Raw genomic sequence first — 144,179 nt, 5'->3', positions numbered from 1 at the left:
ATTGTGCACTGGTTTTTGTCGCGACTAAACCTGGCTCATCCCACGCTCTGTTCTGGTGTTCAGATTTGCCAGTGGATGATGTGAACTGATTCAGCCTGGTCTGCCCCTGACCCATGCCAAATGTATGCCAGTGGGAAACTTTCCATGGCCTATTCTGGGCTGTTTCCTATCATGCTTCTTGCGCTAACCTGCAGGGACTGTGTCCTGCCAGAGGAGTTGCCCAGGCTCCTCCATCAGAACCCCTCCCAATGCCAGATTTTGCACATATCAGGAGGTCCTTGAGCCAGCCCTACTCAGTCCACCTCCTGTCCTAGCAGGAACAGTGGCTTTTCTTGGCTGGCCTTCAACCCAATTTGGCTCTTGCTGTTGGATGTTTCTGCTCAGCCATGGCTCGTCCATACCCACATATGGCTCACATATGGGTCGGTAGGGGTTGAGACCCAGCCTAGTCCGTCCCACATCTACCCTGGTCCTCCAGGACACCAGACGGTGTTGGGGTCTGACCCAGTCTGGTATATCCAGTCCCAGTCCACACTTGTGCCAAGGGAGACTACAACCATTTTCTGATCAGCACACAGCCCCCATTCCAGCCCACGCACCCATTGGTGGGAACCTCGACCCAGTTAGGGTGTCCCCTTAGGTCCCCAACCGGGCCTGTTCCCAGCCATAGATCATGCGCATGCCAGTGGTCGCTCTGACTCAGTTTAGCTCAGCCCTTTACCTGTCCTGGCCTCTGCCTAGGACACTTGGCTTAGCGTCCCTGGCTCATGCAGACCAGTAGGTGCAAGAGCCTAGCTCAGCATGACCTGTGCTCCATGCTGGTTTCTAGTTTTGGTTGTGGGCTAAGGTTTGCTCAGTCCTGCCCAGTACACCCCATTCCATTACCAATTCACACATTAGCCAGCTGTTGGAGCTACTTTGCCCAGCTTGTCCAACCCTCAGGTCTAGACCGCATGTTCACCAGCAGGAGCTATGACTCACCAGGGGCATTTCCCAAGTTCCTCCATTTGATCCACTCCCCGACCCAGTTCTCATACATGCCAATGGGTTTTACCAGTGCCTGGCTCAGTCTGGCCTTCCATTTGGCCGTGTATGAGCTGGTGAATGTCTCAGCAACTTTCTTGTGCAGCATGCTTCATTTCTTCCCGCTGCACTGACCAGTTTCTTTCCACTTCCCTAAGAAACACAACAGAAAAAAAGAATGCTTCTTGATATGTCAGGTTATAGATTATATGTTCATTCATGGATCTGGAAAACTATTTCTGTTATAAATTCCTAGATGGCCTTAACTTGAATCTAGTTCTTCCTCCTAGGTAACCCACTATTGATTTAGGAGAAAATATATGAATAACATTTTAAATTATTTAGGAATTTAAAGATGAAATGTCATTGTCTTATTGGCATAAAAATAATGAGATTTCTAGCAAAGGAAGTAAAAGTACTAGAGCCAAGGAAATGAATGTGAACTGCTGTGAGTAATTCCACCATACATGCTGTGGGTATTGTCCCATTTTCATTTTCTTCAATGTAATCAGAAAGCTTCAGGCCAAGTTCATTGTAAATCTACACATTGGGGCAACCAACATCGTATGGTTGGTCTCTTTCAACACCTTGTTCCTAAGGACTAGTCACTTAAGAAGGCCTAGTTTAAATGAACTAGGTAATCGCATTTCTTATCCAAATCCTAGGGACTTTCATAAGAATATGCTGTTCAGCCTTCTCATGCCCTGAAACAAAAAAAAAGTCATCTTGTTTCTTTCTTTAATGCTTTGGTATATCAGAAAATAATCTCCGTGATCAGAAGCAAGAACCAAAGCATATCTTAAAAATATTTGTTTTGTACTCCTTCCTCTGCTATGGCACCAGATATCCTCTGTAGGCCCCAGTGGGCTGCCATATCATTTGGAAAAGCCATCCACTGCTCTGTCTTTTCCACTGGGAATGCCCAATTGACACATGAACTCCACTGTCAGACCACTAATCCAGGATGTGAGATCCCAGGCCTAATGCATGCCTCCAACTGTGCCATCGACTGACCCCTGCAAGCCCATACATCAAATCTCCACAAACGTGCCCCTGGGTGACCAGTGAACTTCTTCCAGTGCCATTGGTTTCTTGACTTCCTGACCAGGGCCTCATAGGACCCCACCCTCAGGTCTCACAGATTCAGCACCCACTGTGTAGGCAGACCCAAGGACTTGGTCCAGATGACCAGAGCCCTACCAGACCCCTGCCCCCAGGGCTCATGGACCTCGCACCCACTGTGCATGTGGGTACAAGGATCCTGGGCCATGTGACCCATTCCCCACCAGACCCCCTGCCTCCAGGGATCACAGCTGGGTCTATTGTTTTTCAGACATTTTTCATTTCCATGTATCATAGCTGACCTATGTCAGGGCTCCATTTTAGTTTATATATTTAATTTGAATTTTGAATTATTTAATTAGAAATATTCAGTACACATATCAACCTTATCAGGTAGCTTCTATCACTATTCCCTATTTTATTGAAGAGGTAGCTAAGGCACAGAACAGTTATTAATTGGTTTCGCAAAGTCCTACACTTCCGAAGTTATACAAGTGGAATTTGAAGTCAGGTTGTTTGATATCACTAAGTGTGCACTCAACTACTCTGTCATGCTGCCTGCATGAGGTTCAGGGGATGTCATGTTGCAAGATAACATAACACATCTTTGAATTTTAACAAATGGAGTCCAACCTCTCTTATTCTACTAGTGAATCTAGAGTTTTCAGGGTTGTGCTTGTGTTAATAGGGACAATAAGCTAAGCATTTTTCTGTTAAAGAAAACATAAGAAACAGGGAAATGAGGAAATGATCTTTTAAATGAGTCTAATAAGGAATTACCCTCTCTTCTTTTCATCTACAGAATAAATAACTCAGATCTCACATAACTGTTTTGAAAATCAAACAAGATAATCTGTATTGAACCTCCTAGACTAGCACACAATAGAAATTTTGCAAATTTATGTGCTTTATAAAAAATGTGGACTTTCTGTGTTTGTTTTTGTTTTATTTTGTTTTTTGCATTTTCATTAAAAGAGTATCTGTATTTAAGAATAATAGAGAAAATAGGTTCTTTGTTCTACATTTAAAATTGGAGCCATTGTTGGTGGTGGAGAGGGATAAGACATCACTTGCAATGCTAGCTTCTCATTTTGGAGCACTGGTTCAAGTCCTTAATTTCTCCATTTCTGATCCTGCTTCCTGGTAATGTGCATCAGAGGCAGTAGAAGAGGGTCCAAATGCTTGAGTCACTGCCACTCACACGGACAATCCAGATGGAGTTCCTGGTTTCTGACATCAGTTTTTGGAGTCATTTGGGGAGTGAACCAGAGGATGGAAGGTCAGTCTCTCTATCCCACACTTTTTTTTTTTGTTCTGCCTTTAAATAAATAAGTTTTCCAACCCTACTTTCCAGCCCACACACATACTTGTGGGTACCTTTCTGTCTAGGTTGAACTAGGCTTCAATGCCCATTGACAAGTACCAGAGCTAAATGGGATGTGGGGCAGACTGACAAGCCTGTAGTACATACTGGCATGCATGGGAACCGGGGTAGGGAGCAGGCCCGGTGGGGGTTATGGGGAGTCGGCCCAACTAGGCTGCAGCTTCCACTGGTTTGCGTGAGGGCCAAGTATAAAGTGGGTAGGATTCAGCTGGACTACAACACCCATTGGTTCACATGGAAGACAGGGCTGGAAACAGAACTGACCCAGCAATTGCAACAACCAGCATGTGCATAAACTGATTGGGGAGACAGACTGTGCTGGACACTGTACTGGCAAGTACACACAAGAATCAGGTCCAGGATCACCTCAGACAAAGTTTTTTTGGAGATCCCTCCAACTGAGCTGCTGATCTCAGAACCCCAAACACGAAGAGACTGTGTCAGCCAGTGGATTCTGAATAGATTTCATTGCAATTGGAGCGATGAGGTTGGCAGCAATTCAGAACTGTTGAACTGTTTGATCAGGACCCTCAGAGTGTGCCTCACATCGGGGACCTGGGATGGGTAGGAGGTTGGGTGGGGCTTCTCCCTTTGTTTCTCTCCTGACCCCAGATACAGAGGGGAAAAAAATCATGATATTACTGTGGAAACACTGATATTACTCACTTTCCTGTAGCCCTTGACCCTTTGTACCCTAATCAACTAAGTAAGATTATTAAAAAAAAAGTGTTCCAACATATTTTAAAACTAAAATTTGCTCTGCATTTGTTTAATAGAACATATTTTTCACTAGAGCCTGTTTATATCTCAGGGACAGTATGGCATCTGTGATGCTGAATGCAATTACAAATCAGCATTTTTAAGTAACTGAATATGAAAGTTGAAAAGAAAATTTTAGCAAAAAGATATGTTTATATCCATTTAATTACTAATTTATTCTATGTTATGCATCAGATATTTTCAGCATAAGTCCTCTATCAACACTTATAGATGTGATCAGTGAGCACTACTTAAACTTTAGACTTGGAAATAAGGAAAATCACATTGCCCTTGACAGGTAAAGTTTGAAAATAGTCCATAGAGACTATAGAATTAATCAGAATCACGTGCCCAATCTCTAGAACCAAGAACCAAACTAATACAAAGCAGGGATGTGCACATTAGAAGAGAATTGGATGGGTCTGAAAACTAATAATAAATTCCATCTATTATTTTCCCTGCCAAGCAATGTGCTAAGCATTTTTCATCTTTTTATCTGACACTGAGACAGTGTGGAATTGTAACTTGATACTAGACTCTGTAACCCGGATGTCTGCAATTAATGAAATCATAGAACCAAATGACAGCATTTCCATATACATATATTCCATTGAAGAATTATAAAATGCAGTGTATTTGAGTAAAATAGACATGTTTTCATTTGATTTTTATTTGTAGCCATTACCTATATTCATGCTTGACTATGATCTTTTTACTTCTCATTTATTTAAGTGAGAAGCTTATTTAGTGGGGCATTAAGCCTTTATTTAGTGGGGCATTAAGCCTTTGAAAATAATGTAAATTAGAAGTATATTATCCCCAAAATAAAAGAGAAAAATGAAAATTAGACTGTGATATTATGAAACAAAATTCAAACAACGAGATATTCTTTCCTTTAAAGTTCAGCAATTTTTCAAAGTGACAATGTGCACTGTTGCTAGAATGGGATCCTCACACAACTTCTATTAGCAGCATAAATTTGCGCTACTTTTGTGGAAAATGGCTTGGTTATATGACCAAGTTCATTATTTATAGATACCATACTTGTTAAAATTTATTTATAATAGTCAAATGAATATATATATATATATATAGTATTTTAAAGAAATAACCTAAAAAATGTTTTAAAGATTTATTCATTTTATTACAGGCAGATATACACAGAGGAGGAGAGACAGAGAGAAAGATCTTCCGTCCGATGTTTCACTCCCCAAGTGAGCCGCAACGGCCGGTACGCGCCGATCCGAAGCCGGGAACCAGGAACCTCTTCCAGGTCTCCCACTCGGGTGCAGGGTCCCAAAGCCTTGGGCCATCCTCGACTGCTTTCCCAGGCCACAAGCAGGGAGCTGGATGGGAAGTGGAGCTGCCGGGATTAGAACCTGCGCCCATATGGGATCCCGGCGCGTTCAAGGTGAGGACTTTAGCCGCTAGGCCACGCCGCCAGGCCCAACCTAAAAATTTTTTAAACAGATATCAGAGAGAGAGAGAGAGAGAGACGGTTTTAATGAACATCTGTCACTTCTTTATTTCTTTAATTTTTTCCTGACAGCCCAACATCAAAAGTCTATTTGTATTATTAGTATATCCATGCATGAAGGATGTTGGGAGTAGCTCCCCCACCCCCAGGTCTTATGCACATCCGGTCATGGACTCTAGTGTTAAGGGTGCTGAGAATCAGAAACCATAAACTATCATGGCACACCAAATATGAGAGGTGCACCATAAGCTCCAGTGAGCTTTGCCAACTACTGGTAACAACATTCTGCTTCCTGACTCCCCCAGCATTGTGTTGGCACAGCCTCACTTTATTCCTGCTCATTTTCTGGTCCTCACATCCAGCAGCCCAATGATTTCAGTGAACCAATAGTGTTTCAACAAATTGCTTCCCTGCTTAAATCAGAACACCAACTGATGTAAACATTACAGTCAACATAGCTGAAGGAACCACTGTGGGGAGCACTGAATGGCGCTATCTTAGACTCATCCATTAAAAACTTTGTCACATAATTACCTCCCTGTGTTGATCTTCTCACCAAACAAGCTTTATGTGGTGATTTGGTTTCAGTCAATTGAAAAAGAATGAGTGAGTCACGCTGGCATTAAGAATTCCCATTCATCCAAGTGACTCTGTGTCTCCAGCTGATACATTTGCCTTCCAGCTTTTTGACTTCAATGTCATGAGTTTGGTTAATGTGAATCTTTTGAAACTAGATTTGCTTTCTAGCCTGCTAGCAATTTATATGCTTGAGAGTTGGAAGAAAAAGGATTTTGAAAATTTGCAAAATTAGAATACAAACAGTACTGCAAGAAGTTTGTAGAAAAATGAATTGAAACACATTGATTTAGTAGAAAAAGTGAATTTAATAGGTTTTTTTTCATAATATGCACTTTCCATGACCTACATGCACTTTCCATCACTTTCCATGAAGCCTCCTCTTGTGCGTAAATTTAAAACCTTTTTGCACCGAATGTTAAATCATCATGAATTTTTAAAAAGTATGTTCATAGCTTATTTGGAGAAAAAAATGATATTTTGCAACAACTATTACTTAACCTTTCCTTTCTTCAACTTGTTCTTCATGTAGGTTAAGATAAAATAAAGTAAGTGTAAATAATCTGATAGTATAACTGTCAAAAATAACAATGAAAATTTCAGATTCATAATTTGACTTATTATAGAGATTTTTCACAGCCTAATATTGTATTAACAGTGTATATCTATACATCCACATATAAAGTGACTGGCAAAATGTCAAAAATTGCTAAATCTTAAAATCTAAGAAAAAAAACTCAAAAAAATACTCCAAGATGAAAAGATAATTTTAATAGGAGTTTGGGCCAGGGCTTAATCACTGTGCTACACTTTTTATTCCAGTTTCTTGCCTGCTGTTATCCTGGAAAGTAGCAGATAATGATTCAAGTAGTTAGACCCTGCATTCCTTTTGGGAGACTCCATTTAAGTTTCTGTCTCCTGACTTTGACCAGGCCCAGCTTTGGTGTATCGTAACCATTTGCTGCAAAGTGAGCCAGTGATAAGGGATTTCTGTCTGTGTCTGTCTCTCACTTCTAAACAGATAACAAAACTTAAGAAAGCAAAGAAGATGGTCAAGTAATATCTGAATTTCACCTGAAGTTATTCAGAACTAGGGGAAGAAAATGAAATCCTGTGTGAAAGAGACTCTGCTGAGCTTAGTGTGATGGCTCAGTGGCTAAATTCTAACCTTGAAAGTGCCAGAATACCAGCTGTGTGTTGGTTTATGTCCCTGCTGCTCCACTTCCTATCCAGCTCTCTGCTTATGGCCTGGGAAGGCAGTCGAGGATGGCCCAAATCCCTGGGACCCTGCACCTGCGTGGGAGACCTGGAAGAAGCTCCTGGCTCCTGGCTCTGGATCAATGCAGCTCCAACTGTTGCACCCATTTGCAGAGTGAATCAGCAGATGGAAGATCTGTCTCTCCTTCTCTCTGTAAATTTGCCTTTCTCATAATAATAAATGTATTTTTTTAAAAAAAGACAGAAAGAAGGAGACTCCATTGTTAGAACAGAACTGTACAAGGGAATTACAAAGGTAGGGTGGTCTGAGAGGAGATGCTAGGATTGAGAATTCAGCATTAAGGTTTTCAAGGAATAGTAAGTGAAGAAAAAAAGAAATTTCATCCCAGCTGGGTAAATAAGAGAAGGAACCCAAAGAAAATCACACACAAAGATATGCTTTTATCACTTTTTACAAACATGTATTTACACAAAATCAAAGAATGAACCTTTTGGTCACTGAATCACTGAGTTAGAAACTGTGCATTAATAAACACAGATCATGAGGTAACCATACCTGAAGAGTTTGACTAAAAGTATGTGGTAACAAAATTTTCAGCAAAGTAGGAAAGAAAGTGAATTTATAGCTTCCATCTCTATCCTTCAAGTGGGTAAAAGTTTTGTCTTTCCTATCATGTCCAGGTCCTGTGCCTTGAATTCTCTGGAAATGTGTTTTGAAGTCAGTCCCCCATCCAAAATTTGTGTCCACATGTACTAAAAATATGTGATGTCTTCACTATTTATGTTAAATGGTCTTGGAATTCGTGGTGCCTTTAGTTCCCTTAGTTTGTTTGTAGTGGAAGCACTGATAGTGAAATTTGGAAACCCCTCAGATAAGATTTCATACAAGTATCAGATGGTAAATGTACGTTTACAATCACTTTTACACCTCCTCTTTAGTCCATGCTAAAAAGATACCAACAATTTCATTTTTTGACTGGATGTATGGTAAGAATTTGGTTATTTTTACTCATCTAAGAATCAGATAGATTCTTGAGTCAGTATAAAGCTGGCTTCTCTGCCATGTTTTTTTCTTTAAAGCAGCCCACAAAGTGGGCCTAGTGTTTTATGTCAGTGATTTTAAGAATGTGTGAGGATGTATTCATATAATATTGTCACACAGTTTTAAGACATCATCCGTCTTTAAGAATCAGTCTCCTAAATCTTCTGCAGTGCTCTCAGGTCATTGTAAAGTGTGTGTTTTCAAATTCACAGCATCTTAAAAGCTTCAAAAGTTAAAGCTTTTAAAGCTTTTAAAATGGTTTATTGATCTAAAGCTGCTGTTGAGAAGACCTAATCTATGTTTTCCAGTTATGATCGCATTGTCTATATTTTGCTTTCCATGGTAATCTATATCCCATTGAAGCTGGGCAACTGTGTTTTTCACCATACTTAGTATTTTCACTTATTCTATCATTTCGAATGTATTCTATAATAACTAAAAAGCAAAAATTAAAACAAAAACAAAAATAAGCAAATATACAAAAGAAACACCTTATATAAAAAAGGACTGTGTTTACTTTTACTCTCTATTTTAGCTCATGTAAATGTTGCAAATTTCTATTCATAATATTATCTATAATAAACTTTACTGATGGCAGCTAATCAACTTTTCCTAAGTCCTCCACAGCTAAATGAGGCCAAGTTAACTTCAGATAAGGACTGAACAGATAAATGTGTTATTTGATTTGTAAATGTCATCAAATGGAAATTAACTGTACTTGATGCATTCCTAGGAACTCAAAGAATTCTGACCATATAGCTTTAGCATCTCTGATAGAAAAATTTCCACATTGAAGGGTGGGTTTTATCGCATAGTGGGTCAAGCCTTGGAGTTAGCAGACATTTGAGGGGTGAACCAGTAGATGAAAGATTCTTTCGCCATTGCTCTTTGTCTGCATTTCTAGTATATGAAAAATAAGAAAACATACAGTTAGAGGGAGGGATGAAAATCCAAATGCAAAATGTTTCAAAATCTGAAGCTTGTTAAGCTAACTAATATGATACCACAAGTGAAAAATTCTACACATAACCTCATGGGACATATCAGAGTCAACATGCAGGTGCATTAGAATACTGCATAAAATTACCTTTAGGCTATGTGCATAAGGTATACATGAAACATAAATGAATTTAGTGTTCCAATTTGGTCCTATTCCCATGGTATCTCATTATGCAAGTATTGCAAAATCACAAACTGAAATCTGAAGCACTTTTAGCCAAATCATTTCACACGACCTGTGTAACTCAATGCCAACGAATGCGAGCACAAGAAAAGTGGTAGTCCTTGTGGTCTTAATTCTTAGGTTTTAATTTCTTTATTAGTATTATAGTATATACTTAAAATTATACATGAATTGTACATCACTTAGAATAAACTTAACTTGACAGTAGTTAATACTGCTTGAGAATTGTCTAATTAATCACATAAAGATAAAATTCAATGATAGTAAATGTCTCACAGAACAATGATAAATATGACTTGAAAGTCATATACCTTTGATAAGTCTGTACTTTTATAGACTCATGAAAACAGTATCAAGAACTTCTTTCTCACAGTTTGTGACTTGGAATGCATTAAAAACTTTACTTCCGTAACTGATTATCACTTACATGATGAAGCACATAAGATGCACTCATGGAATAAAAAGTCCAAGGAAAATTTTAAAATGTTATTACTTATACAAGTTTATGCCTTTATCTTTTCTTTCTTTGTGTAATGTTTGTCTTTCCTTTCATTTGACTTTAAGTTTTATGAGTTCCTGTTGATTTTGCTAATTGTTGCAGCTGATATTATCCAATGACAGAGCACATAGATGGAACTCTCGTTGACATTTATTGAATGAGTAGTGAAAATGAGTTTATGTGCTTTCTCATGGATCTGTTTTTAAGTCAGCCGTTTGAATTCCAGCACATCTAGGGTTACTAAAAAAGAAAAAGGGAAAAAAAACAAATAATTTGAGGCTTAATCTTATGTTATGCTCCACAATTATGTAGTAGTTTAGCTTGACTGCTCTTAAATTTTCTTGACAATTGGCCACTGTATTCACCATAATCACTTACACTCCCAGAACAAGTGATGGTGTAGGTGCTACAAAGTCCTTCTGTTATTTATAGAAAAATAAAATAAGATGTAGAGATCACATTGCAAACAAAACTGGTCAGCTGGTGTGTTTTAAGATATATTGAGCCATTATGCTGATTTCTAAACCATGATCATTCTAAACCTTCCCATCAATGCATGTAGACTGTTGAAAAAACACTTGATAATAATTCTTAATTAGAAACTGTGCCATTACACTCTGCTTGAAGACCACCTATCCAATAATCCTGATTTCCAAAGTTTGTTTTGCAATAATAAGTCACCTTCACCATTTGATAGGATTCAACACTGGTGATGAAGCCTATTTTGCTTGCTAGTTATTCTCCATCTTATTATATTATCGTCATATTTCAGGGGATTTATGCTTCCCACTACAGAAAAAGTAGGCTAAAGTAAATCACATATGTAACATAGCAGTAAAATAACATGCATTACAAATACTATTGGAAGAATTAAAGGGTATCAGTAATTTAACAAACAAATTTCAGAACCTTTGGTGCAGTAAAGATATTGGGTCAAAATGTAATGTTATAATATAGTAGCTAATTACAGCACATGTTAACTTTAAAACACATGAAGAAAATCTTCATGGTGAGTAGCAAAAGTGTAAGAAAAGAGGTATCACAATGGCAATGAATTCTTCAATGAAATAATAGAGTAAATGCTATCTAAAGTATTACAATAATGAGTTGACCTCTTTACCTGGGATTTTAATAGGACTCCAAATCAAATATACAACAAACACACTCAAGTGAAATTCAATCTTTGATCCAAAAGAAAGCAAGTAGGCCCCTACTTTGCAGGTGCAGAGGTTTACCTAGCAACTTGTGATGCCAGTAATATAGCTGAGTTGGATTCCTGGCTTCTTTGCTTCTTGCCCAGCTCCCTACCACGGGCCTGGGAAACAACAGACTATGATCCAAGAACATGGACACAGATAGATGTCCCGACTCCAGGCTTTGACCTGGTCCAGCCCCAGCCATTGCGGCCACTTGGGGAATAAAATAATGGTTGGATGATCTCTCTTTTTCTGTCTGTCTGTCTCTGTGTGTGTGTGTCATTACTTCATATAAACAAAATCAACCTTTTAAAAAACAATTACAAGCAGCCATTCTAAACCGGATGTTTTTAGGATAGCATCCAAGTGATTAATAGATTTTTGAAAACCACTAATTTATAGATGAATCATAAAACTTAATAAAATCAGAGGAAACATGGAACCATTTTGCATCACAAGAAAGCCTCATCAGTCATCTCCATTAATTGATTAATTCATTCTTTTAGCATATATCATTATTTTCATAACATTTAAGAGCTTAAGTTTCAAGTTTACTTCTTTATATTCTAATTTATTCATTTTCATGTTATTTGAAAAGCAGGACCTCAGAGACAGAACACTGAGATCTTAAATCCACTGGTTCAGTCCCCAGCTAGTCACAAGAGCCAGAACTTAGTTGATCCAAAGCTAGAAGCCAGGAGTCTCTTCAGGATCTGTCAAGTAAGTGCAGGAACCCAAGTGCTTTGACTATCTTCTGCTGCTTTCCCAGGCATACGCATGGATCTGGACCAAAGGTGGAGCAATGGGACCCACACTGGTGCACACAGTAGGAGCTAGCATCACAACAGCCTTGCTTCCCCCAAACTTGTTTTCTAAATGGTTCTCTGCAATAAAAAGTGGTCAGATCAATACAGAAATAGAGAGCACTCCCATCTGCTCCTTCACTGCTACCGCCACCCCACCCCCCACCACCAGCCCAATGGCTGGTGGCTAGAAGCTCAGCCCAAGTCTTATGAAAGGAAGAAGGAGCTAAGCCTCTCAGGCATCATAACCACCTTCCAGGGTCTGCTTTAACAGGAAGCTCAATAAAGAGCCATACCAGGCATTGTTTGAGTTATACCTCTTGACTTCTGAGTCAAATATCCACCCTGAATCTTCTGGGATTGTTTGGTTTGTTTGCTGTTAAGATGTATTTTATCGATTTTAAAAAGAAGAGTTATAAATAGAAAAGAGTAAGGTCTTTCATCTAATGGTTCACTCCCAAAATGGTCACAGTGACCAGAGCTGAGCTGAGCTGAGCTGAGCTGATCTGAAGTTAAGAGCCTTGAGTGCCTTCCAGGTCTCCCATGTTGGTGCAGGGACCCTAGACTTAAGCCATCCTATGCTGCCTTCCCAGGCCATAAACAGGGGGCTTGACCAGAAATGGAGCAGCTGGGACATAAACTGGTGCCTCTATGAGATGCCAGCACTGTAGGCAGACAATTAACTTGCTACTCCACTCTGTTGGCTCCCAAATTCTATTTTTTTAAAAAGGGAGTACTCTTCACTTGTTTAGCATTTCTAGACAATCTGTATGAAATAATTTACACTTCTTAAATCAATTCTGTAAAGTACTATAAGCAAACATAAAAATGGAAGAATGCGAATGCAAGAAATGCAAATGTATGTGTAGAAAGACAGCCGAAGGTATGCTTGCAACAAAATAAATGTTGACCATTTTACTGGAATAGTCAAAATGAAACCATGAAATAATTAATGAAGGAAGCTAATGTTGGTTAAATCTTACTTGCCAGTCACCTTAAATCTCTCAATAAGCTGATGAGTTAAATATCCTATGTTACCTTCTCACATAGTCAAATAGCTTTCACAAGGTTAGTTAGGGAGCAAGAGACTTCAGTGTGATTTAAACTCAGGCTAATGAAACTACAACTTAGTGCACATGACCACTAGGTTTCTTTGCTATATACCTGTTCTTGGAAGAGATGTAGGTTTTGTATTTTAACACTTTCTATCATTCCTAATAAAATGCAACAGGAATCCATGATGGAGGATGGCTTGATTGTGGTCCTAGCGCAGTTCTTTCTTTCTTTTTTTTTTCTGAGAATGGGTAATGATTGCAACCTTGTGCCCACAGTCACCCCATTGGAGCCTCTTGAGATTAGCTCGTCAGAGCATTCTGATGTCATAAATTGTCTGTGACAACAACTTCCCTCATCTGAATAATAGGTCCTCTCTTAGATGCCTTGTACTTAGTCTAGGACTAGAGGATTGCATCCTGCTCCAGCTAGAACAAGCATTGGGGTATATCCAGCCTTTAGAATGGCCATTTAACTGATTGTATTTTACCTTTTACACTTTTCTTTATTTGGATATGTTTTACCCATATAAAAACCTTAAAAAGTCCTAATTTTTTAGTTTCTGGAATTTCTAAAGTAGTATGTGAAGATTCCCGCAAATGCAATTTATTATTAAAATTTTAGTATTGTGCTTTAACACGTAAATACCTTATACATAATGAGAAGTTTGAGAACAAAAAAATCCTGGTTTTCCTTTAGCCATAAAGCAACACATTAAAGTAAAAAAAAAAGGGCAATGTTTAATATGAATTACTATATCCCATTGTTCTATTGTTGTTATCAACATTCATCTTCTGTATATAAAAAATTGCTGAATGCAGCATAAACAGGTTGAATAATATCTTTTTTTGAATCTAAAAAACTTGGCTTGCTTTTCAAATTCATAAAATGAAAAATCAAAGGGGCTTTCCAATCCATAAAATGTAGGGAAAAAATTAACATGAGTATGTAGCCAAAAAGCCATCTGAACATTCCTAACCCAGTGAACTGGAAAATCTTGAAAAAGCTGACTTCTGAGCTACACTGTATCTACTGGTGAGGACTAGCTCAGAGAAGTCATAAGAATACTAAGCCAAATGCTAATTCCCAGATATCCTACTACTTAATGCTATAATGAAGGGAGTGTAAAAGGGTCACTTCGAACCACTGAGAGATTATTTTCTGTTAGTTTTTGCCAAAGTTTGAAATAGCAGTCACATGATTTCTGGTCAACATAATGAACTTACATGAACCTTAATAAATGTTGCTAGTTCTCTTAGCTTGGTGATCTAACTCAAAGTGGTTTTTAAATAAGAAAACAACTAGACATTCATGAGGTAGACTACACTCATTGTTTCACTTTGCTTTTTAAAAACATATGACATATAAAGAATCGAGAGTCTGTGTTAAACTGACAATAATATATCTTCCTCAGCTTTTATTTACAAATTCTAAAGATCACAACCCTGGAACTACAGAATCTCTAAGTCAGTGCTAATTAGCTGGATGCCCTGAGAAAGGCATTTAACATCTTTGACCTCTGGTTGTTATCTGTGTATTGACAATTTGTGAATAGATAAAGTCCAATGCACTCTTGAGTGTCCAACAAATGATTCTCAATTTTATTTCCATTTTTAGAGATAATAGATACTGACATTCCAGGGTTTACTTGAGTGTGTTCTCTTATATAACCATGTTGAATTAAAACTTCGATTTTATTTAAGATTTATTTTATTTTTATAAAAATAAAAAGAGACAAGAAACAGAGAAGAGCTCTTCCGTCCACTGGTTCACTCCCCAGGTGCCTGCAGCCGCTGAACCACAGATTATGTTGAACACATTTCTTGCCTGTACCTACCCAGTTTTCTAACCTGCTATGTGAATAAAACTAGTGAGTGTAAGTCTCCATTGGCTGCTAACAATAACAGCAAAAAAAGTGATGTGGTTTACTCATGAAATTTCTTCAGAAAAAAAGAGCAGAGAAGATATTATATAATAGATTCACAAAAAGGTTATGAACATACTTGAATATATGTATATATCTCTATATATGTCTATAGAGATATAGACAGAACCGAACTCAAGACAACTCATATATGTATGTATATATACATACACATATATTCAAGTATGTTCATATAGATAGATATAGATATATATATCTTCTAAAATGCTTTTTGGTTGTTAAGCTTCACCAAATCTGTCATGCTATAAATGCACTTCCTGCCTTCCCTTATCTGTCTGCATTTTTCACTTGTCTTTTTTAATGATGTAAGCAAGCATGGGAGTCCTGATATATATTTTAAAAAATAAAGAAGGAAAGACATTGAAAAGAAGGAGGGTTAATTTATGGCCGATTAGGTTTCCTGTTTGTAGCACTTTCATTTTCTTTTTCTTCTATTTTTCAGGGTTGGCTTTTGAACCTGGATCCTAAAGTTGACTGGCAAATATCATTGCTAGCATATCTCAGAGCAGGTTTAGATTTCACAATTTGATAAGGTATGCCAGTGACTTGATTCATGTATCTGGGTTTTTGCTTTGTCAGGAGCAATGTCCAGTGGACTTCTGCACAACCCTGGAATCACAGAAATCCATTGGGGTACAAGAATATTTGTGGTTTCTGCTGGAAAATACTTTTAAAACTTCATGAAATTATTTAATATATATGCATTTCAATAGAGGAGAGAATGTAGCCACTCATAATTGTTTCATTTTCAACTAGAAATCCAGGGACTGATTCTACATATGTGGCTATTGATAGTGACATTTTCAGCTAATAACATCAAGTTCAGTGTAGTAGTTTTGGGTTCTAAAAATTATGTCACTGTGATGACTATTCCTTTTACATATCTTACATATCCTCTCAAATTCAATCCGCTGTAAAACTAAATTCATTATTTTCCCTACAGAAATCACTCATTTCTTTTAACTCCCCCATAACACTGATTCTGTGTTGGTTCATCTTTCATATCTGCCTTCCATAACTCAACCACCACACATCACATTCTGAAGTTTTTTCCATGATGCCTTTACTTTTTTCTATAATTTTTCCATCCCCTATGTGAGTTCAAAACTAGTGTATTTATCCATTGATGAAATATTGCTAGTGTATTTTAACAAGCAAAGTTAAGTAACAAAAAAAATTGCAAAAATATAAAGAGAGAAATATGGAGATAGAGAAGGATGGAGACAAAGACAAGAAAGAGATTGATTAGGGGCATATCCGCGCAGAGTTTCCAACAACTTGGTACCTATAAAGTTGTAGTGCTCTGCAAAAAACTACATTAATAATTCAAAAATGCAACTTTGGGGAGAGGATATTCAGGTCTGATGAGATTCACCAAATCCTTCTGGAGGGATGGATTCAAAAACTCAGCATCTCCCAAAGAGATTTATGCCACTTGGGCTGGACAGAGGAAGCCTGGCAGGAAGGAAGATGAGGAATAGTTCATAGATGAAATCTCTGTGGGAATCGGCAACAGCAACAGCCCTGCACCTAGACAGGATGGGTCCAAAGGGGCAGCTTTTCTGGGTCTATCATGTGGTTTCTCTGACCCCAACTCAGGGCAACTCATGTAGGTTTTTACACATAGTTACTGTGCTTGTGAGGAACTCACAGTTGCCAAAAAGCGAACTTTGGGAATTCCAAGCTTTTGGCCAAAGTGGATAATACTTGAAATTAGCACAGAGACATTTGTTTCCTCTGCATACCCACACCGAGACTTCAGGAGAGGATATTCCATCAGACCGCCCGGACATTCATTTCTGTCAATAAAACGGCCACATTTTTGCACGTTCCTGTGAATCCTCCCAACAGTAACAGGAGAAGCTACCTTGAGAATGAGTAACTCAGTGCCTAGAGATTTCTTTCCTTTCCCTTTGTTTCCGTTAGTACCTTTTCTTGCATATTATTTCTTTTTGCTATAAGTTCACAAAGCAATAGGAAGGAGGATTGGTTGCTTACAGGCAGAGTAAACCTTGGAGTAAGAAGCTGATAGATCTACTAAATAAGGAGTGAGAGAGAATTGTACCATCAGTGTTGGGGTACACTTAAATAAGAGACTGATAGAATTATGATTCCTTATGAAGGACTACATTATTGTAACAAAATGGGAAAAGTCTGATGGGGGTGGGAGTTTTGCTGGGGAGAATCCCAGACTATACGAAATTGCACCACATAATTCAAAACTCAAAATAAAAATATATTTAAAAAAGGAGAGAATCGTAACTTTGTATTTTAGGAGCCAGTGTGAATCCAGGTTCACACCCAAATTCAAAATGGGCTATTACACTTACAAAAAATATATATATTAAAGACCTTGGAGGGTTCAGGGGAGGGGGAGTGTTGGGGAGCAACTTTGTCCTGCAACAATTGGCCTGTGGCAAATACCCTAACCTTTCAAAGCTATAAGATAGAAAATGTGCTATCTAATCCAAGGACTTCATTGTCCATTCTTACTTATCAAAAATCTAACAAAATGATCTGAAAGCTTTACAGCTCAAAGAAATTATTAAAATTTTTAAAATTATTGTGTTAGGCAGCTAGTTCAGGGTTAGGAGCTTTAAAGCCACACCTCCCTCATCTGTGTGGGCCCTTCTGCCCACATGTGAAGCTCACCTGTCATCACCTGGAACTTGAGAGGGGGTGATATTGCGCTATTGCTTAACCACTCCTTTTGCAAGCCCCCATAAAGTCCGATGATAGGGAAGGGCTCGCTCTCTTTGTCGCGTGGTTTGTTGCTTTTGCACTCTGACTCTTGGCATTCCAGGTACCTGCTTGCTCTCTGGCTTCCTGTGGACAGATTCCAAGGACGGGTAGTCCCTGTACATGGCCCCTGAACATTGGTATTTCTCACCTTTCGTTCACTAGTTGGGCTAGTCAAGTGAAGATCCAAATGCTAACATGCATTATATTTCTAATTTGTGTAATTTCAAGAGTGCTAGGTGAGGTGAAGCCTAGCAATAATGGAATATGGGCGGAAAAGCCAGGAAAAGGTGAATGTTTGCAACTCTGCAAGCATATTAAGGTTGTTTGCTTCAAGTCTTTTAAGATAACATATTGCTGGGGAAGCTGAGTAATAGGTCTTCAGTATAATGGATGTGTTTCCTAGAAATGACCACTTGCTTCTATTCAGACTGGATTACTACAAGGGCTTGTCATTTCCTAATTTCTAGTGAGCCCTGCCATCAGTGTTGGTTAATAAATACTGTTAAATACATTCTAGACGTGTCTGGTGTGATTTCTCTCACACCCTGCAACAAAATAAAAAAAAATTATTACTGGTTGGTATGACAGACTACTTTTTCACATCTGCTTTGGTCAAGATGAGCTAGTTATTTTTGTTGTCTTTGAAAACTGTCAAGCAAGATAGTACAAGCTGGTGACTTGAGCAATGGTTAGTTTAATAATGCTTAGTTTAATAATTTGTAAATCACTCCAAGTCCTGAGTAAAGAGAGCAAGTCAGTGTCATTCAAGCTTCTCCAAAGCTGGAGGGGATGTTGATTGTTCAGCCAAATTCAGAGACTAGTGCAAGTAGGCTCCAGGGACTGCAGGTCAAGCACAGCAGCTCGCCTAATGAAGCTGACAAATGGAAAAATGTTTTCCTTTTTACTTTACAAAATGTTCATGTAAGACGAAAGTTGTGCTCAAATTATTTCTTACCCATTTAACATAAACATCTGTAAGCTTTTAATTTCAAGCATTGTTTTATTGTTTTTTGATACAGGTTAGTTGGCACTGGGTCATCCCTTCCTCTTCCCCCAAGTTCCTTCCTCTCCCTTCTGACCTCCCCTTTAGTCTCACAATGGGTGGCTTTCGTGAATTTTCCCAAGTCCATCATGCTGTTGCTAGAAGCGTCTCCTAAGAGAATTTTGACTGATTTGTTGTATAAATTAAAAATATATGGAATCAAAGCCATCAAAGGATGTGACAGGAATATGAGTTATATTTTGCACACATTATACAACAGGACTGAAAAAGAGCTAAAAATATGATATTTGGAGGGACTGCAGTGGGAAACAAGCATGTAAATCACCTCCCTGAAGGGTGGTTCTTTTTCATTGCTGAGTCTTCTGTTTGTAGTACTTTCTTCATGTGAATACTGATAATATCTATTATAGTATTGTGGCATTAAACTCGTGTCTTTTCAAATATGAAGTAAAACATTGTGACTTTGAAATTTACTGTGTCATAAAATGCATGACAAAAGGCATTCAGCAAGGAGCAGCAAGATGCCAGAGCCCCAAAGGGCACAAATTGTATTTCATGGCACTGAGTCAGGGACTTGGAATTTATTTTGTAATTATTTGCTGTTGGTCTCAGGGGTGCGTGTTTCATGCGTTTCTTCCTTTTCACCCAGAATGTAATTTTGCTTGGGTGGTGACCATGTGAGAATAATGGCACTGTGGGAAGGGTTCTTGTGTAGTTTTCATTGTAATTTGATCAATATCAATACATACTTTGTCTGAAAGCTATTCATACAAAAACAAACAACTGTTTAGTAGTTGTTTTTTCATTGCTCAGAGAAGTGAACAGTTTACACAAGGGAAAATGTGTATTGACTAGAAAAAAAATCCATAAATAAATATCAAAGCTTTTCTCAAGAAATGATTCTTATAGCACCTCCTTATTACTGTAAAGCATCAGAGAAAAAACTGACAGTGAATCAACTATCATGAATGATTTAAGCACATAGAAAAATTCCAGTTGATCATGTGGGAAAAAAGTCAGGTAAAATTTAAAAGAATTTAGATTGGCTGGCTATTCCAGGCTGTAATTCTGCATAAACCATCAGTTGGTAGTTCTGGAATGCTCTTTCTTTGCCTGGCCCCTAGAGTTACATTTGCCATTATCAGTCCTTGTTATTAGAAACTGAGGAGTTGTATTTGACTCTTGTTTTGCCACCTTGTCATTGAAGCATCACTTCTAATGTTGCCTCCCAATGATTTTTCACATGTGTCTTCCTTTCTATTTTTCCTACTATTATATTAGTTTAATCCATCATCTTTCATTTGAACCACTTCAACAGTCTTTCTAATTCTACCTCCATTTAGAAGCTTTTCTGCCTCAAGCTTATTTTTCAAACTTCCATGGAAGGACAAATAAAATAGAAATATGACAATGACAGAGTAACCTTGTTTATGAGACTGGAATACTGCATATGTGAAATCTCGATGCTCATTCCTTTGTCTGTTACCATTCTATTTCTCAAACACTAGCACATTCATTTAGAAGCATGTGAGCACCTATGCTTCATGCATTGTGTCATATCTTATAGGATTTCCATAATTCAGTGTAGTGTTCAATATAAGAACTTAAAATACTTCACCCTGTAAATTTTATTGAATGAACTATCTATACTCCATACATACCAATACCTTCTAGCCAAGGTCAACTCTTACCTGAATATTAAAACAACTTCTTAATAAAAGAAAAAAAAAAAAACTTCCTGGGACTGCCACAATGGTTCCATTGGCTAATCCTCCCCCTGTAAGTGCCAGCATCCCCAAAGGACTCTGGTTCATGGCCCAGCTGCTCAGCTTCCTGTCTAGCTCCTTCTTGTGCCTGGGAAAGCAGAGGAGGATGGCCCCAAAGCTTTGGGATCCTACAACCATGTGGGAGACCCAGAAAAGGTTCCTGGCTCCTAAGCTCCAGCTATAGTGGCCATTTGGAAAGTGAACCAGCAGATGGAGGATCTTTCTCCCTGTCCTTCTCTCTATAAAATATACTTTCAATAAAAATAAAATAAATCTTTAAAACTGAGTAAAAGTTTTCTAATTCTGTAAATCCCAACTCTACTTAACCCCTAATCCCTATGTCCAGGGCTTCTTTTGAAACCATAAATCTGATAGTATTATTTAAAATTTAAAATTTAGCAAAAAGTTCCCAGAAAATCTCTCATAAAGTTAAAAATCCCAATTATTTTTATAAAACTGGCTTTCACACAGTCTTTTTGTCTGCCTCTCCCCTCTGTGTATGAGTGTGTGTGTTTCTCTCTGCCTCCCTCCTTCTTATATACCTGTCACATTGGATATTCCATGGCTCTACTGCAGGGTCCCCTTCTTCCTTTCCTTTGCTACGTCATGCTTATCCCTTAGGTCTCAATTTCAACATCAATTTCTTAGTGTGACCATCCCTGACCTTCTTGACTAACTTAAATTATTTTCCCTGCATTAACAGAGCATCACTCCATTGTATTCATCACTCTTACAAATATTTAATGCCTGTAAATTCTTCAGAGAGGCTTCCCGCAATACCCTTGACCAGGGAAAGGGTTGGCATTAAGCATTTTCATAGGTAATTGTATGTCTTTTAGTAGGCATCACAGTGCAATAATTATTTTAAGTTGGCCTGAAGATGTATGTCTAGTACTTGATGAAATTTGGGGGTTGACTCTAGAAATATACTCCTTGCCATCCTTCTTACTGATTTTTTTTCAGCTTTACTGTTGGCAACTCTAGGAAATTTCGTTCATCAAAGTTTGTACCTCTCCCAAACTGAATTAGTTCCTTTTCCACATTGTTCACCTAACACCTTATGAGCATTTCATTATTGCACTGGCTGGAATGTATTGCAGTCCTCCACAAGTCTGTCTGCTTAGATAGAGGCTTCCTTGAAGTAAGGGATGATAACTTATTGTCATTTCTATATATGAATGCATTTATTTTATGGGTTCATGGATAAGCATAAGTAACAGGAATTAAATGACCTCTTGCTGTCAAGTGACATTCAATACCTGATACAATCGTTGGACTTCTCAATGGCTGAGATACTGGGCTGGACCCTCATGGATTCTCTTCCCATACTCACACCCTGGGCTTTGATGCTTAATGAGACCAACCCTGACTTGACTGTGATAGTTTGTGAGGCCTTACAAAGTTAGTAATCCAAAGATGAACCGAATTGTAAAATATAGAGAAAGGCATACTTATTTTAATAGTAAATTTGTACACTTGGAATTATAGTCTCTAGGTATATAAGTAAATGTAAATAGATACAGAAACCATGATATATAGAATAATAGTCTCCCAAAGATGTCCACATTCTAATCTCCATTCAAGTATTCCTTGTATGGAAAACGAGTTTACAGATGTAATTACGAGGAGATTCATGAGACAGCAAGCAAGGTTATCCTGGATTATGTAGTCAGGTCAGATGTAATGATAAGGAGATAAATTCTCTCCTAAGAAAGAATGTGGCCTTGCCAATACCTTAATGTCAGTCTGGTGAGACTTCTATAGATCTTTATAATGGCAAATCACTGTTTTGTAAGCTTGTAAATGTGTGGTGATCTGTTATAGCAGTAATAGATGTGTAAATAAAAGTATATGTACATGTGTATGATATGTGCATATACATCGCATGTGTATGGATAAATATTTGTAGATACTCCAATATTATTGCCTTTACATTTCTTATGTGTCTGGAAGTGACAGAAAGCCACAAACAGTACAAAAACCATTATATAGTTACGGTGTGCTGGGTTATAAAGCGAATTACAGTGACATTCATTGTTCCTTCTTAAGAGGATTAAGAATTGTATTCATTCTCTCTCTCTCTCTCTCTCTCTCTTTCTCTCATCTTAACCTACTACAAGTGTAGGGATATTGCTACACTGGAATTCTTGAAGAAGATAGGAGTTCTGTGTTCAGACCAGGAGTTCTAGGCATGTAGAATATCTGGAATTGCAGATCTAAAGTAAAATTAATTTCATGATTTATGGTCCCACTCAGGATTCATTCATCCTTGTGTGGAACTGAAACCTAATTTTTGGAGGAATTCCTCAGTTCTAATAGCCTCTTTTTCACCTCAATAGTGAGGGAGGGTTACATGTCCTGTAGTTATGGCGGTAGTCAAACACATGCCACTCAAGTCTAGATGGACAAACTTAACTATACTTTATTAGTTATATGCCCTCACATTGTATACAGAACACAACACGTAAAATAGGGCCACCCAGGGTTTGCATGTAAGAACAAAGTAAAGAACAAGGAACTATGAGAGGTAAGACTGGTAGTCACAAGGGGGTGTGGCATCTCCTAGTTTCCTCAAAAGAACATGATTTTCTTACTTGAATAATTTTGTAGACTGGTAGGAACTGGAAACCTGTAACTCAAGGGTAAGCTAAAACTACAGCTGGCTCCATGATAGAAGTGTTGTCTGCAAGGCCCAGTAGGGAAGGGGAAAATAAGTCCCATCTTGTTTTGAGTGTCGAGATAACACATAATACCGGGTCTTCATTTAAGTCCTAATTGATGCCTCACACTACCCTGATTTTATACTACAACTCTCATTGACACTCAATGTGTGTGGTTAGGTTGAAGTTAATACAATCCAAGCCCAAGATTAAGGTATGTGACCCTGCTTTAAAATATCAGGGCCTGGCAACCATTGGCAGTAAGAGTGGTGTGAACCTTGTGCTGTCAGTGACCATCACGCAGAGTGAAGAATGAAACCAACAGAGGGAAAGAAGGCCAAGAAACAGAAATAGGTGAGAATTGTGGCTGTTTGGAATGCTGGTATCTCATTACCAGAGTACAGGTTTGAATTTTACTTAATCTGCTTATGATCCAGCTTCCTAATGCTGAGCTTGGTAAAGCAGCATATGGCGGCCCAGGAGGTACTAGGAATCCTATCACCCAAGTGGAACACTCAAATGAATTTCCTTTCTCCTGGCTTTGGTCTGACTGAGTCCTGGCTGTTAAGGACATTTGGGTACTGGACAGCGGTTAGATGATAGAGCTAGGTTGGAATCAGAGCCACCAGGACTCAAACCAGCACTGTGATATGGCATGCCATCATTGATTGGGCAGTTTAACCCCAGAGCAAAAATTTTTTTTTTAAATTATGAGCTAGCAATTGGCACTTCTTGTTAGTAAAGAAAAACATGCTTTAAAAATGAAATTCAAATGAATTTAATAGCTATTGCTTTACAAATAATCTTGAAAAACAAGAAAATCTTATGTTAGAACGTGAGCCTGTAAGTTTTAATACCTTCTGAAAGAAAATATTAGTGGAGTTACCAAGAACAGCTATGCACTCTGATATTTTCAACCAGATAAATCCTGCAACACACAGACACTCAGCAGTGATTTGAAGTAGTCGAGCTACTTTTAACATTTACACTTGCTTGATGAGAAGATGCTGAAGCACTCACAAGTACACTTATTAAGTCAGAGAAATGAAAATGCACACTGGCTTTCTCCCAATGTTGACGAGGGTTGCAGAGGTAAAGGAGGCAAATGCTTTCAAAATGCTAAGCTGTACATGAAAGGAAAATGAAACTGCATTTCTAGTGTTTCTTAATATACCATGAATTATCTTTGTTTGCAAATCAAAAATGTATTTTACAAATTTCAGAGGAAGTATATATAATTAGAAGACCAGTGAGATTAATTTGAATTTAAGAGTCACATTAAAGGATGATAAAAAAGTCTCAGGACATGAATTAGTCATTCATTAAAATCCGGCTCTGGGCATAGAGTAAGTAACTTATGGTATTTATCTGCTAATTTATTGCCCGTATGTTGAATATGAGAAAAAAATCAAAGGAAAACTATCAAGGTACTTACATTTACTTTTCTAATGAACCAGAAGACTCGCAATGAATATAGCATATGAAGCTTTTTAGATACATTATACATATCAGAAGGCTAATAGCACCGTGAAAATTATCAAGCAAGAGAAAAAAAAATGTAATTTCTTCAAAGTTCTGTGTGTGTAGGCAAACAGCATACTTAGTGTTAGACAAAGAGCTGTAGTAAAGCAAAGGTGAAGGGGAGATACTCAAAATATGTTTCTGTTTGGCTGGCATATTTGTGTTTTTTTTTTTTCATGTCATGCATTTAAATCCATGGAAGGAACACAGGCTGAGTGAGGAAGTCTGGACATTTAAAAATCCCGACTGATTTCCTTTGAAGTTCATTTGCAACCAATCAGTCTTTGAAAAGGTTTTCTTTTTTTTCTTACCAAACTGGAGCTTCATTCTTTTTTTTTTTTAAACATTTTTATTTATTTTATTACAAAGTCAGATACACAGAGAGGAGGAGAGACAGAGAGGAAGATCTTCCATCCGATGATTCACTCCCCAAGTGAGCCGCAACGGACCGGTGCGCGCTGATCCGAAGCCGGGAACCAGGAACCTCTTCCGGGTCTCCCACGCGGGTGCAGTGTCCCAATACATTGAGCCATCCTCGACTGCTTTCCCAGGCCACAAGCAGGGAGCTGGATGGGAAGTGGAGCTGCCGGGATTAGAACTGGCGCCCATATGGGATCCCGGGGCGTTCAAGGCGAGGACTTTAGCCGCTAGGCCACGCCGCTGGGCCCTGGAGCTTCATTCTTTTTTCCTTTTTTATTTATATACTAGTGCGTGGGTATGTAAAAAAAGTTTGATTTCATGTACTTTGAAGTCAGCATATATACGATAAAATATAAAGTGAAAATGCACCAATGTATAAAGAGTAACCTAATTGTTTTAAATATAGTGCTTAATTGGGAGACGCTGTTTATGGGTTGGATTGTTCTGTTTCATTAAAACATATATTTCCATGATGCAAAATAGTCATGTTTTAATAGTCATACTGTTTTTCTTTACTTGCTCTAAAATCAGACTGTTTATTTTTGCTATGGATAAGATTTACACAATTAAGCCTATTGTATACCTGGGATCAGATCTGGCAGTATTTTCTACATTAAATCAAAAACAGTATTACTGTGGTTCAAAGAAATGATTTCCAACTCACTTAATTGTGTTCAAACTGCAAACAACTGCATATCCCGTGTCCATGGATTTGCAAATATGAATCAGGGGCTCTTTCTGTATAACCATCTGTGTATTGCTTTTGTCTGTTAGATTTTGTAATACAGATAATAAAGGCAAATCCTCTTTTCAAAATCAAAAATAGATCTTTGGAACATGAAGCTATCTACATGACACACAATGGCATTATTTCCTCACAACTAAATAAATTTGAAATAGTGGTGATAACAGTAATTACTGGGTTTCCAAGAAAAGAATCTATGATTGGTTCTCAATGAAAAGATCATATTAAAACACCAAATAATGTAATTGCAAATGAAAACTTATAGCAGAGCTACTAAAGTCATTGAAAATATTACCAGCTCAGCAATCTTCACATTACTTTTGTATCACCAAAGAGAGAAAATGTAAAAGGATTCTGCATGCATCCTGGTAATTATTAGGTTAAGAGGTGATTGAGAGAGAGTTTTAGTTTAGGCAAAGGGTTTTTTTGGTTTTTTAATTGGGCAGAGAGTCTGATGAACTGCATCCTGGCAGGAGACAGCCCGGGACCACTCCACATGGCAGAGTGGCCGCTGGCGGAAAATGGCTGCCCAGGGTATGCAGCACTGGGTCTTTATCCTGCTTTTCTGTAGAACCTCGACCCAAGTATCTCTATCTGAAATGTAAACTCCAGGTGCTGTTAAGCACTTACAGATCACTCTCTTACTAAAATTTCAGATGCTCTTTATCAGTGAGACTTCCAGTCTGTAGGCCACTTAATTTCACCATTGACTTTCATTCTGCCCAGCTCATTAAGATGTTTCTGTTCTTGCTTCAGTTGAGATCTATGTATCTTTGATACTACTGATAATATAGCTTGAATATATGCATAACAGGGAAACATTGCATTTGCAGCAAATGTAATTTTTTAGATAATGTGAAGTTCACTTGTACTGAAAGAAACATACTACAAGAATGTCATAAATTTTTCCATATTATTTGACTCAGCACTACAGTGCCTATCATAATTTTTGATTGGTAAATAGTTAATAAAATCTTACTGAAGAAACTCTTTCATGAAGATAAATTCTTTCTTAATGATGAAAGTCTAGTGGCAGAAAAAAAAGCAGTTTGTATTGTCATAGAAAATGCTGAGGTCAAGGTATTTAGTTAATAAAATTCTTCCTCTTTTTATCTTCAACAAATGGCAGGCCACAGAAATGATAGAGGTACCATATACTGCATTGATCTGAAAAATTAAGCAAAAGATCCATGGACTTTTTGCAGCATAACATCTGATAGTAAAAGTAACAATCTCATAGTCTGTGAAACACATTCTCAGCAAACATGACGTGTAGAGACACTACCTGGTCTTGTTTTCTATAAGAACCTAGTGAACTTCCTTGGCTTGTGAAAGGATTGGATTTGATTATTTTTAGGGCACTTTTGAGTTCTAAATTTCTGTTCTATTGAGATGAGATTTAGGTTTTTTATACACTTAGTTTTTACTTAGTCTTTAAAAATAAAAATACTGTCTTGCCAAAAAAAAAAAAAATCTGTAGCAGCATTTTAGGATTGCTGTACATAAAACTATATATCCAAATGCAAAAATGTTGATTCTTCTTACTTCCATCTTTTCAGATTTCAGAAAGCTCATGCCATATTATTCATTTAGTTTTGTGAGACTAAGCATTTAGAATTGGAAACTATTGTTAATTTTTGTCTTAAATTCGGTGCTATAATATTTTATGCTATATTTTTATCAAATTAAAACAATGCAAGTGTATTTCATATCTTGACACCTTCTATGTCAGAATATTTTTAATGTATTTTGAAAATGATGATGATCATTCCACTTCACGACTCTTGAATGAGGATTAACATTATTACCAACATGTGGCACACTTCAGCTATTTCTTTCAGATTTATAAAATAACATACAAAAAATATTAATATAAAATAAAATAACATACAAAAAACCTAATCCTTAATCAAGAGTGATTGCAAGCAATATTTAATTCAGTCTTATTATATAAGTACATTGAAATTAAATTTATGAAAGTCAGTAACCAGAGCAAAATATTAAATGTCACATACAGCTAATTAAATGTAGTAATCTTGATGTAACTCTTTAACTGTCTTTTCCCCATCTGTCAAATAAAGGGCTTAGAGTAGATAATTTGAAATAAAAATATTTTGTGACTCTATGAAGAAAGAGGATAATTAATGAATTATGAGGGATTTCATAATTCATTATCAGAGTATAGTATTATCAGAGCAGAAAAGAGTTAGGACTGTCAAGCAGGATGTAGAGCTTAGATAAACTCTTGTCTTTCCCACTCACTCCAACGAGCATTTGCCAGACCTCCATCAGGATGACTTAACCAGTCCCTGTGTTCACCGCAGGAGGGTGCTGCCAACAAGCACTGTGGAATCAGTAGAGGCATGTTGATCAATCCACAGCAGTCTACCAGGAATAAATCTAGGGGAAAATGCCTGTTTCATGTTCCTACCAGCCTCTGCTCTTCTGTTTCCTTGGCTGAGCACAAACTGGAGGCAGGTGGCAAGGGAGCTGGTCAGTGACTTGACTTGAGGCCTGGAGCAAGGTGAGAGTAAAGAAGGAGAATGAACGCATGAATAGAATTCACCACAGCAACTGACAGATCTTTACACTGAGTTTCGGGAAAAGGCTTACACAGGCGCACAAAGGCATTATTTATTTTCTTCTTTGTTTTCATCTACTTGAAACACAGAGTGAGAGAGTGAAACATCTTCTAAAAGCTGATTCATTTCCAAATGCCTGCAGCAGTCAGAGTTTGTGTTGGGGTGAAGACAGGTGCCAGGAGCTTCATCAGTGCCTCCCAAGCACCTGAGTTGTAGTCTACAACCTCCCAGACACATGAGCTGGAAACTGAACCAGAAACACAGTAGTTTACACTCAGACCAGCATGTGAGCATCCCAGATGATGGCTTAACCCCTAATGCCAATCCCCAACAAAGTTCTTATTCCAACAAAATAAAATCGACAAATCATTCATGAAAAACTGGCTAGATTACATAAAAAGAGTAGATAGAGATTAAACAAAACTACAACACCTGAAACAAGAATAAGCAAAAATCCTTAAAAAAATAAAAAGGATATGGTCAGTGAAATCACTATGTCTAAATGCTCTATATTGTTAGATGTTCATATGAACTGAAAGAGCAATAAGCGATTTGCATAGATCGGGGAACACAGAAAACAGAGATTACATCCAAGTGAGAACAATTAAAAAGCACCAAGGATTATAAAGAGTTAATACTTTGTAAATAAGTGGTATTTATCTAATTAGATTTTCTAAAAAGATTAGAATAATTAAGACCTAATTTTCGAAAATAAAGTAGAATATCACAGATTCTGAAGAAAATAATGTGAGCCCCCAGATTAAAAGCACAATATTAATAAAGTTAAAACACTACCATAATTTTGTTTTAATTTTGAATTTTGAATTATGTGGTACAATTTCATACAGGCTGGGATTCCCCGCTTTAAACTCCCACCCCCGACAGATTTTCCCCATTTTACTACAATGATGTAGTCCTTCATAAGGAATCATAATATTATCAGTCTCTTATTTAAGTGTACCCCGACATTGTTGGTACAGACAATGTCAGACAGTCCAGCATCCCATTGTCTACACATGTCCAACATACCATAATACTTAATGAAATCTAATGATTTCATAAAGCTTGCATGAGAAAATCTATAATGCATAACTATTAAGAGAAATGCCAAAGCTCCTAAACAGAAGGAACATACCTGTATTTTATTTCTGTCATTACAATATTGTTTCACAAGAAACTGACATAAACCTGTGACTTTAAAACATGTGTTCACTTAATTTACCTGATGATGAATTGTTGAGATTTTTTTTTCTTCTGGGTCACCGTGAATTCACTGGAATGCTTGGAGGAGGGCTGACTCTAATCCAGGCATTCACAAACCTGGAAATCCAGAGGCTGTGAATCAGGATGCTTTAGCTCTGCTCTAGGAGTTGTTCAGATGTGTTTATTGGGCTGGAGTGAGCAAATTCTCACATCAAAGGGAAGGAAGCTAAAAGGAAAAAAAGGAAAGTGTAAGTGCTTTTCAACCCTCTGTGCCAAGTGTACTAAATCACATTAAGTTAAGAAATTTACATGGGTTGTAAACTACACTTGCACTCTTGAGAGGAACTCAAAGTCAGAGGAAAAAGGGTGGGGCTGCAGGGAGAAGTAAGAGTGGGGACCAATCATGTAAGCATTGTGCCATAGTCATAATTCTGGGCAGGAGATCTCAAAGTATAAACAAAAAAGAATGTGTACTCTTTTGCCGAAGTTGGTGATATTCCTGGGCAATGTTTTTTTTTAAATTATTTATTATTTAACTTCATTAATTACATTGTATTATGTGACACAGTTTCATAGGTACTTGGATTCTCCCCACCCCTCCCCAAACCCTCCCACCATGGTGGATTCCTCCACCTTGTTGCATAACCACAGCTCAAGTTCAGTTGAGATTCCCCCATTGCAAGCGTATACCAAACACAGAGTCCAGCATCTTATTGTCCAGTCAAGTTCAACGGCTTCTTGGGTATACCCTCTCTGGTCTGAAGACAGAGCCAGCAGAGTATCATCCCAGTCAATTGAAAGCTCCAACATACCATCAGCAAAAATTTACATCATTATGGAATTAATTGACATAGTAATGAGTAACCAATATGTTAAAAGTAAATGCGAGTTCCCAGCCACCTTCTGTGACCACCTCACCTATACTTCAATTTTAGTTTATACACAACATATAACATTCAAAACATAACATGTTATACATAAGATCATATCATCTTAAATTAAGGCAAACATGTGGTATTTAACCTTTTGGGATTGGCTCATTTCCCTTAGCATTATGGTTTCCAGTTTGGCCCATTTGGCCACAAAGAACTGCATTTTGTTTTTTTTAGTAGCTGAGTAGTATTCCTTGGAGTAGATGAACCATAGCTTTCTTATCCAATCCTCTGTTGATGGGCATTTTGGTTGCTTCCATGTTTTTGCAATTACTGATTGTGCTGCTATGAGCATAGGAGTGCATGTTGGTTTCTCATAAAACAAGTGTTCTGGATATATTCCTAGGAGTGCTATTGCTGGATCATACGGTATGTTGAATTTGAGTTGTTTGAATATTCTCCATACTGATTGCCATAGAGGCTGTACCAGCCTGCAGCCCCACCAGCAGTGGAGTAGGGATCCCTTTTCCCCGCAACCTCGCCAACAAGTGTTGTTGGTGCTTTTATTCATGTGGGCCAGTCTTACTGGCGTTAGGTGGTACCTCATTGATGTTTTAATTTGGATTTCCCTTATTGCCAGGGAACTTGAGCATTTTTTCATATGTTTATTTGCCATTTGGGTTTGTTCCTTTGTGAAGTGTTTGCCCATTTCCCGTGCCCATTTCTTGAGTGGCTTGTTTGTTTTGACATTTTGGTTGTTTTGTAGCTCTTTGTATATTCAGACCTGGAATCAGCCATTTCATCAACTAATCCTGAGAATGATGCTAAGAAATTTTTATGTTCCCATCTCATATCTATCAAGCATTTAAGATTTAAGTGTACATGTAACTTTTAATGTCATAATATCACCAAGATGCTCAACAAATCTTTAACGAATCAAAATCAAATAGAACATATCAATGCATAAAATCAATGTCAAGATTTTTTAAGTAAAATAAATCCTTTTCTAGCAATATTAACTGAAGCGGGGAAAGTCCAAATTATCAATAGGAATAAAAGGCAATGTAACTACAGATACAGTAAGGTTTTTAAAAATATTTTAAGTAAAAGATAAAAGGAGTATTTGGAAATTAAAAAAAATGATAGTTTTCCAGAAAAGTAGACAAATGGCTATTTTCTGCATGAAATTGAAAAGTGCATTACCACAACCATTACCCATAAATAAAAATTTTGGCTTTGTTTCCCTCACCAAAAAACACATTTGTCTCATAACAATAATAAAAGAAATCTGAATAATTTTATAGGAAACTTTTCTCAAAACTTCAAAGGAAATAACTTGTGATCTTAAATGTTCCAGGAAATCAAAAGAAAGCAAATGCTGCTTTACAAATATTATTAAGCCAACATTTACTTGAAACTCAAAGAAGTACAAGACAATGCCAACATAAAAATATAAATCAAGATTCTGAGAACATGGAAAGATTATAAATAAAATACTGTCCAATTAAACTTTATGAAGTATATTTCGTAAAACAAAACTGGATGACTAATAGACTTAAAATTTCAAAAAATTTTAATATGAAAAGCTGAATCAATCACATTAATAAATAAATGGCAAAATTTTCTTGCTTCAATAGATATTGATTTTTTTTTTTCTAAAATCAACTTATTTATGCAAAAAGCAACAACTCAACAAACTACAGGAGCAACCAAGCTGATAGAAGTCTTCATCTCAAAAGTCCACTGCAAAAAACAAAAAACAAATGAACAAAACAAACAAAAAATACTTATGTTCCCATGGGAGTGGGAACAAGATAAGACTGTCTTTTATTGACTTTTTTGGTGGAAATTAATTGGAAAAACAGAAGTCTTTGGTATAAGACTTCACGAGAAAGAAGGGAATCAGTTTAATACCAGGCAACATGAGAGTTATTTGGATTCATAAGAGGTCATCAGAGTTAACACATTGCAGATCAGCATGTGTCTCCGTAGTTTTTTCTTAGGATTACAATTTAAAGTAAGGTCATATTAACAGTCACCAAATAGGTATTTTTGCCAAGCTCAATAGACCAAATGCCAAATCAATGCTAGATAAAGTCAAATATAACGAACACAGATGAATTTTGAGAGTATATTATGAATAAATGTGAATATTCATAAAATATAAATTTTACTATAATTTTATTACTTAAAGGTCTACGTCGTGCTACAGTAGGTTAACCTGACACCTACATTACCTCCGTCTCAGATGGACACTTAGTTGAGTCCCAGATGCTCCACTTCCCACCTAGGACCCTGCTAATGTGCCAGGGAAAGCAGCAGAAAATGGCCCAGGTCCTTAGGGCCTTGCACCCATATGGGAGATCGAAATGGAACTTCAGGCCCCTGACTTTGGGTGGCCCAGCCCTGACTGTTGTGGCCATTTGCATTAGTGAACCAGAGATGCAAGATCTCTCTCTTTGCTATGTCTATCTCTGTAATTCTGACTTTCAAGTAAATAAATAGAGATTTTTTTAAACTTTCATTATTTAAAATGCCGGCTGTCAAATTTTTAAAGATTTCATAATGGAAAAATGATTTCTCCAAACTTTTAGCTGCTGCTGGCCTGCTTGCACAGCAACTGCACAGAATATCTGTGCAGTTAAATGCATAGTCATTGCCAATTATGGTTAAAGTGAAAAATTCATGGCCTGAAGGAATTCACTTATGTACAAATTAAAGTTCTTAGATCGCTTTGTTTAATTTTTTTTTTTTGGTTACTGTACACTGAAAAAATTGCACAAATTATATATTGCATAATTCTGATGTAATTATATAAGAATTATCTAACACTTTCCTTCATATTATTTACATTCTAAAAACATTTTGTTTTTCAAAACTGTCTAGTCTTTCTTAAGTAGCCAAAAATATTCTTTCATAATATAAATTCATTTTCAATTTCTAGTGTAATGTGCAAATTTGTTTTCCTGCCGATTGAACTGTTTTGAATTTTGTAAAAATGTACGATCTTAAATGTTTGACAGACATTGAAAAAACATTGACTAGGGAAGCAGAATTGCATAAGGCAGATTAACCTCTCTCAGTTGGGCAACCCACATCCCATATTGGAGTATCAGTTCAAGTCCCAGCTCCTCCAATTTTGATCACTGTTAATGCAGCCTTGAAGGCAGCAGATGATGGCTCAAATGTTTGAATCTTTGCCACCCATGCGGGAGATCAAGCTGAAATTCCGGTGTGCCTTTGGCTTGGCCCAGCGACTGTTACTACAGGCATTTGGAGAGCAAACACGCAAAGAAGAAATCCTCCCCGTGTCACAGGGAGTGGCTTAGCCTACTGCACCCCATGCTGGTCACCAAAACAATGATTTATTTTGGAAGATTTATTTATTTTTATTACAAAGTCAGATATACAGAGAGGAGAAAGAGAGGAAGATCTTCCGTCCGATGATTCACTCCCCAAGTGAGCACAATGGCCGGTGCTGCGCCAATCCAAAGCAAGGAGCCAGGAACCTCTTCCGGGTCTCCCACACGGGTGCAGGGTCCCAATACATTGGGCCGTCTTCGACTGCTTTCCCAGGCCCCAAGCAGGGAGCTGGATGGGAAGTGGAGCTGCCGAGATTAGAACCGGCGCCCATATGTGATCCCGGCGTGTTCAAGGCAAAGACTTTAGCCGCCGGGCCCAAAACAATGATTTTTTTAAAATAAGAAACAACATTCTTATTTTTGAAAATATGAAACACCATCTTTAGGAAAGAAAATCATTTTTCTGCTTTGGACAATGTGGCTACATGAGCTTACCATGGCTCTATGGATTCTATCCTAATGTAAATCAGTCCTTAGTATAAAGGCATACATCAGAACACTGAAATAGAATCAAAAGGACAAAAACAGGTACATGAGTATTTAGAAACTAAGTATCTGGTGGGTTTGAGATATAAAAAATTTGTGAAGAGATTATTTTTCAATAAATGTTATGAGGGCAGACTTTACCTATTTTATAGTCCACTCTAAGATCTAATAAGGAAATATTTCAAATGAAGGACATAGGAATAACTTCTATAAAAAAGAATAAATAGATTATGCATACTCCATCAGTAACACAATATGCAGCACTTAAAATGAGGGAATCAGAGACATGTATTAGCATAGTGAAAACTCAAAAAACAGAATATTGGACAAATAAATGTAAGTTCAATTGTAGCATGCATATTCCCATAACATTCTGGTAATCACTGAAAATATACAGAACTTTACAGCATGGTTAAATTATACAATAATTTTGTGCAGGTATACACGAATTAACAAATATTCTAATGAACAGGAGTGCATGGAGACAAAGGCAAACTACTGAAATCCTTCCTTTAATATTTTATTTCTTTATCAAATCTGAATCTGTTTACTGTTAAAGATTTAATAAAGCTCTGAGCTTTTTTGTGATAAGTGTTTTCTATCTTTACATTTTGTAGATTTTTAGAAAAATTGCTGCTAAAAATAGTGTTCATACCAAATGCATTCAATAAAGAATGATAATAAATTCAGAACTAATATGACTATTATGAAAAAAACTGTTACAGAACAAAACAAACAAAAAAGTTGCAGCAAACACTGTCCATTTTTTTCTCCTCAATATCTTTAAACACTTTTGATGAATAAGAAAAGAGATAGAGAAATGACGATAGCGGCCTTACACACCAATCAGCTAAAGTCATTTCCATCCTGTTTTTAAGAAATAAAAACTCTGAAAGCTTCAGAAAATGTTGCCGCTGACTTTCTGAATCTAACAACAAAGATTAGATATTCCTCAGAAATGTAAACATTTTGAAATTATGTTTAGATGGAAAATAGAACATTTTTAGGGAAAATTGACAAGCTAAGATTGAGTTATTCTTGATACATTTGCTTTATAAAACAATTTGATCAGTTTAATCAAGTATTTCAATTTACCAAGATCATTTATTTTATGAGTAATAGCTAATCTTCCCTTATACTTCCAATTAATTGTACTTTCAAACACAAGTTCCAATACTAGCTGATGTCAACATTTCATATGTATAAAATCTCATGCAGCCTGTTGCCATTTAGCAAAGTGAATATCCATTTGTAAACACAATAGTGATACATTATAATAGCCAAAGGGCAAAGCTTTACCTGGACAGAGATTCATCATTTTTTAATGCAGCACAGCTTGATGCTTGCAATATCATCAAGCACTTTGAAAGGTTCTTGCCAGAGATTGATGACCTAAACAATTACTGAAACTTAATAATAGCATCAACAACTGCGGGTTGACATTGCACACAAGAGATATATTGCTTTTGTTCTTGTCTGTGCTTATTGTTAGCCAAGTTACATCAATATTTTGCCAAAGAAAATGTTAGAGAAAGCCACAATCTCAATATTCCACATTAGTAATCATTTGGGGCATGTAGATTGCCATCTTAGCAAGTACATTGTCAAAAACAATCCACTTGCAAAACTCCTATAACATACTATGCAGCAATATACTAATGGATCCATTAAGATATCATTTTGATGCCTACAGAACATTTTGAAAGAGCCATGTGAAAATTTAGAAAGAAAAAATATAAGCTGGCCCAGGGAATTGGATGCCCTCGGAGGCCGAGTACTCTGAGGTCACCCACCCCCAACCGGAGCTTCCGCGGGGGATGGAAGAAGTCCAAACACTACCGTGCAGAAACCAACGTCTTCGGAATGACAACCAGAAGCCCTGAGTGGTCCACAAAAACAGAAGAACAATAAATGTCCTTCGGGACCAGGGAGGAGAGCTTTCTCTGGTCCGAGCCCGGCTCCACCTCTGGACCCCCGCCCTCCCTCGCAATGACCATCGGGATCGCTTCGAAAACCCCTCATAGCAAACAAACAATCATACAAACTAAAAAAACCTAAAATAAATAGACAAACAACAGAAAGTAGAGCTTGAAATCTGACAGGAAAGAGCTGGCATGGATTGGCTCATGCCTCGCTGGGTGGGACACAAAGATTAGTTACTCCTCACCATGGTGTTGAGGATTTTCCTGCACACCCCCCCCCCCAAAAAAATGTTCTGCACCTTAAATGTTGACAAATATCTTGTTAGAGTTACAAGCCAGTCTAGATTATCCTAAAATCTGCCAAGATCAGCAAAATTATACTTCAACACAACAAATGGCTAAATACTAAAATGAAATAGACATGAGACAGCTGAATGGTACCTTATAGCCATTTTAAGGTATAAAGCAGCCGGTCCTGTATATAAACTAAAATTGAAATGTCAATGAGCTAATCATAGGTTGTGGTTAGGACTTGCTTTTTTTTTTTTTTTTTTTTAACATACTGGCTACTCAAAACCATGTCAATTCCATAATATTGCAAATTGCTGTTGATGTTATATTGGGACTCTTAATTGACTGTGATGATATTCTACAAGCTCTAACTTTGGACCAGAAATGGTCTCCCAAAAAAACTGTTCAACCCATCTGGACAATAAGTAGCTGAACTCTATGCTTGGTATATGTTTGCAAGGAAAGAATCTTGATTGAATTTGAACTGTAATACTGCCTCAAGGTGGAGGAATCCACCAGGGGGGAGGGGCGTAGGGGGGGATTCCCAGAGCCTATGAAACTGTCACATAATGCAAAATAATTAAAAAAAATAAGCTGGCCAATCTCTTTCCATATTAATATATTCCAAGAAGTTCATGAAATACTTAATGTATGTTACCTCTGTCAGATACCTTTGACGTAACTGGATCAGAGATGATTTTTTTGGTTTTCTCATTTTTTGCTTCCAGAATGTACAAAAACTGGAGTATGGGAAAACTGAAGTAAAAACTAACTTTATTTGGGCTTGTCTTGTGGGATAGTGAATGAAGCTATTGTCTGTGATAACAGCATCCCATATGGAGTTGATTTGAATCTGGCTGTTCCAATTCTGATCCCAATTGCTGTTAAAGTGTCTGGGAAAGCAGCAGATGTCCCAAATCTTTGGGCCCCTACACTCACGTGGAAGAGCAGGTTCATGTTCATGGCTCCTGACTAGTCTGGACCAGCTCTGGGTGTTGTAGCTATTTGAAGAGTGAACTAGTGGATGGAAAGTTTCTCGTTGTCTTTTTTCTTCTCTCTGTAACTCTGAATTTTAAATAACTAAGTAAATCTTTTTCAAAAAAATAAATTTATTTTGGTGGGAAAAATCTCAAATTTTATGTATACTTTTTTTAATAATATACATTTTCCATGAACCATTTGAAATATCTTTACTTATATGGGCTTCTATTTGAAATGAAACTTTTTTCCATGTATATAATGTAGTCAATTTCAGTAACTTAGCTGAAAAGTATTAGAAATGCTGACAGATTGTCAAGCAAGTTAATCCTGTGTCTGAGATGCCAGCATCCCATATGGACACCATGTTGTGTCCTCTCTGTTCCACTTATGATCCAGCTCTTTACTAATGGCTGGGGAATACAGGGATGAGAGGGAAGCTCAAGGCCTTGTGCTCCTGCACCCACATTGGAGACCTGCAAGAAGTTCTTGGCTCTCAACTAGGAACCAGCACAGCTCTGTTCTTCGTGATTATTTGGGGAGTGAACCAGTGAGTGGAAGATCTCTAACACACACTCCCTCTTTCTTGCTCTAAAACTCTTTCAAGTAAAATACTCTTACTTAAAAAGTCAAGACATGATGGCATGACCACTGTAAACAAGGCATGAAAAGGCAAAAACACAGCCTCTATACTATTCTGAAAGTAGCTGAACTGTAAACACCATGGCTGATCCATATACATTTCATCACTTGCCATTTCTATCCTTTTCAGAGCTCTTTGCACACACATAAAATTCCAGAATACAATGGACTAAAATATGAATCTACAAGTAACTTTATAATTTAAATTTTATTACATTACCAGCAAAGGCAGGCCTCAAAAGGTTGTTTCTTTACTAGTGAATTAATGGTAGAAGGACGTCCAGTGTAAACTATTGTGCAGACAGGCCAATAATGAAAACATAGCTAAAGCAGTAAAGCTTGCCAACCACTGATGAGGCTCAGGAGATATTCCTTAACAGATGTTTCCCTGAGCAAATATATACTTTGCCTAGCCTGATTATGATGGCCTTGAGAATTCGTGATTTGATTCAACACTCAGCTACTCTTTGGCAGTCTCATAAAAATATGATTCGCACAAAGAGTATATTCTGTATTCCCTCTCCAAGAAACCAATATTTAATATATTTATAGCTCTCAGTCCCATATGGTGAAGCAGTGGTTCAACAGCACTGTTTGTAACACCATAATTAAGATTGTGTCCGCATTTTATTGAGAACGAAAGGAGGCAAAATCTTTTTTGATTTTTTTTTCACTGTATAAGATTCCTTGACCTGAGTGCCCACTGACTGCAATAATCTGCTCTGACCTACTATTGGCCTCCCGCTATGAATTTCAGTTATCTTGCTCTTGGCTGAATGATATATGTACAAACACTTTTAAAGAGCCTTTTGAAAAAAAATTATAAGCAGTAGAATATTGTTCCTGGCAGACAGTTTAACCTTTAAGATTCTTGTCTAATCATTATAATAACCTTTAAGGTTCAGGTCTAATCATTATAATATTGTGAAGATTGCTTTCTCAAAGGACTATTAGCAGGAAAAATTCCATTTGTAGAGGCAACAAAATGAAACAAGCAGAAAATAATGAGGTTCACAATTGTTGGGTTGATTTGTAATACATATTACTGGCATCTCTGCAGCTCATTGATGTCTATTTGTGTGTATTCAAGTCTTAATAATTTATATTAGTTAATTCTGATACTATTCCACTTCTTAATTTTGATTGGGTTGTAAATATCAAAATGACTATTTACTAGAAAGGTGGCATAGGCCAATTTAAAAAATCACACCCCAATCTCAAATCCATTGAATATTGATAGTGAATAATTCAAATATGCATTTCATCAGCCGTGGTGGGGATTACACTATGTAATCCCTGCATTAATGCTGAGTGCCTGCCACATAATGATGACGCACATCCCATCCACCCTTTGCTAGCAAGGGTGCCCTGTCCGAGATTAACATAGCTCTCCTCATTCCACAGTTGCCTGACTTAAGTGCAGCATCTAACTAGCTGCCCAAAGCCAGTCCTTTTTAAACTAAATCCTTTTTTTCTCATCGCAACATAAGCAGCAAATTGATTAAATCAATGACTGCTATATGGTCTATAAATTATCTGCTAGGCTCTGTGAAGGGGAAAGACTGTCTATTTTACAAATATATGCCTGGCCTAGCAGTATGTGCTTTATAAAATACTAGTCTTAAGAGTTATTAAGTATAATATTCTGTGAATTTACACAACTGATTAAGTAAAAATCATCTTTGGAACTTTGAATTCAATTTCTTATCTGACTTATACATGAAAATGACAGGCTTGTTCTGATAGTATTCTATTGTACAGCCTTATTAGAATCATATTAGAATTCTAATGTTAACTCTAATTTGACAAGCTTTGCCCTAAAATTGGAAGACATACTCTGTTACCATCTAGGTGCACTTAATGAAGTTGCCTGAACACAGTGAAGAGCAAGAAACCAAAACTCACAGAAATCCTGAGCCCAAAATAATTAAGTACACCTCTTTACACCTCTTTTCCAATGCCTGAAAATATGAGTGTCCAATACCCCTTGTTTCTACAGAAGTCCCAATTCTTCAGTAGCATCCTTTAGCTCCGTTTAAAAGAATAACTGCATGTGCGTAGTTTAGAAGGAGAGTTACCTGACTGGTAGTATTGTCCACTTACATGTTTGTTAATATGCCTTTTAGTCATAACTTAGTGACAGACAGGTGATCATATGGTTGCATCCTCAAAGTGACCAATGGCAAATTAACTAAAAAGATAGTATTTTACCATAACAATAGAAACACTAGCATGCATTTCTAGGGTGTATTCATTGGTTGCATTTCATTTATATTCTGAAATTTGACAGGTGACAGATTCAATAATATAACCATTTCAAATGAGCATTAATGCATTATTATCACAGAATCTAAATATTTCAGCATGTCCTGATAGGCAAGAACATTCATTTCCTTAAAGAATTTCGCTGTCATCAAGGGATAATTCACATGTGCCACCTTCCCGTACCAACTGTACAATTCTGTGTGGCTGGAAAACTGCAAGAATCATTAACAGACTCTGCTCTATGCCATTTCTCTTTCTGTCTAACCTGTAACCTCCCTGCTTTATGCCGTCTTTCCTTGCCCAAGACTGCTCTCAGAAATGCAGATCAGGATAACGGGTTTCTTGTCCCTCTCACAGCCTGACAGGCTGCTATTTTGCCATCGCCCTCCTGGGAGCGCTGCTGGACTGCGAGCCTGCTTTGGATATTCCAAGCACTTCCTGCCAATCTGCAACTAGCCAAAAAAGAGAAACATTCTTTGTTGGAGGAACAGTGCCTTCTTTTAACCAGTGCTACAGGCCATGGATTTTATTTCTGATTCCAAAAGACAACTTGTTTATGTCAATGCGATATAAACATGGAGCACTGTAAAGGTAGCTAAGTTCTTTTTTTAGCTGGTAGTTTTGCAGAAAACATGCAGACATATCATTGTAAATGTATAGTCTTAGCTCTTTTATACCAGGAAGAATATTCATTCTTTTTACTGAATTTTACTAAAATGCCACCTCATTTTTTGCCTTTCAAACCATAATGTTTAGATACAGATGAAACAGTAAAACTGTGATCAGTTTAATTAATCCTTATGTAGAATCATGTATTCATAATAATTTGTATTTTGTATTTTGGCTCATCAGTCCTCCTTATAGCAAATATTGCTGACATATTCTAATGTTATTAAACATTTACATAGCCTATGGTGTGCACTGTATAGCTTTACAAAAATCAACTCTTATCAACAGTATTGTGAAGAATCTAATAATGTATTTGTCACATTTGTTTTCCTTTATTTTCCATAGAAACATGAAGATTTTCTAAATTTGCTTTTAATGACATCAAAATTATTCAAAATAAGGCATGTTTTAATTTATATCTTTCTGTATTCAAAACTATTTTCTACATGATATTTGAGCTACAAATGAACTAGCTGAAGTAATGAAGAAAACATCTGTTAAAAGGAACAAATATTCTTTCATAAATGTGCTGTTTATCAACATGGCTGTTTATTGCCATGAAAAGTACAAAAAGCAGACCCAAAAATATTTATAAAACTCAAATAGGATCATGTCACATCTCTGCTAATATCTTATAGTGACTTCCCATTGGAACAAAAAATGGCTTGCAAAATCTTGCAGTTGACAGTCAACATGCTCTGACCTCTGCCTCCTCCAGATTTTTTTTATATGTTCTAACACTAAATTAACAGCATCATGCACCTCTTTCAGTTCCTCAAATGGCACAAGAGTACTTCAGAGCATTCAGGGAAGCTAAATTAAATAACTTTATTTTGGCACAAATGATTCCTAAAATATACTCGATCTATTTTTTTCTAACACTCATTCTCCCTGATCATCCTGATGATCCCACATGTAAGCATGTGCCTGAACGACCCTTGTTTTTGGCCACAGATTCCCCTCCCCATACTGTTTTCCCCACTCTCACCAGGCTAACCACTATCCACCTTGTGGATATCAGCTTAAATAGCTTTGTCTCAAACAGCCCTGCCATGACTCTCCCTCCATTACATTATTTCATAATATCTCAGCTGGTTGTTCACGCTGCTTGTAACATTTGTACTTCTCGGCAGGCATTTGTGTGGTTAGGTGTCTTTAACTACTAGTAATAGCCTCTTTGCTTACTGGTTAAAACTTGGCTTCTGAAGAATAACTGGTTAGACCATAACTAATGAGTTTGGCTAACTGCAGCTGTTTGGTTCTAGCCTTACCTTTTGTAAAATGGAGAGATTTCATGAGTGTATATACATATCATGTTTGTACTTACACATTTTACATGTATTTTACACATTAACTTGCATATCACATTGCTTGGGAAAATGTTCTCTTAGTAACTTTTGTCAGCAACAGTGTGAACACTGAGCATCTCTGTCACATATATTTTCACATGATGGAGTTTCATAATGGTGATAGTGATAGTTAGATGGACAGACATCACTTATAAAAGGCCCATAATGGGCCCAGTGAGTAGCCTAGTGGCTAAAGTTCTCACCTTGCGTATGTCAGGATCCCTTGTGGGTGCCAGTTCATGTTCTAGCTGCTCCACTTCCCATCCAGCTCCCAGATGGCAGCCTGGAATAGCAGTAGAGAATGGCCCAGAGCTTTGGGACCCTGCTCCTATGTGGGAGACCCTGAAGAAGCTTCTGGCTTCGGATTGTCTCAGCTGCAGCCCATGGCCACTTGAGGAGTGAACCAAGAGACAGAAGATCCTTCTCTCTATAATTCTGGCTTTCAAATAAATAAATAAAGTATTTTTTAAGGCCCAGAATAATTACTGCATAAGTTTTTTTTTCATTACTGCATGTCCACTGACTACTACTTAGTAATTCTCAAAAATTTATTAAATTTCTGAATACATGAATCAATTTCCTTTCTTGTCCTTACAGAAAATAGTATAGCAGAGGAACAGTTCTAGCCCACTGGAACATGGATCTTAATTTTTCTTGATAGGCCTGAAATAGTAAGGAGTGCAATGTGGGGAAGGGCATGGAACACATAGGAGGGACCTGTAGAATGCCTCTACTTGCCCGTTGCCATTCTCTTCCATACTTCAAGGTTTAGAGCAAATCTGGCACATAAGTTACAATTCAGGATAATTGCTTTAACCAAGAATTTTTATAAACAATCCTTATGTTATTGTTATTCCAATTGTTAGGGACATAGAAGGGAATAAAACAAACAAAAACCCCTCTCCTCTGAGGACCCTTCAGAAACTGGAGGGATATCCATGAGAATTCCTAGTGGGTTTCTAAAATCAATAGGTTGGAATGTTTTTACCCTTCTTCTCCCAAACCCCACCCTGGAGAATTTCATTGCTCAGGGACTCTGGCACTTCGGAGCTGATCTATTGTCTGGAAATATAGTCAAGAATCTAAGTATTAATGAAGATTCTCCAAAGTGTACACTCTTGCAATGAATGTTACCGAAATGTATATTCTGTGGGAAAAACTGTGAAGAACAGTGGCCAGAAAAAGCTTTTCTGGTAATCATCACTATGTCCTGTCTTTGTTGTGTTTCACTTAGCATAGGTACTGTCTCATCAACATACCCTTTCAAACACATGTGGAATCCAGCCTTTCTGTGCTGTGTGGAATTGGGTGAGCTACAAAACCTTTCTCTGCTTCAGTTCTCAACTTGGTAAAAACCAAAAAAAAGGAGGATAAAAATTTCAGTCACATAATATTGAGAACTCAGTGCCTCAGTATATGTAAATTGATTTTTTTAGAGGATGATGCATGATGAGTACCTAATAAATGTTTTGTTATTTTTATTCTTGTTATACTCACATGTGTCCTGATTATACCAAGAAAGTATTTATTCTAGAAATTGATTTCTCTAATATACAATGGGGAAAGTTGAACTTCAGCAGAACACTAAACATTCCGGGAAAAAAACCCAATGAATTTCCTTCCAGGAAGTTCAAAAATGAATCTCTGGGTAAACAATGTCAGTCAAATTGACCCTTGTTGGAAAGACAAGTAAAAAGAATCAACATCCATGACACAGAGGAGTACAGAGGGACACTTCAGTGACAGGAACATTCAGCACTTTTTCAGGTATTCTCCATAGTACTATAATAAAGCACATTTGCATGTGTTATGAGGTACCTGTAGCCTATCTTAGTTTTGAAGGCAGTAATATTGCCAGTTAGTTTGTCTGTAAAAAATGTGGCTGCACAAATATAAGCTGTTGAAGGTAGGAGTGGTGGTACAGTGGATTCAGCTAGTATTGGAGATGATCCTATATTGAAGTGCCTGTTTGAGTTCAGGCTACTCCAGGCTTCCAATTCAGATACCTGCTAATGTGTTTGGGAAGCAGAAGCAGATAGTGCAAGTGCTTAGATTCCTGCCACAAATATGTGAGACCTGGAAGGAACTTCTAGATTTGGCTTGGCTGTTGCAGTTATTGGCAGGGTGAATCAGATGATAGACATGTATGTGTATGAGTCTGCCTCCTCTTCCTCTTTCTCAGCTCTCCATCTTTCTCTGTCACTTTGCCTTTCAAATAAGATTAATATATAAATCATTTTTATAAAAATGGAAAACTACAAATTACCTTCACAGTGAGTACTGTTAGGGCATAAACTGGTCAATAAATCCCTGATGATGTTACCAAATTATTGCATATCCAGATATCATTTTAAGTCATTAATCTCTAAACTCTTTTCCAAGTTATTTATTTTAAATTCCTTACCTATAATTTTCCAGTTCTGTGAACTTGAACTTTCAAATGAGCCTCCATACATCATGAAAAACAATCTTGTTGGCTACTATTGTTTGAACATTTGTCTCCTCCAAAACTCATGCTGATATTTACTTGCCATTATAACAATATTAAGAAGTGAGACCTTAAAGCAGAGATTAGGACTCTGTTCTCATGGGTGAAATTGATGCCATTATAAAAGGTCAAGTTCAATCCCTCTTGCTCTCTTGCCCTTCTGTTTCACAGCATGGCATGACATGGCAAGAAAGCTGGCTGAATGTCATATTGACTTGGAATTTATCCATTGCCAAAATCATGGGGCAATGAATATATGTTCATTATAAATGATCTAGTCTCAGATGTTTTGTCATAGTAGCGCAAACACACTATGACACAGAAAAGGTGTAAAGCCTTATGTCTTTCATCTTCTGATGTTGGCAGTCAGTGTTGATGGGAGAATAAACTGAGGGAAGTAAATGAGTTTGAGGATAGTCAAGTTGAGAAATCAGAGAAACACATATGGATCTGAAATTAAGATAAAGGAAGTCAGAATTCCAAATGGCAGAGATGGAGTCTTGTTTGTATGTTTTGATAAGATTGCAACAAAGGCACAGATGGTTTACACATAAATCGCCTTGAATACAGCCTGGTCTCACTTCTACCGTTTGGAGTTGGATGAGTTTCCAAGCTCGTGTTTGGGATTCCCTGACACTAGTATGCCTCACACATAACTTGGTGGTTCATACACAAAGTGGAAGCATAATTTATTCAAAAAAATTTCTTTACTTTGAAAGTCAGTGTTACAGAGAGAATGGGAAAAATAGATAGAAGATGGCTGCAGTGATCGTTGCTGGGGAAAGCCTGGGCCAGAAGTTTGCAGCTTCTCAAACCTTTGGGCCATCTTCAACTGCTTCTTCCAGAACATTAATAAAATGTTGGATCACATATCCTATATCCATATAGGATACCACTGTCATAGGCTTTAGCTGCTTTGCCACAATACTGGCCCGAAAGGATATCCTATTTTTGAAATTTTGTTTTTATTTTTGATTGACATGTACCATAATTATGGGTACAATCTGGTGTTTTAGTTCATATATACCTTGATCAATGACCAATGCAAGTTAACTAGTGTTTTAATCATATTAAACTTGCATCATTTCTGTATAGTAGGTACAATCAAAGTCCTCTTTAGATATTTTGGTTCAGATAATGAAGTCTTACTAATTAATTATATTCATCCCTTTGCCACAGAACGCCAGAATATAGTTCTCTTATCCAACTGCATTGTTGTGCCCATTGACCAAACTCTTTTCATTGCCCCAACTATTTTTGGGAATATAGTAAGAAAGTGTGTTCCAAATTAACAACCAAATCTGTTATTTGTGGCAAATGGAAGGAACTGAAGGACAACGTTTTCTGTTAAACAGGCCAGACACAGGAAGCCATCCACCACGCAATCTTATGTATGAAGAATCTAAGGAGGTAATACTGTTTTCCAGTGGGAGGACATTTGAGGGCTGTGCCTGTAAATAATTGGACCTAGCTATGGTTGATATTTTATGTAGACTTCTTTCACTTATTCCTTTGTTATTAAATTTTACAGGGTTATGTCCTTTGGGTTTTTATGAATCCTGTCAAATATCCAACTCAACAAAATCTTTGCACTATGGACACATTTCCTTTCAATGCTAATGTTGAAAGCAAAATGTTTAGCTCTACTGGTCTGATCATGAAGACAGCTTATGACTATACCTTCCAGATCAAAGCTTTAGTGACAAAAATCAGATACCTCTCTGATTAATGGAAATACTATTTTGTATGTATTTCATACATATAAAATATTTGAAATATACAAACTATTTCATACAAAAAATTTCATGCATAAAAAAATTCAACAAAATGATACTGTATTTAGTAGATATAATTTTTGCATTTTGTAATACTGTTACTAATATATATTTTCAATAAAGTAGAAAATATTAACATAAAAATTCCAAACTTGTATCATATATATATTAAGGTGATCTCTTAGGGAGTTAATCTATTCTGTTCAAGGAACTTTGGTAAATTGAATAAAATCTTCCAGATGTTCCATTAGAAATGAAGATATAGTTTGCCTGGGAAAGCACTAGTATTCAGGGTTCCAAAACCAAGTTGAACTTACAAAAGCAGCAAGAGAACTTCACCTTGGATAGGTGTTCTTAAATATCAAAGATTCCCACTCAACATGTCAGTTATAGTTTAGGAGTTGATTCTAATATGTAACCAACTTATACCCTCTAACACTTAGATGTGAGAATCTTCTCTCATCAATTCTTGAAACATGTATTTTCAGACAAAATTAAAGAAGTTAAAATTATGGCAATAAAAGTTTGCCAGAATAAGTCAAAGTTAAAAAAAGATTTCAACAAAATGATGTACCAAATAAGATATCAGGATACTTTTAAAAACTGGTTTCTTCTTGTTTCTTCTCTTAGCCTTTTTTCCCTTTCATTGAATTTTTCTTCAACTAATGACTAAGTCCTGACTCAAAAGAGATAAACAAGTATAAATAAAACAAGTGCAATGGAAGTCGGGTTATGTATATGCACTCTGAATCAGATAACATTGCAAGCCAATTGAGTTTTCTCCTGTGGTTTCCATGGGATCGATTGTTTTCATGCTGTGTATGTGCATTTATCTTTCAGGTGAATCTTCCACAATAAAATGAAACCTCAAAGTTTCAAAGCTAATTAGCTTAAAGGTTTTTTTTTTCATTTTTTCCAAATTCTTCGGTTAAAAATATAGTTACTAATAAAAAATAAGATATGAAACAAAGAGGAAAATATGCTTACATTGAATCTATATTATTAACAAATGTCTTAGCTATCTCATTATTTAGCAATCATGAGTATCACATATGATCAACATATTCAGTTTGTCCATTAAGGCTCAGGAAGTGAAAAAGAGATTCTTTAATACTCAGTGCTGGATTAAATCATTCATACCACATTGTTACGAGATCAATTTGGGTTTTTTTGTGCCTGCAATGTGAATATATTAATGGTTTTGTGCATTTATTGATTAAATCACCTTACAACAGCAAAGGTTATTTTAAAGAAAAATGCATTAACATTAAGTATAAAATCAAATGTCAAAATTATTCATGAGCTGAAATTCACTTATTTTCATGATTTAAAGAATATTTTTGGTGCGATAATTAAAGGGGATACCCACATCCCTTACTGGGTTCAAGTTCCAGTGCTGCTTCTGATTCCAGATTCCCCTACAAATGAGCACTTAAGGGCAGGCATAGATTGATGGGTGGGTGTAGCAGATGATAGCTCAAGTACTTAGAAGGCCCAGACTGAGTTCTTGGCCCCAAATTTGCCTAACCCAGCCACTGATTATATCTCTTGATTCTGGATCATCAGTGCAGAGCCTCTCACTTTTTCTATAGATCTGTTAGGAATGAGGGAGTCATATCTGTCTGGTGATTCAACTGGAATCTGTCCTAGCAGTATCCTGACATATATGGTTAAGGTTCTCTGTGTTTAATTACTCCATTTGTGAGATATTTACAGTAGACCTTGTTTTTACACTGAGCCCTTACTGACATAATAAATCTAGAAATAGTTTCAGGAAAAATGTCTTCAAATCTAAGAGTGACTATGAGACGTATTTTGTGAAACAAAATATTCACCATTCTATTAATAGAGGGAAAAAAGTTCATCTGAATCACACACTTACTCATATGAACACCTTATCCTTTGAACAAAAAAGGGGAAGGTTTAGACACACCAAATGACTACTGTGGCAGATCATTTTGGAAAGAATGAAGAATGCAGAACTCTACCAATTTCTTATTGCACTGGAGAGTTTAAAGGAGAAACAAAAAAGGACAAGATCTAAGTTTTAAATTGTTAGATGAATATATGGTTTTAATGTCAGAGAACATCTATTTTTCAGTAACAAAACTGACACTGTCAGAAATTAGACACAAAGTTGGTACCCACAATTTGCTAAATCACAATGTAGATGAATTCACAATGCCTTTGATGTCAAAGCTGGAGCATTTATGGAGAAACTGGAATCTTGACTAAGGATATTTTGATGGATTTATAAGAACCTGACAATGCAGCATGTCAGAAAGCCAGTGAAAAAGCCATTTTTTTCACACAAATAGTTCCTCTTCTCCTCTTTGACAAAACAAGCCTTGGTACCTCTGGAGAATCTCTAACACCTTCAGCTTCCAAAGGGATAATTATACTGCTTGGTTAATTCTACTTCTACTGCATGGCATTGGACTTACAACCAGAGTTGGATCCCAGCTTGTCCTATGGAAGAAATCCGTGAGTCTTAACAGGAAAGAGTTGTGTTTCATATCAAATAGATCCATGATTTACAAATATGTAAATGTAGTAGCAGAAAGTTGAAGGATTAAGTCAGAAATGATTCTAATGGTGCTAGAAAGCAAAGGGAAAAGGGAGTTATGAATATACATCAGGCCACATGTAACAACATGGGTAACACTAGCAGAGAGCAGAGTTTATATATTCAGTGTTCCAACTCAAACTTCTTTTTTTATATACATTTTATTATTCTTATTTTATAGTACAGTTTCATATTCCCTTATCCCCTCCCCATTCCCTCCCCCCCAGTTCCTCTATATCATTACTAACATATAGTTCTTCATACTCAGTCATATGTCCATCATTGCGGGCCTGGACAATGGCAGAGAGTCCAGAATCCTATTGTCAAGATGTAGTAAACAGTTTTATTGTAAGTCCATCTTTGTCTGGAAGCAGAAGTGCATACCACACTACATCCTCACATCTGAATGTTAGTCTCCATTTCACAGCTACTGTACATCCCCTTAAATGAAAAGTCGTGTTTCAAAATCAACAATAGAAAGAAAAGAGGAAATTTACAATGCCATGAAGTTAAATGACATGTTACAAGATATGACAGTCTCCATTACACAACTACTGTACATCCCCTTAAATGAAAAGTCATGATACAAAATTAACAAATAGAAATTTACAATGCCTGAAGTTAAATGACGTGTTACTAGATATGACAGTCTCCATTACACAGCTACTAAACATCCCCTTAAATGAAGAGCCACAAAACAAAATCAACATCTGGGAGAAAAAAGAAATTAACAACACCAAGAAGTTAAATAACATGCTATTAAATGACTAATGTGTAGCTGAAGAAATGAACATCAAGAACCTTCTTGAAGAAAACGATGCTACCGTATGATATACGAGTCATTGAATGATTTAATCAGAAGAAAGTGTTTTGAAGGGATGAAACTAACAGAGAATAACAAAACCCATGTGATATAGTTTCCGCTAATCTTTGTTGAAGTGTGTCTCCTCCAGACAATAAGCAGATGGGTTTTGTTTGTTAATCAAGTGTACTACTCTATGATGTTTGATTAAGCTTAAGCCATTTACATTCAGAGTTTAATATACATGGGTGTGATGTTGGTCCTGTCATTTTAGGAATGGGTTTTTCATTGGTTTATTCTTCTGTTGTCATTTTACTGGGATGTTCTTCCCATTTGCCTTTGGTTTTGGTAGGTGCTATTCCTCTTCTCTGTCAAGAGAACATCTTGAAGTATCATTTGTAGGGCAGGTTTGGAAAAGGCAAATTCTTTTAGCTTTTCTTTACTGTGGAAGAATTTTATTTCATTTTCAAAGACTAAAGAAAGCTCTGCTGGATATGTTATCCTGGGCCGAAAATTTTTTTCTTTTAGAATCTGGAATATGTCACTCCATTCTCTTCTTGCCTGTAGAGTTTCCTGTGAGAGATCTCCTGTGAGCTTAATTGGCATTCCTTTATATGTCAATTGATTTTTTTCATGTGCACATTTAAGGATCTTTTCCTTATGTTCAATTGAAGAGAGCTTGATGATCATATGTCGTGGTGAAGATCGCTTTTGGTCAAGCCTGTTGGGAGTTCTGTGCCCCTCCTGGAACTTGTTTCCCAATTCTTCCTCTAGATTAGGGAAATTTTTCTTTATTATTTCATTAAATACATTTGCAAACTCAGCTTCTCTTTCTGCACCTTCTGGGACTCCCATAACTCTTAGATTTGGCCTCTTAATAGTGTCTTTCAATTCTTGAATACTTTTTTTGGCCTGATCCAGCTCTGCTTCCAGCTTTTTGTTTGCTTCCCCGTGGTGACAGGAAATACCTTCCAATTCTGAGATTCTTTCTTCTGCTTGCTTCATTCTATTTTGGAGACTCTCCACTGTACTCTTAATTTGCTCCACTGTGTTCTTAATTTCTGATATACCAGCCTTGATTTGCTTTATTGCTTCCTTAAATTCTTTGAACTCTTGCATAAGCTTCTCATTGTTGATCAGAATCTTTAAAATGAGTCTTATGGATTTGTGTGCCCCATTTTCTCGATGTCTTCCTCAGTTAACTCTGAGATTGGCATAGGGTTTTGCTCCCTTGCAGGAGAGTTTTCGGCAATATTCATTGTGTCTTTGTCTCTTCTTTTGCTCTTGATCATTCTACTTCTGGTTAGCAGAGTCTTCTCCTTGGGGTAGGTTTCTAAGCTGTGTCACCCACAGGTCTACAATGCGATTTTACTTATTGCGGTTGGTACGCAACTTTTCTTGCAGCCACTTGTGCCACAACCTCCAGTGAGTTCCAGGTCTGGGTTCTTATGCCAGATTTCCACCGTGGTCTCCACAGCCCCAGCTCTTGGCTCACCACTCACCACCTCCTGTGATACCGTGGTGAGGCTGCACCATTGTCTCTGCAACCTTTCTCCCACTTCCGGTTGGAGCAGGTCCCAGGATTAGAGAGACCCAGGTGTCATATATAATTAGGTTGTTGGTGGCGCTAGTCTTGTCGGAACCTGTTGGACATTAGGTCTGGGTGCCACACGGACCTATTTTGACCCGTACGATGACACAGTCAGTATTATTTTCCTGCGGGACCAGTGCAATCTCAGACCGCAGCAAGTTCTCGCGAGATCAGCCCATGCGCAGTAAGCTATTGCCACAGTGCCCAAAATGGCGCCTGCCGTACAACCACTAAGGTTCTTGATTTGCTGGCAGTCAGATCTGAGGGCTATCCCAGACCTGCCCTGAGTGGAACCCGTAGAATGCCACGTCGTTGCAGTTCACCCAGACAGAAATGAGCTCACTGCCAGCTCAGCGAATGCTCAGTCCTCTCCCTCACCCTTTCCTCCTTTCGCAAAATGGCGCCCAATTCAGCGCTAGGGGGCTGACTGGACTGTGAAATCCACTCTGTTCTTGCACTGCTCGCCTGAGATCTGCTGCTCTGTCTCTGCGCTTGGTCAAATCAAACGGACCAGCAGAACGGACAGTTCTTTGTCTGGGTTCACCACCCGAGCTCCCAGTGAAAGCCCCTTCCCACCTGGTTGCTGGTGGAGTTCCGGCTGCTGTGGAGTTCAGATCGCTGTGCTCGAATATCAGTCTTTGTAACACCACACTGTTGTGTCCACTGCTTTCCTGTGTCTGTCATTCTCCAGGTGCCCCTCTGCTGTTGTTCTGTCCTTTCCTATTTCCTGAAATATGTCCTCTCTGCTTCATCCTGGTTAAATGTTTTTCCGTCTGTATAAACGTGTCCTTACTCTATTCCACCATCTTGATTCTCCTCCCAACTCAAACTTTTAATTGTCACGTTACATGTTGGCTTGATTACCTGACTGGAATTTGAAACACACTAATGTAAAATGACATACCTACTAGTAAGAGTGTAATATGAACAAAGAAGTTTAACATTTAGAGAGACAAAAGAGGAGTCCATTTATTTGATTTGTACTCAATGTATAGGAGTTCCTCCAAGGGGAATTAATCCCTATCAAGGCAATCTAAAAATAAATTGAAAACATACACTTCTAGGGGAAAAATTGAAAAACTATGAGTGCATGACAAAATATGTAACTCTATGTGTAGTTACATGCAAATGATATATTAATATCTTGGATGTAAGTTTAAACAAATATGAACATACATAAATTTAAACAATAGGTAAATTAGTAAGTCAAGGGTTTGTTTTCTGCAAGAATGGTAATTGTTAACTAGTAAATGGGGAAGCCTGAAATTGGACAATTCATTTTATTTACACTCATGGCTGTAGAGACTGACACAGGCAGGAAGTATCAATTGAGACTAAAGCCAGGAAGATGTGTGTTTGTAAGTGCAAAATACATGCATATGTGATCTTAAATAATCTCTTTTCAAGTCATTTATCAATTATAAAGTAACAAGTAAACATATGGTATAAAAGCTAAATACTTTGACTAAGTGATGAAGGTGTACATGGATATTGTGTGACTCAATTATATTTATGCAGCTAATTTATTGTGTTCTAGATGGGAAAACATAATCTAAAATTAATACTAAATGGAGATTAAACTCAAATAGTGGAACGATCTGATTTTTTTGAAAGGTAGAGAAATATTGTATGCTGCACCAATGCTAATGTAATAAAAGGAAAGGTCTTTAGATAATATCCAGTGTATTTGAATTAAAAAGACGTGACAAGGGCTGGCATTAAGCACAGTGTGTTAAGATACCGCGTGGATGCCAGCATAACAAATTGAATTGTCAATTGGAGTCATGCTGCTGTACTTCTAAGCCAGCTCCCTGCCAATACACCTGTGAACACAGCGAAAGGTGACCCGAGGACTTAGGCTGCTTCCACCCACAGGGAAATATAGAAGGAGTTCCAGGCTTGTAGCCTCACCCTGTCCTACAATTAAAGCACATCTCTCTTTATCTCTCTTCTTCTTTTTCCCTTCCTTTCTCTTGTCAGGCTGCCTTTAAGATAAAGAAATCTTTTTAGAAATGATATAACAAAACTTTGTTTTGAAAGAAAATCTGTGAAAACTAGGTGCAATACCTGACCCAATACAGAATACTACCAGGTCAACTGATAAAACATAATATGGGTGATAAATTACGCCCAAGTAATGCACTATTGGCAAATTTACTAAAATTGATAGCTACAAAGTTGCTACATATGGATTTTTCCCTTAGGAAATCAGTATTTAGTGATAAAGCAATAGGATGTATGCAATACTGTCAGTATTGAGCAAATTCAAATTATCAAGTGGATGAAGCAATATATAAAGAAACCAATCTGGGTAAAATATGCAGCACAATTCTTTGTATGTGGTTATTTTTGCACCTTTCTGTAAGTTTGAAACAATTTTTAAATAAAATTTAAAGATACAATTTTGTATATACAGCTCCTTAAAATGTGTTATTAGTGACTTCCAAATTGATCGGTCAGATGTGCAGAAACTGCTACCTTTATAGCAGCATGATGGACTTATTACTGTTCATGAAGGACCACCCATTGTAATACTGGAGGTTAAATCAATGAGGGGGGAGGCAACTTGGGGAGGAGGATGAGAAATCCCTGAGCCTATGGAACTGTATCATAAAATGATAATTAAAAAATGAAATAAAAAAAAACACAGAAACTGCTACCCTTGAAACTAGGCTTACTGATTTCAGTAAGGACAATTGGATCCTAGAATTCGAAAGATTACATAGCAGAATAAAACTGTGAGAAACAGGATGCTCATCATTGCTAAAATAGACAGCAGGGACAGAAAGATAATCAGAATAATTTGTCCCATGGGGATCTTTGGTAATTGCTAATTACCCATGATATCTCTTGAACTAAAATAGCTAGGCTGACGATTAGGGTCTTACTTGACTTGAATGAGCAAACACTATGTGTTGAAGCATAAGCCTGCTTCTGCCATCATAAAGCAGAAGACTCCTTCTTGGGATTCTTAGACCTAAGCTTTTCTCAGGACTAAGAGTTGCAAAAAAAGAGTGGAATCCATTTCCTTAAAATAAGACCTGAAGGTATTACCAGACCTCTATTCCCTGCCCCCCTCCAAAAAAATACCAGGATTGTTAAGAGTATTCCCAGATCTTTCAGAGAATACTGGGGCTGAGCTAACATATGAGATTTAAAGGACCATAAAACATTCCACCTTTGATTTCTGAATAATTTGGGATTTAGATAAAGAAGGATAAATCATGTTCCGTGCTAATAAGTCTATTTGAAGAATGTTTCATCAGAGTTAGCCAAGTACGTTGAATAACACATTACCCAAGGTCACTAACCACAGAAAAACTTTGAGGATAACATAAACTCCACTGTAACACATATATTGTTAAATTGGCCTAATTAACTGGCCATTGTGTTCTTTGTCAAAAAGTCTGGTACTGAATTGAATTGACTGTTTCATGATCTGTTTGTATTGCTTGACCCTTCATCTATGAGACACCATATTATTATCTACAAGACACCAAATTGTCAAGATGTTGTACTTCCACCATTGAATGGTTCTGTGGATTTAAAACGAACAAACAAACCAAGCTGCAAAGCATATATTAAAGGAACAAATAATTATGATTTACCTATGAAAGTTTCAAGCACTTTCATTTTCAAGCCATGAGGAGCTGTGAATCATGTCAAGGTTATAAAAGGATTACTCATAATGTAAAACTTGTTCAACCTAACAGCTGTTTTGGAAAAGTCTCATAATAATCATTGCATTTAATTACATAAAAGCAGTAAAGTCTCTCATTTTGTCTTTTTCATGAAGCCTTGATTCTGAAGATAATCCTGGGTGTTTGTCAGGCCAATGTGCAGGTAACAGTGAATTCAATTCCCAGTTTTAACTATCCTCACAGAACAAAACAAGAATATTTTTCACTTCATTATACAGACTAAAAAATACCACCATACAGTGTATTTTCTTAGTGTACCCCTGTGACTAGATAGATAGATGGTAATAGATAATAGAAAGATGAGAGACAAAGAGAAAGAATCAACCTCTGGGTCATCTTTAGAGTTAACTGTAACAGCATTCAATAAACAATTCAAAATATGAAACGGTTCTTTTTGAAAAAGAAAAAAAAGGTTTGTTAAATTTTGTAGTACCCAAACTTATTTGCGTGCAATTTAACCGTGGCCTCTGATTGCTTACAAGATCACTAGAGCTTAGCTCTACTTTGTAAACTAGAGTCTTGAGGTTAATTAAAATGGAATGAAAGCTGCACATATGTGGACCACCAATAAAGCCTGACAGGTATGCAGAATTCTGTCATCTACTGAAAATACAGACAACAAAAGCCAGCGTTATAAAACAACCAGAGAATATCATTTGTTTTTACTTTTTATTGCAACTTTCAATTAACATTGATATCTCATTTGTCATACCAACAGACTTTGTAGTTGCATACTACACTGATTTTATTCACAGTATTCAGACATTCCCACATGTTTCAATTCCTACTACATGATGAATACCTTTCCATACTTCTTACAAAAGAAAATTATGCAGAAAATTAAACATGCTCACTTACTTCAGGAGGGATATCAGATGTCAACAGGAACATTTGGCTGTGTCTAATAAAAAACGTCACCCAAAAAGATCGTGGCAATAGCTCCCCCAACAAGAGAGTTCAAATGATTTACAGAAAAGCAATTAGAATCAAGAGACCTACATTTAAAGCCAGAATTTCCATCTTCAAGTGAAAATGGTGTGAACAAATCTAAACAATCTGGATCCCTGTGTTGAAAATATGAAGTGTGTTTTTTAAACAATATTATTTTATCGACTTTGTAGAATTTTCCTGGGAAAGAAACCCAAGAAATACAATGACATATTACACTGCTATTTTTCATTTAATTATAATGTATTGTTTTTTAATAAATAATTTTTACTATTATTTTCCATGATGCAGTTTTGTAGGTAGAGGGAGTCCCACTTCCATTTATTCCCCCCCATTTTCTCTCCCACCAATTGGGCCCATAGTATTGCAGTGGAATAGTCCTTTAGTAACAGAAGTTTAGCACTCTGCTAACTAAGTGCATCACGTCATTATAAGTATAGGCAGAGGTAAAAAAAAAAAAAAATCTCTTATGTTGTTTGGTTTATTAGCTGTTTGTTTGGGAGTATTCCTTTTATTCTTTTATTTGGGAATCATAGATCTCTTCTAGATAGTATATCTTTATTTCCCAGAATGCTAGTCTCCATTGTACAGAGTTCATCTGTGAGAATATAGTGCCTTATACTGTTAAGTACTATATGCACATAATAATTTCAATGTAGAAATGCATCCATTTCTTCCATAAATATTGGAATTTTCTGTTACTTTGTGGTATGAAGGTAGGTTAGGGATTGAGAAGCAGGTATCTCTTTACAAATGAGGGACTTGTACACTTGTACGTAGCTAAAAGCTTGCAAAAATGAATCCGGCCTGATGCCGTGGCCTAGCGGCAAAAGTCCTTGCCTTGCACGCGCCAGGATCCCAGATGGGCAGCAGTTCTAATTCCAGCGGCCCCACTTCCCATCCAGTGCCCTACTTGTGGCCTGGGAAAGCACTGCAGGAAAGCCCAAAGCTTTGGTACCTTGCACCTGCGTGGGACACCTGGAAGACATGGAAGCTCCTGGCTCCTGGCTTTTGATAACCTCAGTTCCGATCATTGTGGCCACTTGGGGAGTGAATCAGCAGGTGGAATAGCTTCCTCTCTGTCTCTCCTGCTCTCTGTATATCTGATTTTCCAATAAAAATAAGCAAATTTTAAAAAAAATTCAAGACAATGAACTTCAGAGCACGGATTTGTAATACCAGTATGGATAGCTGAAAGATGTTATTTCCCATTGCTTATAGCTTAATATATTTCTAAACAATACCTGGTTCAGTGAATGAAGTACATTCATTCTACATTCATACAAAATATAAATACGAACACATAACAAGCACACACATGGTTGAATCTCTTCTGTTCCCTAGAGAATTACTTTTCTTTTTAAAATTTAAACCCAATTATGAATTATAAACCCAATGAATTATATATTAATCCTCCCAACATTAATCCATTTCTGGATAATACTGTATTTTCATTCAAGACCCTCAATTGTTCTAGAGTTTCTTATTTGAAATTATAATAACAGTTGTTCCATATCAAATAGATTTCAAACTTGAAAGAATCAATTAGAATATTTTGGCAACAAATTTGAGAACACAGAATTAATAATAGTTTAAATCATAAAGACCTGGTATCTCATCGTCTTACAAGAAGAATGGAGGCAGTCAGAATTGGGGTCAACCCAGGAGTACATCAAGGAGGAATGCTAGGTCAACATCATGGTGAACTATTTTACTTTCCTCCGTGGTGCAAAATGAGTAACAAAGAAGCACAGCACATCCTAACACATTTGAGTCCCAAGCAAGAAATGGAATGGGAGCCAACTCTCTCTCTCTCTCTTTTACTCTCTCTCTCATTCTCTCTTTCCTGTGTGTTTACATTTAAAGACGAAGGGACAAACTTCTCAGAAATCTCCCTGATTTCCTGATGGCTCCTTTCCAGTACAGAACTATTAGCCTACTCCAGACATATCATTAATGAATAAAGTGTTGCAAAACTAGCTCTGACTTACCAAGTTTTATGCTTAGAGGTAGTCATACTATAAACCAAACACGATTGGGATTCTGTTAAAAATATAGAATGGACAAATTTTCCGTCACCAGCTAACAGGGCACCCTCCCTAAATAGCTGCACTCTACAATTGGATATTCAAAAGGTGTATGTTGAAAACTAAGATGAGTCTTCAAATATTTTTCTGTAAAGGGACACATAGTAAATATTTTAAGTCTTTTAGACTATTTACTCTCTATCACATATTTTTTGTTGTTGTTTTCATAATCGTTTAAAAGGGTTAAAAAAAAAATTGATGGTTTGCAGAGTGTAGAAAAATAGGCCCTAGAGGTCAGGACACAGTACATATCATGAAGCACACATCCCATGTGTTGGTTTGAATCCAGGCAACTCAGATTCATGTCTCGCTGCCACTATTGCACAGCAGCAGATGATGGCTTAAGTGCATGGGCCTTTGCACCCATGTGAAATACTTGGTTGGATTTACTGGCCCCTGACTTCATCCTGGCCCAGGCTGTTAAGGGCATTTATAGGGTGAATCAATGGATGGAAGATTCTGTTTCTCCTTCCCCCATTCTCTTTCCCTGCCGCTCTTTCTCTGTGTTGTTTCCCTCTCTATAACTCTGCTTTCAAATAAATAAAATGAATCGAGAAAAAAACACCTAAATTTAATCTTTGTAAGTAAAGGATCAGCTTATATTCATTCTAAAATATTGGTGTAATTGCTGCTAATAGCACAGGTTTAGAAAAAATGCAGGGTTAATATTCATAAAAACAATAGTCAAAAATAAGACACTCATATTCTTAACATACTACACTCCAAAATTGCCTGCTCTAAGTAAATTTAATCCATTTGTTAGTTTGAGAGATTAGCATTTTATTACTGGGATTTCTGTACCTTTAAAGGGAATTCTTACAATCAGTATGGAAAAGGGACAGTCCCTAGGAGCAGGGAGGAAACATTTAATCTGAATCCATCTGACAGGGTCAGTGTTTGAAGAATAACTGAATGTGATTTTAAAGTCTTTACCAGTATTACCCAGAGTACTCGCTCGCACATGAGAGACATCCTCAATCCACTGCCTGGAGACCATCAGAGGATCACTCAGTTGCTTGTTCTTTTCTTCTTTTTCATGTTCACTAAAAAGGTAAACTAAGTAGTCCTTCAAAACAAAACAAAACAACAAAAAATAATCACCATGGCATTTCTGAATAGAATAAAACTATTCTTTGGAAAACTGAAATCGCACTTGGGAACTCTGTGTTTCTGTCTTTAAATGTAGTCAACAAAATTGTTGCTCTTTTATAAACGGTTTGTTTGTGATAAGTGGGCTTTCTTTCTCTAGACAAAGCTCCCAGTGAAAACGTCCATCACCATTTTCTTTCCTTGGACTTTAGAAATGAGAGTCTGCAGATAGCGTATCTGCCTATGCAGCACAAACGTATTCCTAATTTCATGAAAATTCCAAATAGCTTTTGAAAATGGTACCCCACGAAACTCTCAGGGGATGCCCTGGAATGTTTATGGCGACCCTTAATCCTCTACAGATGAGTGTTAAAATTCTGCTAGTTTTCTCAATCTTTATAGTGCTGTTGTGTTTTGAAAGTTTTAGGTTCTTTTTGTAGTCTTAAATATCGTAAAAGTGATAAAGTATGATGTACTCACAAGAAAATCTTCTAAAAATGTGGCTTGATAGGTCAGCTATAAAAACTCTACAGTTTCTGGGCAAGCATTTAGTGAAGACATGTTCCACACTGTAGTATTTGGGATCAAAACCTGGTTCCAGCTCTTGATTCCAGCGTTCTGCCAATGCAGACGAGACAAGGTAGTGTTGATGACTCAAGACATTGTTTTTCTACCACCCGTACGGGATATTTGCATTGTGTTCCCAGCTCTTGGCTCCAGCACTGGACCTACCTCTCTGCCTCTCAACAAAGCAAAACAAAAACCAAGATTCCCACAAAAACAAAACTTGTACAGCTTCCACACAAGAAGCAAAGAGCTTTGAATAGGCAAAAAGTTAATGGCTCTTCAAGTCAGAAAATCTGGTTAAAATATTGGCACTATCGCTTATCTGCAAAGTATAAAATATTATTTAATGAATTTGTTTTTTCCTTCCACTAAAGCCTAATGGAAATGTTATTTTTCTCTGATGCAGTTAACTTTTTTTGAGTCAGACATTGCTTGTTAGGCTCTATACTAAATGCTGGGGACACTGTAGGAAGAAGATAGCCAGAGCCCCATGTTATGAAAATAGAATGGTTGGACGGCAATCTATACATGTGGCTATTATGATAAGCTAAAAGACAAATGAGTTTGAAGTGCACAGCAATAACCAATTCCATTTTCAGTGATAAGTAAAGAAATATCATTATTTGATATTGAAATGGTTCACAGAAAAATAATATGCACACCAGCTTGGACGTTTTCTTTCTTATATGGTATCTTCATAAAAATTCCAGGAGAGAGAGGTTAGCCTTCTCTCCCGGCCAGATTGGTCAGTTCTTTCAGTTTTGTTTGTTGACTAGATCAGTGTAAAGCCACAATTATGACAGTGGTTTTGTGGCAGTGACGTTTGACTATGATTTTGAAAGGCTGATATTTGTCAAATTATCTTGCCACTGAAGTGTATCAAAACATACTCAAGGAAACAGTTTAATGGAAATTGTTAATTGTATGCTGAATTTCTGTTAATTATTGTGTTTCATTTTTCTACTAAAACACATAAGATTGATCAATTTTAAGTACTAATGCAAATCTCATTGATAACTTTTTAAACTTATAATATAGGAATAATATTGGCATTGTGATACACAAATTTCAGCTGCCACTTGCTGTTCCCTGTTGGAGGACAGGTTTATGATCCAACTTCCTACTAATGTGCCTTAGAGGACCCTGAATTGTGGTTCAGTATGTGGAATGGTGTTCTCGGCTGCTAGTTTCTGCTGGGTCCAGTCTTGGCTTCCAGGCAACTGGGGAGCGAAATGGCAGATGGAAGATTTCTTTCTCTCTCTTTCTCTCTCTCCCTTTTTTGATGGAGACAATGCATAAATCAAAAAATTTTCTTCAATACTATGATGTGAATGAACCCCTCATGTCAAGAGTTGAAAATTTAATCCTCAAATGCATGAGGTAAAGGTGTAAGAATATGAAACCTTTAGACTGCGATGGCGTCGTGGATTAGTAGATTTGTCCATCAGTGGTTAATCACAGGAACGACTTTGTTATAAACGCAGCTCTGCCTGGCCAGCTTGCTGCATCTCACTGTGTTATTATGATGAAACAAGAAGCCCTCACCGATGCTGGAGTCAAATTCTTGGACTTCTTAGCCTCAAGAAACATGAGCTAAATAAGCAAATATTCTTTAAAAGTTACCTACTCTGTGGTATTCCAATATAGCAGCAATAAATGGACCCTGGCTGGGCCCACAGTGCTGCCTTCATACACGTGTAGTTTAAACTTTATGTGCAGATTCTTTTTTATTTTTTTATTTTTTTGGCTATTCAGATATGGGCAGGATGAATGTCTTCGTGTATCTTGTTCAGTATTTGTTCAGACTTAGATTTCCAATAATTGTAATGCTTACTGGGTTTTGTTTTAGACAGTGGGTAAAAGTTGTATCACAACTCTGTGATTTAAAAATATGCAAGAAGGAGTAGCTCTTTGGTCTAACAGTTAAAATGCCCATCAGTAAGCCCATATACCACATCATCATGCCTGAGTTCATTGCATAGCTACTGCTCCAGATTCCAGCTTCCTGATGAAATTCCAGCTTCCAGAATCCCTGGGGTGTCAGTAGTGATGGCTAAAGCAGTTGGAGACCTGGATTGAGTTCCGGGTTCCTTTAGACCAGACTTTGACATTGTGTGGCATTTGGAAAATAAGCCAGTGAATGTGGCTTTCTCTCTCTCTCTTTCTCTCTCTTTCCCTCAAGTAAATTTAAAAAAATAAATTCTAATTAAAAAGTGAAAAAAATTTGATGTTTAATTTCTTTGTATTTGTTGTTTTACTTTATCCTCCCATCTTGTTCTCGTGTGTGTTTGTGTATGTGTTTAAAGCGAATTCATTTTCCTTTGCTTGATTTGTTTATTCCAAAAGTACTTTTAGATCTACTTTTCTATCTTATTTTAGTCTTTATGATATTTTATTACACAGTTAATAATTTTTCTACTAAATGTGTAATCATAGGGAACCACATGTGCCAAAACATTGCATCATTAAGTAATTGCTTTTGCCGAGTTAGTACCTAAATATAAACATGGCATGAAGTTAATGCAAAAAGTTTTGAAAAGCTACAAACATGGGATTTATCTCAGGTCATGAACCCCATGTTCATGGAGAATGTGGCTGAAAGGCCAGAGAACATGGAGTAAGAGGTAGAAGAAGATAACACTGTATTTTGGAGCTTTAGTTTTTAATAAATACCTTCCAATATTGATAATAATTAAATCCTTTATACTTAATAATAATTAGATCCTTTATACTTAATATAATAAAGAAAGCATACCTACAGAAAAGATATTATCAATTTCTTTCTAAGCTTATAATAATCTTTCAAATCATTGCATGTAGGTGTACTAGAAATAATGAAAATCATGGCACCTATGAAATACAAGGTTTAATAACAATCACAGATTGCAAATATTTAAGTTTTTAGTGAATTGTTGTTTCAGTGTGTAGGAACATCAAGTTTTAACAAGGATAGACCGAGGGAATCAGCGTGGTACTTTTAATCCATCTGCAATTTTAAAACACAGCAGGAGACAGAGGCTTCTCAAACACATGTGCAGCTAGTAATACTCAGAAATAATGCAAGAAGAGAAGGAGGCTAATAGGAATGAGCATGAAAATTATGAAAGTCCTTTAACAAAAGCAAAAAGCATATGTCAAATACAGAATTATGCTGCAAATTGGCCATGAAATAATAAATTAAGATGAACTGTTATATCCAGAGATGAATTATAAAAAATATTAGTATGATATAGGGATCACCTCTGAAGTCAGTAAACTAATAAAGTTATAAATGTTAGTATGATCGAGGGTAACAGAACATATTGAACAAGGATCTAGTATGATTTTAGTTCCAGAATTTTGAAAGAGCCTAGTACCTAATATGTTTGAAGAAAATAATACAACTTATTTCTGAATTCTATCAGTACCCTTTTTTATCTCGTAAAAGCATCCATTCTTTCTCATGTAAAAAAGCAATCCTTTGGAATACTTTAGGTTTCATTGAGTTCATTAATGAGGACTGGGTTTTGTGACCTGTTCTTTACATAGTATAATGTTTATTAAAGCCAATATACGGCAGTTGAAAGATAATTAAATTAAGCCTAGGTTCAACTTCACTTTTGATCTTTTGCCAGATGTGTGACTTTGAGCAACTAACCTATTTTGTCTTGATATCAGCTACTTTATCTATAAACCTGTGTACTAATTATTCCTTCAGAGGGATATCTCAGGAATTAAATATAAAGCATTTTATATGATTCTCAGGACTGCAAAATATTAGTTCTGGCTTTTTTCTTTAAATCCTGAAAATTTACTGTTAGACCTTGAACTCAGCAATGGAATCACTGCATTATATAATGGAGAAAATGGTACCTGCTAATATGCATGTTGACTAACGGTACTAATAATGAAAGAAACAACTTAGCTGAAAAATGGTAGAATCACTTTTTCATTAGATTCCTCCAGGGAATATCCGCAGCATAGAGAGATCTGAGTTTCATTGTCTGACAGCAGTGGACAGTGCTTCTTGCAATCACAGATAAGCTCAGTGTGAACAAAACATCTAATGATTTGGAAGCAGAAATAGGACAGTAAACATTATGCAGAACACAGTGCCATGCCCCCTGTGGGCACTCAAAAATATAATCCATGATGATTATGACAATGATGAGCAGGATCAGGCCCTGCAATCAGTGTCTAGAGCCATTAGCAAAAAGCTATCCACTCAGAGGAGGGAGGCTGCTGCCTTTGTGTCGTTGGATGAGCGTGTCTCCGTGCACCAGGTCACAGGGCAGCGATTTGAGAAGTGTAGGGCTTTGAGAAGACAGGACATGGCCTGCTTTGTGACCCAAATAAAATGCTGACAGTCTGTCGTGAAACCATTTTCAGTTTCAACCCCGAAGTTTTATTTATATATATTTTTTTTCCTTAAAGCTTCCTGGAGATTCTAAATCTCCTTAAAAATGTTTTCTGCAAATTGTATCAAAAAACTAGAATATAAGTACCTATTGTGGAAGTTAATTCAACTATCTGAAAGGAGGCCAGGAAAGGCTGTACTTTCAAATAAGGCATTGACCGAAGGAAAGTAAATAAATAAATGGAACAAAAAGAAATAAAAGATGCTTCTCTGTATTTTTCTAATGCTGTCTACTGAAGCAATGTGAGAAAGAAATCTTGGCATTTGCCACCTTCTATTCTCCCATTCCTTCTTGTCAATACAACTCCAAATTTTTGGAGATGATTACCAATGTTTCCAAATCAATATGTAAATGCTTTCACTTCCATCACACCTGTTGCAACTGTGTCATTCTGGTCTGGCCAATAAGATATACACAAACATGCTTGAAGACAGCAAATACTCTTAAGAAAAAATTTTGTGGGAAAGAGTTCTGTAGCCCTCCTTTGTTATCTAGAACAGAAATTGGATGCTGTTTTAATTTTGTGCTGCTGTAACTGAATTCCAGAGAGGTAAAATATAAAACAATCAAAATTTATTTGTCTCTTGGCTGTGGAAGCTGGGAAGTCCATGATGGAAAGGCCACATCTGGTGTTATGGCAGGAAAAGCAGGAAAGCAGGCAAGTGTGTGCAAGGGAGTAAAGGAGGACTGAACTTACAATAAACCCACTCTCTCATAATGACTTAATTCCAATCACTCCTCAAAGGCCCCAACTGTTCGTGCTGTTATAAAAAGAATCTACTTACACCTAACTGGAAAAAGGATTCTGAGGCAACAACAACAATTAAGAAGCATTTGTTTCAAATACTAGGCAGAGTATTAAAACTCAGTTCCCTTCTGTGGTGGGGTATTCCAATCCAAGTTTTCAAGAGTACATTTTTTGCAATTCCGATCCCGATTTCATTAAACCTCAGTCATGCCTTAATTTATTCATCTTGTCTTGACTGTTTTCCTTGAAAAGTCAGCAAGGAAGGCTGGCGTTTACCAGAGCCTATACTAGTTTCTTAGCCTAAGTAAATATTCACCTGCTTAAACACTTAATCCTGACTAGCCACTATAGTTTCAAGTTCACTTACCCTAACTTTCTTACTTTCTATCTTGTGTATGTGGAATAGAAGAAGGAAAAAGGGAGCCAAGTCAACACACTGTCTTGGTTAATAAATATGGAAAAGGACAAATTAAGAACTTTAAAAAATTAAACACTTTCTGAAACTCTTTAATCGTAAGTCTTAATATTAAATAACTTAAAAAAAACATTTCCAGAGTGTATTTCTTAGAAGATTCATCAGTGATCAAACAGATTTATTAAGCAGTATTCCATATTTCCCTCTCAGGTCAACAGTAAATAATACATTATCAAACCGTTAGAGACCCACATAAAAGCAACCATTCTGTATTTATTTAACCCAGTGTTTCCTAAAAACTGACTATTCTTAGGGTACTATTGTAACTAATAACCTTTGGGACAAATTTTTAAAATGGTGGAAGGGATAATATCTGTGACTTCAAGGAAGAGTAAAGATGACTTAACTTCATATTGTAGTCAATAAATAATGTCTGAACTAGATTAAAGAAGTTCCAGATTGCTAATTAAATATTAGGCATTATTAATTTTAGATACAAAGTATATATCTGATGCCATTTAGTTATAACTCTTTAAATGTCACTTTTTGTCAAAGTTTAGAAAATCAGTTGATAATCTGAATTTTGGAAGAAATACAATGACTAGCAGCTTTGTAACTATGAAAATTATTTTTTCTGTAACCTGTTGACACTAATCTAATAGTAACAAAAGTAAATAGGGAAAAATGTGAGCTCTGTAAGAATGGAAGCTACACACTTATGATACTTTTAAAGTCAAATTATTACATTAATAATATTTAGCAGTGTCTACACATACATTGAAACTGAAACACATACAGTAGTATATATTTATGTGAATATGTCTACATAAACACTGACACTAATTTATTTGAATTACTGTCATCAATAAGACATCTGTTAAATATGGGATACTGTATAATTTAACAGTGCATATTTGAAACATTAAGTAGAAATTACAGAAAGTCAAGATCCACTAATAATAAACATGGAGTGGGGAGATGAGTGTTGACATTGACATTTTCTGGTCAAAAGCTGATTGAAAGGTTCATTGCATGCTTAATTTAATGCTTTTAAAAACATTTATTTATCTGAAAGGCCGAATAACAGATATGTGTGTAAGAGAGGAGGAGAAAGAGAAAGACAGAGAGGTCTTTCAGCTGCTAGCTCACCACATTAATGGCCAAAAGAGCCAGAACTGTGCCAGGAACTTCATCCAGGTCTCCCATGTGGGTAGTCCACATCCTTGAGCCATTATCTGCTTCTTCCCAGGCACATTAGTAGGAATTTGAATCAAAGTGGAGCAGCTGGAACTCCAACTTGTATTCTAATATCAAATAACACCATTGCAAGCCACACCACAAACTATCACAGTGCTGGCTTAAATTTCATTAGATAAAGTAATTTAAGGCTTTATTTTTTCAAATCTCTTTAATTAGTGCTCAGACAAAATGTGGAGTTGGAAGGTCTGAGAATTGTGCAATTTATTTTTATTTTGTAGATAATGAAGCTGAGATTTCAAATCATACGTGATTTGCACTATCCAGAGAATGTATCAACATTTGTGGTAAATCAAAGCCATTTATTCCTAATTCTCAATCAGGTCTTGTTGTACTATACAGACACAAGTCAATGGATCCACGCCCAGAATACAACACAATTCATTACTTGTATTGATGTTTATGTGGGTCCTTTAAATCATTCACATAGGACTTAAGAATAAAAGGAACAAATATAAAATTATTGGTGATTGCATCTGTTGCTTGCTCTCTGTAATTTATGAAGTCCTTTATCTCCAGCCCAAGTGACCCATGTTTTCATCCAGTCTCTAATCACCAATACACTCATTTATTAGCTTGAATGTAGGTTAAAAGCAAATCCTATACTTGACAGCCTTACAGAGGAAGGTTTAGAATTATTATTTTCTCTTTTATTTTATGTCAGAATATTTGTAGGATTTCTATTCTTTCTCAGCATTTGGCTAAATTTACTAGCAAAACCATTTGACACTCAAATTTTATTTTAGAGAAGATTTCAATGGTAAATTCAATTATTTTAAGAGTATTCACATTTTTCTATTGTGTCAGTTTAGGTTACTTTTCAAAGAATTTTTCCATCTTAGGTAAATTTTAAGTTAAAAGAATGTTCATAATATTGCATTATTATCCCTCCAACTCAAGCATTATGTCAAAAAATTCATGATTTATTGAATGTTTCATTGTCTATCATATATTCTGTCTTTCATGTTATGCCATGAGCACTTGGTGAAAAATGTTAACATGTCCATTGAATTTGCCTGTTTTTCTTATTAGTTATATGAGCTTTTGCATTGGACATTTTTGGGATAAATATGGTATATCCTTTGGTTTCTGATCTAAGGGTTCACTTTCTTCTGATTTCTTATATAGTGTTTTAAATCTAGTGGATCACCCTGTCTTTCCATCTGTGTGAAAAATTAGAATTTTTGTATTGTTTCTGGAACATTGTGAAAAATAAACACTCATCTACAGTCTCTCAAGATGTCATTATTCCATAGAAACATCAGCTTTGTGAATTAAGGTATTTTGCACAAAATCTACTTCTAATCAAGCCAGTGAAAAATGGGGAGTGTGATTATGAAATAACACATTATTGAATATCATAGAAATTGGCCTAAAATTAGAAAGAACACTAGTAAATATATCCAAGTAATACACGGTGAGCCACATTCTAATTAACTAAGCCAAATTCTATTAGCAGGCAAATTCAAACTTCTTCTAGAGAGTTATAGTTCATACTTTTCTACCCTTCTGCAATAGTTACTATATAGAATAAACTTTGAAAGTTTCTGTGTTATCATGCAAAAAACTCAGTACAGACTTTCCCACATTATGCGTCATTTTGGTAATCAGAAATCCCTCAAGTAATGTTTTTCTCTCTTTGAAATATCACTACTTTTTCTAAAATGAAACATTATGTCCAGGCTATGCTGAAGAAGATTGGTGACTGCCCTTCCGTAAAACAATTCAACTTTCTACATGGTTTGAAAGACATTATCAAGGTGAAATTTGTACAAAATTATTTTCATATCTGGAATCGTCTGCAAGTGTGTTTCAGTAACTGCCTTGGCCTTTTCCATCTAAGTTGATGTTAGGCTTAACCCTTTTCGTAGGGTGAGCATTGAATCCCAATATGCAGTGCTAATCCCTCTTGCATTAGTACTCAGGCTCAAAAGCAAGCTATGTATGGGCTAAACCATTTATAATCAAGGGGTCACGTAAAAGTCTACTGAGGCAAACTTCCATTATCAGGGTCAATAATTACAGCTGGTGTTTAGAGAGTCATTCTGGATGTCCTTATTGATAACTAATACATGAATAAAATACAGTTTCACAACTTTCCTAATCTAAATTAGCATAATTTGCAGATATGAGTGCTTATTCCTGAAGAAGCATGCAACATGTTCCCATAGCTGTTTATACAAGCACACACACACATACATAACCCAGACATACTCTTTTACCACATTCAAATTGCTTCACAGATAAAACCAGTATAACAGAAGAAACAAACAAAAACTAGGTGTTAGTATTTAGCAAGTAAATAAAGAATCCAGAATTTTAAATATTTGAGAGGCTTGGGTTCGAAATATTTTTAAGTTCAAGATTGTAATAATGGGAAATTGAAACTTTTGCTAAGTTCCTAGTTCAAAACCAATACAAAATTATACCAAAAATGCCAAGGAATACTTGTTGAGGCTCAACACACAAACTCTGAACACTATCTGTGTAAGACCAACACTAGTTCGGTTGTCAAGACCTGCACAAAGTACGTATAACTGAACTTTTCTGCTGGCTTTGTTAGCTGAATAAAATTATATAGGTAAAGTTTGCACAAAGAGATATCATTCATTTGGTTCCTGAAACTGATCTTTCTGTTTTATCAGGAACATGAATCCATTTTACCTTCTTATAAACATTGTATTCTCTTTAAGACATTAAACACAATGGAATTAAAACTGGTTTTATCACACAGATAGTGATGGAGATATACATAGCTGACAAGTTATCTCCCAGCTGTATAAACGTGACTGAAAGTTCTAACATACTGAGTGTCTAAAAAGACTTGATTTATTTATATCTGACCTTTACTTAATGATATAACCTGCTTCTATGCAATCTGTCAAGCTCAAGATTGAGTATTTTTGCCTAAACTTTGCACATCTTTGATTGCTTCATGATAGCAAAGTTCACCTGTTGCTGTCATGTCAGACCTATCAGTTTCAGTATTATCTGGATTCAAAAAAAATCCGACCTCAATGCAATCAAACTGAGTTTAGACTGCCCACCAAGTGGTAGGTTATTCCTCCACCGGCAAGCACTGACATTCCATATAGGCACCAGTTCGTGTCCCAGCTGCTCCACTTCCAAGTCAGCTCCCTCCTTGTGGCCTGGAAAAGCAGTCAAAGATGGCCAAGTCCATGAGACCCTGAGCCCACATGGGAGACCAGGAAGAAGCTCCTGGCTTCAGGTTGGCTCAATCCCAGCAGTTGTGGCCATGTGGGGAGTGAACGAGTGAATGGAAGATCTTCCTCTCTGTGTCTCCTTTCTCTCTCTGTAAATCTGCCTTTCCAAGCAAAAATATATCATGAAAAAGTCTTTTTTAAAATGCCCACCAATAAAGTGGTATTATATAATTCAGGCTCTTCTGTTTTGTAAAAGTCTAGATCCATTGTTCATGCAAATCGGTTTTGGTGCTCCTTTCTTGGCAGCAGTGGAGAACTGTTTCTACTCTGTCAGATGCCACCTCCCTGTCCATGCCTTTGTTTCTCCAAATGCCTTGCTCTCCCTACAAGTCTTCATAGAGGTTGTTTATGTCTTTTTCATTAGAGTTTTTTATTATGCTCAGCCAATTACATTCACAAAGATTCAAGTGAAACTGTTTGTAAAATATGTGACTTGAGTTACAATCTGGGTCTTTGGTCTAAAATGACTAAGTTCCTGCCTGAGGTGCTAGGTGAAAACTAGTGTGATTTCCTGTTCTCAGCTTTTATGTAAAGAAAAGCTTCACTGAGCCCTTTGCTAACACTCAGAATCAGTCAAGGCAGATAATAGTTTGCATCTAGTGGGAATTATGATTTTTAAACAATGATTGCTTTCATGAATACTCTGCTGGAAACAAAAGTGGTCCCCATTAGATATCTAATTTTTATAGCAATTGCTTTGGGGGTCCTGATTCCTTTATTGTCTTTCAATCTGCTCAACAAAATATAGGTCATGTTCACATAGCTATTTTAATTACTTGCACTAGTAATCTGACAGGAATTGTGGGGGAAACTGATTTCAAACTAGTTGGCAACCCTAAGTATAATACCAAAAAAGGGCAAATGCACAAAAGTGAAAATGTTCTTAATTCTTTCCAAAATTGTCAAAGACAAATTTTTAAATTTTTCTGTGAAGTTTTAAAGCTCATTTATCTTACGATGATTACAGAAAGTATTTAACTGACTGAATCAGCTTCCTCCAGAAAATGCCATAACAACACTTTGCTGTTCCTCCTTTTTGTTCTTCCTAATTAAAAGTCTAGTTAAAATAGCATTCTTTAAAGGTTGGTAAGTGAAACCTTACAAAGTAGGCAACTTTATCTTACAAAAACTCTTCCAAAAAAAGACACAGATTGCATAAATCATCCCATGAAACTAGTGCCTTGGTATTAAAATTGGATAAGTACCAATACAAAATAGATATTAGTCTCAGTTGACCTCTAACCATAAATGAGAAAATACCAAATAAAATATTGACCAAATAAATTAAAAATGCATTAAGAAAAAGACAGTGTAGATAAATAGGAATTATTCTATTAATAAAACAAAGGAGGAAAAATTTATCTCAATGTATGTAGAAAGCATTTAATAAAATTTAATACTCACTGATAAAGCTAAAACAAAGAAAAAAAAAAGAACAAACAAAACTAGTAGCAAGTTGAATGTTTTACAATCTGTTCCCAACTGTAGAACATTCTGGAAAACAATTAAATCTTCAGACATCAATAGGGTGTTCAACAATTCCACTCAATGTGCGTTGCTATTTCAGACACCAGTCAGGGCTCCCATATAGGGCTGGCTTTGTGGTATAGTAGGTAAAGCTGTCTCCTGTCTGTGGATTAGTGCTAACTAATATAAACGATACAACTCAGGAACTGCCTCATGAAACAGATAGGGACATGGCACAGGAGGGTGAGTATACAGATGTTCCATTACTTCGCTTGGCACAATCCAAGAATCCCATCAAACCTCTGTTGTTCAAGTATTTTAATTAACATAAAGGTTTACTCTCCTCCTTCCCAGAGGTCAATGGACAGGGCTGAAAGTTTCAGTTCTTTCATACCTGGTTTTCCAGGTACATAGCCTCATTCTGAAGCCAACTAATGGTCTGCTAGGCTGTGAATGCAGTTTCTCCTGGAAGTTAATGTGCTGGAAGTCTACTCTGCAGGTGCAGAGCTGAACTTTTTAAAAGCAGAGCCTAGTGAGAGGTCCGTAAGTTGAGTGGAATCTCATCTCTTCCTTCCACATGTGCTCCTTCACCTGTGTGAGGCCCTCACCAGTGCAAAGCTGAAATCAGTACCATGTCCTTCAACCTCTAGAATGTAAACTCAATAAAACTCTTCTCTTCAAGAAGTTAGCCTTCTTTGATAGTTCACCAAAGCAGAGAAAAAAAAAAAGAAGTCTGAGTCCCACCCTATGTCATCTCATTATCATAAATTCAGGTGTGTTGAAATATGTTCATCTGAAGTAACAAGACATTTTTGTTAGGAAATCCCCAGAGTTGAAGCAGCTCTATGCAAGGATTCAGGGACAAAGACCAAAGATAGTAGTGTGTTACAATGCACAAAAAGCATTTATGTCAAAGGTTCAGCTAGAAGCTTTTATTGAAAATGTTTTAATTCAACAAGATAAAGTTATCTCTTATTTCTACTGCTGTTCCAGTATTGAGGGCCCTGACCAACACAGTAAGACAGGGAAAATAATTACCAATGATAAGTATTGGATAGGAAAAGATAAGACTTTCATTATTTGTAAGTGATAAGATCATCTACATGGAACATTCAAAAGAATGACCAAATTACACATCTAATAAGAGTTAAATAAAACTTTCAGATACAAGGTAAACCTTCTAAATTAATAGCGTTTTTTTTCAGTACTTTTAGTCTTAAAATATTTTTTCTTTTACAAGTTGGCAAATAAACTTCAGCCTATATAATCCTTTTATTTAAAGTGCAATTCACTATTTATTAGCCTAATATGATTTATTTATGGATGCTAATAATATACTTTAGCAACAGCACAGCATCGAAGATAACATTAAGATTTCCTGGGTTTACATCTCAGCTGTGCCACTTTACTAACTGTGTGAATGTAACATTAACCATTCTTTGTCTTGGTTTCTGGTCATAAAATGAAAAATATGGAAATATATATCACTTATAAAGTGGGAATTAAGCTAATTATTACTTGGAAGACACTTAAAATAACATAGCACAAAGTACCTTATAAATATCAGCTATTATTTTAACATCTTAAAAATCATTTGCCTAGAAAAACTAAAATTAAGATAAAGTAACAAATAAGCAAGTATATGGAATCATTCGTGTTTTCTTCTGTTCTATATTACAAATAAAATCAAAATTATAAAAATAATACACTACTCAAAATATCTATCCAAACAACAAAATAAGTATAAGTTAATAAAGAAAAGATGCTATCTTCAGAGAACATGAAATTTCCAAACTTAACCAAAAGTAATCTTACTAAAAAGACATATTAACATTGTAAGTCTATTCATTTGCCCCAAATATTTGTAAGTTTGATGTATTTATAGTTAAAATAAATGCTTTACCTCAATTTGAGGAAGGACATGAAAATACTGATTCTAAATATAACTCAAGTTTAAACACTAATAACAAGCTAAATAAATTTTGAGAAGAAAGAATAAAAAGAGGAATTCACAAAATATTAAGACATATTGTAATATTATCATCATCATAATATAGAACTGCGGTGGGAGCATATAGACCGATGGAAAAGAAATGAGAGACCAAACAGACCAGACCCGCACGAATGTAAAATGGAGGTCCTATGAAGGAGCTTGAGTTTCATAGTTGAAATTTCCCTAGGTTATGCTGCATTGAAAACCATTTCAAAAGTAAATATTCAGAAATTTGTGATTAGATAAAAGAAGTCACATTCAGTTGACTGAAGATAATAAAATGATCTGTCCTGATAGTAATCTGGTAAAGTCTGTTACTCTTGGGAAAGAATTAGCAGGACAGTGTTAATACAGCAATAATTAATCCAATAAAATGAAATCATAAACTTCTTAGAAAATAAATAGGAAAATATTTTTATATTGGATGATCTTAGCTAGAGGAAAGGGGAACAAATCATAATGCAAAATATTAGTAAATTTGAACAAATTAAAGTAAAATTTTCTTTTCAGGATATACAAATGTGGTCGATATGCAAATTGAGAAAGAAGATTAATGTTATGTAAGAAATAATTTTTAAAATGTGACAAGAAGTTATACAAGTCATTTGATTGTAAATCTTAATAGATCATAAATTAATTTTTCTGCCTTATTCATTGCATTTTCAGTGCTCAGATGAGTGCTAGGAATAATAATTTTCCTTACCCTAGTATCTTCTCATTGTTGACCCTTTCCCAGGATTTGCTTCCCATTTATCCATCCCCCGAATTTGTTTGTAACAAATTATCACAGATGCAGTAGTTTACAAGAAAAACTTAATCTCTACATACAGTGATGATCTAAGATTTAAAAAATCCATCTTGCTGTGCTGAATTCAAGGTATCAGCAGGCCAATTTCTTTGGGAAGTTGGGTGACAAAATGCTTCCTTGCTCTTCCAAGCCTTTGGAGTTCACTGACATTCTGTGGAGGGTGACTCATTCCTTCCTAAGTTTCAGGAGATCATAATCACATCTTCATTGAGTCTGCTGCTCCTACTTTTCTTTTTTAAGTTTATAAAGGAAAGAGATTTATTTTGGCTCAGAGTTTTGGGCATTGAAGTTCAAAATTGTGCAACCTCATTACTTTGGTATCTGATCGGGATGGGGGATGGGGCAACAGAGATCACGCCGAGGAAGGATCCCCTGAGCCAGTGGCAGGGAGCACTGATTCGTCCCACGTTACCACATTATCCTTCCCGCCTTTCCCTATCCCACCTATATCCTGAGAGTACTTTGTGATTAAATTGAAACCACACGTATAATACAGCAGACTCTCCTCAGCTCAAATTTTGTAGTTTAATTATACCACATTGAATTCCTTTTGTTATGTAAGGTAACATCTTCATAGGTTCCCCTTATTGGATTGTGAATACTTTTGGGGGCCCATTATCAAGGCTTCCTCAATCTTAACATTTTTGGCTAAATAATTCTTTGTTAATATGACTTGCCCTATGCACTGTGGGATATTTGGATGTAACCCTGCCCTCTTCCCATTAGATGTCAATAGTTCATCCTGTGGTCCAGTGTAACATAAAGTAATGTGGAGAGCAAAATTACCATTGATAGAAAACCACTGTGTCATCCTACAAAGCTATCTCTTTAAAAAGCATATCTATTCATGTCATTCTCTTGCATAAAATTCTTTGCTCTTAGTGCTACTTTATTTCTAAAAACAATTTCTAAACATCTAAGCATGTCATCTTGGGTTTCTTGGTCTGTCTTTATCTCTCTGGGTTATTTCCCTGGATTGCTTCCTTCGCTGTCTGTCCTCTCCTCCTGTCCGCTGTCCTGCAGAGGACAGGCCCCAAGAATATGAGGCACCTTCCTATATTCTGGCTTTGTAAATATTTTTTTTCCTTTGTCATCTCTACCCACAAAGCCACTTCTTTGTTTTTCAACTGACAAGTTTGTAGTCTTTTTATATCTGGAACCCTAAATTCCAGCACTCTGAGATATCTTTGAACAACTGATGCTTCAGCTCCTTTCCCTTACTTTGTAAGCAACTCATATCTTTGAGCATTACCTGTGTCCGTGGATATAGCACCCATTAAAGAATGCAGCAGTTATTCAAGGATTTCATACCTCAACTCTATTATAGTCTCCAAGCTTCAGAGATTGATGAACAATATTATTTCAATATTTTAATGTAAGATATTTGCTTCCTTATTTCAAAATAGAGAAGAAAGTGTGCCATCCTATTATGAAGACACTCCCATAGGAAGAGATTATTTTCAATCTTTTGTGTTTACTTTTCATTATTTTTCCAAAATTAAAGCCAAAGGAAGCTACTTTTGCATAGTATGTTTAAACTTTAGAAAATTAAATAAAAGGAATGCCTTCTACAATTTTCTTACCAAAAAAATGTAAAAATAAATACCACATCGTATATTTCATAGTACTATGGAAAGATAGGAATGTCAGAGCATTTTGCTCTAATAGGAGGCTGTGGTGAATTTTGTAAATTAGATTCTGAAATTACAGACAGAAAACTGTCATCTAGGCATTCCCAGCCTTCATGATGTCGTCAAAACCAACTGATTTGCATGGTCCCAACATTTGGTGTATGCTCTGATCAACTAGTGTCAAAATGGTTTCTGTCCCTATGCATTTTATTATTCTTCTGATATTTGAATGTTAAAAGTTTGTTTTAATGCTCAGAAACTGGAAACTCTTCAGTAAATACCATTGGAAACACCTGCTCATAATGTTCACTAATGATGGTTTTCTTGATTCAAAACTCACATTAAAAGGATGTTGAGAGAGGATGAATGCTATCTCTGTACTTATGAACTGTTTTCAGGTAATTTATATAAAACAGCGATGTTAAAGAAATACACCTCGTGCTACATGATTCCCATATCAGCTAAAAATCTGCCACAAAATCTTATCATGGGAAAGATAGCTACAAAACCTCCTATTCTAAAGCAAAGCAAAACAAAATATGCTGAAGAGAACTTTATGTTCTTTATTGTCAAGACATGTAAGGCTAATTCAAAGGTTTTGCTTACATCCAAATCATTATTTCTTTTTAAAGAAGATTTATTTATTTATATTGGAAAGTCAGATATACAGAGAGAGGAGAGACAGAGAGAAAGCTCTTTCTCCCACTGATTCACTCCCCAATAGGCCACAATGGCCAGAGCTAAGCCTATCCAAAGCCAGGAGCTTCCGCGTCTTCCAGGTCTCCCACGCAGATGCAGGTCACCAAGTCTTTGGGCTTTCCTCCACTGCTTTCCTAAGCCACGAGCAGGGCTCTGGATGGGAAGTGATGTTTCAAAAATGCTTTTAGACTTTCATCAACACTTACCTGTGTCATTAGTGAGTAGAATAGTGTCCAATAGGGTCAGCACTGCGAAGCAGTATGTTCAGGTGTCACTACCAATGCCAGAGTCCCACATTGCAGTACTAATTTTAGTCACTTTTGTTTTTCTTCTGGTCTAACTCTGTGCTAACATACTTGGGAAGGTAACATGATAGACCCAGTGCATGAAGCCCTGTCACTAGCCTGGGAGACCAAATGGAATTCCAGGCTCTTGTCATCAGCCTGACTCATCCCTGGCCATTGTGGCCCTCAGGAGTGAAGCGGGAGGTGGGGGGGGGGGGGGAGGCATGTCTCCTTCTGTTTATCCCTTTCTCTGTATTTTTCACTTTTCTGTTCCAATAAGTAAATCTCTAATAACAAAAAGATACTTCAAAAACTACTTGCTTTAAAATATATTGGAAATAATGAATATTGATGGCTCATTATGTAGTTAAAATACGTTGAAAGACATAAATATATAAAATATATTGAGGCTACTGATTTTCTGATCTAATAAAGTACATCACAAGGTGCCTCATTGTATATTAAATTATATAGCATTTGTTTTAGATGGGAATTCTGAAAACATGACATCTCAGATCGGAAGAATGACACTAAGTGTATGTACTCACACACTTGCAAGCATACTTCAAACTGTGGTGAATAAATTAAAAAGATATAAACAATTTCAACAAACTTTTTGAAGATCATGTTTAGGTAGAATATCTATTCAGGGACACAAAAGTTCAGTGTTTGTTGGATGTCTATTACGTGCAAAAGAGCATCTTGGACCCTAGAAAGTGTGAAGATGAGCAGGATGTTTAATTTCATGTGTAGGAACAAGAATCTAGTCTAGTTAGGCCTAGCATGGTAGTGCAGCATGCTGATCCTCCTCCCTGTGACACAGGCATCCCAAAAAGAGCACTGGTTTGTGTGCTAGCTCCTCTACTTCTGATCCAGTTTCCTGCTTCTGACCTGGGAAAACAATGTACAACAGTCCCCGTGCTTCGGACTCTGCACCCACGTGGGAGACCGGGAAGAAGCTTCTAGCTCCCAGCTTTGGATCAGCTCAGCATGTCCATTGTTGCTATCTGGGGAGTAAACCAGCAAATGGAAGACCTTTCCTTGTCTCTCTTCAAAGTCTCTGTAAAATCTGCCTTTTAAATAAGTAAATAAATTTTAAAAAAGAATCTCATCTAGTAGGAAAACAGTGTTTACACAGATAACTGGCATTTGCTTTGGTCAATTCTCTTGAAAAACCAAGTTTAGAATAAGAATTAACTGCTTTTTAAGAGATGTACATATAAGTTGGACCTCAAAGGTTTGGAGAATTTCAGTAAATTGTGATGAAAGATGGTTTAAAACATATTAAGATAACAGCATGAACCAAGATATAAAAAGTTAAAGGTATTTTTTTTTAGAATCGCAAGTAGAGTTTCTCAAATTTGCAGTTTTACTCTTTTCAAAATGTTTTCATGTATCTTATATTGGAGACTAGAGCAACCCTACTGAGGCTTATAGGAAAGTGGCTTAGTCCATTTTGCATTGCTCTAAAAAAGGATTTCAAGCCTTATGTAGCTCTGTGGAAGACAAAGAGGTTTGAGCTTGGCTCACAGCTCTGGAGATCTGATGACCAGTTTGGGTAAGACATTGTTCCATCACAGCACAGCAGGTGGCATCACATGGCAGAAGCACACTTGATAAATGAGCAAGCAATGTGTGTAGAAGAAAGATGCAACAGAGGCATCCCGCTTAGTATAGCATTAACCTGTACCAGTGGAATTACAGCGAAAAATTCATCGTGGAGATCTAATCCAAGCCAAGCCACCTCAGTGCTATCACTCTGCAAGAGCACACCTCCATGTGAATTTTGGTGGAACAAATCCACACTCAAATATAACAGAAATTATTATTTATGGGACATCTGAAGAAAGTGAGTTTTGGAGAAAATGAATGACTTATACAAAATTATGAATTGATAAATTATTTTAAGGAAAAAAGATAAATGTATTTTCAAAAAGTGTAGAGAAAATTATTCTGGTAATCCAGTGAAAAGCAAATACATAGAGGATTACAATGAGAAGGTTACTGATCCTCTAGGCAAAAAGTACCAAGAATTGTAAACTTTGCTAGGTTTCCTTGCATTGGCTAGAAGACTGTTTGCAAAACATTGCAGAACAATTGGTGTGATTAATCTTGATCAGATATAAGAACTGAGGACACAAAGGTTACCAAAAGACCCAGAGGCTAGTCGCATTTAAGCACATCTGGCCTTTCCCTGCAGCTCCTGCTAATGGAACTTTATACTGTTTTCAATATCAGTTCCCATCCCTTTGCTTTCCGCAGAAACTACTCCTATGAAATTTCATGTTTGATTCATAGGTGCACAAACATGTGAAATCTACAGAGAAAAAGCTAATTTTTGATGAATCAGATAGATGAAGATGAAAATTTTGATGCCTTTTAGGTCTCTCCACAAATTCATTGATATTCGTATCTTCAACAATTGAGGCTTTAATTTCATCCGTTTTTAGAGCCTATATATAATGACTGGTTTCTAAGTGTCACAAGGAATAACTGGCTAAAATAGACTCTGCTGTGTTTAAATGTTTTTGCCCTGTAGAATTTAATCCTCTACACAGCAATACTGAGGGTGTGTGGCTCTTGGAAATTGATTATGTCAGGAAGACTCTACCATCATGATTAGAATCAGAGATCTTTCCAAAAGATCTTGACAGAGGTAATGCATCCCTTTTACCTTTCTGCCTTGTGCCATTTGGTAACACAGTATTCAAGTTGTCATCTTGGCAACACAATTAGGGCCAGAAAATGAACTGGTGCCAACATGGGATACTGGCTCATGCGAAGTGAAAATTTAGCCACTAGGCTATCGTTTTGGGTCATAAGAAAGAAAACACAATCTTAGGTATTCTGTTATAGAACCACAAAGTGGACTGAGTCATACAGGGTGACTAGATAGTAAAGCACATGGCAGTTTCAACTTTTTCTCTTAGATCCCACATTCTAGGGAAACTCTGTTGCCTTGTCTGGAGAGCAGCCAAGTTGCCATGCAGTTAAACCCATCAGATGAAAAACTGGGCCTCTACTATCAGTCATGCAAGTGACTCTTCTCAGTGGCAGATCTCAGTTAAGCTTTTTGACAATTATAGGATCTAGCCAATATCCTGACTCAGACTTGCTATGGTACAGTGGGGCACACCATGCGAATAGTGCCAAATCCTGCTTCAAGAGAACATTTAGAAAACAAATGAGCTAATTTGTAGGTAGCAAAAAGTAATGCAAAGGTCAAAACAACAAAAGTGTGTAGGACGTTGCTCCACTGAAAGGGAGAGACTGTTACTGAGTGTGGTTACAACAGGAATCTTGCTTAATGATTAACATGATCTTGAAGGGTAAACAAAAACTGAATAAGAAACTAAAATACAAATAATGCTGTAACTTATCAGCCAACTCTGATTGCTGATCTCTACAAAGAGAAAAATGGAGTAAGTTTCAAATTTTCAAAGTGGTTATTAGTGTATTCAAAGCCGTAATGCATTTCTGGACTAACTGTAATACAGTGATATGCTTATGAAATTACTTTTGGGTTGATATTGTTTCAGCTTTCACTATTAAGGATATAAGGCCTAGTGCAATAGCACAATGGCTAACTCCTTGCCTAACAAGTGCCAGGATCCCATGTGGGTGCTGGTTACTGTCCCAGTTGATTCACTTCTCATCCAGATCCTGCCTGAGGCCCGGGAAGGTAGTAGAGGATGATTCAAAGCTTTAGGGCCCTGCACCTGGATTCTGGAGGACTGGGAGGAAGCTCCTGACTTCTGGCTTAAGCTCAACTTATCTCTAGCTGTTGTGGCCATCTGAGAAGCGAACCAGCAGATATAAGGTATTTCTCTTTGTCCTTCTCTCTGTAAATCATTGGATCTCTCTTTCCAATAAAAATAAATATTATAAATAAATACATTGATTAAAATGTAGATTCTTTGTGATTTACAATGTTGTGTGAAGTCACTAGCTTCATATTTTTATCTATATGTGTGTACTCATGGTGGCTTAGGTTTATGGATTAATTTGAAAAGCATTGCCATCAAATTTACAGAGTCCTACTTTAGGAAAGCAAATTTAAATAACACTCATCTCTGTGCATTCCATAACAAAATGGATGTGTTAGTTTGCGCAGGGCTCATTCAACTTCACCCAAGCAGAGAGGTTTCTTTGCTAATATATAAATGGTTCAGAAAATCAGCCACTCCAAGGTTGCGACCTGAATATGAACACTAATATATATATTTATCATACAGTGCCATTTATTTTGAGGAATGATAAATTTGCAGGAGAAAAAAATGTGCTCTAAAAGTCTGCTTTCTCCTCTCATTCATGTCCAACTAGAAGTTACCCACATTATGACAGTCTTGGATTTTAGAGTACATCGAAGTCAGGTCACAGAGTGTGCGTGACTAGCTCAAAGATCAGAGAGAAATCCAAGGCAAGAAAACACATTTGGAGCTTCTCAAGTCCTGTTTTTTTCCTCGCTCTACTAGAACCGGCTCCATTTACGCAGCTTTTGCCAGTAGTCAATCATCCTAGGAGTCGCAGTCACGACGTAGGCGCCGAGGGGTGGGGCGCCAGGCGGATAGAAGGGCTTGGCCAATCCGGGGCCGGGCAGGGCGCGCGGGAGGTTTGAACTCTCCCTTCAGGGCCCGCGCGGAGATTCACTTCGCCCGAAGTTTCCACTCCAGGTCCTGCTGCAAGTGGGCTTCAGTGCAGCTGGGGCGATGGTGGAAGGACCAGGTTGTACTCTGAATGGAGAGAAAATTCAGGCTCAAGTGCCCCGGGGCCAAGCGGTTACCGAGGTGCGGGGAACTGCTTTGCGGAGCCTACAATTTTCTGCGCAGCCACGCGTCGCCTCCGCCGCTTCTGCTGCTGCGGTGTCCTCCCAGGTGAGCTGCTGTTGGAGCCAGCCCTCCGCGGAATCGGAGAAAAGACCCCAAGGGTTCCAGAGTCCAAACTGCCCGTTTGCTCTGGGCCTAGTTCCCCGAAGCCTGGTGTTTTTCAACGTTTGGTTTCGCTTTGTCCAGGGGGTGAAGTCGATCACTGTTAGGCTGCATTAGAGCCAACTACCAACACTTGGTGGGTACTGGCCCAGCTAGGGCCGTGGAGACAATCTACGGAAGGTGTTTTATTTTTATGAAACCTTCCTTAGCTTCTTCAAAGTACAGCGAAAGGTGCTTTCCTTATGTCTACAAATGCATTTTTCTCTGTTAATGTGATCTGTCAGCTCACTCACTCTGCAAGCTTTGATTATATATTCTGCACATTTTTCAAGATGATGAACTTGTAGCATAAAATTCTAGCTTCTGCTTTCCTAATATTCTGCAATTAGTAAGTATATGACAACATATGTAATTCTAAAGTTGTATATAAAACATTTGGAACCGATTTTCCCTTTGATATGCCAATGATTAAAGGCCAGAGCAGCTGGTTCCTTAAGGGAATGTCTTGCTTTGTTATGTTGTTTGTAGTGCAGCTTCTTGCCATCTGAGCTTTCATTTGAGAAAGTAAGATATTCATTCAGTAAGAACTTAGAACTGGGACTAAAAATATTCCGATTAGGCCATCATTCTTTAAAAGTGCTTTAGATAGATGCATGGTTGGGTGTGTGTCACAGACATATGCAATATTGTATGTGTTTCAATTTCTCCTGAATGCTTTCTCATAATCTTTGATCCTGGTGGAAAAAAAGTTGCCTTGCAAAAAATTAACACATGCTCACAATTTGGAAGAAGTGGTTGTCTAAGTCTGGAGAAGTACATGTTTAACTTGAAAAGAACACAACCTTTCCATTTCCTTTTTTTTTTTTTCAATTTTATTAAGTTTTTATTGTATTTCTTTTTTTGTTATTATCATTTTGTGATAACTTTTGCATTTCCTTCCAGTTGTCCCTCTAATTTTATGACTTGATATGCCAGTAATTATTCTGCATTTTTATTAGAACATTTATTCTAACTGTCCAGGTTTCATAGGAATACTATGGATTTTGAAAATTATTCAACAAAATTTGGTTACACAAGGCACCTGGAAAGCAAATAAATGCTTGTCCTGTGGTGACTAAAGTTGAGAAAATAAGTGGATAGGCCTTAAATTATAGATGAAATAGAGGAAAATGTATAAATTCTGCAAAGGAGAGGTATATGGTCTCCTAAGAACTTATAAGAATGAACATCTGAGCGGAAGTAGAAAGGAAGTAGGTGGGAGACAGACAGCACCTGGTCTCAAGTTTGGTTGCAGGACACCACAGGCCAGAAGGATGGCAATGATATAATGTTCTGATTCTGCACATGTGTGGACTGAAAGAAAACCAGAGTAACTAGATTAAGGAGAGTGAGATAGAAGCAATGTGTTCTAAAGACCACTTTGGTGGGGAGGAAGCAGGCAATGCTAAGCCTATAGATCAAATTAGGGACTTTGTGTGTATGCAAGGGGCTGGGGTGTTGGATGCATAAGATGTCTGTATGTTTCAGGGAGATCCCTTTACCTTGATTAGGAGTTGTGGTTAGCTTAGCTAGGAAGCTACTGCAGTCATTTGAGATTCTGACTCCACTGCTGGTGGGGAAGAAAGGACAGGGAATCACTACTTCAGAAGCACAGCTTTTAGGCATTAGCAACATATATGGTTTGAATATGCTATGATATCACAATTTGTGTCATTCAGCAGTGATGTATATTGTGCTAAGTTTCATGCTAGCTCTTCGTGCTACAGGCTTATTACACTCACTAGTGAACTGAAATTGAAAAGAGGTCAACTTTGGAGAAGTCCAGCATCCAGCTCCGGCTCCACCATGGCTGATCTAGAATTTTTATCCACTTGGGTATATGGATCACATCCTCTTTGTCTCAGATTTGTCTTTTTTTTTTCCACAGGGTACCTTGCACCCAACTTGGTGTTATGCAGGGTATGGTTGCTTCTATAAGTGGTTTTGTGGTTCACAATCATCTCCCCAGAAGGGTTAGATATTGGTGGACCTGAGCCACCATGAAGAAGTAGTTGATGAGGCTCTGAAGGGTATTTTTCTATTGGGAGGTGGAGTGTGAACCCTTGTTCCTGATTTCAGCTGGATGGAGTACTGTATGGTGAGACAGAAAGAGAAATATCCAGATGAGAGAACTGGTTTTGTGAATGCTATTTTTGTCCTGCTTCACTTAGATATACTAAGATGAAAAAGGCAAGGATCTTGTTATAAAAATCGTACCTAATGTTATTTTTTTTTTAAAAAAGATTTATCTGTTTGCTTTATTGGAAAGTCAGATATACAGAGAGAAGAAGATACAGAAAAGTTTTTCATCTGCTGGTTCACTCCCCAAGTGGCTGCAACAGCCAGAGCTGAGCTGAACCAAAGCCAGGAGCGTCTTCCAGGTCTCCTACGTGGGTGTAGGGTCCCAAGGCTTTGGACCATCTTCTACTGCTTTCCCAGGTCACAAGCAGGGATCTGGAGGAAATGGAGGGAAATGGAGCAGGTGGGACGTGAACTGGCACTCATGTGGGATTCTGGTGCAGGCAAGGTGAGGTCTTTAGCTGCTAGACTACCATGTCAGGCCCCTGTCTAGTGTTTGAAATAACTTTCGTTGTATTTGGGTTTAGATAAAATACCATGAGCATCTCCCCGCCCCCCGTTCCAGTCTGTCATGATTATCTTTGGTGACAAGATGTAAGTTACCTTTACATTTGATTCATTTGTGAGAAAGAATAACTCACTAATGAAGCATTAATGTGATTCAACACATGAGGAATGTGAGGCTCACAATTAATTTAAATCAATTGCAGCAAGTCACATGATTACCAAGGGGTTGAGCTTGGTTTTTCTTAATTTTGATTGTGTGTGTGTGTGAAGACTTGGTTGTTTGAAAGACAGGAGAATAGATTGAGAAGGAAGGGACAGGAAGAGATCTTCTGTCTACCAGTGCATCCTCCAGTGGCTGAAATAACCAGGCAGAAGGCAGCAGTCAGGAGCGCAGATGGTCTTCCCACATAGGTGACAAGGAACCAAGCACTATGGCCATTTTCAGCTGCCTTTTCAGGTGCATTAGCAGGGAGCTGAATCTTAAGTGAGCTAGGATTTGATCGTCTTGCTTTCAGCATCCTAAGACCAAACTTGTATTCCCATGTTCAGATTGCATAAAGGGGAACAGTCTGATAATGTAGTAAAAAAAAAGCTTTGTTAATGTTTGGGCAGTTAACAACATCAACTGGAAACAACATCCAAAAAGCTATATGCTACAATTATTTTTTAGAATAATCTGTGCTTAAAGCTCTTATGCCTGATACATTGAATGGAGAAGATGTTAAAAATTGGAAGAAGCCTTTGTGATTCAGGTCAAAAATCCTGTTCTGCGGAGTATGAATTTAAAGACAAATGTGGAATTAATGTTCTCTTGGTCGATCTTGGTAAAGTTCTAAATATTTTGCCGTAGATTCATATTCTACAATTTGGAGCTGAAAATAATAATTGTAACTTTTATGAATATGAAAAGTATTTCACATTCTAGAGGGATTTTTTGATTCATAGTGAATTTCATTGAAAATATGACAGACTATTACCAACTTCTGGCCGGATCAAGATGATTACTGTAGCAGATGAGGACATCATCCTAGGCTTTTGTTTCTGATTAAAACTATTGAAATGAATCTGCTGCTGAATTTGAAATGTTTGATTTTTATGAGGCAGCATATCCAAATAATTTAGTAAGAGCATACCATATTGCTTACAGTACAGTAAACATGAAGGAAATTATGTAGAGAAAAAGAAGTATTAATTGAGCATTAAAAATAAAATAAAGTGTAGATAACTGTTATGCCAAAAATAACCAGAAAGCTTTACGTCAGTGCCTGTTGTCTTCATGAACTAGTTACTGTTTGTCAAATAGCGTTCCTCTTTGTTCCAGTGTAGAGTTCATTAGGGCACATGCTTTAGCATATGTGTCGCTGTGACAACTGGTCCTCATTTTGAGGAAGAAAGCCTACACCTAGATCTCAGCATCTGTTAGTCATGTATCCACTCTATTATTTCTCTGAATTTTGATGTATTGTCTTGTCAGCATGAAACTATGCAACTGTGTGAGCACATTTGCATAAAACTCCACTGGAGCTTGTGGAATCTTATGGTAAGAAACAACATCAGAATGTGAATGAACATGTCTGGTTAATGAGCTTTGAAGAGCCAGTCCTCCAATTTTAATTGTTGGGTGGATACAATATTTTAGTGAAATCAGTATGTAATCTGCATGTGTTTTCAATCTCCTTTCAGAAAACAGGATATGAAACAGTTTATTTATAAGCAGTCATTTCATTTGGAACACACCTTTCTGATTGTTCCCATCAGTCTTTAAGATTTGATATATGTAGTTAATGTGCTAGCAACTCTTATTTGTCTTTCCATACTGCACAGCATCAGTGAACAGTGTAGGCATTTAATAAATGTTGAATGGAAAGAGAAGAGCAGAGTCTTGAAAAGTACCAAATAAATTGCATTTGGACTCTTGCATTATGAGTAAATACCTGTTTTGTTGTGCATGTTACATGGAAATGCTTATTTCATAAAAATAATGGACCCATGTAGAAACCATTTTCTACCTATCTTCTCTTTCAAAGTGGAAAAAAATCACAGTTCATTTTATTACCATTATTTGAAGAAATGAGCTAGTCCACAGAGATTCATTTTCCTGCTAAATGAAGGCCGTTCTCTTAAGTGTCCAAAAGGGTTTTCTAAATATTTTATAGAAAATGCAGAAAATATTCCTTAGTTCCTTAACTGCATACAGATAATGATTTCTTAATGATTCAGGATCATGAGCAGCAGTATCTGACATTATGTGAAATCAAGAAACAAGGCAAAACAGAACAGATGACATTTTAACAGCAGAGGAAAGTACGAGAGGTGATTTTCCATGGCCATTGTAGTTTTTTATCTACCACTAAAGTATTCGTATGCTATCAAGAAAAGAGCAAGGATTACCTAGGTTTAGAATTTCCACCCCTTTGTTCTTTCTCATCTGGAGATGCTTGCATTCACATGCTATTTTATCTGGTTAGGATTAAATTAAAGGGCACATAAAACTTAGCTTACTGCCTAGCAGAATCAACATTCTGGTAATCATTCTTTATTTCCTGGTCATGGCTTTCTCATCAGACCCATTTATTTAAGGAGCACCCAATTCCTTTATGAAGGATTTATGATCATTCGATGCCTGCAAATAAGATACAAAATACTTAGTCTTTGGATTTCTGTTCTTACACAGTTGTAGAGTATATTTTAACACATAATCCTGTTTTGATTTATTTTGGGGGCTTTGAGAACATTTTAAAATTAGGCTCTGTTTAGATTGGTAGATAAGTGACCTCTGATTAAGAATAGCATTGTATGTGGGAGACGCATCTCAGGGAAAGGAGGAGGAGAATATGAAAGTCAATACGGTGTTTTATGCTCTGTGAAGAAGATATATAACTGTACCAGGGTTGACATGTTTATTATGGAAAAGTCTTATTCTCCTCTGAAAAGTTCATCTGCCTTGTTCACCCATGGATAAGCAGGATAAATGGTCATCAACAAGGTAAATCATGTGCTGTCTCTGAAAATATATGTTGTTTTGAAGATTTCATATTATTAAGCCACTTGAAAGTGGAAAGGTGAACCCTTCTCAATCATACTTAAAATTGTGGCAAAAGCGATTTTCATCTCTATTTTGGAAGGAAAAAATGGTTGGATGAAATGTTCAAATAATACAGAAACAGGATTATCAGGGTCAACAAGAGAATGTCAAGTATCTAATGGGGAATTGTGTGTAGTTATGATAAAGATAACAGGCTTGAGGAAATTAATATTTGAATTTGGACAGCAGAGGCTTGTAGAAAGAGGTGACAATCCTAGATTCTATAGTAGGACAAGTGAAGGTCTTGTAAATCTCACAATATTTGAAAAAGCTTTGTTCAACTTATATTTGATAGCTCTCAAGAGAAGTGGAACAAACCTCTTCTGGTGGATTAACGTATCTTTTTATGATGGAGTTTTAAAAATATGGTGAAAATATATGCAATTGTTTGTCGTTACGCTCCATAAGGTGAATATTTTATTGGTCCCAAGTGTATCATCCAGAACTAATTAGTTTACAAACTGTGTTGTAATGAAAACCAGTGAAGTTGGATAGAACATTCTGCATGAAGAACAAGTAACTAAAAGTATCTTTGTGTATCATTTCCTAAGGAATCAGAATGGAATGTTGGGATAGATGTTTTTCAATCTCCCATTTAGATGCTAGGGTAAACTGTCAAATAGACCTTGACATTGCAGGACTGGTTGCAACCTGTCATGATTCTCTTCTTGTTCTCTGCCTCCTTCTTCTCCCACCCCTTTCTTCCTTTTTTACACCTTTCCACAAAGTTCTTTTTACTTTATGAGAAACTCTGGTGAATTTTTACTTATGTATAACTTTTGGTATACTTGAAAATTTGGTCTTATATATTTCAATCTCACTCCGTTGCATATAATTAGAAAATAAAGGACAAGGGTGTTAAATTTTCAAACGAATTGAAACAGATGGTAGAGTAGATGTTTTTGCCAAGAAATCCTGGGAAAGGTAAATCAAAATGGGAATAGTGGGTGGGGAAACAGCAAGCCTATACTTCAAAGCCATACTCAGGAGAGAAGGGAAGAAGATCTGTTTAATCCTGCAAATGTTTACTGAACCTCAGGTATTGTGTAAAACCCTCTGGGATATTTGATAAACATGAGTTACTGTCTCCAGAGACCTTACAGACAGGGGAGAAGTACAAGTCACATACAAATAATCATTCAGTGTAGGAAATACTAAAACAGTGGTTTAGAAAATACTGTGCTAAGTTTGGTGAATAGAAAGCCTCCGGATTATTCATTCTGTTGTCCAGGTAAGAAAACCGCTGTACCAGACAGAATTGCAAAATACATATGAGAGCAAGGAAGAGGCTACACTAACAATTCATTTCAGTTCACCAATACCTTATCAGGTGTTAAAACTTATTATGAAGCCAGGGTCACAGAGCCATCTATAGCTGGAAGAGTTTCTGCTGCATTGTAGTCATTTGGTATTTTTCCATAAGTTAACATTCTGCCTGTGTTCACTTCCCCATTGGTTGTCTTGTGTCGATATCTAGCATAATGTTTGTACTAATAAGGCCATAGATATCTTTTCCCAGCATGTGTAGAGTTTTTAATTTTATAAATTTAATGTTTTTTATGCTGTATTATATGCTGCTTTTAATTGTGGGGAATAGGGTAGCAGAAGGTATGTACTACACCCTTGGGTTTGGTTTTAGGTTCTCTTTGAGTCTCTGTCAGCCAGGATATCATGATTCAGTTTTCATTGATTGCTGTGTGAAGATATATAAAGGCCTCATGCATTTTAAGTATTCTGTCTTTATTTATAGACTCCTTCTGTGTACCACAAAATTTATTTGTGAGGGCACTTACTCTCCTTTGTCTTGTTAATGTGGGCCCAGTATGGGCCCACAATGTTTTAAAGGGCCATTCACTGGGATTTTCTTTTTCTGAAAGTTCAAACTTCTCATGGCTAGGTTTTTCTAAAATTTCAAATAGTTGACAGCAGTTTTGCCTTGTGGTGCCTTGAGAATTAATTCTGGAAATGAAAAGTTTGTTTGTTAAGAAAAAAACCAACCAACAAACAAAAACTTCCTCCCTAGCTCCCCAAATTGGCTGTAGGAGATATTTCTGCTGTATTCTTCATAGACTTTTTGGAATCAAGTTCCTAGAACAGGACCTTATGCACTATTTAGGGCATAGTTAGAAATTCCCTATGAAAAATCTGGGATTCTATAAGTTGTATTTGAGTCCTTTTCCCATAGACGTTATGAGGAGTCCTTGGCACATTTAGTTTTTTGGAAAATGTTGAGGTTTCTATTAAGAACTCCTATCTTTCTATTTGTTTCGTTTGATGTATTTAGGAATGAATATCATACAATGATTTAGGATTAATTGGTACAAAAATGACATGATATGTTCCTGTAAATGTTTGGTTTGCTGGTTACAGACAAACCTAATGGTATAATACTGCTAATTTTAGTTTTGGTCATTGAGTAATTGGGTAGGTGTCCTTATGGAGTAGAAACTTTTAGCAGAAAGTAGTTGTGTTTACAGCACCTGTAGACTAAATTTAAAAATCACAGTTTTGTGACAGGAGTAAGTACAAGGTTAGGTAGATAAGTATTTAAAAAGTGCACTTTTTTTCCTAATTAAATTAATAACCTTAACTAATGAGCATTTAGGAGATGCAATTAAGAACACCTTGTGTTCTTTCTAGTGAGATCTCAATGAATATTTTATAGGTATCTAAGTAGAACCGTATTACTAGTTTAGAACAAGTGGCACCATTTATGTGGACCCATTGGCCTCTGCTAGTCACTGTTGAAATGGAAATTGGGATGTCAGAAGTGTGGTAAAATAAAGTAGTAGTATTATATGCTACACACAAATTTAGAGGTCCAGGGCCATAGAACCTCCTTTTTTCTCAGTTGAAAACTTTGCATTCCTGGTTTCTTGAGGCAGTGGGTTCAGTTGCAGAAATTGCACAAGTGTATCTGCCTGTCTACCAGCATTTACACTCATGCAATCCACTTTGTTTGTTGATCCTATAGGACAGAAATCCATGTTTCCATCAAGAACCACAGACCACAGGGGCCTGTTGAGACACCTTCTTGCCTATTGAAGATGCTACTCTTAGTCTTTTTGTCTCCTATATGATAGATGTCTTTATCTAGTGAATCTTCCCCTTCAACATTTAACCATGCCATCTTGAAAAAAATGAAGTCAGTCTTGACTGTCTCCCCTCAGATAACACCGCATTTTTGTACCTCACACAACAGTGTGTCTTTAATCCTTTTTACCCATTTAATCCTTCTCTCCATTATCTTTTGAACTTACCCTACAAAGGATATTCCCTCTCACCACCTCTGCCTCCTAACTCTCACACTAATTGCTGCTATGCTCCAGTTGGCAAAAATCATGCCTCGGATAAACTTCATTGGCTATGGCTATGGCACTGCCACTGCACAAAGCTGCTGCTGCTACACTCCAAATCCAGTGGCAAAGTCTCAGGCTTCATTTTGCTTGATTTGTTAGCATTTCTGAAAGTACCTTCTCCAGCAATGCATGTATTTCACTTATCTTTAGGAATCCACATTTGCCTGATTTTGCTCCAACCTAGCTGGCCTGTGTTCTTGACCTTTTTTGCTGGTTCTTTCCCCACTCCTCCCTAACATCATCACATTCTTTGGCTCATTCTACTTTTTAATTCAACATTCTATCATGGGAGTGCCTTAGACTTTCGTTCTTGGGCCTCTTCTGTTTATTTATACATAATCCTTTGTTTTCTTAATCTGATTGTATTGTTATTAGAAAGCCATATGAATCAGTAATTTATACAAGAATAAGGTATATTTAGCTCATAGTTTTAGAGACTGGCATATTCAAGATCATAGCACAGGCATCCACTGAGGGCTGGCTTGCAGTTTCATAACATGGTAGAAAGCATCATGTAGCAAGATGAGTTATGCTAGCTGGGGTCTCTGTTCTTGTCAACCACTAATGTTATCATGGGAACCCCACCCTCACGAACTCATTTAACCTTCACTTCTCCAAATGGGATTGTTTCTAAATACCATTACTGGATGATTTAAGCATTATGTTTTCAATACCTGAAATACCATACTATTTGCTACTTTATCCAATGTTCCAGTTTTTTAAAGCAAGATTTTGTCTGCAGATCATTGAAAAATTCATTTGTTCAGGCTGGAGATGCATCCTGTATGGATCTGCTTAGTTGACACTTGCTTGTATGCCTAACAGACATCGCTAAAGCCCAACTCCCTGGTTTTTTTGTTTGTTTTGTTTGAGGGGGTTGGTTTGTTTGTTTTTCACCAGCACCTTCTATTCAAGTCCTTCTTGTCTTGGTAGATAGCATGATAGCATTTCATTCCAGGTATTCAAGCCAAAAATTTATGCTGAACTTTTCTTTCATAGCCCATATTCAGTCCACCAGCAGAACCTCTTTGATGTGCCTTCAAAATAAGTCAGCACATCTCACCACGTTTCCTTTTCTCCACTGCTACTGGTATTTTCCAGATCTTCATCACTTGTCTTGATTTTTGAGGTGGTCTTCTAAGTATCTTCTTGGCTCCTACCCTATCAGCCAAATTCCATTCAACAACCAGACAGCACATTAAAAACGGAAATGTGTATCTTTTTTATTACTATCATAGAAAAACCCCTTGTCAGGTTGGATCCTGTGACCCATGTAGACTGTGCTTTTGCATAGCTCATCCATCTCCCCCTCTAACCCTTTTCTGTGTGTTATAAGGAATCTGGCCTTCAGTATTTTTATACTTTTACAGTGCTGGATCGTGATTGACTCCCTTTTTCATTTAAAACTTGCCCACTGGCTGTGCCCTTCCTGAGCACTGGATTGTCTTTCTGATCTAGATTTCTTTTAAACATTTTCTAATGTGCTACTTTCTTATGTTTATTACCTACAGTTTGTTCCATCAGAATACAGACTCCATAAGGGCAGTGTGTTTCAGATGTTTTATTTAGTGCTAATCCTGTAGTATCCAGAACAAATAGTGACACATACTGGAACATCAATAAGCTTGCCTAAAATGAGTTAATCTAATGAAATAGCCCAGAAATGTCCCATTTTTAAATGGTGTCATTGTTTCTGTTGTTAGAGGATATCTGTGTTGAAGTCATAGTGAAGTGAACAACATTAGCTATTATAGCTGAAGGCTTTTGAGTTTTTGTTTAAAAGGTGTTACTTATTGTCAAAGCTATTAAGCTGGTGATGTGAGTAGACCTCACATAAAACAATTGAGACTCAGTTACTGTGTTGTTATATGTTGTGACAGCAACATTCATTTAGAATTACCGTTCTGTTTGCCAGAAGTCATTATAAAACATGGTAAAGTGAGAATCAAGTAGAGAAAAGATCTGGGCAGGGAGCAGACGAGCAGACTAGGGAGCAACCTAATCCTTTGGCTTCCAGTCTTAAGAAGAGGGAAAGAAGCAGTCAGGTTGAGGGCCATAGGGTGAAAAATAGTCTTGTGGCAGCTCACAAAAAGTTTTTAATTGGCCAGCCGGATATCAGATGTTGATTTGTGAATTTAACTTCTAGAACTTAAAGTGCTAAAGGAGACTAAGACATACAGATGGCTGAAGCAACAAATTCCTCCTAACCACCAAAGACTGTGGGAAACTATCTTACTGAGTGTGTGTGTGTGTGTGTGTATACATGTTTGACAGAGAGAAAGAGGGAGGGAGGCAGATAGGGAAGGAGGGAGGGAGGGAGAGAAACAGGAAGGGAGGGAGAGAGAGAGGGAGGAAGAGAGAGAGAGAGAGAGAGAACTTCAAAATTCTAAAAATGGAATTAAAAGGTAAGCTTCTTTTTGTGGAAACAAAACTGAAATCAGCACATATTCTTTCATGATATGTATTACCATTAACTTTTCTGAAGACATCCTTGCCCTAGATTAAGAGTTATTGTGAAGGTGTATGTCTTTAGCACAGCAGTTAAAATGCTTAGTAAGAAATCTGCATTCCACATTGGAATTTGATACCCAGCTCCAGCTTCCTGATAGTGTGCACCTTGGGAGGAAGCAATAATCCTTCATTCTCTTTCTCTCTGCCTCTCAAGTATTTTTAAAAGTTAATGTATTGCCATATTACATACACCTATTTTTCTTATATACCATTACCTCAAAAAGTTTACAGTAAATGCAATTAAAAGGGAGGCCTGTATTATTGTATAAACTGTTGTTGTTGTTTTTTAGAGTGGCTCAAAAATTTTTGAAATCTTTGCACAATTGAGATGAACAAAACTCCATGGGAAATGTATAGTAGGAAAGAATGAACATTTTGAGTTTCTTTTATATCAAAATAAACTTATCCTTTACTTATATTTTCTGTCAATTTTTTTGAAATATCCTGGTATAATAGGTTAGGCATTTGTAACTGTAAGTATTGGCATTAATTACATAATGTTTGTAAAACATATCTAAATTTTTAAAACGAAGGAGCACTAATATGTTTGTAATGACCAGTTTAAGAAAAAAAAAGTATAATCAGTATCTAAAACAAATCCTATTCCCTTCCCATCACCACAGAGCCTATATTTTGTGTTTGTTATATTTATTTCAGTTTAAAATTTCCTTGCTTTTCTATAGTCTTCAGTACATATACTTAATCTTTCTTAAAAATTGTTTAGTTTTCCAAGGCTGATTATTTTTCTTTATTCTTAACATTATGGGCAGAGCACAGCAAATATCAAAGTAAATTCTCTAACCCAGAACCCAATCTTGTACTCTGTGTCCACACAGAAGGAGGAGAATTATCTCTCATTCCTTACATCTAGTAAATGCCCTGATGGTAAATTGGCTTCAGGGCTCTGCTTGTGTCCTCCAGCGGGTTCCCTTCTATTTTGACCTCTTATTATTTCCTTCCTTACTTAAAAGTTCATCAATTAAGTTACAAGATTTTATTTTCATTTTTTAAGCATTTTCTTTATTTTTTCAAAAAGGCCAGATGTCAGAGAGGGAGACACAGAGAGAGAAAGATAGTAAGAGAGAGTAAGCAAGAGAGAGATTTTTCTGTCCTCTGGTTTACTCTCAACATGGCTACAATGTCTATGGCTGGCCCAGGCTAAAGCCAAGAGCCTGGTACTCTCAACTGAGTCTCCCAACTGGGTACAGAGCCCAAGCAGCCGGGCCATCTTCTGCTGCCATCCCCGGGCATTATTGGAGCTGAAAAGGAAATAGAGCAGGGGAGACTTGGACCAGTGCTCACATAGGATGCCAGAACCACATGTGTTAGCTCAATAAGCTTTACCATAACTCTGGCCCTTTATTTTAATTTTTTTTTCATCATTTAAAGTTACTTCTGTGGGATATTCTTTTGAAGAACTGGGATGTATTTCTCAAAGTGAAAAGAATCTTTCTTCCAGTTTTTACTTTTAACACATGAAAACTTCTTTCCCTGTGCTTTTTTTCCCTAGAGCTACGCTATATGTTGCTAAAATAAACTCATTTTGATTGTCTGCCAATTAGTTTTTCACTACTCTCTTTTTTGAATGATTGCATAGTAATTTGTAAACAACTGATTAAATTATTTGACTTGTTGGGGATTGTTCTCATTGGAATGCACCTGGACATGAAGTAATATAAATACATTTAGGATTTAAATTGTAATTTTGCTGAGAATTTTTCTGTGTGTGTTTACATGTGCGTATGTATTTTCTACTAGGCTTCTGCACTGGATCATAATAATTATTCCATCCAGAATTTCTGCAGACTATTTAATGGATATGTTTACAGTGGCGTGGAAACTTTAGGGAAGGAGCTCTTTGTGTACTTTGGGCCAAAAGCTTTACGGTAAGATAAATTTATACCATACATCTTCTATTTCTATGTTTCAAGATACGTAGAAAGCTTTCCTTGCAGTTTGTTAGGTGTCACATTTACTCATAGAAAGTGCTCTATTTTTAGGAGAACTCTAATACAAGAGGTTGAGACTCTATTATGGGAAGCAATAAGAAGCAGAAGAATAAATTGTGATGTCATCATTACTTGGAGGCTAGTCAATTTATTTGCCTTAAACAAATGGATAGTCTAGCAGGGCTTCCCAAGATGTATTAGAGCAATACACCTCTGCTTTGCTCTTCCCAAACTCCCTTCCCCACTGCTCTCCTTTCTTGTTCTCACCAAATGTTTATTGCATTCAGTGACATCAGTTACTTTATATTTGTGACAGGTCCTACTTTAGTTTCAATGTATCACTAGATTTCTACTCTTTTTTTCTGTCTTTCTGTGAAGTCTTGAGCAGAATTGGAAAGGCTTACATAATTTAGAAACTTTGCAAAGAAATTACAGCTCTTCCATGGCTTCACAGTCCTTAGAGAAATGCATGGTTTATGTGCTGGCACGGGTGGGCGGGAGGGGGAGCAATTGACCACCTCTTTTTGATTTATGGATCAAAAAGTGTGACGGTATAATTGCAAGGCAGATTGCCTGTTTAATCTTTGTAGGAACATGCAAAATGCCTATGAATCTACAAAATGTCAGTCTTTTTTCTTTGTTTTTCCCCTGAATCTGATCTAAACTGTGGCAACCTGAGAAACCCGAGTACTGTTTCCTTGTATCCATTTTCGTGTTTCTTTAAGCTATTGTAGGGATCATCTTTAAGGAGAGACCTGTTACTGGATCCATGCTTCTAACCAAAGGTGAACAATACCCACAAAATGATACAACTGAATGATTTTATTTCTTGCTTCGCATCAGCCAACTACTTAGAGTACTTGGGATTTTGTGTAATTGCTTTTCCTTTAAGGTGCTCTCTCTTCCTTGTCAGCAGCTTCTGTCCTTGGACAGCATTGCTACTTCATACTTTTTCCTAGTCTGCAATTGATAGTATCAGCATATGCTTACTGGTTCATGGAGCAGTGATATATTGCAGGTTACATTACTGCTGTAGTAGATTGATGTGATTGAAAACTCAGCTTTGAACAGGCAGGTTCACAGTAGAATCCATGCATGATGGCTGAAAGCATTGATATGTTATTGATTCTCAGATATTAGGTGCAGATTTATTTCTATAGAACATGAAAGAGGTTTTTATCAAGAGTTCTTCACCAGACTGATAAAGGAGGAATCATTCCTCAGTGCAGGGCTGTCAGAAAGTGTTCCGGATTTTCTACACAAGGACACACTCTAAACTAAGCAAGCAAGTTCCATCCCTAGAGAATACCTCTGTTGGTAATATGGGTAGGTTAAACAGCAGTTGTTTTTTTAATTTTCATTTTCCACCTCCTTAGCAATTATTGGTTGCAACAATTCAAGGTCAGTGTCAGATCTCTTGGAACTGGGCTCAAAAGCCTAAAGTCAACTATCCTCTTTCACACTATAACAAAAACAACAAAAATGTGGTCTTCTTAGGAAAATGGATGGTTCTGTCAAGGATGTGTGATTGTTGTGTGAGGCTTCAGGGCTGTGAGCCTGAGATAGAAACGAAGTCTTCGTTTCTACCGCCATTTCTGCTGTTTTTTTAGCCACAAGACTTGTCTTCATTTTAGAGAGAAGATAACAGAAAACATTTAAAGGCTGCTAATGCTTTTCCCTTAATACTCAGTTTTCACAATCAAAATTGCTCATAGGCCTTAGTTATATGTGCACCTCACAGGGAATACTGTGAATCTTTTAGAATTCATTTGTTTATAAAAGCAGAATTTAGGTATGGTCCTCTATGAGAGAATCTGCTATGTATCCACATTCTAGGAAAATGTAAATTACATAGTGATTATTTCTGTTAGTGCATGATGTATCCAGAATGTACTCAGGTACGTACAGAATACTTAAACTTATTTTATATACATTTATTTTAGTAGCACAGTTATGTTACTGTGTGTTCAGTACTTACACTATTTCTGAATACTGTACGGATTTTTAAATAAAATAATTAACTTTTAATTTCCTGTTTGAAGTGTAACACATATGAGCAAACTGAATAATTATTAAAAAGTGAATGAGTAATAATACATTTGTAGTGTTATCACCAAATGTAATATTTGCTTTTAAATTTTTATTTAATTTACTTTCATTTTATTTGAAAGCAGAGAGACAGAAACAAAGCAAGAGATATTCCATCTACTGATTCACTCCCCACATGCCTGAAACAGCTGGGGCTAGTCCAGGAGAGACTGCTGGAGCTAGTCCGGGAAGACTGCTGGGGCTAGTCCGGGAGATTAGAAGGCATCTGGGTCTCCTATGTGGGAATTCCATGAGCCTACTCACGAACTTTTAATCTTGTGAAAAAAAAACTAATAATAACAACAACAATTAAACTATGTTCCTGAATTGCATGTCAACACTAAACAATATAGAAACAAAAAGATAGCCCTCATACATACCTAATTTGCCAAGAAACAAAGCTGAAGACAAAATTCTGGAAGCAACCTCAGTACAACAAACATCACACGAAAGATGTAGATTTAAAATTAATATTGGTGTTCTCATCAGAAACTGACAGAGGATAACAGAAACATCTTTCAATAGCTTAAAAAAAACCCTCATTTCAGAATTTTAAGCATACAAAAAAAGCTACAAAACATGAATGTGCTATTAAATAAACCAGAAGAGCTGTAAGAATTCAGTACCAGCAAACCTCCCAAAAAAGTTAAACAAGGTATGTCCAGCAAAAAGGAAAGCAATAACAGGCACAAATTGAAATCTAGAAAACTGAATTCAGTTAAAGTTACAGGACTCAAAATCAACAGGCAAAATAGAAGTGATAATGAACTTGCTGAAAGGTAAGTCAAGAAAGCAATCCCATTAAATATATACGTATACACATGCTTATTTATTTATAAATAAATTTGACCCAAGCATAAGTTATCTGCAAGAAATGTAAGAAAAGCCAAAATATAGAGACAAGTTCAAGAGAAGGGTGAAAGCAGGTGAACTACTGGAACACAAATTAAAAGAAAGCTGGAGTAGCTATACTAGTAACAGACAAAATGTACTTCAAATCAGGGAACATTGCCAGGGATAGAGAAGGGCAGTTAATAGTGACACAGGGGTCGTTACATTAAGAAAACTTAAATTCCAGGTGTCATGTACAGAAGAACCTGAGCTAAATCAATGAGGTCCCAAAATTGCTGTAGTGCTGCTTTCGGGTTGCTAGCATGGTGTGGGTGGGAGAAGGTTGAGTGAGTCCAGTTAAGTAGCTGAGCCTGATTTGAGCTTTGGTGTATTGAAAGTGCTTTTAGTGCACCAACTTCAAAACTCCAGGTGCTATTGCTGTTTGATGTGTAGTTGGTACGGCTGAGACTGTTTTTCTCTGTGATCTTTCTCCCCTGTCAGCTTCCTGCAGACCCTGTGTGTCCCTCCATACTCCTGCCCCTTTGTGTTGGCAGCCTACTGTCACTGACTGACACTCAGTGAGAGGTTCATGGTGGAAGAGAGAGGTCCTCACTCCTTCTGAATCAGCTTTAATCGGGAGCTGCCTTTGTGCACATGGACCTCAGGGTTGCAGGCTCTGCATCACAACCAAACTCTCCCTCATCTCTGTGGGTGTTCCTGAGCCAGAGTTCCCTACCTGTCTCCCAGTTGTGGGTTCCATGCCAAAGCTCATTTCCTGCCCTTCCACTAGATAAAGACAGCTTTGGCCTTTATCTCCTCCTCAACAGCAGTGCAGTGTCTTGTCCTGTGCCTGCTGTTTGAAGGATTTCCTGCTCCTCCCTGGTGGCTGCCGCGTAAGCATGGTACTCAGTGTAACACCATCGTATGCGGAGCAGTTTCCTGTTCCTCCTTCAAGACAGACAGCTTTTTTCTTTAATTATTTCATCTTGGCTAAAATAGCTTAATAGTTTCCCAAGGCTTTTGTTTCGTAGGAAAGAATTCATCAAGATACAGAGAGGATTGAAAGAACTCTGGTGTCCTGTGATGGAAGGCAGTTCTTTTGGTCTCAGGCCTATAGAGGCTCTAAAGGATCACCCAAGCCCATCCTCAGTATTAAAAGTGTGTGGAAAATATTGACAGTTTCCTTTTTCTTACTCAGTTTAATGGTAGTCTTCTCTTCTTGTGCTCTGCAATGGATGACAACTTTCTATTACGACTTTCCTCAGAGGAGCTTACCACTCTTAGGAATTTAGCTCACTTGGTTGCCTTCCAACATTTTGTCCCAGATGGGCTTAAGAAAATAGGAGTGTGATTTTTTAAAACCATGTTCTCTCTTTCTTCTTAGGTTGGGAACTGTATTTATATTTGGTCTTACATTTCCTAAGTAGAAGCAGTACTTTCTTTTTTCAAAGATCTTTCTTTGAATTTCTAGCATAGATTTTTATAATTATTATAGCTAACTGTTTTATATACATTATTCTTAGGACATTTATCACCATTTGGTAGTCTTAGCAAGCAGTTGCTTTCCATGCAACGTGAAGTTGTCATTAACATGAACCTGTGACATTACTGTGGTTTATGCTACTTCAGGATGTCTGAATGATTCTCATGGTGATTAGCCTAAAATAGTGGCGCTGATGTTTAAAACAGGATCAGTACTTACTTATTAGTTTGTTTTTAGAAGCTGTTTTTAACTAAACAAATCTTCTTACTAGCAGCTTCATTTTTAGTATCAGTATAATTTTTATTTATTACTTTAGATGCAGTTAATAGAACCCAACTCAAGCAAGTATGATAAATATTATAAGAATACTGTGTATATTATAATCCTGAAGCTATGGTAAGCTTCCGGGAAGAATAGAAGCAAGACAAAATCTAATAGGTTAGAGACTCAAATATTTTCATGAGATCAGTGTATTTTTAAGATAAAAGTGCGTAATAAACACAAAAATTAATGATTTACTGTGTCTTATTGTGAAATTTAGCTATTTAATAATATAAACAAACACAGTTCTTTTAGTGCACATTTCCCTCTAAAATGAACAAATTTGTAAGACAAAGGTGTATATATTTTATTTAGGATTATGATTGGAGCTACTCTTGCATTTGAATTTTGTTTCAGCCTTTGAGATTTTTTATGTGGATGTGGCTTCATTATAGAAAATGATTTAGCATCTAATTTATGATCCATGCAGCAGAAAAGATTTTAGATATGATGGCTTCTGGGCATGACAGTTGTACACCTTTTCACTGGGTTGAACCATTATAAGCTAAATTATGGAGTACTTACAGGCATACATTTTTGCTGTCAAGAACTATGGGCCATGTAAAATGCATTTGTGATGGATAGTAGGGCACATAGAGTTTAAAACCCACATTTTTAAAGTTAGACTGGTTAGCCTTGTGCTATACTGGAACATGGTGTTTTGGAATTAGTAGCACAGAGCAGTAACATTTGCTGCCAAAAGACCTATATTTATTAACTCAACAAAGCCATAAGGGGAAAGATTTGAAAGGCAGAACATAGTATTGCATCTTGGGAGTCATATTTGATCTTCATCATCAGAGATCTCACCAAGCCATTTTTTTAAAGTTGCACATGCTAATCAATTCTACAAACTCTGAAAGGTTATGAATTTTTCACCATGGCATTGTGGCCCTAAACTTAACAGTAAATATTTATAAATCAATTTCCAGTGTAGAAAGGTAGAAGAAATTGAAAATAATTGAAGATTATACTATTTTGATTTCTCTCTTCTAACTCTGTCTTACTTTTTTGATAACATAAAATTTTGCAAAAACAAATATGCTTTATTTCATTCTTCCTCAAATCAGTAGGGAAGAAGAATGTCTTAAACTGTAGATACTATTTTGCAGTAGATAAACATTTCCAATTCATTGTGGCTAGAAATAAGGAATTTGAATGTCAGTGGCTTTGAGGAATTTGTAACAGCACAAACTATAGCCAATTTAAATTTAGCATCATCTCATCTCAGACTTTTGAAACTGAAAAAGATGCCGAGAGATGCTAGACTGTTCTGTGAATAAAAGATAACTTCAGGCAACAAGAGAACAGCATACATTTTCTTGGACGTATTGTAGGGGGCTGCTTAATTCTCTAGGAAATTATTTGTGATTGTAAAACTGATTGTCGCATCTTTCAGACTTATGAAGCTATAAAAAAATAAGAAAATATGTAATACTAGTTACTGTTTTTCTGTTTAAAAATGCTACCCTAACATTTGTTCACTTATAATCCAAGAAATATAAAATAAAGGTAAAAAATTTGAAAGTGATAATACTATCTCAAAAACTGATTTGCTTTTGTTTCAGGATTCATTTTGGAATGAAAGGCTTCATCCGGATAAATCCACTTGAGCATAAAACCAAGAATGGAGGTTGTCCTGTTTTGGAAGTGAGGCTCACCAAAGATTTGATTTGTTTCTTTGATTCATCAGTAGAACTCAGGTATTAAGAGAGAGAGAGACAAAGAGAAAAAGAGAGAGAGGAAAGAAAGAGAAAAGGGGAAAATATTCAACTATGAACTGCAGAGTTTGAACCTGCTTTTGTTTTGGGATATCACAAAGATTGCTGGACAAATAAATGATTTATAATTAATAAGAGCTTTATTAAAAGAGACATCAATTAGTAGAATTCGTTAAGATCTTTGTTAAGATGTTTGCCCATGTATTTCTTAAATTTTGGCTACCATTAAGAGTTTGTTTATATACTGCTAACCTCAAATGACACCCTGCAAAACTGTAACCTGATTTATAATCAATGTGTTTTATATCCCTTTCTGAAGAAACTCAATGGAATGCCAACAGAGAATAAGAATGATGGAAGAATTAGATGTTTGTTCACCTAAATTTAGTTTCTCAAGAGCAGAAAATGAAGTTAAGAAGCAGAAAGGTCGAATGCTATGTGATGTGTTAATGGATCAAAAAGTGTTGCCTGGGGTGGGAAATATCATCAAAAATGAAGCTCTTTTTGACAGTGGTCTCCACCCAGCTGTTAAGGTAACGTATACATATTTTTTAAAATTGTTTCTCTGTTCTTAAATGATCTTGTTATTGTTTCTGTGGAATGACAGGAACGGAAATCAGATAGCAGAAAGTAGGAATAATTGATCAGTGAGGGCATGGAAACACAATTGGTGATCTTTGTTAAAATAACTCAGGCTGCTTTGAACACTGTTCAAGTACTAGAGGAACACTTGCACAAGAAAGAGTTTATTGTTTGTATTTTCTTTTCATTCGTCTGCAAAATCATATTTATTTTTTACAGAAAACAAAACAAAAAAGCCCCAGCACTGAATGATGAAAAGTAAAGTTACATTTTTAGAAAGAAAGTGATGTTCCCCAGGGCAAGGTTCTGAGGCTCAGAGAGGCTGGAGTGCAAACCCAGAGAGAATGCTTCATGTATCCCCATGTTATAATTTGTTGCTGTTAACTATAAGAAGTTTTAACTCCCTTAATTCTATCGTGTTTATTGCCTAAGTTACTTTTTTTTTTTAAGATTAATTTATTTGAAAGGCAGACTGGCAGAGAGAGAGATAGAATAAACAAGATCTTCCCTCTGCAGTTTATTTCTTCCAGTGACTACATTGGCAGAGCCAGCTTGGCTGAAGTTAAGAATCGATGACTCTGTACTGGGTAGCAAGGCCCTAAGTGCTTGGGACATCCTCTGCTGCTTTCCCCAGGTGCTTTAGCAGGGAATGGATTGGAAGCCAAGCAGCACACCCTCCAGCTGGTGCTCTGGTGCTGGATGTCAGCAGCAGCAGCAGCAGCCTAACTTGCTGGACTGTAGCACAACCCCTGTTATTTTTGCTTGTATAAACATTTGCTGCAAGATTCTGCAAAAATATAAATTCAAATGTATAGAAATCAAATTTTAAAAGAAAGTAGTTACTAATGTTTCTAGATTAAATCTGTTTTATGTCACTTAAAACGTCCTAGTTTGAAATAAAAAAATGCCTTGGATAAACTTAGAATTAACTTTTAACTATCTATCCAACCACAGTTTTACCTAGTAAAAAAAAATATTACCCAGAATTTCTGGGGTTTAAGAATTAAAGTTTAACTTGTTAGCATCCCAATAGCACATGGACAGTTACTGAAGAAGTATGGTTCAGTGGTGCAGGATATGTTATGACAATGTGTAAGATGTGGTGAGAAATAAATGCCTTGGAACTACAGAGGTTTCAAACTTTAAACAATTGAAGAACAAGTACTTTTAGAAACACTGATAGATGATTTTGGTTTTTATACTCCTTTATAAACTACCTTTTATTGTACATGTACATATTTATGTGTAAGTGTACACACATTCATGCATATCCCATTGGGATAAGTCACTAGTAAGGATTTCTTTTGGTCTTAACATTGAGAGCACATATGCCAAGTGATAATTTTGCAAGGGTTACACTGAGATTTAGCTTAGGCATTGTGCAAAAGCATTCCTCAGAAACTCTTTTTTTTGTATGAGTTCTTCCATCTTTTCACAAGTACTTTGGTTTTCTTGATCGAGCTATTATTTTAATAGAAATATGATTTTACATATTTGATAGGTACAATGTGAAACTTCAGTACTTGCATAAAACATATAATGATGAGATTGGCATAATTGGAATATCCATCACCTAAAACGTTTATCATTTCTTTGTGTTGCAAATATTCAGATACCTTCTACTAGCTATTTTAGAATATTCAACTAACTGTTGTCAACCGTAGATAGATATCTAACTGTTGCATAGAACATTATAAATAATTCCTCCTATTTGGTTGCCTCTGCCCCCACACCTGTTAACCATTATTTATCTCCTTGGGTTAACACATACCCCCAGCAAGCTATGGATATGTACTATGTCATTAGTACATATAAATGAATGTATCATTTTATAGCTTGATATTGTTCCTGACGGTCATCTATTCCTGTGCCTATATTTTCTTCCCTTCTTTCTGTCTACTTATTTACTTAGTCTTTCCAAGATGCCTGCTGGATAATGTTGGAACTTTAAAGATGTCTGATATGTAGCAATCAATAAATGTATCACTTTAGAATTAAAATTTAAAAGTAGCAATGGTATTTATTATCAAGAACACTGTCAAATGTAAACTACTAACCCCAAGTAGATATATAAAACTAGATTTCTAGAAAATATGTATATATTTTAAATTTTTTTATAGTTCTTAACAGAAATATCAAGAGGTAAGTTTTTTTTTTTTTTTACAATGAACTAAGAAATTCTAAGTTGTTTTCCCTTTCAAGGTTTGTCAGTTAACAGATAAACAGATCCATCACCTTGTGAAAATGACACATGATTTCAGTATTCTCTTTTACAGGGTAAGAAAACAATTTTTTCTCTTTTATTTAGTTATTGATATGTATCTATGGTGAACAAATTTTATGCATATGTCACAGTATAGATTTTGGAACATAATGATTTACCTACCCTCCTCCTTCAATTCTCAAACATGCTCCTTTTTTTTTTTTTAAGATTTATTTCCATTGGAAAGACAGATCTTCAGAGAGAAGGAGAGACAAAGATTTACATCTGCTGTTTCATTCCCCAAATGGCCACAAAGGCTGGAGCTGAACCTATCTGAAGCCAGGAGCCAGGAGCTTCTTCAGGGTCTACCATGCAGGTGCAGGGTCCCTAGATTCTGAAGCATCGGCTCCTGCCCTCCCAGATCAAAAGCAGAGAGGTGGATGGGAAGTAGAGCAGCCAGGACACGGACCTGTGCCCATACGGGTTCATGGCACATGCAAGGAGAGGATTTAGCCATTGAGCCATTCTGCCATGCTCCCTCCTCCTCATTGATTTTTCATTTGTTAAAAAAAAATTACAATGGTGTGATTTTAGTTGGCCTCACAATCCATGCTTAAGTAGGAATTCAACAAATAGTAAGTAGAAAAAAAAACACTGTTCCTCAAGATACAGTTAAAGGCTAGAAACAATAGTCAAATCTCAAAATCACAGCTTTGCTCTTATAGATTACATTTTTTTTCAAGTATGGTTGAACACTGGTTTCCATGTTCATTTCACCAAAAATATTAAGGTTGTATATAGCCATCTAGTGATAAGACTATGAAGGTACAATAAGGGAGTATGATATTTATGGACATAATTTACAACCTGTAATTCTACATCGTAGGTCAATCCAAACTTGTTCAACTGAAACAATATTAAATTATTTCTATACTTCTTTATGTTACATTGGGGAAAGTTGTATTAATATGCAACTTATACTCTTTTTCAAATCTTGAACACATAAAATGTAAAAATTCTAGAGTAGTGTTCTACCTAGTATTAGGTAAACCTAGTACTTGAGGGCAAATAAACATTAGCCCCATCAGACTTAGCATTGGGACATCTATGTGATTTAGATGATTTAATGTCATTTGTGTTTCTTTATCTGCAAGATGGAATGCTAATGATTCTCTAACACAGAGACATTTTAGGGGGAATGAAAAAAGTTCTTGATAAGCTAATATGTAAAAATTTAAGTTTTATGTATGCAGGGCCAGTGTGGAGGCGTAACAGGCTAATCCTCTGCCTTGTAGTACCAACATCTCATATAGATGTCAGTTCTATTCCTAGCTGCTCCACTTCCCATCCAGCTTCCTACTTAATACTTGAAAAAGCAGTAGAAGATGGCTCAGTCCTTGTGCCCTTGTTCAAATTTGGAGACCTGGGAGAAGCTCCCAGCTACTGGATTGCAATTGGTTCAGTTCTGGCTATTGCAAGCATTTGAGGAGTGAACCAATGGATGGCAAATCTCTCTCTCTCTTTCTCTCTATGTAATTCTGCCTTTTGAATAGAAAAAAAAATCTTTATTTTTTATATATATGTATGCGTATAAAAAGTTCAGTAAAACTTTTTTAGGACTTCTAAAAATTATTTACTTAAGATGAGATTTCATGTAGTTCACAACACAGATTTAGGCATACTTTTTTTAAAAAAACAAATTATCATTGATACCTATTTTGCCTCTATTGTTCATTTTCTAAATTCCATTTTCATGTTTTTTTAATTTTTTTAATTTTTTTTCTCTTCAATGTATTTTTTTATTGTATTTTTGTTGACAATCTACATAGTTAATTACGGTAAAAAAAAAAAAAAGGTTCAGGGGGTATAAGGAAGTGGGTAATAGTATTATGTCCATATTGTTTCCATCATGTATCTGAGGTAAAAGGGGATATTGAGGGAGAAGCCCCACCCAGTTTCCCACCTACCCCAAGTCCCAGATGTGGGGCATGCTCTGAGATCCTTGCTCAAATGGTTTTAATAGTTCTCTAGTTATGAATCGCTGCCAGTTTCACTCGATGAGGTCGTCCACTGATTGTCACAGTCCATGATAGGGTCTTCATTTGCCCAGTATTTCGCCGCCAACATATAGCTGAGGTGGTTGATTTTTTTTAAAACTATGTTCAAAAAGTAGATGCCATAGTGTTCTTCATTAATTGTCCTAAAGCATTAATAAACCTTGTGCTTTGTATAATTGTCTGCCTCGAGTAAATATGGCTGCTTTTAATTACATATGTTCATTATGCTTACTGAGAAGATGAGTATGGAAAACTGCCTCTTTTTTTACTCCAATTAAATTGGGTATGTTAAAACTTCCTTAAATTAATGTCAATTGTTTATGTAATGTTCACTACACACATAGTCAGCCACGCTCTTGGCCTTTGAATGTTCACTGCTGATGTCAACCCAAAATATTTCCTTTGTAGGAACTGCGGATCGGATAGAATATATAAATGTGTGACAGAAAACAGAACTTTTATTAAATGGAGCATGCTCTGTGCTGTGATGGTGTTAGAATTTTTATTTTCATTTCTAGTGGATGTGTAAAGTTAAAAAAGAAAACAAAATGTCCTTTTTCAGGTCATCAAAGGAGAAAATCTCGTTGGATTTTATGTCACAAAAGGAAGATTTTTGGCTGTTGTAACTGAATGAACAGCTTAGAGCTAAAGCTAATCTTTTTGTTTTAGACATATAATTATGTTTAATTCAAGGAAGAACTTTGAAAGCATAAAAGATATTTAAAATATGAACTTTTATATTTCATTTAGATAAAGGAGCAAAGTTATGCAAAGAACAATTTTGAATAGTAATAAGATAAAATAATGACTTAATTATTTCATTTATATCTGATTTAACACACATTACTGAATCTTGTCAATATGTTTTTCTCTGATGAAAGACAAAATTTTAAAGACATGTGTAAACACATGTAAATTCTTAACAAGTGATTTTTAGAGATGACTTTCAAGAATGTATTTTTGTCTCCTTAGCAAGATTGCTTCGAAGATAACATTGTTAATTTGTCCTTTTTTTTTTTTTTTCAGTGTCTCAAAAGAGGATTGGCAATCTCAAAACACTTTAAGGTTTATAAGCGGCCTAATTGTGGTCAGTGCCATTGCAAAATAATTGTGTGTCGCCTAGGAGAGAACAGCAGAATGACATATTTCTGTCCTCACTGTCAAGAAGAAAATCCTCAATTTGTTGACGTATGGTAAGAGATGTAATTTACAAAACATTATTTACCTCAATAATCTAATAGGTAGAGTCTGTATGGGTTTATTTTGATTCACAAAATAAGTTGGGTGAAAATTTTTCATAATGAAAAATACATATTATGAAAAAACTAGATAAATTTTAAAATTGGTTTTGTACCAAAATATGCTCACACTTTGAATCTGATTCTATGGCCTTTACAAAGTAATCCCATTTATGTAACAATAAACCAAAAATAACAGCATAAATATGAGTCATTTTAAGACCTAGATAATTTCCAGGAAGCTATATAGAAAATTCAGGAAGAAGGATTGGGGTAGGCTGAAGGCAGGGAGCATGAACCCCACTGGGCTTCCCATGTGGGTGGCAGGTTCAAGTCCCTGAGCTGTCATCTGCCACTTCCCAGGCATGTTAGCGGGGCTCTGGATCAGAAGTAGAATAGCCAGGATATGGGATGCGGGTGTCCAGAGCAGCAGAATAACCCACCATGCCAATGTCCTGCCCCAGTTAGAACTAGTTTTAAAGACAGGATCACAACTATTTGATAGAGTCAGTAGTGGTTCTGGAAATGGTTAATGTCTTATCTAAATAAGTATATTAAGAACTTTGATTTAAGCATAGTTAGGAAGGAAAATAAAGAGACCAAAGGCATATGTGAAGAGCCCCGAATGGAGTCACTAGCAAGCAACATTTGTCAAACCTAAGATTAAGACACTGAAAGTAGTACCTTAATTTCAGTTTTTTTTTTTTTTTCAAAACAAATTTGATATATGGGACAATGCAATAAATTGTCAGATCCACACATTAGATGTCTTAACCTTATAGTAAGGATATAGTAGTATTGTTTCCATGAACTAACAATAGAATATTCCAGAAGAGATGTCCTAATGGAGCATAACACAGGGTAGGGTATAATGGCTGGAGGGTTCTCTGCACAGTACTGTTAGTTGGACCATTTTCTCAGTTCACTGAAAAAGAATAATGAAAATGAACCAAGGTTTAAGCTTCAAGGAGTACCCATAACTACAGAGCAGGAGGACAAACAAGCGAAAGGAACAGAATGAAAGGATTGGAATTATGGAGAGAAGCAGGGTGTGACTTGGCTGTGGGAAAATCCAAGAAAAGAGATGCCTTGCTATCTGTAAGAGCTCAAAGCCATGGGGTGGAGATGCTGTGCCACATGGATGCCAGTGTATGTGGTCAGACGTGTTGCGAGCTACACTTTCATCTTCATGCCCCTGTGTGTATTGTTGGCATTACTTCTTGTCTTGTTTTCAGGTAATTTCTGTAAATCATTCTCTAACCCTTTCCTCTCAGCTTCTTCACCTTACTTTTCTGTCATGGAGATTCAAAATATGTTTAAGTGATTAATTGTATTTATTTTACAGGCTTATAGTCTTCTTCCTTTTCATGAACAAGAGCTATTTTTCAAAACATTCATACATCAATGTTGATTTGTTTGACCAAATTTTTTTTTAAGATTTATTTATCTGTATTGAAATGTTAGATATATAGAGAGAGGAGGAGAAAGAGAGAGGAAGATCTTCCGCCCGATGGTTCACTCCCCAAGTGACCACAAAGGCCGGAACTAAGCAGATCCAAAGCCAGGAGCCAGGAGCTCTTCCGGGTCTCCCACATGAGTGCAGGGTTCCAAGGCTTTGGACTGTCCTCAACTGCTTTCCCAGACCACAAGCAGGGAGCTGGATGGGAAGTGGAGCTACCAGAATTGGAACCGGTGCCCATATGGGATCCCGGACATGTGCAAGGCGAATACTTTGGCTGCTCAGCTACCTTGCCAGGCCCAAAATTTCTTATTCTTACAAATCATTAAATAAACATTATTTTTCATGTAACAGGATAATTGTCAAATTTAGAAGTTTGTTTTGAATCTAGGTTTTTCAATGATTAAATGTCCCCTAAGGGAGACTTAGGGCTAGTCATGAGCTAAGGAAGGCCAAACAACTCTGAAAATGTTGTGAGCTGTGTAATCTCAGCTCTTTTCTAACTTAATTGTACTTTATATTATCAGCATTCAACATAAAATTTTTGAGAAGCTGATTACACACTGGAAAATAAATCTATGCATAATTTTAAAAGCTTAAAAATCAGTGCTATTTATTCTTAGATTTTTCTGTGACTAATATTTTCTGTTCATTTTCTGGGTGAGTTTTTTATGTTGATTAATTTCCTCTTTATTTAATGTCAACTCAAATTTTGTTAAAAAAATCACAGTAGCAATGGTCTAAATCCTGATGGTCCTTTAGCTGCTGAAAGCTCATTCAAGTCCTTCCCGAAAAATTCCCCAAACTTTCCAGTTTTCATTGATTATCTCACATTTTATGTATCTTTATCATTTGTTGTTAGTTCTGAATTATATACTATCTAACAGAATTTGTATCTTCATGCTTGGTTTATTTACTCTATTCATTTCTGCCATGTGCTGAGTGTTGGAAATTCAATGACAAAAGAAAATACAACCCCACTAAAGTGCTGAAGATCCAGGTAGGGCATAAGTGAATAAATAGATAGAATTAGAACACAATGCTGAGGTGCTGGTATGTTGGTACAATTTATTAATGGGAATGAGGTATAAAGGGGTGAACCCTTAACTCCACCAGGGAAAGACAGGGAAATACTTTCTCTGAAAAGTGAATTTAGTGTGGAGGAAAATGGGTCAAGAGCTGGGAGAAGGATTTCCTGGAAGAGAAAGTAAAAGTGTGCAGGGGAAACTACCTGTACCACGGGGGTGTATTTTGTTCTTTTAAGAGGCATGCTCTCTTACAAGGCATCTAGTTCCGAAATGTGCTGGCAGTTGGTCACAAGTTAATGAGAGGTGAGTGCTGTTTGCAAAACAATTCTTAAGGCAGGTTCAATCGGCACCGATTTTTTAGGAGAATGGAGCTATTAAAAGGAATTTAGGATAACTTAAGCTTAATCTAAAAGTTACTGACTCAGTAGGTGTGGGAATAGGTCTGAAAATCTCCATTTCTCACAAGTTCCCACGTGATGCTGCTGCTACTGGCCTGATGGTCTGTGAGAAGCCCAGCCCTTTCATCTTCATTTGGTTTAGATTCTGTACCTCTCCCAAGCAGTTTTTGGTTAGGGATGGGGTGCTTTTTGAATTTTCCGACTTTGCAGCCAGAGTTCTAATGAGTCCAGAGCAAGAATGGAACATCATCTCTTGTTCCCTCTCTTTTACTCGAAGTGATCAAGGCCACCCTCTAGCTGGGTGCTGAGCAGCTGTGAAGAGGTGCTGGCCACATACAGACCTTGCATAGAATCTTGGACTGTATTGCAGTATTCTCATCCTCCAGAACATGGCTTGAATTGTTGGGTCCCTTCTCCGTGCCCCCTACCCTGGCCCATTGGACACACATCATAGCCTTCATAAAAGGCTAAGTATCATTAGCTTCATGATAAACTTGCCTCTGCAATAGTCTAAGATTTTCTAGTGGACTAGATATTGGAAGTGAGAGGAGGAAGAATGTTAAAGATGACTTCAAGGATTTTGGCCTGATGAGTGGAGTATATGCTGATACCATTTACTGAAGAAAAACTAGTATTCTTGCAAAATGGAAGTTCCTAATTTTTATTCGCAGTGATCTCCCACAACTGCTGTGATGAACTGCAAAATGTTACAAAAGACAAAAGATCACTTTTGAAAGTCGAAGAACTCATGTTCTAATAAACAAGACCTTTTGCTTTTAGGTGGAGGAGTTTTTGCAGTTTGGAATCGTGGAAGGAATCCATGACTGCTGTGGTTGTGTAACATGATATGCTCTGCAGACCCACAGCTGTGTGTGAGGCAGAAGGACTGTGTCAAACACAGAGGCAGCTTGTGTTCAATGATCAATGCAGTTCAGTAAAATAACTATGGTTTACATGTGTAGCTAAAATTCAGTGTAGATTTTGTTTGCTTATAAATTTCATAATTAAATATGCAGTGACTATTAGCTATTGGACATAGAAGAGTTTTATATGAAAGGGAATAATGCAATGGTAGATACCTTTTTCGTTATTAAAGATCAACTGATTGTTATGGTTCTATATGTATGATGGATACTGTAAAGACATTTTAGAATTTCTAGAGTTATCAGTGTACATGAAATTACATAAACCTTTTCTCAATGTCTTTTCAGCACTCTAAGCCTAACTTGTTTTTCCTGATTTCATGGAGTAAACATTTTAGTTTTACTTTAAAGAAAAAGACTTCCTTAAAACTTTATTTAGGAACACTTCCTTGTGATTATGCCAGTTCTTTTTTTGGCTTGTTTGAATATATATGCACTCCATTATAACACCAAATAAAAAATACTTTATTTAGGACTAACAGTAATCAACATGTCCCAAGTTAAAATGTTTTGTTTTTAATATGATTGTAACTTGTAAGGAATAACAAATAGATAGCGTTGGGTTATTGATGGATCTGTTGTATTTTCTAAAATAGTCAAAGGTATGAGCAGAATGCTTAGAATCAAGTCCTACCTCCACTATTGAATCTAGCTTAGTAAAAATGCACCCTGTCCACAGGGATGGCTTATGCAATGGAGTCTCTGCTACCCACATAGGAAAACCAGATTGAGTTCTTAGCTTCAATTTGGCTCACCCCTACTAATCTGGACATTTGGGGAATAAACCAACAGATGGGAGATCTCGCTGAACTTTTTTTCTGCTGTCTGGGTATCTCTTGGTCTCTGTGCCTTTCAAATAGATAAATATTCATTGTATTAGAGCAAGGCAATCATAGCAATGTTAATGATTAATTTTAAAAACCATTTTATAGTGAATTGCCAACTAGAAATACTCTCACTGGTTGGACATCTAGCAGACAGGATGATCTTACAGACTCTGTAGCTCGGAAATCTGAAGAACAATGGGCCTGTGCTGCCTGCACACTGATAAATATGCCCTCTTCTAAAGCATGTGATGCTTGCTTGACCTCGAGGCCTGTTGGTAAGTCAGAATTTTGATTTACAGTTTGTTACATTTCAAAGAAATTTAATTATATAAAGTCAGGAATATATCTTGCTCCATCCTCTGTTCTGTAACTCGGTAAAATGTTGTCTCTCTTAAAAGGTTTATAGGAATTGTCTGCTTTTGCCTGTAAATCATGCTAATATTTTGTTCGATGTATTTTTTTTTAACAGGGAGGCAAAACATGCTTGTGTTAAAACAGTATGTGCCTTTGTATCTCAAAAAACTGAGATGATCACATCTGTTCTCTACTGTTTCTAATGAATTATTCAATAAAGCTTTGTTTTATGCAGATTTCAGCAACTTTTGAGTTTGTTATTCAGTCCAAGTGTTTCATAAATTGAAAGGGAGGATTTCTGTAAGAATATCTTTGCAGGTGGAATAGAAAATGCTGATTTTTTTCTCTTCTTTATCCTTCCTACTCCTTGTTATTAAAATCTTTACACAGACAATTGTACTGATTTCATTGAAATCCTTCAAAATAACTCTCTATAGCTTACAATTTCATGCGTTCAGAGAATGTAAAACCTCAGAGCAAACCTGTGATTAAGAACCATCTCATTGATGCTGCTTCTATTGTAGTCTTGGAGTGTTATTTCTTTCTTCAATTAGAGATGAGAAAATTCATTCTTGACTTATGGACCCCAACTTTGTGTTAGCTGTCATTTTGCGTTTTGTTCCCTGGGCCAGAAAGGCAGGCATCACCCCTTGCACAGCTTTGCTAAGAGCAGAAAGGACTGGATCTCCTATTTCTATTTCTCCTCCTTCTAGATCATTTTCAGAGAGAAAGAGAGCCCTTGGAAACCCGGTCTTCAGTTTCCACATTTATTGCTTACAGCATTCTGAAATGCCTTTACATGTCTTAATTAACTATTTTCTTGTGAATTTTTCTGAAAGTGAAAAGCATCCATCTTAGTTACAGTTTGCAAAATATTATAGATTCCACAATCCCAGGATACTTTACAGAAACCCACATATTTAGTAGTGACTTTGAAATCATCTTTGTTTTAATAAGTCTTACACTGTAGGAAAGATCTGCTATTAACAAAACAAGAAAAAAACTTTCAAATGCTTAAACATAAAAACAAATATAGATCTTTGTTAATGCCATCTTGAGGGCCTATAAGTTGTTAATATTTTGTATTAGAAGTAATACTGCATTTCCCGACCAAAGTTTGATTAATGATGACTTACCCAAGCTAACATTGTATTATTTAAGCTATGTAATATTAAACTATAATAAAATGAATTAACCTTTAATCCAATAAGACATCTCAAATATCTAATTGCTTTATAAAAGTATTTTGGAATAATTTATCTATTTTTTCAGATTCACTGTTCAGGAATGAAGAAAACTCTACTGCCTTTAACAGTTTAGTGAAGTATCCTTGTAATAGCTTTGGAAAGTCACATTCAGAAATCAAGATCAACAGGAAAACTGCATTTGGAGCTACAACCCTTGTCTTGACTGATCTTACCAGTAAATCCAATACTTTTGAAAGAACAAAAAGCCCAAATCAGATACTGCATGGGGAATTTCAAAACATGCTTTCTACTAACGTTTCTTTTAGTGAGGCACGACACCCCTCCAAGGAGAGAACAAACTATATAACTCAACCATCTGACAAAGTGAACATAGCACCAGTGGTCTTCTCTCAGTCTAAATTATTCAGTTCTGCACATAAAAAATTGAAAACAACCCACTACGTATCACGAGACCTTCAAAGTTGCAACCCTGGATTTTCCAGCAGGTATGATGATTTTAACCTTGGTCTTTACGGTATTTACATTAAGTTTTAAGAGGATTAAAAGAACCTGTCCACTCGTAAGAAAGTCAAATCGATTCTGTAGACATAAATCAAATAGTGGAAAACTGTTAAAGCGATTTACTCCTTTCTCTAGATTATGGTGTTAAAGAATGAATTAAGAAAAAAATAGGTTTTTATACATGTATGCTATTTTTTTCTAACCGTAATAGCATGCAGTTATACAGAATACTTGAAGCATACTGGAAATAATAAGGGAATGTATTTCAATTACTCATAGTCATTTGAGTTTATCAATCACCAGTTTTAGCAGGTTCTTTTTTTTAATATTTGCTTCCAATGAATTTAAGTCTTTTAAAAAGGAAATTTTTTGATAAAAATTTAGTAAGTATCTTGTATTTTAAAGATAGGTCTCTGATATAACTTTAGTGACATTTCTATTAAAGAACATAACTATATCTCAAACAAAACTGTGAGATAATGTTCTTTATTTCAACCAAAAATTCCAAAAGCAACATTATTCCTTTCTTATATGAAATATGTAAGTTATAATTACAGCTAATGAATACTACATAACAAGATATATTTTGAGACAAGTAGCCTCATGTCTAAAAAAAAGATCCTAATTGCTGTTACCTTACAGAAATTGACATAAATACTATCATCCCTTTTTCATTTGTAAGTTCAGAAGCTCCTGAATCAATTATTTTACTCTGTTTACTTTTCCCACTTTGTTTCATTCCTTCGTCTGGGCTTCCTGCCACTCCCTGACTTTATGCTTCCATCAAAGAGAAACCTTTCCCCATACATTCTGTTTTTTCAGCTGCTTTTTTTCCTCTAAACAGTGGGCATGACACAGATGTCTGGCACAGTAGTTAAGGTGCCAAATGAGATGACCACATCCCAGCTCATATCCCAAGTTGGAGTTCTTGGGTTGTAGTCCTAACCCCACTTCCAGTTCCAGCTTCCTACCACTGTATTCTCTTGAAGCAACAGTAACAGCTCAGGGGTCACTGCCCTTGAGTCACTGCCACCCATGTGGGAAGGCCAAACTGAGTTACCAGCTCCCAGACTCAGCCTTTTGCCTGGCTCAGACCAGATTATTGAGAGCATTTGAGGGGTGATATGCATACCAAATCTCTCTCTCTCTCTCTGTTTCTGTAACTCACAAATAAAATTCTGCTCATAAATAAAATTGAACAGCAGATGTCATATACGTAGCATTTTTAAATGAAGTGAAGAATGAAGGGCCTTTTTCTGACATATATATTTTTTTTTACTTGCCATTGGGAAATAGAGAAAAATCTCTTTGGGTCAAATCTAAAGCAGTTGCAGACTGAATACTGATTACCAACTTTTTCTCTCAATAGTATGTTATTGTTCATGGGAGAATTGCACCTCTGAGCAGTGGGAAGAAAGATCACTTAGTGTTCGCTCCTAGGTCACGTTCACTCCTAGGAAAGCCTTACAACTGGTTTCATAACAATTGACATAGTTTTTGCTCAATAGATGCATTTATCATGAGGGTTTTTTTCCCCAATGATTTCTTTTTACTGAAAAGTCGGATTTACACAAAGAAGGAGAGGTAGAAAGACAGATCTTCCATCTAGTGGTTTACTCCTCAAGTGGCCACAATGGCCAGAGCTGAACCAGTCTGAAGCTGGGAGCTTCTTCCTGAGCTCCACAGGGGTACAGGGCCCCAACACTTTGGGTCTTCCCCTGCTGCTTCTCAGGCCGCAAGCAGAGAGCTGGATGGGAAGCAGTTGGGGTATGAGCCAGCACCCATCTGGGATCCTGGCACATGTGAGGAAAGGGTTTAGCCACTAGGCTATAGCACCAGGCATTATCATGAGTTTTTTGTCCACATGAAGTCATCATCAGTTAAACTTGATGATTTATCCTTGATTGACTTTTCAGAACATTTTGTCCAAAATCATTTAAGGATATCAAAGTGTAACTCCTGTGCCTGATACAATTTGAGTTAAGCTGTGGAGTTTGGACTTGGAACTGAATCGAGCAATATACCAACATTTCACTTAAATCCTATCAGTGCCTCATGATAACAGTTCATAAAAGAGTTGGTTAAGGGTGCTTTGAGTTAAGAGGCTATCTTGCTCTTCAGATAAAATCATTTTGAATAGGCTTTTTTGTTCTGTGGCTCAAATGGGAAGAAGTAAAAGTGATCATTTAAAAATATTGTGCCATTCATTGTGCCTAGGATGACATATCTTGGCATATTTTTTATTATTTTTAATTCATTAATTGCATTGTATTATGTGACACAGTTTCATAGGTACTTGGGTTCTCCCCACCCCTCCCCAAACCCTCCCACCATGGTGGATTCCTCCACCTTGTTGCATAACCACAAATCTTGGCATATTTTTATCTCCTTAGTGGTTTATAGAAAATCTCAGACAATTTAACTAATAAATTAGAGTTTTAAAAAATGAATGTAACCTTAAATTTAAGTGATTTTTTTCCTAAGCCATTAGAAGTGGGATCATATGATTACTCACAGTGCACAATATAACATGGAGAGGCTGCAGCATATGTGTGTATTAAATATAAGACCACCAGGACTGAGACTGCACAATCAATCAGTATCAACTAGCAGAATAAATGTCAACTGATGAAATAAATTCACCCAGCAGCCCTTCTGTACCCAGCTACTTTACAAGGAATAAATTGCAAATTACTGTCATTTATTTCATTTTTCTTCTTGTCTGGCAGCTACTGTGTTCATCTTGTGGACAAGATGCCTAGTAGAAGCTCACAACAATACTAAGAGAGCAGGTGGTCCACTCAGAATTTATAGGCACTTTATTTTTCTTTAATTGCTATAGGGTAACTAATTAGACTGTTGTTCTCTTAATGACTGATCCCATCACCGTAAGATGCGTGCTATGAAAATAGGACATATTTCCAAACTTATCTGTAAAGATAATCCTGACTATCGTCCAGCTCCTGGATTGTAAATTAGATGATTGAACCAATTTTCATCTAGTCCAGAATAATTGTTAATTAAGTTTTTAATCTGGTTATTGAGTGTATATTAATGCACTTTCAAAGAAAGCATGTGTTCTGCATTGAAACTTTTCCTGACTTGATGTAAAGCCTCACCTAGATGACTGAAATGACATTAGATAAATCTTCAACATTTTCTCTTCTCTTCTCCCATCAGGGGTACTGACAGTATCATATAATCACCACTGCAACTACTTATACTTTCTTGTTTCTGTGCTGCCTCTTAGAGTTTTCAGTCCCTAAGGATTTCAGAACTTTGTGGGTCATTTAACTTGTGCTCTATTTTTTGAAGATTTGTTTCAACAGGCAGAGTGATAGAGAAAGGGAAAGACAGAGATCTTTAATCTGCTGATTCACTCTGCTGCTGTGGGTCTGGGTCAGATGGAAGCCTGAAGCTTGGAATACCCTTCTGGTTGCCTACATGGGTAACAGGGTCCCAGGTACTTAGGGCCATCTTCTGCTGTTTTTCCCGGCACATGTGCGGGCGATGGGTTAAAAGCAGAGCAGCTAGGACTCTGAGATGGAATGCCGGTATCACAGGCAGTAGCTTACCCGCTTTGGTTTGTTTTAATCTTTGAATAATCCTAGATGACAGCATAAACATTCATATAGACTTACTAATTAAAAAAATGTTTTTCAGGCAACATTTTTATAACATTTCCCCCTATCTGCAAAGTAAATTAAACAGTGAGGAATTCACCATTGAAAAAAAAATATTCACTTTAAAATTGCAAATCTCTGATTGGCAATAGTTTGTGTGTCTTCATGGTAGTATTTATCTGATCTCTATTCGATTTCATTTTTAATTGATAACTGTCTGTCGAGAATGTTTCATGGCTTAAGCACTATTTCTATTTCTAATGACCTGTCTTTCAGCAAACTTCAGCCAGAAAGATCAAATCCAGTCTACCAACTGTTCAAATAAAAATTTGTAGCCATTTAATTATACTGATGACTGCAAATAACAGAATGAAGTAGTTGCAACAGAAAGCAATAGAACCATGCATAGAAATGTGTGTTAGAAATGTTTGCCAATCCATAATCTTTTACCAAGCCCTGGTCTATGATAGCTCATTTATAACGCAGTATTTATATACTCATTGATGATTCTAATCATCAAAAAGTGAAGATATTCTATCAAACTTACCCAATGAAAGGTTATGCAGTACGTAAGTTTTTAAGTAATTATTGACACAAAGAGAAGTCAAAATGTTCTCATTTAATCAGAACATTTAATTTTCCTGGAAAATGTTTCCTATCATAAAATGAAGATTAGGCTGTGCATATTTAGAGCTGATGTGATCGCAGGTGGCATCAGTAGCTTGGTTACTTCACTCAGTGTTTCCCAACTTAATGTGCATATGAGTCACCTGGGGATCTTATTAAACACAGACTCTAATTCTGTAGGTGATCTGGAGCGGGGGGCAGATAATCCTGTATTTTTAATGAGCTCTCAGGTGATGTTAATGCTCCCAGTCAGTGGACTAAGATCTCTTGTGAACATTTATTTCTTTACACCAAGGAAGAAACCAAATGGAAGACAGAAATCAATCAAAAGGTAGACGTTAGGTTTGTTCCCTTTCTCCTTGGTCCTACCCTCTACTTTTGCGCCTCTTCCCTGAAAAGCGTTACCTTGTGAACATTTTTTAGCCTCTCTTGGATAATGTGGAACCTGGAAACCTCCAGGTTGAAGCAAGTGGATTAGACAACTTTTAAGTGATTGTTATCCAAAACAGAAACCTTTTAAATAATCCATAAAACTAAGTTTTTCTGTGTGCAGAGTTTCAATTAGGAAAGTATTTCATTAATTTCTATTCTTTATTTTTTTCTGTCTCAATTTTTTAAACAACATTATGAGTTGCTTCCATTTTGAAATCTGTTGATCTTATCCAGATAGTCAGCTTTCCTAGAAGTTAAAGTTTTAATGTTGCCCCCTTTGCTCTGGACTGGTGAAATGGAAGGTTGTGGAAAAGTACAGTGCCTCTCTTCCTTCTTTCTGATTTGGTATTACCCACAGTTCTAAAAGACAAGCCACCAGCCCTACCCTGAAAGAGGTACCAAGAAAAAGTTGCTAGAGAAATGTTCAATTATGCTGATTTCATTAGCCATGCCTACAGCTGCCTTCAGTTTATAAATGGCTGCTATATGAAAAGCTTCAAAACCTGCACTCAGAATATTTGAGGCCACGCAAATGATTTCAAGGCAGTATATTTAAGCATCTGTTTTATAAACGAGTTTAAGCCAGTTTAGTCACAAATAAAAAATCACATTCTCTGCACATTTCAATTAGATATGATGCCTGGAGGCATCATTATAGAAACAAGTGTGTGGGAAAAGCAGTGCACAAAGCAGAGAAATGAACAATATCTTTGGTTTTAAGTTTTTTTTAATTAAAGATATTTTATTCTTTAGAAATGCTCCCCCCGTGAGAAATGAACTGTTTTTTCATTTAAAATTTTAAAGGGGAGAGACTTCTGGTTTTAATTAACGTGAACACTTTTTCGCTTCAGATGGCTTATTAAAATTCTAACTCTTAGAAAGGCATTATTAAAATATGCAAAATATAGAAAATTAAAAATAATAATGAAACTTCTTTGTAAGAAAAAATTCAGCTTACGCAGCTACAGTACAAGGCCAGCTTCTGAGATTTCTATGCTGTTTTCAGAGTTAACCTCTCAATGCTCTTGACTCTAATTACAGGGGAGAATATAATGTCCCTACTAGATTTAGGGAATGCATGCTTCTACTCATCCAGGAAACCTGATTTTTTTTTTTTACAGTTTCACTGCAACTATTTGGTAGCCTTGATCTGAGAAAAACATAGACACTGCCAGTAGACACTGGAGAGAGCTCAGTGATCACTGTTGGAGAAAATAATAAGGTTGTGGCTAATTGTTCAGAGTAAGGAGGAGGAGAATGACAACCGGGTTTCTGAACTTGAGAATATTTTATAGGAAACAGAAGTGGACAAAGTAATATTGAATAAGAAATGAATCAAAACATTAGACATGAAAATGAGGAAAATTTGATGAATTGGATGTATGATTCAGTTGCTTTTGTTCTTTAGAAAATTTTAATTATGTGCTTGGATACATAGATAGCATTGAAAAAAATTAGAATTGCCCAGGACAGCAAAGAATTTTAAAAAGTAGCCATGTGTGTGTAATTACCTGAAATAGATCCTGTTGTTCTCACTTTTTGATACAATTTCTTTATACAAGTGGAATTCTAATGTGTGGGGGTGAGGTGGTGTGAGTGATGCCGTTAACACTATTATGCTACAGTTATTTTGTAACCTGTCATTACAGTGATCTTCAAATTAATACGACAGATGGTCCTTGCATGTTAAATGCCAGCAGTCCTCGATGCAGTAAACACAACCGCCTCTGCGTTCTCAGAATTGTGAGAAAGGACGGTGAAAACAAGGGAAGGCGGTTTTATGCTTGTCCTCTACCTAGAGAAGCACAGTGTGACTTTTTTGAAGTACGTGTTACGATTTATAAAGCCTACTATAGTGTAATTTAATTGTTTTAAATCATGCATTTGTCAATGTGTTTGAGAAGAAGAACATTGCACACACACACATACACTCAAACACAAAGAGAGAGGGAGAGAATCTTCTATTGTTGGCTCACTTTTCAAATGCTGGCAATAGTTAGAGCCAGGCTAGATGGAGCCAGGGTCCTGGAATTCAATCTGGGTCTCCAATGTGAATAATGAGGCTCCGCCTGCTGCCTCCCAGGCTGTTCACTAACTGAAAGCTGGAATTGGAAGCGAAGACAGATCTTTAACTCAGGTGCTGTGCTACAGGATGCAAGCATTCCATGCAAAATCCTAACTACTGTCCCAAATGTTGCACCTACTTTTTCATCATTAAAATTTTTAAAAAGTGCCTTTTTAAAACTTTTGTTCAACATTTTAAATTGCTTTAGCCCTAAATTTTTGAATATGGCTAAATAGCCACATTAGCATTCAGTTTAAAGTGTGAAACTTGAATAACTTAAATTCGAAGTTCAACCGAAAACAGTCAACAAAATAATAAGTAATCAATTATTAGGCCATATTTTATTTGTAATCACAGACATCGAAGTGTTGCAGTTGGTTTATAAAGGCAGAGGGGTATTAACTAACAAAGACTATAAGACTTATGTAGCTCAAAATCCACATTAGAAATTTGTTTGTCCTAAACTCAGTGTTACATCAAATCTTGGGTTTATGCACTGGTCCACAGGAAAAATAATTTACACTCCTCACATACAGTAACCAGAACGAACTCTGCACAAGTTTGACTCCTTTTCTGTTAGATGGGATCATATAAGTTGATCTTTCTATAGTCCTCAAAGCGACCGTGTCACCAGTCTGTGTATCTAGATGCATGCTTTTCCAAGTTTTAGTGCTGCAACAACAGAACAGTCTGCTTGGGCTTTTGAGAGAACAAAATGTCTCCATTGTGATACCTTCTTAAGAAATTTCCCAGAGAAAATTTGATAGTGATTTTTTAGACCAGAAGTAGCTACTCTGCTGCATTTGCAGATTTCCTTCTCTAGAAGCTTTAGTAGATGTCATGTGGAAAGTAAGATAATAGCCTCCCTCATACCTCTCCTGAGGCCATAGCTAATGTGAGTAGCACAATGAAATTTGCCCAATTTAGTTCCAGGCAAGTCCCCATGGATTCATTCTTTCCTTTGCAGGAGTGGGGAACCTTATTTCAGACATGGGCTATTTGGATATTCATAACATCATTCATGGGCCATAGAATTATCAACTTAAAAATTAGCCTGCTGTAGATTTATTGAATTGCAGTTGCCTTGTCAGGGCCAGAACAAATGATTGATTTGGCAGCCTTCTATGGCCCATGGGCAAGACATTCCCTACCACAGCCAGCAAGTTTAGTATTAGAATCATGACAAACCTTTGATCTCACAGTGTTAACTAAAACAGATGGATATAGCAGGGACACTACTATCAGCCACATTCTGGTAGTTTTCAATTATTCATAAGCTGAAAGAACTGTAAATATTATTTAAATAGGCGAAAGCTCAGAAATACGGCAGTTGGCTATAGGTTTCCAACAAATTTGAGAGATCCTTCTTATAGGATATAAGCATTTTTAAAGGCAACAACTAATGAATTCTGTTTTACAATGTCAAATGAATCCTAACAGCGGTGAAAACAATACGGTACTTTATAATCAGGTGAGCCCAAGTTTAGTCCAGACATGACCATCACTGCCCATGTTTTTACCGTCTTATCTTTTTCTCCCCGCAGTGGGCTGATTTGTCCTTCCCGCTCTGCAACCATGGCAAGCGCACCATCATGAGAACAGTGTTGAAGATCGGACCTAATAATGGGAAGAATTTCTTTGTGTGTCCTCTGGGGAAGGAAAAACAGTGCAATTTTTTCCAGTGGGCAGAAAATGGGCCAGGAATAAATATGATCCCAGGGTGCTAATATTTTCTCCTTCTCTATCTGGCATTTGATCTCTTCAAACTGTGTAAAATGTTTAGTCCTCTTTGTTTAATTGAAAAATATAGAATACCTACGGTATACTTAAAGTTATTACAATGCTTAAAGCTTTTTTAAATGTTTAACCTTAATAAATATTTGTTTTATCAGATATAAAGTATATTGAATATAAAGTATATATTTAATCATCTTCATGACAATATTTTTAGCATGCTTTTGATAAAACTTCTTTGGACTGATTTATTCTTGAACATGACTGTGTAGCACACTGTAATAAGATACTGTGTCTGTAGTGAATAATTTTCCCAGGTACTCTTGAAAAAGTGTGTATGTATATGTATAATATTAGTTTGTTTTTTTTTTTTAAAAGCAAATTTAAGAAATGAGGTCTCAGGGCTCCTGTTGAGGCATAGTGACATCTCAGTATAAAGCTCCACCATCTTCTGATACATACAAAGGATACTGGTATCCCATATGGGTGCCAGTTTGTATCTAATGCTTCTGGGAGAGCAGCATAGGATTACCAAACTGCTTGGGCTCCCACATACACATGGGAGACCCAGAAGAAGCTCGTGGAACCTGGTTTCATGCTGTCCCAGCCCTGGCCTTTGTGGCCATTTGGAGAGTGAACCAGTGGATAGAAAATAGGTCTCTGTCTCTTTCCCTCTCTCTGTAACAGCATTTCGAATAATAAATCTTAAAAAAAAAAAGAGCCATCTTAATTATGAAAAATAGTTTTTATTGCATTCAATAAAAACCTAAGTTCATGTTTGGTGCTGTGGATATGCCAAACCCATATATACCTTCAGGTATATTTTCACAGAAGGTTATTGGCATTTTATATTTAAGAACCTTAAAAACATTTAAGAACAGAAGTTGAGGGATAGGCATTCAGTGCAGTGACTAAGACCACTCATAGGACATGTGCATACTGTATCACAGTGCCTGAGTTGCAGTTCCCAACCCCAATTCCAATTCCAGTTTCCTGTTAATGCAAACCTTGAAAGGCAGGGTGCTTCAGTTCCTGCCACCCACATGGGAAGCCCAGATTGAAATCTGGACACCTGACATTGGCCTGGCCCAACTCTAGTCCTTACAAGTGTTTGGGTTGTAGAGGGAAGGTCTTTCTATGTCTTTCTCAGACTTCTAAATAATAAAAAAAAGAAAAGGAAAATTAGAGCAGAAGTTGCATGTATGCTTGAAAGAAATTGATTTGTAGTTTTCTAATTTTTATTTTTTTAAACATGTATTATTTTTAAAGTACACTTCAGAACCTTAATGCATTCTAAAATTTCTTCTTAGATCATTTTCCTCTTCAAAATTAATCCAGGTAACTGTATGATTTTTGTCCAAAAGAAAAGAAAATCGATTATCCACAGGTAAGTCCAGATTCTGAATAAAATCAAAGAGTACTGGAGCATAAACAGGCAGTCTTCAGAGAGTGTTACATTTTGAAGAATGAACTAACTGGAAATGAAGTGAATTTTTCCACGTTTCGCAACTTCAATTCTGACAACAAAATCGGCATCAAATGGCCTGGCAAAAACTCCAGTGGAAAACCCAGTCTTTCTGGTCTGAGAAGAGAGCCTGCAGAGAGTTTAAGTACCAGCAATCAATGTAAGAAACAAGAGAGAAATCTCAGAAAGAAATTGTTCAAAGGGGAGCCCAAGTTCAGTGAAAACTCCACATATAGCAATGACCTATCCCTGCGCTACACATACATGGGAAAAACTGAACACAGATAAACAACAAAACTAAAGTTTGGTCTGCAGTTTCAATCTATCTAAATGAATCATTTTTAAAGATGTTTACAATGAGCAAACATAACAGGTTACGTGCACCTGAAACTTTTTAGGCAAACAAGATGTTAGTGTCCAAAACAGCTGAGGCAAATTCCGGGAAATTTGTAGATCTGTGGCATTCAGCCAGTGGGGAACCAGAGGAATCCAGGGATCTGCTTACTAAGGAAGAAAACAGCTTGCCGTGAAGCACTAGTGGGCTAGTGTTCCAAGGCCTCATTTTTTTAAAGATTTTCTTTGAAAAGCCAAATTTACAGAGAAAAAGAAACAGGTTTTCCACCTGCTGGTTCACTCCCCAAGTGGCCACAGGGCTGGAGCTGAGCTGATCCAAAGCCACGTATCCGGAGCTTCTTCCAGGTCTCCTGCATGGGTGTACCGTCCTAAGGCTTTGGGCCGTCCTCTCCTGCCTTCCCAGGTCACAAGCAAGGAGTGGGATGAGAAGTGGAGCAGCCAGGACATGACCCTCCACCCAAATGGGATCCCGATGTATGCAAGGTAAAAATTTAGCTACTAGGCTACCACACCAGTCCTCAAGACCTCACTTTGCTATAATTCCTGAGTCTTAACTGCATCCTTTGAGTAAACAGGTGAAGTTGTTTTGCACATGTAGACCCTAGGAGACAAGTGGCTGGGTTGCTGCCATCTACAAGACATGCTTGTATTTGGTTCTGAATTCTGTTGCAGACATCTGAGGAATGAACTGTGCAAAATTAATTATGCAAAAATATTAAATGTTATGTAGTGTCTGAGAGAAGACCCAATCCAAAATGACCCAAATAGTAGAATTAGCTAGCAAGGGTTTTAAAACAGGTATTATAACTGTTTGTTGAAGTGCATGTTAATGGAAATAACAGATGGAAATCCAAATCTTCGAAAAGTAATGATAAATCTAAAGTGGCAAATATAGGAGTAAATGCAGTATCTTTCTATTAGTTTACTTAAAATGTAGAAGAGTAAAACGTTTAAAGGTATATTCAGAACATTTCAAATTTGTAATATTTGAGTGTATAGACAACAAATGGCCTTCAAAAAAGCTTAAGATTAATGAATATTATGGAGAATTGCATGGGCTTAACATTCTTGCATCAAAATAAACTACTAATGAAACAGGCTTTTACTAAGAATTATAAGAAACAGGCTTTTTGAGAATTATATCATGAAAGAGTAGTCATAAAGCTTGTAAGATTTTATGTTTTCTATGTTTCCTGTTAAATGGTATCAGTCACTCTAATTGTAAAAAAGTTAATTCTGAATTATAGTGACTATTTCCAGTTTTAGGAAGCTTTCCACCATGATTTTTTCTGATACATTTTCAGTGTCATTTTCTACTTCTTTCCTTTTGAGACTCCATGTTACAAATATTAGATTATAAGTTTGTTATTTTCCCATAGATTCCTGAGGTTCTGATAATTTTTCCCAGTTTACTTTTCTGCCTCTTGTTCAAATTGAGCACATTTTATTGATCTGTCTTCAAGTTTGCTGAAACTATTTGCTGTCAACTTTGCTTCACAACTGAGACCATCCAAAACTTTTGCCTGTTTGTTTCAATTGTTGTATACTTCAGTTACATCATTTTCACTTGATTCTTTTCTGTAACTTGTATTTCTATGTTTGGATTTTTAATTTTTCTGTTCCACTTAGGAGAATCAGTAAGTGAATTTTGAAGCACATTCAGATCCTTATCATCTAGATAATTTTAATGTGATTGATCCCAGTATTGTTACTGGTTGAGCATCTTTCCTCTCTCTAGTTCTTTTCTTGAATTTTTCGCATCACAGGTGGATTTTTTATGTGTCCTGAATGTTTTAGTTATTGGTCTATATCCTGTTTAGATCACCTATGTTGGCACGTTGTCCCACGGTGTATATTTAGTGCACAGGTTTGGGCCTGCATAGCCTCCTTTAGATATAATTGCAGTTCTGATCTTCTGCCTTTTTCCAGCATTGCTGTGGATCTTGATTAGTCCTTATGGTTTTGTCTTCAGCCACAGGAGATGTTTTCCTGAGCTGCCTTGTGTGTCTGGGCCACATCTGTAGGGTGTGTGTGGCCAAGAGCCCCTGTGCCTGTGTCTTCTAGGCCATTAGACAGAAGGATGCAATTGTTAGTGTCCTACATCAATGACAGTGAATCCCACTGCTGCAGAAACAGGACACAGCTGTCTGACTTGAGATGGTTCATCTGTTAGTCCTTGGGCTTAATTTTTGGAAGATGCTGTGTGGTGCTAGTATTCACCACTTTTGAGTTTATCTTCATATTTCCTGATGCTTCAAGCCAATATCTAAAGTATTTTAATGAAGAAGAAAAATTGTAGAACATGATAAATTGAGGGTCATTGGTGAGTCCTTATTGAACCGTTACAGCTGCTCTGCTAAGTGCTTTCTATAGATTATTTCATTTAATTCTTTTAGGTACCCTATGAAATAGGCCATTTTCCCCCTTATTTCTGATTGTCTATTTAGGATACCAAGCATTATATAGATTAAATAGGAGATGTGTCTGAGTCACACAGGCCATGATTTGAATTTTGAAATTTGGAAAGTGCTAAAGGCTATACTCCAAATGTACTAATCTTGCCCAGAATTGCATCCTTAATACTGACAAATAGCTATCATCTGTAGGCAAAATAAAAGGAAAAATATGCAAATGAAAACTGATATGAGATTATAATGCATTCTTCTTCTTCCTTAAAAGTTATGTTAGGAGTAAGTGTGTAGTATGCTGGGTTAAACCACCACCTGTGATGTCTGTATCCCCAATATAGAGGTGCCCAGGAAAGAGCCCCACATATGGTTTAATCCAGATCTTGTTCATGCATCTGGGAGGCAGCCAATGATGGCTCAAATAAGTTCTTTCTTAGGATGTGGGAGATCTGGACTGGGCTCCAGGTTTCTTGTTTCAGTTCTGCTTGGCTCCTCCAGTGGTGGATATATGGAGAGAGAAGGAACAGATGGAAGATCTCTCACTGTTTGTCTCTGTCTCTGTCTTCCCCAATCTGCAACTCTGCTTTTCAAATAAATAAACAAGTAAAACTTAAATTTATAATATTTACATTTCCATAAATTTGTTTATATTCTATGTTTTTTTACTTTTTAATCCACCATTTTATGTGCTTTTATAAAGATACCTATAATTATTATTGCTATTAAAGAAAAAAATATTTAATGACCTTTATCCAACGTACAGTAAGGAAGACTGCATTCATGCTCATTGAGATTGTATTAGAAGCACTGCACTGCAACAGAGTCTTGAAACAAGGAAAAGAAATTGGGCTCAACTTTAACAGCACAAGCCAAAGGGCATATAACACAGAGCTGACCAATGCAGGGATCAGTGGATGGAATATTGCTAAGAAGAAATACAAGTGGGAAAGAGAAATTAGGACTAGTGTAACCTAATAGAATTCTTGCTAAAGGCAGGCCAGGTTGACCAGTCGTCATCCAAGGGGGTGAGGGAGGCTGAGGGACCGGATTAGAAATGAAGGCAAGGGCTCAGAGGGTGGAGTGTGGCAGCAACTTCTGTCTAAACTTAGTGGGATTCTTCAGGAAAACTGCATTTCACAAGAATGTGCACAGTCCAGTAAAAAAATTCAGAAGGCTGACATAAGTTGATCCTAGCCAACTCTCCCCACTGTCAATAGAAACCATGTGAGAGATGAGAGAGCAAAGCATTGGACTGAGTTTCCCAAAAGATGAAACTTCTGCTTGGACATCTTAATGGCACGTTAGGTGTTCTCTGAAGTTTGTAGCATAGACTAATTCATGTCCTGCTATTTGCTCTTTCTGCATTCCTTAATGTTCACATATTTAGAGGATTATAACTCTTCATTATTCTTCACCACATCTTACCAAGTTTTAAGTCTTGCACACCATAGAGGCTTGGCAAGTATTTGTTGCATTCAGTAATAGATAAAAGTGTATTATAATACCAGTGAATGTACATTCTAATGTTACACTATTCAAACATGAATACACTGAAAAGCCATTGAAAACAGTGCTCTGGTTTATAGTAAAAGAAATTATTCAGTTTTTTAAAGCTATTAAAATTATCTAGTAATTTAGGTAAAAAAAAAAAAGCTTTTCTTGGAATCCATAGAAATTTGCTTAACAAATGGATAAGCCAAAATTATTCAGATTCTAATGTAAATATTCATTGAGAAAATGTATCTGTCTTATATCTATACTGCATTTAATAATAACACATCAAGGTAATTATTTTTAAAATGTCCTTAAAGCTTCAATATCTTCACTTTGTAGAAACCTAAGATGGTTTGAATAACCTAGATTCACTGATATCTGCTAAACACCTATTATGTGAAACATTCGGTGGTGAGTGTTTTTTAATAGATCTTGCAAATACATCAGTGAGGTAAAAATGATAAAGGGCAACAGAACTATAAATGAATGCTTGATGGAACAAGGAAAGATCCCATCTGGCTCATAAGATACAGGACCTTCAAGAAGGAGAGAGTAATTGGAATTTTACCTTGGTGAAGATCTGCTTATGTACAAGGCATTTCAAGAAGCAGCAAAGGCAGGGATATCAAAGAGCTGCAGCACAGGGTGTGCGGGGAATAGCAAATAGTCCTGCTTGTCTACATGACAGAGTATGTGAAGGAAAATACAGGGAGATAAATGTGTAAAGGAAGAATCAATTCCCATTTCAAGACTATAAATGGAGTTCTTAAGATGGACCAGTTATGTGTTCTGAGGCTATAAAAATAAATAAATCACTCTTCTGCCTTAAGGAACACATCGGCAGATAAGCAAGCCAATGCACACTGGGACATATGCTAAACTAATGTTGCAAACAGAGCCATTTAAGCAGATGAAAAAGGGTTGTAGATGACAGTGTCCATGGTGGTTAATCATATAAACTCAGGAATAACATTGAGCTATGGAGCCAGGCCCTTGTTTCAAAGATCTGCACTGCCCCCTACCTTAACCCTAGACTATGTGATCTTGAACTCAGTATTATATTAAGTTTTAGCTACTGTGTACTAAGTCTCACTACATCTGTTGCATGGTAACAGTAGTGGTAGGATTCCCACAGGGCTATTGTGAAAATAAAATACAATAGTCCTGGGAAAGAGCTTAGCTTAACATAGTTCTTGACAGTTGAAGTTTTGGGTTAATTTCATTATCCTTGTTATTAACTGCACTATTACTATCATCATTCACAATAATTATCTTGAAAGGTTTTAAGAAAAAAATAGCAATGATGATAATCTTTAAGAAGAACTTGCATTTCACTAAGCTAAGAAGGGACTGAGAAGTAAGAGGAGCAAGATGAATGCTTGAAGCATGAGAAAGGTCATGTTGTGTATGTGGAAATGGGAACTTGAAAAAGAAATGCATGAAGGGCCTGCAAAAAGTTCAAGAAAATATATACTATGAAAAATCTGTGCGTGAATTTCAACAAATCCTGAACCAAAACAAAATTACCATTGAATTCTATGCTTCCACTACCTTTAAAAAAATAATTTATCTTTACTTGAAAGTATTGTAGAAGCAGGGAGAGAGAGAGAGAGAGATCGCCCATCCACTGGTTCACTCCCTGAATAGCTGGAATCCAACAGCTTCCTCAGTGTCTCCTACATGGGTGCAGGGGCGCAAGGACTTGGGCCCTCCTCTGCTGTCTTCTCACACCATTAACAGCGAGCTGGATCAGAAGTGGAGCTCTTAGGAAATGCCAGAGCCACAGGAGGGGGAATTTGCCTGTTACACCACTTCACCAGCTCCACGTCCACAAACTTTTTTTTTTAATTATTTTGTATTAATCAGAAGACTGTGGAGTTTTATGCTTAGGAGATGTCAAAAATTTTGAAATGGAAAATTGAAGGAACCACTTATAGTCCTTCATTTGTGAATAACCGAGAAACCCTAAGCTTCAGAGTACTTCAGAAATAATTACAGTCTACATAGGAATTATGCATCAGAACAATGAGTATAAATAATTGTCAATTAAAATTATTTAAAACCCATTCTGTCCCTCTCGGTTCATAGTAGAGATTGTAGCTTTAAGCTCATGGAAACTTGGAGTTTATAGTGTTTCTAGGGACACGCAGTGTCACCCAGAGTGATGGGCCCAGACTGTCCCACAGGGTCCCATTCCCTGAAATATATTCACAGAGGGATCAATCCAATGCCTCTAAAAGAGACACAGCAGGGCCTATTGGGGAAATGGCAGAAAACAGGTAGAAAGCTATTATTTTTAGAAATTACAGAAAGAAAGTCAATAGTACCATTCCTGTTTCATATTTGAATCCTTTTGGTTTCTCTAATAAAATAGTTGTAAGGAATGGAAAAGATTTTAAAGAAGAGATGAAGCAATGAAAAAATGATGACAAGGAAAAGATCTTGTGAACAGAAAGAAAAGGATGAAAAAGAATAGAACATTGACACATGCACTCTCCATCTATTTTTGTTAATCAGAAAAATAATAAATATGGAGTATCAACAGAAGAACAATTCTCTGAAGGTTTAAAATACATGTGAATGCTTTGAACGAAGCATGATCATAAAATGCACAACTGAAAAGCAAAGTAATGTCTCATTACACCAATTCCAAGTCCCCTTTCCTACTGACATATCTGTAACTCCCAGTCACTGGTATAGGCATCTTGGTTTATATGCTAATACATTGTTGTCTGCTTTTAATATGCATTTATTTTCTCATTATTTTATTACATTTAGCTTGTTTGGCACCATTTGAAATAATTTATTTTGTTAACAATGGCAAAAAATTTAGGAGACTGAGCAGAGTAAAGAAAAATATGATATCTATGTATATGAGCTGGTTATTGACTCATTAGTTTAATAACTTGTTTTCTCAAACTTGAATAATTTAAATGCATTAGAAATGATACAGCACTAAAACGTACATTCTTACAATGGTAAACACTGGATCTAGAATCTGTTTGTAGTTATTACTTATTTAAAATAAACAAGTAAATTCCATTGAGATATGGTCTCATTTACAGGAATGTTCTATTAGCAGGCAGCAGTGAGCACCACAATTAACCATATCAGCACATTAAAGCCTAATGTGTAAACTCCACATAGCAACGAACACATATCCTACCATGGCCTATTAAGTAATCAGAAATAATTGCAGATAATTAGCGCTTGAACAGCTGCATAAACTCAACTATTCCATTTTTTATCAGACATGGAGACTTCAAATGGAAGGACAGTTTATCAGCTATGTCTTGAACTTAGTGGGACTGTCATCAGAAACAAAAGTAGGGACACATTCTTACATCTGACAGCATTTTGCCATTTGAAATTTTCTTCTGCAAATACTTTCAGGGTTTACACAGGTATAGCTCTGCATCTGGAAAATATGGAAGCAAAGATATTGCCAATGACCAAATACTCTTGTAAAACTGAAATAGGATAATAAGCAGAAATCGAGTAGGAAAACCCATTCAATGAATTTTTATTATACATATTTTTGTATTTTAGCTCAAATTTAATTTACATATCCTTATATATGATTCCCAAATTATTTCTATAACACCAAAAGTAAACATATCGTTGCATTTTAATTAATATGCTATATAAGGATTTGTTTCAAATTTTAAAGTGTACTATTTTTCCCTCAATATAGAACATGTGCTAAGTTGAATATGACAACTGTCCTTAGAAATGTGAAGGAGTGATGTGTAAAGGAGTCATATTTATTCCACGCATGTTTAGAAAAAAATAATCCTGAGATTCATAGATCTAAAAGCCAAAAAATTCCAAAAATTGACATTTTTACAGAAACTAGTTTTTACCGAATTTGTCAAAAAGCTCCCACTTCTGCATAAAAACAAAAAACTCAGATCATATGATGCTTACAGCAATTGCATGTATCCAAGCAACATACATACATGTTCAGTTGTAGGATGTTACCAAAGTATCTGTGACAGATCTGCTTTTAACACAAGAACACTACAGAGTTGAGGCAGAATCCTAAACTATGCAAGTCTTAAATCTTCATTTAAGATGCTGTTATTTCCAGCAGTTAAGAATGCAGTCTTTCATATACTCAAAACACTAGAAGTTGGTTGCTACCAGATCAGCAGGCTTGTAAACAAGAAGCCATCCATTTTTAAAATGTTTTAAGTGAGCAATTTGCAAACTCCAAGGTTGGAAAAACCCTAAGAAGGCACAGTTGTGGGAATTTACAATCATCATAGCTGTGCTAAAGACTGCGATTCTTCCAAAATGAGATTTCAAAGCAGTATAGTTCAAAACAACAGCTCTTAAAAACAATGAAAAAGAGAAAAAAGGAAGGAAAGAGAATAGGCATATGTACAATTTCTCCACCAATTTGTGACAACCAATTAGTTAACTTATCCACTCCAAAAAAAACAAAACCTGGACACCATATTACACTACCTCAGTAACTATTCAAAATTACAGCGGATACAACTCTGGGTCCAGTATTACCAGTGTTGTCCGGAGCCAGTTTATAGTGACATTCAGTTCTCTACACCAAGGAAAGTGGTTGTCCACAGCCACTGTCTAGGGAACATAAAACTAAAATTCTAAGGGAGGTGGGGTGGGATAGACGCTGCTCTGCTGGTCCGCCCCGCTGCTTTCTGTTCCATAGTGCACGCTCAGAAACCTTTCACATTACTCTGCTTGGTCAGTTTGCTTGCCTGCGGAGGTTTGGGCCAGCTGATCCTGCCCATTGGAAGGTGCCTGTTGTACCGATTTCTGCTTTAACATTGTCCAGTCAAACATGTAATCATATTGATGGTTCAGGGTCCTGAAAAGAATGCGGAACAGCTGTCTCAGGTACATATAGTCCGGGGCCTCCTCAAAACGCAGCCCACGACAGTAGTTTAAGTACATGGCAAACTCTGCAGGAAACCCCTTACACAAAACCTCAACAGGAGTGGACATCTTCTTTTCACTAATCTTCTCATATTTTTGTTTCTTTGTTGCAGCCTTCAGTCCTTGCCATGGCAGACTGGATCTGTTCAAGTACATCAAAACGTATCCCATGGACTCCATGTCGTCCCGGCGACTCTGCTCGATGCCAAGATGTGCGTTGATGCTGGCGTATCGGGCCGTGCCGGTGAGGTTTTTATCTTCTCGATATGGGATGTGTTGCCTGGTCCTGTTGTCTCGGTACTTTTTGGCCAAACCAAAATCAATAAGGAATAACTTATTACAGTGACGTCCAATCCCCATGAGAAAGTTATCCGGCTTGATGTCCCTGTGTATGAAATTCTTTGAATGCACATATTCAATCCTACTAATCATTTGGTCAGCCAACATAAGCACCGTTTTCATTGAGAACCTTCTTGAACAGAAATTGAAGAGGTCTTCGAGGCTGGGTCCTAGAAGATCCATGACTAACACGTTGTAGTCTTTCTCCTGGCCATACCACCGTATGTGGGGGACGCCCACGCCACCTAGGAGAATCTTATAGAGTTTGCTCTCGTACAGCAGCTGAGGGTGCCTGGCCTTCTGCGACTCCAGCTTCACAGCCACTTCCTCACCGTTGGTGATGTTCATCGCCAGATAAATGTCCCCGAAGGAGCCGGACCCGATCTTCCGTAACAGTTGGTATTTCCCACCGACAATGAATTCGGCAGCAGCCTTGGAGCCGCTGCCGGCCGCCATTCTGAGAGACGTCGGAGGCCTCCGAGGCTCGGCCACCGAGGAGCAGGGCGGCTGGACGCGGACACCCGAGGCCTTCCCCTGTGTCACGGGGCCCGGAATCTGCCAGCGGAGACAGGACCACGGCGGCTCAGTCAGGTTTGTTCCCACTTGGGAGGATTGTGAGGCAGTCCTTGCGGTTACTAGGTTGGGCCCCGGAGACGCAGGGTTCTTTGGGCCCTGCCGTGCCGATTGTGAGGCAGTTGTCCTGGCTGCTGGGCTGGGCCCCTGGCTGGTTTGTGGCTGGATGCGGCTGCGTCACTTTGGCAGTTTTGTCCTGTGACCGAGAGAGGGGCTCTGTGAGACAGGGTGGCAATGGAGCTGCCACCAGGGCGGCCGACTCCGGCCCAGGGGCCTCTGTCATGCTGCCGACACTGCCATCTTGGTGTTCTGGCTCCAGCCAACGCAAAATTCCAAAAATGAGAATTCTTTAAACTGAGATGGGTACACTGTGAGACGCTCATCTCCTGCCAGGGTTGTCCTTGAACACATTCAGTGACCAACAGTCTGCAAGATGGATAAGGTTAGAAGGTACCTCATATGTTTTCTAAAAGATTCCTTCTCACTGTGGGAATCTAGATTATCTAAATTTGAAAGGAATGGCTGAGCAATAAATAAATAAATGTCTTTTCACTGGTGGTGCTAAATTTTGGAGAGTAGTTTCTGAATACGAACAATGAAGATTTTATATCATGAAAGTATGTATTACACGTTTGTTTTCTGACAAAAATTAATTTTCATTTTATTTTTGGGCTACCAAAGACTGAGCAATCACACATAAACACACACACACACTCACACACACAGAGGAAGTTATGAAGTTCAAAATGACGTACTTTACAAAATTCTATGCATGGGTTTCAAGTTTTTTTGCCATAGTATATTTATCTTGCAGTTTCATTTCCATGTTCCTTTGGAACTGCTCTCATATAGTATCTGAATATATAATTAAGAACTTTGAAGTTTTAGATTAATTGTATTTTATTTCTCTCATTAACTTGTGTATGCATTTTCTCTCCACTTAATCTCATGTTTATAATAATCTATTAAGCAAATATTTGTGTACCTGTTGCTATGCTAGACAGTGTGCAAATATAAATATAAAATAGTGTAATAAAGAATTTTTAAGGTTTTTGGTGGGGAAGAACGTACAAAGCAACAATTGTCTTCCAATGTGAAAAGGCCTGTATTTTGCTGGTAGAGGATAAAAATAAAAAATAGTAGAAAGAACTCCCGTAGCAATCTGGGAGATACAAGGAATGCTTTCCAATAGAGGTGACAATGGACAGGTATTTCCAGTTGCAAACAGAGTTTAGGAGAAACATCTGGGCAAAGGAAAGAAATTGTGAAAGTCTGGCATAGCAAGAGACTATTACAAAAACGAAGGACATGTAGAGCTAAAATCATCCAGTTCCGGTAGTGGTAATTTGAATAATGCTCATTCATAGCAAACTATTAATTGTTCTTATCTGAGGAATTTACTGTAATGGCTCTGTTTCTAGAGCAGTACTAGGAGAAGTGCAGATTTAAATGTGGAGCAGCAACCTGAGTGTCTCCTTGGAGTCTATAAGACTGAACGAGTAAAGCCCAGGACCAGTGAACGCTCCAGGTTCATCTTCTGCAGGGTAAAATTTCACTTTTCAAGATATATTTGTTTATTTGAAAGGTATAGTGATAAAGACAGATGGAGAGACATGTTTCTTTCATCAGTTCACCCTGCAAATGGCCACAAAGGCCAGGCCTGGGCCATGCCAAAGACAGGAGTTCCATCTGGGTCTCTTACGTGAGTGATAAGTGCCACCTTTCACTGCTTCCCTAGCAGGGCCCTAGATGGTTCAAGGACACTTGAACCAGCCCTCATATGGAATGCTTTGGTACAATCTATTGTGCCATGATGTTGCCACACAAGCTCAAATATGACCATTGCTTCAGAGCAGAGATCGGCATGGGTTTTAGACATCTTAATATACTGTATTAAAACTGACATGTAATACTTCTTTTTGTGCTATGTGTTAAAGTAATTAGGCAATTCATTTGATATGAAATAGGAAATGATGATAATGATGATAATACTTTTATCAAATGTGTGATTCTGCCAAGATACTGATCTTAACCTCAGACTCTTCACTATTAAGCAAGACAGCTACAATAGAAAGTCTCTGACTTTTAACAGTAAGCATTTGCATAACTAGATAATATCATCCTCCCCAATCTGATTTTGGATTTCCAAGTTTTTCAGTTTCCCTTTCAAAGCAGTATTGCCTCTGTTCTCTTTTGGGTTCCTCATCATCACTTTAAAACCTGCTCTTTTGGGTCTATAATTACTATACTACACAATAGTTTAAAATGAGATAGTCTTAGTTTTATGCATGTTAAACCCCATGAAGACTGCTTGATTAAAATTCTCCAATAGACCTTTAGAAGCAAACAAAATGAATAACACTCATGTAGGAGAGTGTGAGGCATCTTGTCTTGAATGTCAGTTGAACAATTTACAAGGGCTAAAAGTAAGGGGGGAACCAATGGTTCACTGAAGTTAAGATAGGATATGAAAGAGATTGGTGACGTTAGGAGCCCCGGGGGAAAGACTGAGCTCTGTGTTTATGCACAAAACCTTAGAATGTGTCCTTGCCACCATTTCTTCTTTCCATCTTTTCTATTTTCGTGTCACTTTACATTGCATTGATTTCTCATCGAATATTTTATATATGTGAATTATAAACTTCCCAAAGGCAGACTTTATTAAGCTCCATAACATTTAGCATAACATTTCCCTGAAATTTCTCAAAAATGCTTAGTGAATAAATACCTAATGCTCTATTAATTTGGTTTCTTCGTAGTCATTGGAGCTTCTTCCCAAAATATTTTGTATCTTTTTGGGGGGATGAATCAGATTTTTTTCGTTCACTTATTTGCTGCTTTCTGTTTCTCCTCCTTTCTCTTACAATCTGTGACTTCAGAGCTAACATATACTGGCATTTCTTTTTTATTACACAGTGGGGTGTTTTAGCATTCCATATCTTATGTTTCGGCATGCCAGTCCCTAACATTCCGGGTAATGGAGCTTCTACCTGAATGCCCTGGAGACCCATGTAGAGCATGGGCATGACTGATCGAAAATTTTTAGTAACTCTTCCCTGGCTTTGGTAAGAAATTGCAGGAGAATGCTGTATTTTAGCAGTCATTTTGCAACCATTCTGCTATGGTCTTGTGTCCCTCTAATTGGTCTGCTTTACTGTAGCTGATTGTGTACTGCCTTACATTGTGGCTGCAACTATAACCTATAGCATCCTATCTTGTTTTAGGAGTGAACATAGATAATTTTGATCCATGGTCAACTGAAGTGGTATAAGCTCTTCAAAGCTGTTATTTTTTTCTAAAAATAAGTGAAGTAGTTCACTTCTAAATACTACCTTATATTTGGGGTGTGGATTACTATTTAAACTTCTCTTTGTGCCATTTTAAAACATTAGTAATAGTCTTTCCAAATATTCTATATTCTGATTATTGTTTTTTCTCAGATCACTTTTTACTCTTCATTACCATGCCTTTTATTCACACATGTCAGTCTAATTTTACTCCCTCTACTTGCATCCAGCCCTGTCTTTCTTTTCCCTTTGATAAGATATATAGCTATCAACCATTGAAGAGCTTTATTTAACCATTAGATCAGTCCAGGGGTCCCTTTTTCAGTTTGAGTAAATCCTGTATATTTTCTTTCTAGAAATAATAGTGATTTTTAATGAAATAACTTATTGTAATCAGTTTTCTTAATAGCTGTCTTCTTTTTCGTTTTAAATACTCCATGCAGACATATATTTTCTCTATTCAGTACTAAATTGCTAGCTCCAAGGCCAGTGGCTTAGGAATAATAAGTGGCCCATAAATGGCTGTTGAATGAAAATGTATCTTTTTCTTTTATCAATTTCAGGAACTGCTCTTTGGCTCTTATAATCCTAAATGTACAGTCCCTTGCCCTCAAAACCGATATGGACCACAGCTTTGCTGAGAGTGCTTTGTCTCTCTCTCTCTTTGCAGGAAAATCTACACATGAATAAACCTTTTGAAATCCAAATTACTATGGAAGTAGCCCTGGGTTCTACTTGCCTGCTAAGTGGCACTTCGGTGCACATCTTACACTGGAGGGAGCTGGAGTCACAGATAAATTCTAGCGTTTTGGGTTCCCCTCATAGACACCCCCCTTTCAGTTAGTAGATTCTTTCTTCAGGTGGGTTACAATGCAATTGATTGTGATTAGAGTACTTAATCTATTCACTATAACTGATTAAGTTCCTGCATGATTGTGTTACAGCTTCATCCATTTACTGTGATTAGATTGTTGCTGGAAATATATGGATACAATCAAGCTCCTGCTATTGTCAAATTCCTCAGGGTGTTTCTAAATTTCTCCACATAATCTTTTTGGCTATTCCTCAGGGTATGTCATTTCTACAGATAACTAATCTCATCTGTTACTGTTTGAATCTCCCTGATTTTATGCTTGAAGGGCGACTTATCTCACATTCCTGGGGTGACTTTCCCAGAGCTCCACAGTTTGAACCTTTCCTGGCAACTAATTCAAGGGGTTTGCTGAGACAACACACTTTATAGTCCCTCTTTCTTTTGCTTTCCTTATTATTGATTCCTTCTTAGAGAAGCAGTGGCAGAGACTTAGTCATATATAACCCCTAACAAGGAGTAAGACAGTTTTTTGTGAATTTTTCACCAGAGTTTATGTTAAAGTAAGTTTATGTCAGTGTCTTCAATATACTAGAGGAGGAGAACAAGAACAAACATATCAAAATAATGATAAGGAGAAGTGTCTAACTATGCATGAACATACCCACACACAGGGAAAGAGGGAGAGAGAGCGTGGTTATCTATAAGCAATCATTTACTCTAGGATCACTCCTTTCTATGGAAGAGTCAGAAGGTAGCGTTAAATACACCGCTCTCCAGTTTTTCTGGTCAAGTGACAAGTATTTTTGAATAAATAGGTGGAAATCTTACAGAAACCAAGTATCAGATGCTTCCCTTAAATACTCATACTTGGACATTTTCTAGAAGCCTGTCTCTCCCCAAAGTGTCAAGAGCGCACAGAGAATCTGATGCAAACATTAGTTAGTAATTGAAGTTCTTGTAGTTTGTAAATACTGTATCAGGTTTTCATCATTAGATACTGCTAGCTTATTTTAAATCTCAGGCATTCTAATTTCCTAGTACTCCTGCTATTTCATCAAAATTTGAACAGGCAGGTTTACTCTATGCTCTGTTTTCAGGCCTAGATCTGAAAGTTTGAAAAAAAAAATAGAAGTGCAATTTATGGAGTTAACTATAGTAAACCCATTTTTGTTTTATTTCTTTACCTAAAGAAAATGCAATCTCTTGACCTATAACCTAAAGAAATAGAAAAACAGAACTACTAGAAACCCTCGCTCTCTTTTTTTTCTTAATTTCAAAAATAACCTTTTAGCTACATACCATCATCATTCCCAACAGGCTTCAAGTCATTCTCTAGATAATGAATGACCATGTTTTATGTGCTTCTGAGACTTAATACAATTTTCACATACCTTGAGATACCTAACACATTTAATCACATCCATAGTTTGAACCAATGTATCCAACAAACTCGTATCAGCAGAACACTGTGGGATAAACCAAAAAAAATGCTTTTGTTTAGATAAAATGTAGGTCTCCAAGTCCGTTTCTAAAATGTATTTGGAGATGAATGCCTACTGTCTTAAAGATGAAGATGAGAATCTGTTTACTCTTTGGCATTATTTTGACAAAATTGATTGATATTCCAAACATCGGAAGATAAATATAGATATGGGAAACAGGCTCAGAGATTGCCTGTTGGTACCTATACTGATAAAACCAAAACCTACGAGAGAGAAATACAGGCAGCTGCAAAAAGCTGAGATCAAGAATCTAAAATCTAGGGCTTACCTATTTCTTTCTGTTTCAAAGTTATCTCTTTCTTTTATAACATAGAAGAATAATTTATATTCATGATGATAAAAATAGTACATCTAATAAATATTTAATGATAACTACTCTGTCCACAGTCTAAAATTTTATATTTAGCAACCCAAATTATTTTTTTGCATTAGCGCTTCATTAGTGTATTTCAAATGATATTATGAAAATAAACTTTGCAGAAAAACAATGGTAACTAGGTGCCTTACGCGGTGAATTTTCTTAATGTGACTATTTCAAAAGAAACAGACAAGCAAGTTAAGAGTGTCAACACTAAACCAAGTAATCTGGTAACTGAAGACTTAAAACATAGACAATGAAGCCATCAATGATTACAGAAAAGGTCAGGAATACAGAGTTTGAAAATTAGAGGTAAAATGGTACAACATTCATTCCAATTAGAGATTTAAGGAACTGCTTAATGAGGTGGAACTAGAATTTGATACAGAAATGTCTATAACGTAAAGAATTTCACAGGTAAGATTCTGGTGAGGACATATATTAGCAATGTTCATGAGTAAATGACAGATGGAAATGTCAGAAAAGAAATGCGAAGTTCAAGTCAAGAATAATTCTGGTGAACTTGGAGCAAAATGTAAACTGAGAAACTTCAGGAAGAAAGAGCAAATCCAAACTGTTATCTGATTAACTAGAAGGTAGATTGCCTTTCTTAAGTAATGTACAGTAAATTGACAAAGTTTAGAAAGATGAAAGATTCACGCTAAAGACTATAAGACTAACACTACATTAAACCTACAGTGAATAGACGTGATGATAATACAATAGTTAACTATTATCCTTAGTATTACTCTGAGAGATCCAAAAATCAGGAAGAATTGTACCCATTAAAGAAGTATGTTAAAACTGAGCAAAATGTTGGCATCACTGTTGACATACCAGGTAGAAGTATTTTTCCAGGTCTTAAGTATAAAATTGAACGTAATTGTACTTGGTGTTTTACAATAAATATGCAAGCAACTGGAGCTATAAAATACAACCTGGCAGTTTAAATAAATTATCACTATAGCATACTGCTTGAGACATTCCTTTTTTTTTTTTAAAGATTTATTTATTTTGTTTACAAAGTCAGATATACAGAGAGGAGGAGAGACAGAGAAGAAGATCTTCGCAACGGCCGGTGCTGAGCCAATCCAAAGACAGAAACCAGGAACCTCTTCCGGGTCTCCCACACAAGTGTAGGGTCCCAAGGCTTTGGGCCATCCTCCACTGCTTTCCCAGGCCACAAGCAGGGAGCTGGATGGGAAGTGGAGCTGCTGGGATTAGAACCAACACCCATATGGGATCCTAGGGTGTTCAAGGCGAGGACTTTAGCCGCTAGGCCACGCCTCCGGCCCCTCTTGAGACATTCCTTGTCCCGACCTGCAGGACACGACGCTCAGACCCTGAGGGTGGACTGGGAATGCCGGGCTGCTGGCCCAAGAAACACACGGACACTCGTACTTGGTGGAAAAGAGTGCCTCTCTCTCTATTTTTTCTCCTCATATATATACCTTCTCTAGGGGAGGGGGAGAAAGGGAGGGGTTTCCTGGGAGTAATTATCTTCACTGAAGCAGGAAGGAACTAATCAGCTACATTGAAACAGGGGAGGAACTAATTATCTGAACAGGAACAAGGGTGGAGGTTGTATTCTGTTTGCTCTACAGAGGATGTTTTGGCCTAATATCCTGCTTGCTGTAGCCCTGCCTGCAGGCTTTTGCAATGCAACAGGCTGTCAGGTAGGCCAAGTCTAAGGCCCATAAGTCTTTGGCTCCTAACAATTCCTATTAGCTAAAAACATGAAATCTATCGAGTAAAATAGGTAAAGAAAAGAAGATGTTTTTAAGACCAGTGTACTTGTAATTAAGAAGGGTGAATTGGTTCATTTCTCTTACACCTAAAAAAAATAAAATAGCCCTTTACCATATTCTATTATATAAACAGTGTAACTTGATATAATGTATGTTAAAATGCCATGACAAAACAGAAACAAGTTGTTTACTAGGTTACTTCCAACACTCGAAGAAACGAGGTATATTCATTCTATATTCATGATTGTTATTTTATGATGTCTAGGTTTGTTATTAGATGATACATTTCTGTGGACTGTTCTAAGTACCAAAAAGAGCAAAAAAATTAGTATGATAACTATTTTCTTTTATAAAACAGATCTTTCCTCCAAAGTGAAATCACTAAATTGTATATAATTTCCTACACATTAATGTGTTTGTTGTATGCAAACTATCCTTTCCTGATTCTTCTCTTTCTCTCTACTCAAATATAGGAAATAAACCTGCTAAGAAAAATTGATCTTTGCTTATAGAGGGAGTGGACAGCTGTTTCTGAATAATGAAGTCCCCATGAATATGGGAATGTGTTTTGAGAGTGAAGCAGAGGTAGGGAAAAAAAAATGCAAGGATACTTCAGAAAGTTTATATAAAAGTAGAATTAGTAGTTTATTTGGTTCAAAAAATTTTGAAAACCAGAATGTTTTCTATAATCTACATTTCCATGAATTTTCTGTAGGCTCCTCATACTTCTTAGAGATCATCCATGTTAGTCCCTAAAGATCTCTATTGTTTCTCTTTCTTGTAAAATATTTCCATTATAGGAATTCATTTTGTACATTTCAGATTTATATCTCAAAAAGCTACAATGAAGCATATTGAATTGGAAATAAGTGTAGAATATATGTCTTTAATTAAATAGTGCAAAGGCATTTTTTAAGATGGAACTTGCAATTTGCCCTGTTTAAAAGGTTATAACAGGGACCCAGCGCGATAGCGTAGTGGTTAAAGTCCTCGCCTTGAATGTGCTGGGATCTCATATGGGTGCTGATTCTAATCCCAGCAGCTCCACTTCCCATCCAGCTCCCTGCTTGTGGCCTGGGAAAGCAGTGGAGGATGGCCCAAAGCCTTGGGACCCTGCACCCATGTGGGAGACCCAGAGGAAGTTCCTGGCTCCTGTCTTTGGATTGGCTCAGCACCAGCCATTGCAGTCGCTTGAGGAGTGAACCATTAATGGAAGATCTTCCTCTCTGTTTCTCCCCTCTGTATATCCATCTTTCCAATAAAAATAAATAAATCTTTAAAAAAAAGGTTATAACAGTTTACCCATCAGAAAAAGAAAATGAAAGTGATTCCTGCAGCCTCACAATGACTTAAATAACATTTTTATATCGTCAATTGGAAGATAAGTGTGTAGTTTTAGTTTATATTTCCATCATGATCTGTAATGCTGAGCTTATCTTCATATTTGAAATGTGTATTTAGGGGGATTTTAAAATATTTTTCTGTATTTATTTATGGAAGGAATATTCTTTTGATATAAGAGTACTCTTGA

At 36.8% G+C, this 144,179-nt stretch overlaps 2 protein-coding genes across 4 annotated transcripts; one reads left to right on the top strand and one right to left on the bottom strand.

Moving 5' to 3' along the window:
- The first annotated feature begins 81,866 nt into the window (after positions 1–81,866).
- NEIL3 (nei like DNA glycosylase 3) lies at positions 81,867–123,538 on the top strand. Its single transcript, XM_058669972.1, has 10 exons — positions 81,867–82,109; positions 95,502–95,629; positions 101,984–102,118; positions 102,456–102,669; positions 104,921–104,995; positions 108,005–108,171; positions 112,957–113,126; positions 114,478–114,898; positions 121,246–121,420; positions 123,206–123,538. The coding sequence occupies exons 1-10, from the start codon at positions 81,945–81,947 to the stop codon at positions 123,386–123,388; spliced, it is 1,833 nt and encodes a 610-aa protein (XP_058525955.1). The 5' UTR covers positions 81,867–81,944; the 3' UTR covers positions 123,389–123,538.
- Positions 123,260–134,831, bottom strand: LOC101534687 (casein kinase I-like). Of its 3 annotated transcripts, none has more exons than XM_058669975.1 (3): positions 133,850–134,831; positions 132,461–132,534; positions 123,260–123,278 (listed from the first exon to the last, which is right to left on the bottom strand). In XM_058669975.1, exons 1-2 carry the CDS (start codon positions 134,820–134,822, stop codon positions 132,506–132,508), a joined length of 1,002 nt encoding a protein of 333 aa, XP_058525958.1. In that variant the 5' UTR covers positions 134,823–134,831; the 3' UTR covers positions 123,260–123,278; positions 132,461–132,505. The 3 variants fall into 3 exon arrangements, with proteins under 3 accessions (XP_058525958.1, XP_058525957.1, XP_012786850.1); XM_058669974.1 differs by lacking the exon at positions 123,260–123,278 and adding an exon at positions 126,787–127,480; XM_012931396.2 differs by lacking the exon at positions 123,260–123,278 and having other exon boundaries at positions 132,340–132,534.
- Positions 134,832–144,179: the final 9,348 nt, after the last annotated feature.

The sequence above is a fragment of the Ochotona princeps genome, chromosome 11 (assembly GCF_030435755.1).
Source record: "Ochotona princeps isolate mOchPri1 chromosome 11, mOchPri1.hap1, whole genome shotgun sequence".
NCBI lineage: Eukaryota > Metazoa > Chordata > Mammalia > Lagomorpha > Ochotonidae > Ochotona > Ochotona princeps.
This window is presented reverse-complemented; position numbering and strand designations above follow the sequence as displayed.

What these genes read in the sequence shown, in the direction of transcription:
- NEIL3 (XM_058669972.1), top strand. Translation starts at nt 81,945, where the DNA reads ATGGTGGAAGGACCAGGTTGTACTCTGAATGGAGAGAAAATTCAGGCT. An exon ending in CTTGACCTCGAGGCCTGTTG is followed by an intron (nt 113,127 to 114,477) that starts GTAAGTCAGAAT and finishes CTATTTTTTCAG; the next exon opens with ATTCACTGTTCAGGAATGAA. An exon ending in AACCCTGGATTTTCCAGCAG is followed by an intron (nt 114,899 to 121,245) that starts GTATGATGATTT and finishes CTGTCATTACAG; the next exon opens with TGATCTTCAAATTAATACGA.
- LOC101534687 (XM_058669975.1), bottom strand. Translation starts at nt 134,822, where the DNA reads ATGGCGGCCGGCAGCGGCTCCAAGGCTGCTGCCGAATTCATTGTCGGT. An exon ending in GCTGGCCCAAACCTCCGCAG is followed by an intron (nt 132,535 to 133,849) that starts GCAAGCAAACTG and finishes CATATTTTCCAG; the next exon opens with ATGCAGAGCTATACCTGTGT.